The sequence below is a fragment of the Tinamus guttatus genome, unplaced genomic scaffold, assembly GCF_059628265.1.
Source record: "Tinamus guttatus ecotype Peru unplaced genomic scaffold, ASM5962826v1 Tinamus_guttatus_pri_ptg000048l, whole genome shotgun sequence".
Lineage (NCBI taxonomy): Eukaryota > Metazoa > Chordata > Aves > Tinamiformes > Tinamidae > Tinamus > Tinamus guttatus.
Window position 1 is genome coordinate 11,319,245 of NW_028288582.1, and position 144,179 is coordinate 11,463,423.

A 144,179-nucleotide genomic window follows, 5' to 3' on the forward strand; every position below is an offset into this window, starting at 1 on the left:
CTCACTCTAGAACTGACATCAGCCAGGGCAGATGTGCAGTTAGCACTGCTGGGAGTGCCCTGGAGACAGAAACACAGACATTCGGATGCCGAAACCTGCTGTGGGAGGGCTCTGGGCCTGCAGCTCCACGAGCAGTTCATGGGGTGAACGCTGTTCCTGGCTCACTTGAAGGAAGCGAGGGGCAACCTCCATTGCTTCCACAGCAGTGGGGCTTCTGGTGAAACGTTTAAAAACACTGTCACTGATTTATTGGGTCATGCTGTCTCTAAGTGCTAATTACAAAGCTGTCTGTGCTAATCTGAATAGAGTGGGTAAAATGAAGTATTTACAGCCTTCATTTCTATTTCTGTAAATCAGTTCAAATTTCTCTTCTTGTCTTGTCCAATTTGAGTATTATTCACAAAATAGACAAAAAAATCTTTTGAAATTAAATTTGTCCATAGTGGTAGTGTCCCAGTGGTTTTATCTGAATCTGTGTGACTCCTGTGAGACCTTTCAGCCTAGTTTTTAACATGCATGGACTTCAGCCAGACTACCTGTAGACTCATAGAATCCTAGAATCATAGAATCATAGAATCCTTAGGGTTGGAAGGGACCTCTAGAGATCATCTAGTCCAACCCTCCTGACTCCAGGCAAATTAAGGGCTTACTGGGCTCTGTTTTCTTTAATCTTTTTTTTTTCCTTTTTTGAGATAGATTGTAGTACAATATCAGATAGTTTCACTTTTCTCTATCCCTGGTAGGCAGCTTCATGCTGAAGAAGAGGTCTTCTGGGTAAGACTTGTTTGATATCAACTATTTTCATGCTCTTGTTTCTTGTCTGGTCCTGCACCAATATCATGGTCCCAGAATATAAGTTTTCTCTCTCAGAAATAAGGATATTAACATACCAGGGATGTTAAATGTAGAAATCTATTAATATTAGTATTTGTGAGGCTAATAATGAAATAAATGCCAAACAATGCCTGTTAACTAGCTTTAAACTAGTTTGGTAGACCCATGTCTGTCAGCATCAGAAGAAACAGAATGTGTTTTCAAATGAATTTGCCTCTTGTAGCTGGTTGATGCTTTCAGACTGGATTACACTAAAGCTGCAGCAGGTGGTTGTGAGATGAGAGAGGACTTTATGAATGCCCGGAAAAAGCTCAGTCAGAATTGCCCTTTATTAGGCAGAAGATATGTATCTCATCAGGGAAAAACAACTTGGATGATGAGTGGATTTTTGTGTCTAATAAATCACAAACTGTGATCTGAACTTCTCCTGCAATAAAATATTTAAAATGGCACTTTGCTGTGTGGATTCTCTGATGTCTTAAAGAGACAAGCTGATGACATATGATTTTCCTTTTCAGAGTGGTTAATTGTGTCTTTCTCCTCTACCTGACCTCTTGCATAACACAGGCATTATAGGAGCTTCATATCTTTGTGACCTCTGCTCCTCTGTCCAGTCTGGTTGGAATTGGTCCTTGAGTGCAAAAGGAGGAAGGGTAGATGGAGAGGCAAAATACAACCACAGAATGTGATTGCATAAGAGTTTTTATCCCAGCTAAATAAAAAATAAACTAAACTAAACAAACAAACAAACAAATAAAAACTTTAAAAGACCGTGTCTAGGCCTGAGATGGATTTTTTTCATCTTCAGTATTAGGCATCGGCATTTTGCTTTCTGCCATCAGAGTGCCTGTGGGGTGCCAGGTAACACACTGATGCCAGCAGTGATTACAGTGATGTGAACACCTGACTGTCAGAGTCTGGACTGACACCTCTGCCTCAACCATCATGCGCAGCACTCCTATGTGCTATGGGCAGGAAAAGCTTCTGGCTCGACCCTGCTTAGCTATGTTGCCAACTTTCCTCTTTTACATGTGCCTGTTCAGGGAACGAGTTTGCCACCATCCTCTGATTAATATATTCTGATATCATCTGAAGATGCTGATATCTGGATATAGGATTAACCCAAAACACAGATGGGAATTATGATTTGAAATATATTGGATCTGGATATTGAAATTCAGAACAAAATCCTCATGGCTGGGCCACAGAGGCACTGGAAATGTCTAGCATCACTGTCCTGCTGAAGTGCCTGCTAGGCTGCTCCACTCTTTCTCCGTAGGACAATAAATCCATCAGCCTGTAAGACAGTAAATTCATCCGTCTGTTCCTACACATACCCCCTGTAGAGCATGGCATAATCCAAACAAAAACCATCTGATCAGCCAACCCAAGAGAGGTTTTTCGCAAGTGTACTATCTGCTTTTCCTTGCCTACTCAAGATCTAGAATTTTTCAGTTTCACAGAGGATCCTGAACAGTTTCCATTCCACCTGCCACATGCCACAAAGTTTTAGTTGTATTACTGAGCAAAATGGAGATGACTGGAGAAAAGCACTTACCCTGCCCCAACAAAAGGCCCTGAACATGAGCAAAACATCAAAAAAGCCAGGAGATGTAACTCAGCCAATGCAAACATGTAAGAAACTGTGCAAGGGCTCAGAAGAGAAACCAGATTGCTGCTGAAATAGCTGGTTAACATTTTGTCTGGAAGCACAGCTTCAATAAAATAGGTAAGGAAACCAGCTAAGGACCCCCAATGGCAAACATATTTATTGAGAATCCAATAAAAGTCTCAGAACAAATAGCCTGAAGGACCTGTAGACACAGCCTCTGCTGTAATAAAAAAGGCAATACAAGGCATCAGGGAAATGGTAAGGGAAAAGGGCTGCTCCATGAGAAAACCAAACAAGAATCCCAGAGCATGAGGCCTGGAGACACAGGCTGCAATGTAATAAAGTAACTGCCATTAGGGAAAAAGAAAGAAAAACAAAACATCTAACAAAAGCACAAAGAAGCCCCAGATACCCCAGCTAGGCTAGAAACGCAGCGCAAGTTGCCATAAAAACACATGGGAAAATAGGAAAAGAATAATGGTTGCAAAGTGATCAACCCCTGCAGGTACCTAAAGGCGGCCTGTGGGCGAAAGTCCACAGGAAGCAATGTCAGCTGCAGTAAACTCTGAGGGTACCTAGGAGACAAATCTGTAAAAGGTGACAAAACAGGGGCCTCTGCGGGACTAAATATGTGCATTGGAGAGAGATTTGCATTAAATACAAACCCCGCATTGCACAGAGCTGTGAGTTTTGTTTTATTTGTCTTGGTCAGCAAAACTTTTTTAATAGGTACAAAAAGAGATTAGAGAATTTCTATTACAAATACAGAGGAAAAAAAGATTTCAGAGGCAGATTGTTGACTCAAAGGGTTGAATTCATACTTGCATACTGGGAGTTTTCATATGTTGTAAAAGCAGCCAGAAAAATGGGCAACTATTTATCTTCAAAGTTCTTGTCATGCTAAATACTGTTAATAAAAATGGCAAAAAAGGAGACGGAGGAATAAGTGAGATTTTTTGGTGTGTTACAAAGGAAAATGAGTAGGTTAAGGAAGAAGGTGATTTTCATTTCCTGGCTTCAGCCACACGCTCCAGGTCACGGCCATAAAAGAGCAGTTCCTGGCCACAAGGCAAAGATCAGCAATGTTTGGCTCCGCTGCTCCCTGAACCTCTGCCTTTGCTGGAAATCAGCTGCCAAAGCGGAGGCCGGGCAGGCCGAGTGTCCCTGGTGCCGGGCCTCGCTTCGGGCCGGCCGTGCTGCAGAGCAGCAGCAGAAAGCCCACGAGGACGGGACGAGCCCAGAGCGGCATTTCATCCACCCACCCGTCCTCCTGCCCCATCGCGGGCTGGAATGCAGGGAACTCCCTGCAAATAACAACAACACTAAAACTAGCTGCCAGGAGCTAATAGAAACAAATCATAAAATACACGAATAGGAGTGTGTCGGACAAAGGTCTCTTGGCATTGATCCCTGTGTGCTTCAAAACCACCTTCCTGACCACAAGTCCATTTTTTCTGCCTGATAAAGCCTTTCTTGTTGCAAAAATATATTTGCATATGCGGAGAGCTGCCATAGGCGTTTCCTTTGCTGCTCCTGATTTTATGGTCAGCGGTCAAGGGCAGCATATGCTAGTTCTGCCTGTGTTTGAGCGAGGATGCCCTCAAAAATGCAGCTGTCAGCTGATTTCCTCCAGAAAGGGTAAGGTGGAGGAGCTGGGACATGCGCTCCTGGTGTTGAAGCATATAGCGCTGGAGCTGGCAAGTTAATAAGCACTTTATCTTTGAGAGGGATCATTCTCTCCCGGCAGTAGGGTTTGCTGTTTAGTATTTGTGCCTTGGATGGGGTGAAAAATTGTGGGGAAGGGAAGGGGAAAGTATGATTTTAATTTTTTAGTGTTTGACCTTCTTTGATGAAGATGTATTATTGCACGAAAAATATTCCTGGAAACATACAGATTTTGAAAAAAAAAAAGTCTTTCAGTGTCTTCAGAAAATTATTTCTATTTATGTCCAGAGTTCTGCTCTTTTTTTTTTTCTGATTTAATTAGCTTAGAACTATGTTAGAGGTTGGCAGAATAAAAACACTTCTTTTGCTTACAAGCCTCTGAACTAAGAAACCTAACATTGACAGAGCAAAGTTAGATCACATGAATCCACTTGTCATTTTTTCCATTACACTACTGGCATATAAGGATGTGCTTGTGCAACAATTCTACTCACACCTGTTTGTTAGCTCTACTGCTTGTACCAATCCATCTAGACTACTAACATTCCTAAAATTTATCTCACTGAACTATGCCTGGACTGTAATAACCCAAGGATTTGCTTGGCACTTGGTAGAGCATGGTATTTTGAAGACAGCTGAATGACTCCTGCCTAGCAGGTAATAGGCTGTTCCTTATAGCCTAGACCTCTCCGACTGCCACCAACAGCTTGGGCGAGATTTTGCCCTTTTCGAGTTATTCACAATATCACTCACCACAAAAGAGACTACGAGTTGTAACTGTTTCTTCCCCTTCATAGACTGCCTAATGTGGATCTACCAGTTCCATCTGCTGTGACACCATACAGTGCTCAGAGGACACAGCGGTGTTTGCCGTTCACGGAGCTATAGGTACAGGGGGGCTCTCATCACATCCCGCCTGGAGGCAGGAAAACCTGCAAAGACCAGGTACAGTCTGTGGTCCAAAAGGGAGGAGAGCTGAGCTCATTCCAGCAAGCCTCTTGCTAATCTGGAGCTCTCATGGGTGTGAAATGTTATCAGCTGCTAGAGTTATTAACCAGTGTTAACCAGGTAGGACGTGCACTGAGCTGTGTTTAAGGTTAACTGTGCCATTAAGGGCTTACAAACTCAATTAAAGATTTTAGTGCTCAACAGTTAATGGTTAATTTCTGCAGATGTCCTGTTTCCAATTACTACTCATATATAATGGAAGCAGCATGGCATCACACTTCAGCTCAGACGGACTGATTTTTTAAAATCTATTTTATACCAGCAGAAGGTTTCACTTAATTATGTAATACCCAATGTTTAGTATTACTGGAGTGTCTTTGAAATCCCTCTTAAATCCCAAGTATTTTCACCTTTCTTCCTCTATTATTATCACCACTCCTTACTTTGGTTACAATTATCAAGCCCCCCGGTAGGACAGGGATGCGGTCCCAGCGCAGGGCTGAGACTGGCTGTTCGATGGGGAAGAACAGGCACTGACTAAAGACCTCTGTGCCCCTTGGCCCTGCAGTTACAGAGTACTTGAGGCTTTTCTTCCTTCTGTATCATTAGAAAAGTGACTTATGGATCTTGAGGTGTCTTAAGGTGTTAAAAAAAATAGATCTGAGAGGCTAAATTCAATGCCACTGAGTATGGAAAACTTCATGCACAATAACTCTTTTGTAAAACTGGCTCCGTTAAAAGAGAGTTCTACTAATTCTGCTGATGAATTTGACTGGGACATTCTGAATTTCAGATTTACACCCAAGTGAAAACCTGGTATTGTCAGTAAAGAAAAAAAAAGAATAAATCAGTTATTGACTAGTAAGACAAGTTCATAACTGGAGGATGCGTTTTTACAAATTCATCCATTAGGAAAAACTAGTTAATCCCTACATACATAATTCTGAGATTCTCAGTTCAACAAAGAACATGAACACGTACCTAACTGCATATGTAAGTAAAGCCATGTTTATTATTAAGCTTAAGAATATGATTAAACTGAAATTAAGTATCAATTATTTTTGTCATTACTTATGAATTACAAATTAAGTCATTTAAATACAATGTTGAACTGGAGGCTTTGGGAGAAGAGGAAGAAGGGAGATGCACATAGTGCTACGCTTGCACTAACTGAGATAGATAGACTCAAAATCAGTTTTAACCACAATCAGTTTTAACCCTTTGATGATCGAACTGTTAGTAAAGAAAATGCATCTCGTCTCTTGCCCCTGCCATGCTTTCCCATTTCAGCAATCTTGCGGATGTTTGACCAACTGAATCAGCAAACTCATCTGGCTAAAACACAATCCTACCACAAAAGCAATCCTTCTCAGATGGATGTGTTCTCTGACTCATCTAACTGCACAGCCACGCAACTGCTGCCGTGGCCCATTGGGATGGGTGAGGAGATGGGGTGACCCAGCCTCTGCTGGCAGTTGTACAGTCTTCAATCAGTCAAGCTGCTAATGAAATTTAATGTGCTCTGATAGCCTGTCTCAAGGCTGAGGTCATCTGGTTAGTCTTTTCCTGGCAATAGTAATTTCTGATGTGCTATATTTTATGTGAAATCAGTGGCTCTTTAAGTTGTTTTTTCAAAGAGGTCATCAACAAAAATAATGGTCTTTCTTTGAGCTTCACAGTGGTGCACCATGAACATCTCCCATGGCTGCACAGGTCACAGTCTCTGCAGAAAAGGTATGAGCCATGCAGTGGTAAAGAAATTCTAATATTTATCTGGGAGAAATTTCAATGGGAGTCATTAAGTCCAGTGGTAGGAATGCACTCAACTGTTGTTAACATGGAAAGATCAGAACTCTGGTTCTCTTCAGGAGCTGTGAGACCCAGAAATATGTAGGGCCTTTCCCAGTCTCAGTACTTCCTGCCCAAATGTAACAGATGCCTTTCATTTAGCCTCTTGTATCCCACAGAGAATCAAAGTACTGAGCATCTTTTAATGTGCCCCACCAAAGGGGAGATGGCAGCCCACACAAAACTGTCAACGGAACGTGGGTGAGAGGTGGAAAGTGCGTGACAGGTATTCCTCATGTCCTTTATGGCATCACCAGCTGAGGCTCACAAGAGCCATGAGACTATGGGCGGTACAGAACAGAGTACATTTAGGATTTAGCTTCTGAAGAAGAGGGTGCAGCTGACTTCTTACTCCATCCAAACCAGGAGAAAGGAACGAATAGACAGTCCAGTTCAAAAAGTTATTTCCCCTTAGCACTGAGCACCTCACTGAAGACATCCATTTTTATCAGGCATTTATTTTACAATAACTGTGAAACTTCTAACCAAAACCAGGCCACCAGAGTAAACCAGAGTAAATAATAACCCCACCTCTCTTCAAAGAGATGAAATCAACTGATGAGTTGAAAGAGGTTCTTGGATCTCATAGGAGTTTTCTTTGCCTTTTTTCTGTGTGGAAACTCAGAAAAGCACTCAAGTGGATGGCAAAGTGCCTCACAAAGACCTTGTATCATTTGGCAACCACCATGTTCCACACTTAATTTCATTATGGTATGCTGAATGCTTTTTATTTTTTTACAATAGTTTGCACCTTTAACAACATGTTGATTATTGTGTTTTAAAATAACTTGCTCACTTCTTTAGGAATCACTTCAGTGCAAATTTCATTTAGAATTGTAACACCTGGAGAAAATCAACATCATGTGACTTGTAGGCACTTCTAAACAGGAAATACTCCATTTATTTTTTTAGCTGTGTTTGTGTAATAAAGTCTAGCATCCAAGTGTGAGTAACACATTTTCTTGTTTTATTAAACAGCATGAAAGGATTTATTACTTCTCCACTGAATGCACTTCTGGCACCAAATGGAGCTGGATAATAATTGTCAGGCACTGAGTTTAACATTACGAGAAAACACCTTTAGTGGAGTTCAGAGTTTATTGTATAATGAAAAATACACCTAGATGGTGAGGCTTCCTTTGAGAATTTGCTTGGTGAGTGTAATCTCAGGTATTGCTGCTTAATAAATTGGATTCTTTGAAATAAAGCACTGAAATAATATCTAAGAAGGTTATTTTTCTTTTCATCCTCCAGCCCTGTGAAGTTCGTTGAGAAGGAAAATAAAAATACAGGGAACAGTGAACTTTTCTCTCACTGCTCAATAGGTTAGGGCTGTAAGATGCCCTCAAAGAGCCTTGTACCATGCTGGGAATTTCCTCCCACTCTCCTCTGATCTCTCTCAGCTGCACTCGCCGTTCCTGTTCGGTGATACCATCCTGCTCCTCCTGCTAGGCTTCAGCCAGGGCAGGGCTAAGGGACTTCCCTCTCTCTTCCTTTATTCCTTATATTGCAAGGGAAAGGGTGCCCATGGCATAGCAAGTGGCTTGAAGAAGGGCTTGGCTGAAGAGAGAAAGTTCCTTGATATTTTGCAGCTGTGACACCTTCTCCCATCCTCAGGAGCTCCTGGAAAACCATGAGAAGAGGGAGAGATGTGGTTAAAATCCGAGTCTTGCTCTTCATTGAGAGGGACAAAGGGAATCGATTTGCAGGGCTCTGCTCTCTAGTTCACTGCACCTCGTGCAGTCAAACATGCCAGCGCAACGAAGCTGTGAAACGCGAGCAGCAGAGCTTTGCCCTCCCGTGACACTGCACAAACGACTGCCCAAGGTACAACTAGGGGAGAGGCCCTGGGTATCCCCATGGTCCTGTGCCGACAAGTTCTCCCCAAAGCCTCAGTGGAGCGTTGCGGCTCTCAGAGTGTGATTAGCTTTCCACAGACGGGAGACGGGCAGTGCCTGTGCTGAAGGTTTCCAGTTAACTACCGGAAAGGGAAAAATGCTTTACACAGTCCTCAAATTAAGGGTTTCAACTAATGAAAAAGCTCTTCCATTAAACGTGTCCCTATGTGCCGGGCTGTGGGCTCTGGTCGCTGTGACATGTCCTCAGCCCTTCGGCGTGCGTCAGGGCTGGCAGGATGGGGAGCAGAGCAGGAGTGACCCTGGCTGCTTCCTGATGTAAGGAAACACAGGAAAAGCTTCCTTCTGAGAACTACCTTAGTCTTTCTGTTTTCACATCTAGCCTCCCTTTTAACCAGTGCACTTTTTCTTTTTTTTTTTTTCTGTTAAGTGCCTATCGTATCCCCGTGGTGCTGTTTTAACAATTAAAAGCAACAGTGCTATGTTTAAACGTTTGCAAAGCTCACCTGGAGCGCTTGGGTCAGAGCAGATATGCAGGAAGCAGCCAGGAGAGGGCAGTGGTGCCCAAAGCTCAGGCTGCTCGTGGTGGGGCCTGGCCCGGGCCTGGCCTGGGCGCCGGGACGGGCCCGCTGGGCAAGCTCGGCCTCTGGCTCGCGTGAAAGTAACACTGGCCTAAAAATATATAGAAACGATGCACGCACATGTACGTTAAGGATTTTTTTTTTTTTCCTGAATAAACCACAGTGACTACAAGTTTGCTTAATCAGCTTGTTGGCAGAGCATCCTTGTTTCCTTTGATGTTTAGATGATTCATAAATCACTGAGGAGGTAGAACACCATCTTGCCATCACCCTACCATACTACAGGTAATTTCTTAACAAGATGCAGATTTTAAGGCCAGAAAAGACCTTTATAATCCAGTCTCCTGTCTGAAATGGTTCTGCATCATGATCCCTGCCTGCTGGGCTGGACACAGCACAGAGGTTTTTCTGTAGACATTTCTTTGTATTTGTTATAGGGAACGGTGGAGGAAGGCGGATGTGTGGTGCGAAAGAGGGGGATCTCCTCGCTCCCACCCTCTCCTCCATTCCTCATCCGGCTGACAAGGGCTGCCCTGCTCTTCCACTGGATTGGCCTGGCCCTTCCTACCCTGGCCTAGCATGTGCACTCATAGAGTAAAGAAAGGAGCACCAGAGGAGAAGAAAAAGCGGCCTCCAACCAGCCTGACACTGCCTACACAGAGAAGATATGGAGATACCAGACTGAGAGCCAAAGGGATATGGGACACACATGACAAAACTTGACTGCTGTAGGAATACATCAGGAGCAATGCTCTTCCCTGGCTTGTAACCCAAGAAAAGGGGACCTTGACTGAAAGGTAAAGGTAGTGAGATCAACTCAAAGTCCCACAGATAGACTTAGCACAAAAGCTGCTCCTAGGATAAATTCAGAAGTTCCCCTTGACAAATTTGTTGTCAGATCTGTTATCAGATCTGTGCCCAGGTGGCAATAATATCCAGAGCTGCATTCATCAACACTGCCCAGAAAATCGGAAGCAGTTTTAAACATAATGTGCCAAGTTTTGTGCCAGTCTCTTTAAGGAAACAGCAGAGCTACCAATACACGGGACAGATTACTTCACCTCTGGAGGGCTATTGCCTCCTCTGACGCCCCTAGCATGGGTCACCTCACACTTCCAAGACAGAGTACTGACCCTGATGGCCCCCATGGCTCATCCAGGCTGTCAAACCCTGTACTCTGTTTTCCAGAGTGAGGAAGAGCTAGTCACGTATGTTTTCTTTCAGTAATGTTGCTTTTGGTTTGTTACTTTCAGTTGCTTCTTATGAGTTTGAAGGATCTTTTTTACTTGGATATACTGCAAAATTCCATTGGCAATACATGAGATACCCAAAGTGAAACAAACTGGAAATAAAAGAAGAGTTTGTCTAGTAGTCTGTGCTTTCTGTTCTCAATGAAGGAAATACACAAAAACAAAGCCAAAAAAGTATAAAGTAGGATAAATCTCTAAAGTTGTGGTTTTGCAGACTAATATCTTGAATCTGAAAATAGTTATGCCTGTAATTAATTTTACCACCATGAGAATCCCATCATGGCATATTTGCTGTAAGCATTGGCATTTTTATAGCACCAGAGGCTGTAGGATCATTCAGGTCTACCTCAGTTATGAAAATGCCAAGATAATTGCATCATTGTGAATATATGATCATAATTAATAGATATTATAAGATCAGAAGCCCATTACAAATAAAGAGGTAATTTCTAAAATAGGGATATTCTCCAACCAGTTTGTTTAGCAAAATTCAGGTTGGGAAACCTTAAACAACACTTGCAGTATATAACACAGAGTTTTAAATTCAGATGAGATGTTTTAAAAGTGATTTGATATGTATATAGTACAGCCTCAGGGATTCAGATTGCATCTATAGGACTCTGATTGGAGCATCCCCTGGTTTCGAGCAGCAGAACAAAGCCTGAGCCTGATGAAGGCAGTGGAGAAGGCTGCAGTCTGACCAGGCACCAGGGCAGCGTGATGGTGCTTGCAACACGGGTCACGGCAGAGCAGGGCATCGCAGCTGTGCAGACACTGCCCTGTGCTGCTTCCCATATTTGTGGGCTCCGTAATCATCACCCCACGTAGACCATAAACGTCTCTGTGGTATCAGACCCTGTTCCCTGTTCCAGGGCAGCAAGCTCTCGCTGCGCTAGGAATTGCCTCGCTTGGAGTATTGACATTACACACACACATACACACGCCAAGTGATTCCCTGATCCATTGGAAAAATGCAGCTGGGATTACAGTCATTGTTTATTTTTCTGCTTCGTCCACTTTTTCATAAGAGGTCTCTCCTGTGTGGTTCAGATGGTAACTCTAGTGACTAGACAGCTCAGCCTGGAGACTGCTGCCACAGACAGAAAAGCTTAGCTGGGTAACTCTTATTGGTGAAAACAGGGCTGGTAGGAGTAAAAATAATGCAAGTATTTTTTAAAAAAATGTCTCTACTCCCAAGTTGCAGCACAAATATCTCAAGTTGGCACTCTCAGCCCATTTTAACAGACTGGACATTATTCTTGTCTGATGATTCAGCATGACAGCCAAGCACATGTTTACATTTGAGTAAAGGCAGAGATGGCGGGAGGGAGCAATGATGGACAGAAGTAGTAGTAGTTCTTCTAAGGCAGGCCAGGACTTTGGAAGGGTTTGGGGATGAGCGGCAGGGGTGGTTACCCCAGGGTTTGCCTCACAAGATTATTCTCAGGAGGAGACATAATCAGCAAGGCCACGTGCCATTGAGAAAATGTGTGACAACGTCAAAGCAAGGCATGAAGAAATAGCCAGCCTCTACGCCAAGTCCTCTTGAGCATCACCCCAGGCAATACATGCATATTTCTGTAACACCATCACCCTTGTGGCTGGGATCTGTATGGGAAGAAGTTAATTTTATTTCATCTGCTATGGCATAAAATAAAAGCTCCTGTTATTTTTATTTATATATTTATTTACTATTAATTGTGTCAAGAAAGAGGCAGGCTTCAAATATTTGCGTAGGCTGCTTGGCAACAAATTGCATGTGGTCTTTATAAAAACAATGAGTTCTCATATAATTTACATTGCATTTGAACTGGCTACTAATGGCTCCTGACCAGTGCTCAATGGCTGTTTTGTGGGAAGAAAAACAGCGTGAGACATGTTATATTGTGCATTGTTAGCTGCTACCCCAGCTCTTTGAAGGGGACTGAAATGTCAGAGGTTGAGGATCCGGGCCTGGATAAGTTGGAGCTTTCACAGTGCCTAAAACACCCTATGCGACAGACTCGCCGCTGGCTGTGGCTACACGTGGAAGGTCACTGCACTGGTGGATAACCCTTGCACACAGTTTCACGCTCCCTGATGTAACTGCTGGCTGCAGGCCAGCCATGCCTTCTCTCAGGAATTTAGCTACCATCTACCCCACATATTTCCTTCAGAACTGACATCTGCTTGCCTGCAAAGTCACCATTAAACAGGACGTCATGTCTTTCCTCTCAGCTAAGGGCTGACTTCAGCTCAGCCATGCAAGAAAGGCAGAGCACTTGCCCCTGCTCAAAATCATTGAAATCAGCTCAGAAATGAGATTTCGATACAAACTGCCACCTTTGCTTTCTGGCCTTATCACCGTTAGGCTGAAGCATTTTTTCTTAGGTTTTCTCTACTACTGCTGAAGCCAAAAACCTACTTAAAACATCCATTGAGCATATTTGGAATTCCCTTCCCTTCAGAAACTGGACTTTTAAAGGAATATCATCTTCAACTACAGTGAGAAGAAAATACTGAGAATTTCTAACACTGGTTTTGCAACCCCCTTCAATAATCCAGAGAGTCTACAGGACCTTCCTGCATTGATGGTCCTTGTGAACGTTTCTAATGAGAGCAGAGGGGTTAAGCACATGCTGTACCAGCTGTGTTTCTTCAGAGAGCATATAAAAAAGAGCTGCACAAAGACATATCCGATACCCTTTTCTAAAAAGTGCATGAAAAATAACCTTGATCAATGTCTCCACTTTTACTAGTCGAAACACAGCCATTACTTTCTATTTATACAAGCAATGACAAAAACACATGGTGCTCTGAATATCCTCCATGTGAAGGCATGTGAGTCTGTCAGCTCACAAGAGCAGGACAGTGCAAACAGCATCCAGTCTCACAAATGAGAAAATCCAAGTTTAAAGAAGTGACTTGCATATGGCCATATATGCCTGAATACAGAGCTAAAGCTGAACTATTGTCCAGGTCTTCTGAATTCCATTGCTCTGAATAAATGACGACTTCCTATCAGTGCATAACTAATTGTATGGTTTTTTTTTTCCTCTCAGAATATACCTAAATGGAGGAAAGGAGCTTTCTAAAAGTGTCTCATAGCAGCGTGGCATGTGCTCACTTTCTGCACTGAGACTCTTTCTGTAAATGTTATGAATATTTGTGAAGCTGCTTGAGAGATGAGCGTGAGTCAGTGGCTCCTTGTGCACGAATACTCAGACCTGTAGAGGTGGCGCTGAACGAATGTGGACTTGTTCACGCACTTGCCCTCCTCAGGGAACGCGTCTGCCAGCGGCTTTGTAGCTTTGTGAATGAGTTAATTAGTTCCTAGCGGCTGGGCAATAACTGCAAACTGTGTGATCACGTAGCAATTGCTGTTACTACTTCTGCCTTTCGCAGTGACTCGATTTACCAAGGTAGAAATCTTGAGGGAACAAAACTAAAACTCTGACATTGTCTCAGTAGGAGCTAAAAAATGGAAAGAAAAACAGTATGTTTTAAGATCAGCCTCATAGAGCTAAAGGCAAAAGACCATTATGAAGACCCTGTGATCTGGCTTTTATATTACAGACCATTACACTTCCCACAATTAATCCACTTTTGAATAAGCTGTGCTGTGCCTGGCTATAGCCTGTCTTCTAGAAAGGCATGCTGTCTCTCTGAAGACTCTTAAGACTTGGCAAATCATCGCTTCTCTGGATGACTGCCTCATTATTAAACTCTAGTAATTTGGATTTGTCTGGCTTCAGCTTCTGGTCATTGTTTTTTGTCTTTCTATAAAAACTCTTTGATGCATCGTACTTTCATCTCAAAGGGAAAATGTACTGTAATCATGAGGAACCTGGACATTTTTGATTCTTTATTAAGTAGCTCAGTGGTATTTCAGCAACCATTACAAGTAAAATCTCCTGAACAGCTAAATATATTCGTAATCAACTGTGGAAAAAAAAAAAGGAACAGGATGCGTAAAAGCAGGTAGAAAGTACTGAAGACAAGAGGTGAAAGTCTCTGGTGTGTGGCACGTGGTCACGCTTTTACTTCATCCTGGAATCTTTACAAGCACCTGTAAAAAGTTTGTTTGAATTAAACATGGTAAGTGGCAGCCTTGTATGAACACATGAGGCATAATGAAGAAAATCTGTGAATCTTCAAGCTCTGGACAGTTGGGAAGCCCTCCAGATCTTATCGAATCTGGGAGTTTTTCTTGGCAGATTTTTACATTGACAATACTATAGTCCTGGAAAGAGTTATTTCCTAGAGAGTTATTTCCATTTCAATCCATCGTTACTGTGTTGGTTTTGGCAGCTACAAGTTTGCATGAAATACCTGTTTTTCTCACCAGTTCTTCCAAGGGGAAAGTTTTAGGATATCCTCCATCCCCCCATTCTCATTTACAGTGGTTGAATTTTGTGGCATGATATCATCTGTCGGTTTAAGTCAATGCAGTTATAACATAAATGGATTCATTCCTGAGCCTTTCTTGGGAGAAAAGCACCACTTCCATCTGAGGCAACTTAGGAACATTTGCCAAGTAGTAAAGCTGCATACCGTTATCTTCTTCTTTAATTGCTGTTCAGTTTTGTATTAAACCAGGAAAATCAATGCATAAGTGTGTAAACATCAACAAATTCCTCAGCCTCCTCAGCTCTCATCTCTGCAGTCCAGGCATAGGATGATAAACAGGAAGACTGGGAATGGGGAGAGAGAACTTTAATGAAATCTCCATGATGAAACACTGGCAACATAAAAACTTTCAAACAGAGCATGAACAGTTCTTTTTGGTGCCCAACAATTAAAAATAACACTGTTTGTCTTCTCTAACACCTTTTCTTATCTTCTCTTATCCTCCTTTACTGAATGGGCAGTGATACAAAGCAGGCAGAGACCTCTCATTAGAAGCACATCCCTCTGGCGATACCTCTGTCCAGCTCAAGAGCGAAGGTCCTCCTGACCTCAGCAGAGCAAGGGTGCCAAAATTAGCTCGAGCAGGTCTCAACTGTGTGTTCTCTAACATCATCTTAAAAGTGATTAGCTTTTAATGTAATATTGACTAGGGCTGGACAAACCCCGACAGACACTTCAAGTTAACTAGGATCAGGTGAAGTATCACCAGCCACAACTGCTACCTGCCACCTACAGTAACTGTAGGATATGCCTGATATTGTGCCAGTTGGTAACGCTCCTCAACGTCGTGCTTTGAAACATGATAAAGGAAAACATTTTAAATTATCAACCTCCTTCAGCTAAGGAATAACTACTGGATTTTAATTCTACCTATTTTCAGCAGCTGGCTTCTGGCAGAACTTTTACATTAAATATTCAGTGAAATACAAGTAGGGTTTGAAAATGCCTGCTCCTAAAGTGCTTGGAGCCATTAGTGCATCTAATTCACCAAATTCTCCGCCTGACAGGTTAGGTATTAGAGCCTCTCACCTCTTACCTCAAAAATATTTTTAGCACAAGTTGTCTAGTATATCAGGTTTAGGGACCACCCCTCAGTCCAAAGTATCTGCATTTTCCTGTTACTTGCAAAGCTAATGTTGTTTGGTAAGACCAGGGAAAGAATCGCTTCTCACCTCTCTTTCACAGACACGTTGACTTGACCTTGGATGTAAAATTGAAACCACTTATTCAAATAGATATAAACAAATAAATGAAAGGTTCAATTTCTTCTGCATCGGCAAGCAGTTTAGCTGAACGCTGCCTTTGGAAAATATTTGACATCTGCAGTGTTGTGAAAGAGGTCAGGTAGTTTAAAAGGAGTCTTCTTGTTTGCTTGCTTATGAGAAACTGCTTGATTTTGTTATTATGATGAATTACCCACAATAGGTTACACATAATTCAGTCCCCCACAAATATCTTACTGCAAAAATATGCAGGTTGTCTTCTATAATATAAAATATTGTTTCAGGGCTTGTAGATTTTGTTTCAGACTGATTAAATCAGGAAATTACACAAAACTGCAATATACAAAAGATTTGAGTTCTACAGATGGAAAACTCTATATAAAAGCCAGCAATATTACTATTTGTATAGCATCTGCAACTACAGTGCTTAAACATTGCTGCTCTGCTTCACATTCTAGTATTCATGAGGTAAAAAATAGACCATGCATTCTCCATTTTCAACTGGAAGCATTAACTTTTAATTAGTGTTGGAGACAGCTGATTTCTCTGAGCAGTGCCACTCGTCTGGTTTCATAATTGACAAGTGTTAAATATTTGCAGGTATGTCCAGAAACTGGTACTTGTCAGTGAAAGGTATTCCAGAGACCTTGACTTACAGTTATTGTGTATGCTGGGGAAACCCCCCAAATTGCTCCAACCAGGATATTTCAGGCAGAAGGCAAAATCCAGCCAGGGAGCTGGAACTGTGCAGCAGACGGAGTTAGTCCGTGTGGAGCTCCCCACTGCAGTGGTTGGATCTTCTCTTCCCACACCACGACACCAGCTTATGTATCCCTACAGGGTCTCACAGTCAGTAGTTACCGTCTACCACATCTACCAAACTATGTGCCCACCGATTCAAATGGGATGAATACCATGAAACTTATTTATGGGAGCAGGTTGTAGAAGAGTTGAAAACTCCTAGGAGATTCTCAGAACCTCTCAGGGTGAGAGCCTGACTTCACAGGCTTTCTTCTGGCTTTTAGGGATAATGTGCAACATATATATCTGCAAAAATGTTCCCCTTACTTCTAAGCAGAACAATTTTTGCTTAGCATCTGCTGGAGCAGCAAAGTTTGATAACATCCCTAACATGCAGAAATGTAGTTTGAGTGTCATGAAATCATTTGGTCACACACAACTGAGGGCAAGTCAGGCTGAAATAGAAAATATTACACAGTACTTCACAGTGAGGTGAAGTACTCTCATGGCATCCTTCATCCTTCAGTAACGGACACAGAAAAGGGAAAAACAATGAACAAATTCCCCCAAACTACAAGGAGTTTTTACTGTGTCGAGTCTTCTCTGAATCAGCAGAGGGTTTTTCCCTGCTAAATGGGGAGATTTCGAAAGAAAGGCCCATGGCAACAGTACTAAACCAGCTTCAAAAGTATGTAATATTCAAATGAGTTTTACATAACTCCTCTGCTTTCCTTCCAGCCTCCAGACTGCCTGAAAGAATGGCAAAACCCAAGCCGACTGTAAGAACACCAGCCTCTAGGCCAGGGAAGGACTTTTCCCATTGCCTCTACAAAATAAAGCACGATGTTCTCAAATAATCACACCTTAAAATAAACTGCGCTCACCAAAGCAAACACAGCAATGACAGCAGCAGAAGGATCACCACCACCACACTAAGTGTCTTCATGCAGAAGCACAGGGACTTCACGGATGCAGCTCCCTTGCATGGAAACTAGTCCCAAAATCACCTCAGCCAACTGGAAAATGCATTTTACAACTATATTGCTACAAAAAATTCTCCACCTTTGTAGCAAGCAAGTAAAGCTAATTCAGCTACACCTATCCCAGTTAGCAGTAACTCCTTGCACTTTTCTGAGACCTTCGGAAGAAACAGTTTTTACAGCATATAAAAACATTTCAGTGAACCCCACTAAGATTGCTTACTGCCATTAGATTGCTCTCTTTCATGGGGGAACTTGCTACGAACCAGTGTGGCTCATCAGCGCTGCCTGGATTTGGGATTTCTGGGAGTCAAGGAAGGAGGAGGCACAGCAGAGAAGAAGGGAGCCCTGTCAACATGTAGCTTTGGTACCTATTCCCAGCAGTACCTCCATGTGAGGCAGACAAACAGGCATCATACGTCATGCTCTGATAGCATCTAAAAGGTACACAGATTAGGACTGGTTTAATGAGTCCTCTTTGAAAGCTGGCATTCATTTTACTGATACCAATTTTATCAGTCAGTTCATTGCTTCTTACTGGGCTTTCACTGGAGAACTAAAGCATCCATTTCAATCACTCTGCCTCTAAAAAAAAGAGTCATAAGGCACCCATACTATATAGCTTGCTTATTTCTTTTGCATGACTATTTTCCTCCTGACACAAACTACTTTTCTTGAGTTTTACTTTGCAAGTCAATTTTCCATGGTGCACCTCCCATTCTTTACATGTGTGTGGGCAGAAGAGCCAGACTAAGGGGTGGTTGCTGTAGGACAGGGTAATAGAAACAAAATCTTCACTTACTTACACATCTGGCACAGCTAATGAGTCTTTTCTCATGGCTGGCACTCCTGGCTGGTTCAGATACGGGCTAAACAGGGAAAATGAGGTGCTGATGAGACCTACGGTGTCATACTTATTGCCTGGAAATGGAGTTATCACTCAGGTCGGGTTGCACTGTATCTGTGCAATATGAGTTAAATCATAATTTGAATTGCTTTCTCTGTGTATAGGCATCAGCTTTCCTCCTTTTTCCTCATTCAGCTAGAGGGTAAGAAATCCTCTGTTTCTCAGGCTTTACCCAAGAGGACTTCACCAAAACTAAACAAATACAAAAAACTGACTGAGATCCCTGTATTCACTATAGCCCCTGTAGCACCTGGGGTCAGGTGTGTTGGAGAGCGAGGAACCACACATCCTCCATCCCTCTTGGGATCACAGTTTTCCTCGGAAGAGGTGTCTGAGGAGCTCACCCAAGTGGTGCCACCATCTCAGGGACTTGGATGCACCCACGGGAAGGCCAGTCCTGAGCACTGTGGTAGGGAGTGAAAGCTCATGAAAGTGACAGGAAAAGTACAAGGGGCACACTAGGATGAGGCTGAGGATGTATTTCCTTCTCAGACTGAGAATTCAACTTTTAAACTCATTCATGGGCAAGATATATAAAGAAAACATATAAAGATGGTACACCAAAAGCTTTTAACCATCCTTATTATGCTTTACACTAAAAGAAGAAAAGGTAAAGGTGATACAGAGCAGTGGACAGGAACATCCTATTAGACTCCCTGCCTTCTCATATATGACCAAAATCTTTTTTTAATAAACCTGTTATTACAGTTCAGAGTCTTTGCCAAGTGTTTACAGTGTTGCCCTGAGTAACAAGTCTGAGCCAAGGGACTTAATTAAATGCAACCTGCTTTTTCAGTTATAGAATTGTCCTTAAACATCAAAAGGCAAGTGAACTTTAATAATAAAATCGTAAATCACTTTCTGTTTAAGAGAAGTTCTTTACTCCTCACTATATATAATCAGCTACTCCTTAGTAGGTATATAGTATTTTCACAGGCAATTTCCCACATGCATTTACAGATTTTATGACAAGTAACATAATGTTTGGAGTGCTGGCTTTATGTGAGGATCTCACTGTTCATACTTTCTTCTAGTGCTAATTCATAGACTACATATTTGCAGGGAAGGAAGCAGAAGCTTAAAGAAGAATGCTCATCAAGCCCCCCCCCTTTTTGTATCATTTTTTTTTAATATCCTCATAGAGTCCTAGCCCGTCAGTATGGAGCACTTGGTTCTGGATACAGTGATGTTTTCCCCCCTGCAGTGGAGGCTCAGTGCTGGGGAGGGCAGGCCGGGCTGCGGGACGCGGGAAGCGCGAGGAGCCCAGCGAGGGCTGCCTGCTCCGCACGGTGCCGCTCCGCCGGCCTGCCCTCCCGCGCTGCAGGACGATGCAGACAGCAGATGTTTTCCTACGTAGAATGGGTTAATCCCCTTTCTCCTCCTCCCAAATGGGAGTTTTAATACCCATGGGCTCAGACTGTTCATCATCCACAGTGCCTGAAACCTAGCCTGACCCTGAGACCGAATTCAGCTCCGAATACTTGGCCATCCTAGCAATGCTGGGGGCCCAGAGGCTACCCTGAGCCATCCAGACAGCGGAGCCGGGGATCTCTCACAGTGGGGCAGGGAGCAGGTCAAAGGCAGTAATATATTACATATATACAGCGCAGCCCCAGGGTGTATGTGTAGAGGGCAGTGAAGCAGAGCTGCAGTGTCCCATGCAGGGCTAGCGGCTGGTGGTCACTGTGTCACCACCTCCGACCTTCGCTCCCGCCGCTCCACCCCAGCGCACACCGTGCGCTGCAGAAGGTGGTGGGTTGTTCCCGATTTATGGAAAACTGTGCCTTATGTATTATATAAGCTGGTCCCTGTGAGACAACAGTGCAATGACTTGCTGATGTGAAGCCCTTCTCCCTCTTTTCCCACACCCCTCAGCTCAGTTCTCAGCTCCACCTCTGAACATGTCACTGATGCCTTCAGCCCCCTCCTCCTGGAAAAACAAAACAAAAAGCAAAACAAATAGGTCATCCTGGAGCCAAAGGAAGTCAGAGGAGCATTGTGATATGTGCAAACAGGACACGGTCTGATGCACTTTCCTTTTCACAGGACATTTCTTCTGTTCTTTGCGTTCATGCTCATAAACTTTTTGGCATGGCCTTTGTCTGTCTGCATCTGTGTAAACCTCTGAACCCTGATACATAAATAGTAATAAAGAGTAATAAAGCTGAAGAGAGACCCAGACTCTTGCAGAATGGACTGCAGGATCATCAAGTGGTACTTGTCATAGCAGTGACAAATAGTTCATCTAATAGATGCTTCCCAGCTGACTTGGACTTTTTACCATCTCCATCTGATTTTGACTTGTGATAGAAAAATCACCAACAAGCTGTGGGAAGGGTGCTGCATTCCAGGGCAGGGTGAAACAACCGGCTGTGAGGAAAAAGCGTGTGCTCGCGATCACATAAACACTTCCAGCTTGAAAGAGCCACAATCTCTAGATCCCAGTTTGTTTATATTTAACTTTGTAGATCTCAGCTTGTGTGTTTTGCTGGGCTCAGTCATGATACTACACTAGTCCGACTGGATTGTGTCAAAATTTCTGTTTACATTATATAAGCTTCGTGGCTTGAAAAGAAAACGGACACGAAAGCACAAACAGTGATACGCTGTAATGAAACGCCTTGCGCATGCAGGAAACGCTCCTGCTGTTCCACAAGTTTTCAGAGCACGGATCTTAGCAATGCTGAAGAGCATGGATAATCACTGTCCATGCTGATGAAAACACAGCATAAACGAAGACATTCAGCGCAAAAATGGGCCATGGGGGAAATCTGTGGGCTGAGCGGGCTGCTCTGGGTGTCCCTGTTGGAGCAGGCGGTTGGACTAGGTGGTCTCTAAAGGCCCTTTCCAACCTCAACCGCTCCGTGATTCTGCGAAGGGACACGAGGGCGAACTAAAGGCACGAGAGCGAACTAAAGGCACGTGTAAAGCGCACGTTAGCGCTTTTAACGCAGTCGGCGCGTGCTGGACCTCCACGAGGCGCATCCCGCCGCGCTTCACCCTCCCTCCTCCCGCTCCCGGGCCCGCGGCCTCCCGCGGCCTCCCGCGGCCCCCCGCGCCCGCTGCCCCGCGCGCACGGGCGGAGCGGGGCTCCCGCGGCGGGAGGCGGCAGCTCCGCGGCGCGGCCTGGCCCGGCCCCGGCGGCTCCGCCGGCCCCGCTCCGCCCCGGCGCGCGCGGGGGGGCCGGGGCGGGGCGCGCCACGCCGCGGAGAGGGGCCGCCCCCGGGCCGCGCGCCGCCGTCGGTGCCGGGGCTGGTGCCGGTGCCCGGTGCTGGTGCCGGTGCGGGCGGCTGCCCCGCTGCGCGCCGCCCCCGCGGCCCCATGGCCGGGCACGAGTGGGACTGGTTCCAGCGCGAGGAGCTCATCGGGCAGATCAGCGACATCCGCGTGCAGAACCTGCAGGGTAGGCAGCGCCCGAGCCCGCGACCCCCGGCGGGAGCGGGCGGCGCCGCCGGGGCCGGGGGTCGGGGCCGTGTTTGGCGCGGCGGGCGCGGGAGCCCCCGGCAGCGCGGGGAGGCTCCGCCGCCCCCCGGAGCCGCGGCCGGGACCGAGGGGTGCGTGTGCGTGTGTCCTGGCCCGGCGGCCACGTCCGGCGCGTTTGGGTCCCCGGTTGCGATGGGAAGGCGGTGCGAGGCCTCCCCGGACCGGCCGCGCTTGGGGCTGCAGACTCTTTTGGAGCCCAGTAAACTCTGTGCGCTCTGCCCCGTCACTCCCACGCAAAGGCGTGGAGACACCCTCAGAAGCCAGGACAGGGCTCTAGGTCCCCATCGGGGCAGTTGGAGAGGCAGCTGAGGGCGATCCCGGCACTTGATGTACGTCCTCGTACACTGCTGAGGCATAAACATGGGCAGAGCTTTCGGATAAATCCTCCACGAGGTACTTTCCTGCTCTGCCACAGGCTGTGTTGGCATGAAGGACGCAAATGTCCAGGTCTGAATGGGGCTCAGCATCAGTGCTATAGTTGCTCCAAAATTACGTTTACCCCCTGCAACTACCTGTGTGTGATTGGCGAGGGCAGCGAGAACTAATGGAAGAGGGAAAAGCAGCCTTGGTTCATAGGCATGGAAAAAACTATTTGTGTAATGTAGCATACCAATCTTCTTAATCAACAATTTGCATAATACTGCCATGTATCTCCACATCCATAAAAATAATAGTCTTGAATTACAGATCATCATCTCTTCCTGTTTATGCATAATGATATTAAAGCCCTGATTACTGGAAGAGACAGTGCAGTCGCTGGAAATTAGTTTTGGCTTGGTTTGTTTATAGAACATGTATAATTTATCTGAAAAGAGACCAAAATTAGCCATTCTTCTATCTCTGATGTCTTGATAATGCAGTTAATGCACATGGGCTCATTCCACAACATTTTGACCTGCATCTTCATAACTTCCAGAACTCAGAGTCTGATGGGAGTCAGGGCTGGTGAGTTTGGGCTGGACTCCCCTCTTGTTTTGTCAGTCCCTCACTACAGATAAGAATACATTTCTCTGGCTCCTGCCCCCATCTCTTTTGGTTCTGTGCGTTAGCATGGATGGCCCAATCTCCTGTTGCTCTGCATTGTACTGGTTAGAAAGGATTCATCTTAAATTCATGGGCATTTGTTTTGAGAAGGAAAAGATATGTATTCTTCCGAAGAATAATCTCTTTTTCACTTTCCCTTTCAATCATTTGTGTAAGAAGGAGTTAAACTCTTTTCCCTCTCTGCAACTTAAGATGCATTTATACAGATGTATGCAGCCTTGTCCAGAATTCCTATAGCCCTGAAGGAGAATGTCATCCTACGGGGCAAATTCCTCCAAATAATATTATGCTCAGGAGGAACCTTCCTCTGCCTTCTTAAAATGCAAGAGGAATTTTTTAAGAGGTTTGTTAGTTGTCCCCTTGTTTGTGCTACTAAGAAGTTTTAAGAAGTTGTATGCCTTGTGTGGGCTATTTTGGGGGGAAAAGGCATTTGTTTTAAGGTGGTGCTCCAAAGTAAGTGATAATAGCTATTGCTTACAGCATATATGATTTTTAACACATAGATCTCACATTATCTTCTAGAAGTGAAAAACGTTTTGCAGATGGTGAGTCTGATATTCAGGCGAGTGTGATTTTGTGCTGCGAGGGCTCAGTGGCGAAGCGTGGTGCTTCTCTTCAGTATGGATGCTTATAAAATGCCAGCATATGCTTTTATGTGCATATGTGGCAAAGAAATGAAAGTTACTTCTGTTTCATAATTCAAAATTAATTTTCTCCGAACAATGTGGTCTGAGTCACCTCTCGTATCGTTGTGTATCAGCGGCAGCTGCGATGTGCTGGAAAGCCATGATGCCAAGATGAAAAAATAGCCGAGGATGAGGCCGGGTTTCCAGCAGCCCGAGTGCTGCTCCGGCAGGACCCGGCTCGGCTGGGCCCTGCGGAGGACCCCGTGGTGGGGACGGCTGCGGCTCTGCTGCTGCGGCTCCTGCGCACGCTTGCGATACCCCGTGGGTAGGGGGATGCTGTGAGCTTCATGTTTTGTCTTATTCCAGAATGCTTCCTTGCAAGGGAAGATTTTGCATCTGAGAAGATGCAGGCTTGAATTACCAGTCCGGGTCACTGGGATTCCTTGTGTGAGCAGGACACACAGCCGAGAGGTGTCTCAGATGCACAGGAGTGTGTTCTCAGGAGAGGTGGTAGGCAGCACAGATGTGGGCAGCACATGAAAACACAGGCACGTCTGCTTGTAGGGATGGAGAGGGCCCGTCTCGCCCTGCCGGCGCTCTGAGCTGCCCAAACACGAGCTACTGCTGGCCTGGAAGCCAGAGCAGTCAGGCCGTGTCCAGGCCATCCTGCCTGGGAGCTGAGGGAGGAGTGTGAGGTCAATAAGCCCCACGGGACGCTGGTGATGCCCGTGAGAAACAGCACCACCAGAGTCCCAGCAGGCTACCTACTATGAAGGGTTCTGCCAGCATCATATAGCCACCTGCTGGAGTAGTTTTCCATACTCTCCTTGCCTTTTTTTTTTAAAGCCAAAAGTGTTCATTTACCATGGTAAGTTCCTCATCATGTCCTAACTCAGCTATGGAGTACTGATCACCTAAAACACTATCTCCATTTGGCATCTGTGGTCTCAGTCTGTTACATGTTCCTTCTCTAGTTCAGTAGTTTGAAAAAGCACCACTTGAGGATCCAGGATGCCACTTACTGGAAAGCATCTGCTTTCATGTGCTTTTGGCAGCGGTATCACCCCACTGAATTGAGTATTTTTCTAGATGCATATTCAGAGTGCAGATATGGGTTAGTAACCATATATTCTATTATAGAACTGATTGCTGAAGTTATGGCATGCACATTTTTTTCCCCAGCTTTTTCACAGGAAACTGAGAGCTATTTGCTAAACTGTATGGACATAAGGGAAGAAATAAAGGTGGTTTGAAAAACTGAGCTGTGGCTGGGTGTTTAGACACAGGCACGTGATGATTCGCTTTTATTCACCTTTTCATTAAGAGCCAAGATTTTCCATTTTATTTTTCCAGTGAAGGAAGTGGTAGTTCAAAGCAGGTAAGTGATGCTAAAAGCCATAAGAACTGCTTTCTTCTTAGACAGAAGTAATTTCAGGGCAGAAGAAGAAAAAGCGGCAACATGATGGAGAAGAGGAGAGGGAGATGCCAAGAGGGAATAGGCAGCAGGTGTGTTGACACACAAACTCACGGTGGTTCTGTTTGCTTTCTAAATGCATTTGATAAGCTGGTTTTCTGGTGCACTTTGTTGTTTTCCCATAGTCTCCATAATGAATTTCGCTACACTTTTAGAAAGAAAAATGGAAAGACTGCACAGAATGTAGGAGTGCATCATCAAGCACTGGAATGCTCAATAATTAATTTCCTGCCAGCAGGGTTTTTTTTTTTCTCTCTCTTTTTTCTCTTTCATTATAACACCAGCAGGAACATTTTGTTACAACAGAAGAATATTTTAAAATCTTTCCTACTGGAAGCTTGATTTAGGATCATCAAAAATATACTCTCTGGTGTGGTGAATTTCACTCACTGGAAAGAGGCAACATCCCCAACAGGAATTACTTTTTTTTAGATGATATTTTTGTCCCGAATTCAGTACTTTGCAGTAGTCTGAATGTATATTTAGTAGCTTATCTTTCCTTCCATTTCCTGGAATGAAGTATGCGGAGAGGAATACTTCTATAGTCTGAAGTTTTGTTCATCTCTGGAAAATTAGTGCAATCACTGCCATTTAAAAGTAGTTCTGGTTTTAATTTTCATTTCTTATAAGAATATGGACTGGGATGGTAAGTGTAATTTGTTGATCGGAAGGCTAGAAGAGGAGTCAGAAGTCCTATATTCTTTATCTCATTTTTCTATGCTTTTATCCCAAATTCCATAGGCAGATTTTCAGGGATTTCAGTAGATTTAAATAGTTTCCTGAGATGCAGGCTTTTTTGCAGACATTTGCATGGCCTGCAAACATATTTGGAGTGCTACACATGCACATAATGTAGTGGTGTCAGAAATAATGAAAGAAAAAGTGATCACAAGCTGAAAGAAGCTGGTCAGTTCCAGCCCTGTTGGCTCCCCATCGGTACCATAATGTGTCACTTGGGATGAATCAGTCATAAACACTCAGTGCCCTTTCGTTTGATTACCTTCCCATTCGGATTCTTAAGATCAGGACTTTTATAAACTCTGGACACTAACAACTGTAATAACTATTTCAACCTCAACTTCTTAGGACTTTGAAATTGCCAGTCTCAAAGCCTGTATTTTAAGAGATAATATAGGTGCTTAATTTCTAATAGATTCGGTGGAAGTTAAGTATCTAAATATCTTACTTTTAGGGACTTATGCTTCTCTGACTGGACATCTACAGGCAGATGTTCACAGTCAGCAGTTCTTGAAAACATTTTCCTCTCTTTATATTTGCTTGTCTGTTTATGTACGAAGCATAATACTGATGACTTGCACTTAAGTGTAGAGTTATCTTTTTAATTACAAGATGCAGCAGTGTTCAGCATTTTTTGGTATACTTTGACATGCCTGTCAAACACATGGAAATTTTATAAATGGCAGGAAACTCATTATGCATCCATTCATTCTGACAAAAGTAAGTGCTATACCTGTTCATTATTTTAACTCTTCTGTAGCTTGTTCCTGTATTTATTCTGCCCATAGACATGTTAATTTCAGTGGAGCTCCTTGTAGATTAAGATGACATTTGGAAAGATTAAATTGCCTGGAGAACCCTGGATGAAGTTCTGCAGAACCACAAAGCAATATTATTCCATATAAAAATAAAGTTAAATAGGCTTAGGAGTTATAAGTGTGAAACCCCAAAATAAAGATTCAGATCCAGGGATAAGAAACCAGCAAATATAATGCTGGAAATGTAATTCTTCTGGTGCGGCTGGTCTCTGTAATGGCAATTTTATGACTTAGGGAATTTGTCAGCAATGACAACACGGAAGCTTTACCTGTCCAAAATGTAGGAAACGCTGGCAGTGAAATAAAGAAGCAGTGGGAGGCAAGAGAAAGTACTGATTGCGTGTTGCAGCATGTAATTTTAGCAAGGTCAGTGCCTAATTTCTCTAACAAATTAGAAGTCTGGACTCTCTGTGCCACTGTATGAATGAAATTACACCAAATTCAAATCATGCCCAATAGCTCCATAGTCAAATGAACTCTAACACGGGTTACCATTGCAGTTCTTCATAGGAGAGGCTGTTCTGGTTCAGCCTGTGATTCTCCAAGCAGGGAGCGAACTCGAGGCATGGCATTAATCTGCTGCCATCACTCACCAAGGTCCCATTTTGTTTCTTTTCCTGGCGAGATGCCGTTAGCGCTGAGCAGCCTTGGCCTAACTCATGAGAGCTGGTGAGGTCTCAGGCTTTATCACTTGCCAGACATTAAATGCACAGCATTATTTAAAAAATGACAGTCTTTAAAATGCGGTATTAGAACTATTACCAATTCAAAAGTATAATGTACTGCTAATAGTTTTAACTGTTTATTTATTATATTTTCACTCAGCTTGGACAGAAATACAATCCATTTGTTTTCTCTGAAAAATGAAGGTTATTTCACTTACATCCTTAATATTTGTAGAGTTTAGTTTGAAAATAGTACAAAGGAATGACTTTGCTCCTGTCTTTATTTGCTTCCTGTTGGGATAGAAGAAGCCACCTTGGGTCTTCTGCCTTGTCAGGGTCCATGTAGACACTGATTTGGTTGTGTCCTGTGCTGTTTTGCTCTTGCGGGATAATTATTAAGGAGAGATGTCTAAAGGGGAAAGAGGCAAATACTATCTGTCATGTAGACGTCAAAAAGAATCTCAAAAATTATGTATTCAGGAGAAATTACCAGATAATTAGTTGCATCTGTCATTGCTCAGGTGGTAAATGGCATCACAGAACATTCTGAGAAATAAGTCTTTTTCTACATTTCTCTGTACCTGCTATTCTATTTTTATTTCTCCCCACTTAAGCACAGGGGTGGTGGATTACTGTAATGATCACTGGAATTGCAGGATAGATTTTCCTTCACTGTAATGGGTGACTATTTCCATGCAAACAGATGAGCTACATTTTAGCTGTACTTTGAGGTTCTCTAGCCAGAATCACAACTTTAAATCCGCTTTTTCCAAGGAGACTCATAGCAACGGCCTGATGCCAATGCCTGGGGACATGCAACCTGCGGGCAGAGAGGATTTCTGGTTCTACCACCAGAAAACCCTCTGAATCCGAAAAGATGTTATCCGTAACACTTGAAAGATAAGTGTGATCTCTGTACCTACTACCTAATTTGATGGCATGATTAATGTAGTGCATAGAGGAATGCTGTTAATTATTTTTGACTAATGCTGGCATATGTAAAAAACATATTTTATACTGCAGTGACTTGAAAATTACTCTTGATATCTATCAATATAGTTCAGATGCAGAGAATCTATGAACGAGTTACGTTGTTTTTATATGTCTTTCCTTAGCATCTTTTACGGTCTGTAGTCAGAAATAAGATCCTTCTAGATGAATATCTCTGATTTGCTTCATTATGGCAATTTTTGTGTTTTTTGATTTTAGTAGTATAATTCTAGTTGTTTATAAAAAAAAATCACAAAATATGTGCCACAAGATTAATTTCAAGTAGAAATATTTATGTTCCAGTCCTTGTATCTTTAAAGGATGGATCCCTTTGGATCTTAATCCTTTCTAATTAACATGGGGAAGGAGAGCATTTTGTGTAGCGAGCTGGGGATGTGAGTCTCCTGTACTGCTCAGTGTCCACTAAAGGAAGCAGTTGGTTGGATTTACGTGTGATCCAGAGCCTGCTGCTGCAGTACAAATCCTCACTCACCCCAGTACTGCTTGGGGCAGGCAAGTCCACCCGGAGGCCTCCTGAAATCTGTCTGTGATGCTCTGCCTGTCCCCAGCAGCTTGCCCAGCTAGATCCAGTTGCAACATCACAGGCTTAAAATACACATCACAGCGTTGAAATGCACAGAGATTTTAAATACAGGACTTTGTCTGTACTTAGGACCAGACTTTGGCTGGTGGTGGTAAATCGGATGCCGCCAGAGTGGGGGCTCCTGTTTCAGCTGTGCTCACGTGGAGCTGGGATTTGGGCCTGGCACCTTGGATCCTGCCTTGGAAGCACGGGTTCATTCCTAAGGGGCTGATGTTTACTGTGGAGCAGCTGCTGCAGTCTCTGGTTAACAAGCAGCCCTTAAAAGAAGGTATTTTGTACATTGCACCCACGAGAACGTATTTACAAGGGAGACTGAGCATCAAATGAACAGCCTCCATGCATTTATTTCTTCCCCACCCAGCTTTACCATTGCTGTTAATGGTCACATGGCAGGTTACCCATCTCGTAACTCTCAAGTGTTTATGTTGAGCCACATTTTTATTCTTCCAGCCTATTTTTCCATCCTTGTCTTCAAAAAGCCAAATAACACTATATCTTGATGAGCAGACACCTGTATTACTCCTACTCACGAGAGCCTTTATCGCAGCCTCAACTTCTATCCCTTTCAAGAGACTTAAGCTGCAGCTTTGGGTTGTGCTGCAACTATGAGTTACGTGGACCGCCAGCCTTGTTGTTGCACACTGCTGGTTAGATGCAAGTACATTGCTCTTTCATTTTAGTCTTTGCAAATAAACCCCTAATGCATATCAGTTTTTTTTTTGGTTTAGGATATATATCCAGAATAATATTTATTTTCCTAAAATATAGCATTATCTTTTGACTTATCATAAGACAAGAAATGAGGAAACTTGACTGATTCTTTCCCATGCTCTAGTTTTATTTGTTGTGGTGCTTTGGTCATTGAAAGTATCATATGAAAGTAATGATGCTTTCACACTCATAGAGGGCCTGTACAGATTATGTAAAACATTTTTATAATGATCTGGAGATTGAAGCAGAGCTCTTAGGTGCCCTTGCTTGAGTGTTCAGGGAGTAAGCATTGTGGAATATAGCCTTTATTTAGCAGAATATCCTCTGTTAACTGGGCATAGCTTTTGGAAAGCATGTGGTAAGATGGATTTCGCCTCATCGATTCTACCTTCTCAACAAAGTACTTAGTAGACCTAATTCTGTCACAAATCCTGTGCAATTTCAGCAGGTATTTTTCAGTGTAGTTGGCAAAGCTTTTCGTCCCTGTCCTTGTTCTTAAAATCCCACAGCTGGGCAGGGGCCTTCCTGTCCTTGGCAATTAATGCCATTGAGCTACGTTTAGTTCCTGTTGCTCTCTGATTATTTTTTTTTCTTTAAAGATCTCTATGGAGTCAGGACAAGAGTGATTTAAAGTCACAGGGACCCTTACGCATGTTCTTCCGTTTCTCCCTGTTTATAAAGAGAAAGTTTTAAAAAGATTTCATGTTAGTTAAAAGGAACTTCTCAGCCTTCTTAGGGAAGTTAACACAATTATTGACCTTGGCTGAAAGAAGACTGCGTGTGATTTTTTGCTGGTTAAGCTACATTTCTTCTTTTGAAGGTAGACGATCTCTTTGATGTATTTACTGTTGAGCTTTCACAACTTTAAAACATAGTATGTTTATCAGAAGGATCAAAAAGCATAAGAGACCTAATTGTCTTCAAAAACTGTGCATATCAAAAGGAAGCACTATGTTTTGGGTGCCAATACAACTAAACAACACAATAAAATCCTTCATCGATAGTGCTGCAATTGACAGTATCACTCATCATGAGTTTGTTTTAATTTAAGAGCCTTGAGGTTGCACCAGTTCGACTACACTTAACCCAGGAAGGAACTGTGGAGACGGTAGCCTGTGTCTGCAGAGACAGCACATGCGTCCTGCCTCATCCCGGTGAGAACCAGCAACTCAGGTGCTGGGAGATACAACCTTGAGGTTGGGAAGCCGATATCTGTGTTCCTCTCAAGACTCTTTTGAAACCAGTGAACACAGCCAGTTATATTTAGGTTTTGCTTTAGCTTATCAGATCTCTGAAGCCCTTGACTCTCGCATTTATTTAATTAATTAATTTACTTGTTTGTTTTATTGGCGGTGTGTGTCTTTGGCTCTGTTTCTGTCTCCCACAGCTGGCTCCAAAGCATTTTTTTCAGGCATACTCAGTCCTTCACTTCCATGCCAATACTGAGGATGGAAGTCAGTGGCAGAGGTGGTCTGGACAACTACAGCAAGCCCGGATAAGATCACTACTTCGTGTTACTCAAGCCAGTAGATGGCTTTGACCTTCAGGCCCGTAATTGTAAGCCCAGTGTTCGCTTGACCTCCCATATTCTCATCTCTAATGAACCAAAACTTGGAGCAGTGTATGACTGCAGAGCCATTGCAGTTTGGACTTTACAAGCCAGAGCTTTCGCTCCTTTCGTTTATCACACTAATGATCAGATTTGGAGCCTAAATCCAGGCCTCCTCTCAGGAACCATGTGGAAAACACAGCACAATGTGCTAACCTGGTTTCCACGTGACAGAAGGTTTCATGTGGGCTGCCTCCTTCATTTTGGCTTGAGATGCTTCTCCATGTGTGTGTTCTTGCACATGTTGCATTCCTTCAGAGTTAACAGGACGACTAGTGAGGTGGAAGGAGCATTTAGTAATTGTGGTTTTTGCAGAGAGGGTCCACGCTTGTGTTCTGGTACTGAGACAGTAATATCGCTACCTTCAGGCCTATTTTCCCACTGCTTTGAGTTTCTCTTGACTAAAATTCAAATGTATTCTTAATGCATTCTAACAGAGAATAATTTCTATTTCTGTAGTGGTTGAATGTCTCTGGGTTTCAATGTGTTTATCTAGAGGACATTCCTGCTTTTGAATTGGGTAACAAAAGCACATGAAAGTCAGAGGAGACATTTTGAAGTTATTTGGATAGCCTAATGACATAGTTTTTGTGGAAGAAAATGGAACATGGAAAGTTTTGGTGGAGCAGAATCTTGATCTTCTCATTCCAAAGTGACCATTCTAACTACTTGACCTATTTCTTCTCTTCATATCTTCTATTTCTCCCTTTAACTATCTAACAGTGATATCTATCTAACAATTTACATGAATTGTAAGCTGTCTGGTCTGTCTTAAACTTTTAGATCTTCGTAATTCCTATCAAGTTCCCAACCTGCCTTTCAATCCAGCCTGTGGAGTTCCCTTGTTTGAAGTTTTTCCCTTGTTTGAAGAAGTGAGAAGTTTTTGTCTCAATTTGTTCATGCTTAGTGGTGTTCACCCTAGTGTACCCCAGGTGGTGGGTCAAGGCTAACTGGCAGCAAACAGCTTTTGTTTAGGCTTTTTTTAAAAAATTATTTTGTCTGTGTGCGTGTGAGTGAAAGAAGACCAAGCAGTTTTGTTTCCTTGAGTTTATTCCAGGAGTTCAGTTTGCTTTGGTTTGAGTACATATTGCTGGAAGGGGGTAGTATACAGCCAGAGAGGAAGGAAACTTGCTACTAGAAGCCAGATAATTATACTTCATGGTGAACATCTCCAGGAACTGTAGCCTCTTACATAATAAAACCTTTCCATTTGCATGCATGAATGAATTGGATGAAATTTTATCCCAGGCTGAACTTGCTGTCAAATCATACTCTTAAGTTCAGTTCTCAGAATAATCCAAGTGCTATTTTAACAGAGTGATACTGTATATAACTGGCGCAAAACATCTGTCTGAAAACCTCTGAAAGAGCTCGGGGAGGTAGGGAGGAAAATCAAGGGAGAGCTTACTTAGGGCATGGATGAGACATAGTAATCCTGCCCAGGTGCTGAGAGATCATCGAAAGACGTCTGTCTGCCCTGGGTGACTATACCGATATGAGGTGATGTAAAGTGAGAGAAGGAAGTCCAGGAGTTAACAAAAACAAAATTATTAGAAATAGGACAGTACTCAGATTCTTAAGCCATAGAGAATTGAGGCAAATTAATTAATTGCCTCACCTTGAAAGGTGGTTTGTAGCAGAACCCTTGCAATACTCGAGACTGTAAGTTGCCTTCACTGTTGAAGCTGGAGTCTTGAGGAACCACAGCTTGATAAATATATGATTCTGACCTGCTTCTGGAAGACTTATATTTCACTTATTTTTCTTTTCTTAGTTTCTCAAGCTCTTTGGTATCAGTCTATGGATCCCTACCTAAGCTTGCTTTCAAGGCATGAGTAGAGGAAAGCACAGCCATTTAGCCTCTTGTTTCTTCCGAGCTGAATTATTGATAGGAAAGCGAATAAATGGCAGGTGGTTTGCCAAGCCCTTTCCACCCACTTTTTTAATCTTTCATGCCACTGAAGCACCAGAAGTGCTCAGACCTGCCCTTGGGTCCTTCATGGGCAGAGCTGGTCCTGTGCTGCCTCCCCACTGCAGAGTGACTCGGGCCCTGCATGTGCGTAGGAGCTGATCCGTCGCTTAAGTCTTCTTTGGGAACCCCAAAGAACAATAATATCCTGTTGACTGGGATTTTACTATTTATATCCATCAGCTGAGCAGCCGCCTCTGCCAGCTCACCAGTGTGTGAATCTCTCTTTGGACCACGTAGGCTGTAGCATGGTTGATGATATTATTATTATTTTTTTTAATTTCAAGGGGAATTTGTTTGGGGGACTTAGAAAGGCAAAAGCATTGATGAAAAAAGGCTTAAGCTTTTCTTGAGTTATAACTGTTAGCTTTTTAGATGTCATGAAGAGACTAGCAGGAAGCTAACCCCAAAATAAGGGGAATAAATACGAAGCGATATAAACCTGCAGCAGTGAAAGGAAGAAAACAACTAGATCCTTACAGGTATGTGTGTGGAGAAGTGCTGACATATACCTGTCAGATTAAATTCAGAATCCCACCACCCACACACTTCCACAGCTGTTTATTCCTTTTTTTTTCTTATTTTTTTCTTATTTTTTTCTTATTTTTTTCTTTTTTTCTGCAGCAGATTTTCAATCTACTTGAGCAGAAAATGTGTTATCTTCTTCTAGAAAAGCCCTTTCCTGGCTTTGAAATGTGGGGGATATTATGTCAAATTTAGACAGGCATTTTCTAAGCTGCTTTTTTAAAACTGAGCCTTCTAAGAGAACCTGTACAATTCACTTAAAAGAGATAAAATACAGTAAAATCTGTGGGAGTCTGCTGGGTTGAAGTGAAAAGAAAGCAATTATTTCCCTGGGAGCTTTTTATGAGGATTTTCAGGTTCCCTTCAAAAGCAAAAGTGTTTGTAAAATGAGGGTTGGTTAACTGGCATAAAGTCCTGTTGCTCTGGCTCCCTATGGGTAGCCCTGCTCAGGGTTAGACCCGATCTGGAGCAGACGCAGCCACCGCTCCCGGGAGGCACCTGAGCTGCTTCTAACCGTGTGGACGTGGTTCACGTGGTCTCGCCCCGCTTCTGTCTCAGTGCCATCCTGCATGTACATCCACGGACATGCCTTCCAGAGACCTTTTATTTTTCTGAAGGCCTTTCTTGTATATCAGCCAGAGGAATGTAATGTAGCTCTTTTATTTTTTTTCCCCCCAGTTCCTTCTTTTCTGCACTTTAACATATGACCATTTGGTAGAGCTACCCTTCCTCTGCTGTTGCACTGGAGAACTGGGTGTTCTTGGAGAAACCCATATGTTTTCTGAAGAATTAAACCTTTCTTTCTTTTTTTTTTTTTAATTAATTCAAACAATACCTTTGTGAACATAGGAAGTTTGGAGCACTTTTGGTACCACCTGGACGTCAAAGCTGGCTCATCTCTCTTGGTTCCTTCTACTTTTTCATATTACTGACCCCGAGAGTAGATGGAACACCTTTAAGAAAATGCACGTGTAAATTTGCAGTAAAAATGTAACCATTCTAATCATCTTTCCTCTCTTACCAGCTTCTTCAGTGTAATAAGATTTAGGATGGTACAATTAAGGGCCGATTCTGGTTTCTTATGCTTCCAATAGTTCTACCTCTGTAACCCCCCTAAGACAAGCTCCTTTATGAAAGATCATGGTCTTCATTTTGTTAATAAGTTTTTAAGTTAACTTTGACAAACATTAAATATTACAATAGGGAGAAGAAAAAAGGTTAAATAGAGATTCTGAAGCAGAGTATCAGTGCAGGGACTGGGCTTTTCCGAGGAGGGAAGGTGGCAGCAAGGAGAGGGCTGCGTCAGTGGTGCGGGAAAGAGGAGCAGGAAGATGGCAAATCCTTCTGCTTTAAACACGTGTCCAGTTAAGACACTGGGAACTACTCTAAGTGGATTCTGTAACAAACTGAAAACAGGAATAGAAAAAGCACTTGAAGATCCTTGAGTGCAGAAGATCCCCCCTTCTGGGGGCTCTAACAAAGCAGAAGCAGCTAGCGGCACTCGGGAGGCATTACTGGAAAATTGCCTGGAATAGTGTATTCTGAAACTAGAGAATCGGGATGGGAGAGGCGTGAAGAAGGAGGTAGATGAAAGCCTATGCTTTTGCCTGCTGAGATGAGAAAATCCAAGGGCGTTAGCTGGGGACTGGGAAAAGGAGGTGGTTATGGCATAGGTAACTAAAAAAGAGTTTGATGCTTTGTTCATGACTTATATCCTCTAAATTATGCAGATGAGCAAACTTCAGTAACTGTGTAAGTTGTTAGCTTGCCTTCATCCTCCCTCTTGTCGTATTAATATCCTTGCCTTCAGCTGGGATCTGTTCTTGCACCCACTGAATGTCTTGCCGTTGAGCTCCGTGGTGCTGCGTGAGGCTGCAGCGGTTGCGGAGCCGCTCGGCTGTGGCGGTGTCGCCGGTGCAGAGCGCGTGCTGCAGCACCCGCCGCACCGTGATGGTCCTCAGAGGGCCGTAACAGGACTGCACTCCGTTTATACAAATCCTTCTGGCTGCAGCCCCAGGACCTCAATATTCAGAGGCGTATACCAGAACCGCTTCTGGTGGTAAACAAACAGTTGCCATGTTTTGCATTCGTGGTGCTTGTGTTACAGATGCTGTGACCAGGCCAGTCCCATGCACGTGTGCGTGACTGGCTCACGGTCAGGAATGCCAGCAGCACCTCTATGCAGCAGTGGTGATGTGGAAGCCCCTAGGTTGATACTAATACTTCTTTATGCGTGTATTTGCCTACGTGTAGGAGGCATTATTACAGCTTCTGGCCTATTTCTCAGAAAAACAATTAGCAAGTCCGAAAGGTCTTGCTAATCTCACAAGCCATGAATTAAACATTTAATTCTGTATCCTGCATTCCATTTCTCTTGCACACTCTTTCTGAAGATCTTTTAATGTCTTTTTTGTTTTTTCCCTTCACTGAGAAACTTGACAGCCCAGCGCCCAGAGCAGGAGAATAGGAATGCTTTATCATCATCTCTTCACAACATAAAATTTCCCATTTTGAATTCATGTTGGAAAAAGTTTGCCACCTAACAATAACATCTTAAGGCTGTTCAGTACCTCCCCTGATGAGGGTCCTGAGGGCCAGCCTGAATCTTCTGGGCCTTCAGCAACAACAGCTGCTGCCTGCCCAGTGCTATTAAAACACAGACTGAGTGTTGGTTTTCTGTACCATGGAGCAACAAGCTTGGCCAAAATTACCATCACCGCCACTTTGATATCGTGCGGCTAAGGAATATATTAGAATGCATCTACATGACTACCCTCCAAACTTGATCCAAATTAACTTTCTTGAAAGCAAACGCCTCTGGATGTTGGTGACACTAATCCTGCACCAGCCAGAGAGGCTGGATGATGGGGTGAGGGGCACAGAGGCGCAACTGCAAGGGGCTGCCTGTGGACTGATGCACCAAGCATGTGTTTTATGCCAGGATTAATGTATTTGAAGCTGGGCTCAGTCACAGACACAGCAGCTGGAAGCTGTGCCAGGAGATGCCGGCAGAGAAGCGGTTTAGCTGGAAAAGCTGAACACAGAGCCCTGTCTTGCTGGAAGTGAGGCTAATTTGTGTGTAATTCTTGGTTCTGCTTTTGTCGTTGCCTTGAGGCAGTGAGGAGGAGTTAGGTGGTTGCCCTAAACAGAAATAGGCTAGGAAAGAAATGCATGAGTACTTCCTTGCACTTCTGTCTCAGCAAGAAACTAGCTGTGGATGCCTGAGTCCTTCTTAATAACAAGGATGCTTAAAAAGGGCCACATCTCTGTGTGCGATGGGTATGTTTACTGTGCAGCTGACAAGGCAGAGTCGTGTATCTTAATGTGCTTGTTTCCTGGTAGCAATTTATTAGTCCTCTCTGGGTGATCCAGGGAGCCTTCTGCTTCCCTAGACTCTTCGGGGTATCTCTACCCAGCCTTATAGCCACACTTTACCTGTTTGGTAACAGTAATTCCTCCAACCTCTCGGAAAATGCTTTCTAATTTAATGCCGTGACAGTGAATGTGGAATGAAAAATGTCTTTCAGCGCTTTGCAGAATTGTTGCTGCAGCCTCCTAGGGGTCCCAGAGGACTCCTGTGAGGGAGCCTGCTTGTCCCTCAGCCTGGTTTTCTGCAACACAGACCCACCTACACGAAAGATGTTAATTGTGAGCAGTGTCAGCTGGGAGGTAATTTGGTCCCAAGGGCCATCATTTTGCTGCTAGGGATTCTCCACGGATGCCAGGTTTGAAGCGTGTGGGGGTGGAGGAGCTTGCAGAACCAATGCCCACGAGGGCCAAATTGTACAAGCTTTATCTTCGGTGCTGAAGTTGCTGTGCTTTTTTGTGCTGAAAATCTTGTTTTGTTGCAAACATCAGTTACACTCTGAGGCTGCTGTATGGCTTCCAGTAAATGCAAAACTTAAATGGTAGATGATAAATATTTGAGCCGTGAAGTTGTTGCCATGATATTAGCAAGGCAAGATTTGTAGGGAGGGGTAATGTCTTTTATTAGACTGATTGATAAGTGGCTTTGTTGTTTTTCCAACTACTGTTTGCTGGCATAATAAAAGCTATTACCTCACCTCTGACTTTTGTTTGTGGCATGCTTATTTAAATAACAGAAATCAATGAAGCCAGCTCAGTGCAAGTGATCACGTTTCCAGAGACTTTAAACTATGAAACAAACAAATTCAAGGTTAATTTGTATAAATCCAGATTACTGGCCTTGTATGTGCTGATTTTGTTCTTTAATTTGCGGACATTTACTATAAAAATTATCTATGTTCTTTCATTCATACATGGCAATCTCTTGAAAATACATCATTGTTCCAACAGCATGACTTCACATAAATAAGGTTATGGCAGTGGCTGACTGGGAATGACCCATAAGCAAAAAGCACAGATAGGGTTAAGCCTGACTAATAAAACCAATGCAGTTTCAAACTGTCAAATTTTGTCCTTGCGAGGTAGCAAAGGGATGGATTAAATTAAAATTGTAGGCAGGAGAACACTGAGTGCTACCATAAACAGGGTTTTCTGGGGTGTGATCGTCCCTGAACAAAGTTACACAGCAGTGGTTTATGATACAACAGCAACATATAAAATGTGACTGTACATTTTGCAGTCTTGTTGGTTATTCGAGCATGTATAATATATTGAAACAGAAATTTCATTGCTCAAGATGTAAATAATATAAATCATACAAACATTTTCCGTAGCTCATTTGACTGCATAGGGTGAGGCCTATTTGAAGTTCTTCCTACCTTAGCTTATTTATGCATGGAAACTGCTTGAGCTGTATTCCGAGGAAGTGGGACGAGTGAACGCTGAGACGTGCTTCCCTGAAGTGAAGGTTTCACAAGCCCTGGCCAGGCTGTTGACTCTGTTGTAGTATCTATTGCATGTTCCCAGGAGCGACTGCAGCAGTGAACTCATCTTTTCTGCTCTTGTGAGCTCTGGTAGAGCAGTAGAAGTGGAAATATGCTTTCGTATTATAAAGCACAATTCCACTTACTAAGGAAATACCCATACTTGGGAGAACTTCAGTGTAAACGTGAGGAAGGTAGCTTGGACTGCTAGCTGGGAAAGTATTTCTGCAAATATTTCTTGAAGACGGTATAGACTACTTTGCAGTCACAGTAACTGCTTGCAGTACGCGCTGTAAGATCTCTTATGTTGATGCAGTACTCATTAAAGCAGTTTGTTTCCCACAGCTACAACTTTTAATGACAAAGATCTCAAGTGGTGGCACTTTTCAGTGACCTGAGGCTCTCTTTACCATTTTGGCTTAATGGGTGGCATTTATCCTAATCTGTGTCTGCGGATTGTGTGTCTTTGGCTAATCATACCTTGGTGATTTTTCAGTATCTTCAGTTACTGAACTGTTTATATATATGTATATATATGTATATGTAGGTACTGTTGGTAATCTGTCCGTATTATTGGTCACAAGTCCTTCAGAAATTGGTCAGTGTGGCCCATGAGTTGAAAATTACTGTTTTCAGTGAAGAACAGAGTGGCTGCCCTCGCGAGGTTGCTGTTGCTCTTTGGTTGACAGCCGAGTTGCACTGGATGCTTGATCTGCTAGCGCGAGGTCACCTGGATCCTGTCCCATGTGTACTGAAGTCTGGCTTTAAAATAGTGCCCTCCATTTTTTGTTGTTAAGTTATCTTTCTCACTGAGAGATGTGATTTTCCCCATTCCCAGTGTTATTCCCTAAATATGCTCTTCTGTTTTGGTAAGCAGGAATGTGAAATACTAATATTTCAGGCTGTGAAGACCAGGGGACCATCATTTGCTGCGGGAGAATTCGGCTCAGTTTCTGACTCCCCCGTGACTCCCCAGACACAGGGAATTTGGGGGCAGTCACATTAACACTGAGAACGACAGTGTAAGCCCCGCTGCTGCTGGGACGGACGCAGTGGCGGGGGGAGGCAGAGGCCATCGCGATTTCCTTGTCACAGAGTCAGCAAACACTAATCCCTTTCTGTCAAAGGCGAGTTCCTCGCCGTGCAGGAGCACTTGGTCATGTCAGCGTGTGTTTATGGACCGCGCACGTCGGGAAAGCGAATCAAATGGAGCACAATGTGCTCAGCTGAGCCCTCCTTGCCGTATATCAATGCAGCCTTATTTAGGCAGCTCGGCTGTTTGTTTTTGTTTCATTCTGCTTGCATAAACGCCTTCCCTTTTGCTCCCGTGGTGTTTATAGGGGATGGTGGCCCTTCTATTAATCACAGGAGGCTCTTGCTCACCCCATCTGCCCCAGGAGCTGCCCAGCTCAGTCTCGGGTGAAGTTTGTAACCCCTACCAGGTGACCAAACAAGGGCCCCTTCTTTTCAGCCGCTGTGATTTCTGAGTTCAGCGGTTTCTGCTTACCCATATTTGAGTTGCTTGTTTTCTTTCCTCGGGCAGATTCATCACCAAGTGCCTGTCAGCCTGAAACCTGTACTTATTCAGCCAGGTTAAAGTTGAATTCCTCTCTTTAGGAAACAGGACAAGTGAGTGAATGAATTCATGGATATTGTAAGGTTGTTCATCCCTGAAATGTCATATGAATGCGTTGGCAAAGTGCTCTAATTTATTTAGCAAAAAGATCCATTTACGTTTCCTGTGAGACAAGCAGGATTTTGGTGTGGAGAACAAGGAACAATTCCACTAAATCTGAGTTTCCTTCAATTTATAAAAAGGTAACAGTTACTTTGCTCCCTTGTCTCCCTCTTATCCATCCCACCAGTGTGAAGTCATAGATTTTCATTAAATAACTTCTAGAATGACAGAGGTCTGATGTTTTCCGCTTGTCCTTGTAGAAACTCACTGCTTTTCATAGCAAAGCACACAGGTGTGGAGCAGAGGACAACTTCAGTCCTTCCTCTTGGGATCTGAAAAACATCTCCTTCTTACATTTCAGAGCTAGATTTTCTTAAAATGTGACTTTGTTCTAAACAACCACTGAAGTGGTATTGCCAAAAAACATCCATGATGGTGAAAAGCCCACACAACACCTGTTCACTTAAATTCTACTCTTTTCAAGAGCAGCTTCTTGAAAAGAGGTCTCTGTATAGGTTTTACACAATGTGCTACATAATACTTATGTAAAGTGTGTTGAATGTCTCTGGAGATAGACTGCTTCAGGGTAGTAGCTACATACCTGAGTACGTGTGTGTGTGTGCGCCCGGATACGTAGTCTGGATCAAACTCTTTTTGAAAGCTCTGCTAATAATTAACCCTCAGCTTGTAGTAATTATGCAGCATAATGATAACTATATCGTTGGCTCCTAACCAGCTGTCCTCAAGGATGTTAGGAGTATACTATACGCAGTGGCTGTGTACCGGTGTCTATTAATGTGAACAGATGTTCAGTCCTCTAAATTAGGGACAATTTCCAGTATCTTTCTTCTTAATTCTGTTATTTTGTAGACAGATCTTAATTCATCTCTATTTTCATCTGTTATGTCAGTTTGAGAGAGATTTCTTCTTACACAGACTCCATTACAGCTCTTCCACACACTTGTGTCCTAATGCAAGTAGTGGTGCTTTTTCATGTTAAACTGCATGAGAGAAAGTCCAGATCTGTCTGACCTAGATCACTGGCTTCTCCTTCCAGGTACGTGAAGCAAGGGTAAGCAAAGCAGTAGTTGGATTTCAGTATTTATCTCCGGTTCCTTTAGGTCCGTAATGCGCAAACGGGCAGTGTGCATGTTCCTTGCTGCTGCTCGTGGATGCTTTGGCAGCTTGCATAGGCAACATTACCGACAGGCACAGGAATTAATGCAATTTTGCTTTAAATATCATCTGCTTTAAATATCAGTGGCTCATTTGTGTTGAATGTTTATTTCCTGTACCCTAACTGCATTCGCACAACTGACTGCCATTGGAACCGAAATTCTGGCACACACAGATTGGGCTGCGGGGCTGTGTAATTGAGCTGCCCGATTAGTGTCTAGCTCTGGCGGCTAAAACTCAGCTAGGAGAAACTTTTTTTGTAAACCAAGGGAAGAAACTAAGGCAAATTGGTAAAGGGGGAAGGGAGGGCAGAAAAGTCTCCTTGCTCCCTGCCTGCAGTTTGACCCAGCGCGGTGACCCAGGGTCTCGCTCTGCAGATGGTCTGTCCTGCGGCCCCCAAGCTGCTAATTTACAGCCTGTCCTTAAGTGCATGTGTGGAGGAAGAGGAAAACTGAGCTGAGTTAATCTCAAGTTTCTAGGCAACCAGGTAATTCTCTGCAGCCGATCCCTACAGGGAAATTCCTCTTCTCCTGCACCTCTGCTTGCTTGCTGCTTAGGACACCTTCCTGGCTGCTTTCTCCTAAGCTGGTGCAGGGAATTGGGTGCACTGAAGTCAGAGGACAGTTATTGCTGCAAATGTCACAGGGGAGGTTGAGGAACCACAGAAAGGACCTCTGTTAATGGTTGCTACACATTGCACGTGACAGGTAAGAAGATGCTTGCTGTTAAATCAGTAGAATAGGGGGAATGTGAAAAGCTTAAATGTTTTACCCAGGACCAAAGTGAAAATCACTGTCACAAGCAGGGTAAGTGCTGCGGGCTCCTTCTGCTCCAAAAAGCATCCACATTTGTGAATGGTTTATTGCAAATCCTGCTTACAGTGAAACCACTATTTACTATGAACTTCTGCTGGTGCTGAAAATGTCCTAACTGTATTTTCAATCTGTTTGAGCTTGTCAGAGTGACTGTAAGGGACTAGCCTTTTATTAATAAATTACTTCTGAACCTGATGCCATAGAAATAAGGATCAGAGAAGCAGAGATTCAAATGAAATCTCAGAGCAGTCTGAAGAATCTGGATGCTGATCAGGGCTCCAGAATAACAATTATTAGACTTATAAAGACCTCTTTCTAAGGAAGCCCCCATGACCCATACCCAAGCAATTACACTGCTGGGGCCTAAGACTGCTCAGCTGAGCTAATGAAGGTCAGGTGTGGTGAACCCGTAGGTGTGCTGGAGTGGCTTCAGGAAACTGGGCTGTTAACCAGACTCACCACTTAACTCCCAGTTGGGAACCGCAGTGAATGCTCTTGGGAAACATTTTTCATTCATTTCTGGGTGTGAAAACTGCCCTTTTAATATAAATACTGATTAGTTTGGACTCCTTCCCTCCTCCCTCTCCCTCCAAAACACCAAATTAGCCAACAGGAGGGAATACAGTTAACAGAAATGGGCACGCCTTAGCCATGCAGGACAGAGACATCACCTGTGTGTGGTTTGGACCTTTGGACTTGCCTGATGTTCAACAATCTGCAACTCAGTCAAGAACTGGTCCCTGTTGTCCCTATTGACAAATATGTGCAGTTGGCCACTACTGTAGATGAGATTCTGGCTCACTTGGGCCTGATCCACTACGATCCAAGACTGATCGCTCTGCTGAGCAACGCCTAATAAACCACACTGCATGGGGCTCTCACAGCTTGCTTAACCAAGCGCTGGGAGCAAATTTCTTCAGAATCAGTCTACAGAGCCAGGAAATGATTCATGCGAGTCTGTAACAGGCATGTGTTTTTACAGGAAGAATTGTTAGAATAGATAGACTTTTGATGCTAACATTTCAGTGTTCTGTGTTGTATTGGTGGGAAGTGTACTTATGAGATGGACTTATCTTTGGCTAAAGTGCTGTCCTGACCATGCATGAGGCCTCATACTGTGTACCTCTTCGCTGAGCTGCAGGAAAGCCACAGAATCACACTCCTGTAAAGAGCAAATAGCCTTTCTTCCCCCATCAACTCATAGAAAGCTTAAGCACGCATTGTGCTTAAGCTTCCATGGGACAAAAATGTGTATTCTTACATCTGATTGGGCCTACTTTTACAGAGTAGGAGATCATCTAGACATGACTGACTATATGGCTATCCTGTATGTCAGTGTGTTGTGTTGGTGGGGGCACTTTGTGTGCTGTGGCTTCCCATGGATTTTTTGGGGATGGAAGAAGAACAGACCCCAGGACTGCACTGGACTGCACAATTCTTATTCCAAGACAGGAAGCGTTGTCAGGGTAGATTATTCGAAATTGCCAGGAAATCTTCCAGTCAACTCATTTTAATCTGGAGTCTGGATATGTTTATCTGCTTTCAAATAGCTGTACAAGTGCATGCATTTCAGGGTACTGTTTCACAGGCTTCCGCTGTAAGCTTGGCTGTGTAATTAATATCTGTGCAACAGATCCTGTGCCATTACATGAGCCCATATGTAGATAACAAGGAGTAGAGTCTGCCTGATTTCGGGCAGTGCACTCACAGCAGTAGCAAGCCCAGTGGATTTCTTCCTCTCCTGCACCTTTGTTGAGGATCTGAGTACAGAGTGAGATTAATTGTCAGGAAGTGCCTGAGAAGACAAGGAGGAGATTAAAGCTGTTGTAAGTTTGGTTTGAGAACGCAGTAGACTGACACCACCAGAGCTTTATTTAGGGTAGCTGTCTTGTCAGCTATGTTTACTCCCAGCACCAATATGGGCTTTCATCTGTCCTTAAATTAGTGTTAATTACACATCATTAATTTTTTCAAACAGCAAAATGCATCTGATGGCAATTATCCCTAATTGCTGATTTGTGTACTTACACCTGAAGTGGTATACTCTTCATCTGAATGCCCTGTCCTCAGTGAAATCAGTCAGTATGTTTATACTATGATTTGTGACTTCAGCTTTTGGTCACATGCTAATAATTCTGTTAGTGTGTTCTGGGAAAGCTACAAAACCTCTTGGTACAAGTGCCGTGATCTTTTTTGAAACTGTGATCTTATTAACTGCTAACTAGGCCACATGTTGAATAGAAGATGTTCTTTCGTTCTTCAAGTAAAAGCTGGAGAGGCTGTGGTTGTTACGGAAGTACCCAATTAATTCTTGGAGGATGTGCCTCAATATGCACCTGAAGTTCTTTTGGTCCTCCTGTCTATTTCCAGCAGTCTCTATTTCTACTGTAAAACACTATTGTCCTTTTTCAGTAAGGTAAAAATCATCTTTTTTCAGTAAGCTTAAAATCATCCTTTTTTAGTAAGCTAAAGGCCATATAGACTGCTGCTCTTAAACTGACACATTTATGGTGCTGTTCAATGCTGACCTCTGCAGTCCCAAGTCTCTGAACTTTCTGGGCTGTGAAAATTTCATTCTGACGTATCATGGCTTCTCTTCCCCCTTTCTGTGTGTTTTCATTTCTGACAGCATAGGAAAGATTCAAAGCTGCCAGATTCTTCCGGTGATAATGGCCCTTCTGATATGCAGACACAATCTGGATGAACAGATTGTTAGGTGGGTTCAAAACTGACCTGACCATCTTTGGCTGGATTGGAGAGATCAGTGGTTGGTGTCCAGCTGGCCGCCCGTAGTGAGCAGAGCTCTCAGGGCTCAATGGCCATTCTGTTAACATTTCTATCAGAAGCTGATGAAGGCCGGGAGTGCCCCCTCAGCCACTTTGTCTGTGACACCGAGTTAGGGGGAGCAGCTGGCATGGCAGTGTGGCGAACGGCAGGGCCTCTGCTCCTACAGGGGGTGTACGAGAGGACTGCAAAGACAGCAAGGCACTTGGAGTGTACATCCTGTGAAAAAATGTTGTGTAGATGGTTTGTGTAGTCTGGAGCAGTGAAGGCCAAGGGGGAATCTAGTAACAGCCTACAGCTATTTGAAGGGTGGTTAAAAAGAGCCTTGCGTAGAGCAAGGGGCAGTAGCAATGAATTTGCTGTGTGGTTGGACGCTAGAAAGAGCTTCCTGGCTGGGAGTGGACAGCAGTGCCCTTGGGAACAGCTGGTTGAGAGGTCACAGGGTCTCTCCCTGGGCGTTTTTAAGGTTTGGTTAACAGTCCCACTTGGAGCAGCAGGTTGTACCAAAGCATTTTCTGAGGTCCCTTCTGTCCCCATGAGCGCCAGGGACAACTTCCATGTGTGTGTGTCCATGGAGGTGAGGATGCTGTTGCCCTCCCCTGCAGCAGGGTCATAGAGTTTTCTCACTGCTCTGCTTAAGCTTTGCCTGTTTACAGCTCCTATGAACTAATTATGAAATAATATGCTAAAACAGGAAAAATGTTAATAGGTAATTACCAATCGTTAAAACAATGGCTTTTCTTTGGCCAAAATAGCCCCGTTTTCCAAAAGAGCTGAAGGAGGAAATGCAAGTGATTTTATGCCACCAAATCTTACAGATGTTACAGTAGTACCAACCCTGTTCGGAAGAAATAAGCTGCTGTGGGTGCTCAGGGTTTTCTTTCTAGAGGTGAAGACCTGCACACGGTGTGGGTGCTACACACTGACCTCCAAACTGGCCTTCCTGTGCCCTGCAAGCACCGTCTGCAACCCGCTCATGCCTCTGGGAATACAGGCTGTGCTCGGCATGGAAGCAGCCCACCATACCGAGGCCTCGGGTGTAGGCAGAGGCAGACATAGGATTCTTTCACGAGCTTTCATCAAATGCTTTAGTTGAGTTTAGTAACTTAAATATTTGTAAGAGCGTTTGTCTTCTAATGCTTTACCCTGTTCTGCCTCATTTCCATGTCCTTGCCTCAAGCCATAGTTCCTCCTCTGAGTCCGATGTGTATTTGTAATCCTTTTCCTCCCCCTAATAATGGGATAAAAGCACTTCTGGCTGTGCTACAGGCACTATAAAGCTGTCAGGCATTGGGGAGGAAGGTGCCAGCTGCCAGCTCTACAACTGACTTGGCACATGTTTGTGGGCAGTCTTCACACCAGCTGTAAAGCAAGGCCATGTGGAGCAGAGAAAGTGTTTTTTTCATCCCCACCTCCGGCTCTTTGGTGAGGCCTTGTGTGTGCCCAGCTGGCCCAAATGGACTCTGATGGCTCTGGCCACAGGTGGTCGGGGCTCAGAGCGTGTAGCAGTGTGTCTAGGGCTGTGAGGAGCGCAGTGAAGACCACGCTTCACGACCCAACTCTGTTGTGAGCTGTGTTCCAGGCAGCCTTCACCCATGGAAAGCAATTTTGCAGGCATGTTCTATATTTATCCTGCCTGTGTTTGTGGAGCATTGAGTCACTGGAACAAGGTAAGTTTATTGTTTGGTTTCCACTGGTGTGGCATCTTACACCGAATGAAGGTCGAATCGCACGGCTTGTGCAGGGCTCTCATTTAACTGTGTGGCGCAGTTCATCCAGCAACAACGGAGATAACACGGATCTCTGTCTGTGATTTGCTACCAGCGTGGGGAAGGAGGAGGACCGGGGTCTGGGGGCCGTGTGCGAGGCGAGGACGTGCTCGCGTAGACGTGCTGCCGTGCCCAGCTCGGGGCAGGAGCTGCTCGGGACCCTGCCCGTGCGTCCTGTCCGTGAGGGCCCATTGCAGCCTGCTCGAAATCAGGCTGAGGGGTTGGTCTTCTAAGCTGTTTCACATATGTGAAAATCCTGATCTTTTAGATATTATTTTCTCCTAACTAAAGGTTTATTTCTTGTACAGTGTGCTTAGTGTAATCTTAACTATCCATTTCTTCAGATTTGAAATTATCAAAGTAGAGAGGGTCCTTTTATGGCTAAGCTGGATTTAAAAGGTACCAGCCATTTGCGATTTTAATATTTAATGCATGAGCAAGGACTAAATCCTTCTATCAGGCCTCTAAAGATAGCGCATCAGCTGCTTTTGGGCAGCGTAAAGTATTAATGCTGGAGGGGCATTTTGCTCATTTTTGTCCTAACTTGAAATGCTACAGCTGTAGTGATCTGAACCACTGCTATTCTGGAGCAGCATCCGAAGTGGCTTATGCAGTTCTGGATTTTTAACTAGTTGTCTGTTAAGAGAACTACTACTGCAGCCTGGTGCCACATTATCTTCTGCGAGAGGGAAAGAACAGAGAAAGGAAGAGGTGCAGATAAAACTGTGTCGAGATTACAGAGATCAAATGGGGCAATGAACACTAGGAAAATGGGAGGGGAGAAAATGTAAATGCAGGGAAGGCAAGGAGGAAGGTAGCTCTTGGTCTGTCTTCAGCCACTCTGGGAAAAACACCCCCAGTTTCAGTCAAATCATTGGGAGTGGGATTGAGATGAGCAGCTAACAAAACAGGTGATTTAACTGTTCTAAATAAGCAGTTTGTATAATTCATTCTGTGGCTTATCTTATGTGAAGAAGAGGTAGAAGATGAAGGAGAGAATGAAGAGATAAAATGAATAAATCCTCAGGATATGGGTTTCTCATAGGCAAGCCTGGTATCACTTAGCTTTGTGAATACTCAGCAGAGAATGGACAGTCAGACTATTAACAGTCATTAAACTTGTTCTGTATACATCACGGCTGTATGTCACATTCTGTATCTGCTTTTAAGATTTGCCATTTTCATCAGTTGTTTTTCATAGACGTGCGATCAGAAGGTCAGCTGTCATCCCAAGGCCTTAAGAAGTGCTTATGAAAGGCAGCAGCAGTGGGGCACAGAGACAAATTAATTGGTCTGCTTCTGTCATGTTGGTGGCATGTATCTTGGCAGTCCTCTTCTAAAACTACCAGACTACAGATATTTCTAAAAATACACCCATTAGATACACCCATTGGATCACTGAATGCTTAATTAAACATATCATAATTTTTCAGTCCTGTTTGAGGACTCATGTTTTGCTTATGAAGTGTCTCCAGGCTGGACAGTAGCAAAAATCTTTGTGATGTGTGTGTGACTCAGGAGACTAAATAAAATGGCTCAAGGACTATTAAGACATAGTTTTACATAAAGTTTAAATAGAAATATGCCAGTGCTGCTGCCAAGAGAGGGAGAGCTATAACACACCCTTTCCCTCCTTGGGTTGTACAAGCACAAGTGTTTGTGTGACTGTGCAGTGAATTGGGTTGAGGGACTGAGTTAAAATAAGTTCTTTTATCCAGCAGGTTAATTTTAGCAGCGATCAAATCCTTCATCTGGTTTCCCATGGGATGCCAGAAATATTGAGATGACTGTGTCTTACCTCCTACTTTACTTGGGCCATTTGAGTTTAGTTTCTGTAGATCATCAAATCTTCACACAAAAGACTGTGTGTGTGTGCTGTCCTGGGGCATGAAAACGGTGAATCCTTAACAGAGGTAGAAAAGAACAGATGTGGTACTGCATGTCTGATTTTGTAAGGCAGCTCTGAAGGAATAAATACAAACCCGGCTGCCGTTCTGTTAGCCCTTATTTCTTCATGAGATACCTGGTTGCTATTGCAGACTTGCAGTTGTGAAATGACACACGTATTACACAGGGGTGAAGCCTGCTAGAGGCAGTTACTGTTCTCTGTATACGTGTGTCTGCTTTTGATTTCTTCACAGAATAAAGGCTTTAGTCCATCTACATTCTCACCCCTAAGTTACTCTCGTGCTACCTTTCTTGAGAACATTCCTGCAGAATAAGCTTGGATCCAGGCTCTCCCCACACAGTGCAGGTCAGTGCATGGGGGATTTATTTTCCTTCCACAGCCCCTTTGGCAAGGGCAAAGCGGGATGGCCAGGTCTGCAGTCCTGGCTCTGTTCTGCAATGCCTGCAGTGGCAGAGAAAGGCTGCCCTGGGCATTAGACAGCACCTTGCTGTGCTAACATCAAGATAAACCTCACTCAATGGATGCTCCGGATTTATCCTTCCTCCTGGTCCTGTGCTTGACACCAGGATGTGGCAGTCAGGCTCCTCGCAAAGGAAGCCTTTCAGATTGCCCCAGGCTGTTAAAACACAGAGGATTCTAAAACTACGTAGGCCCTAGTTGTTAATGTTAAATATACATTATTACTGCATGACCCTGCAGCACAGACGTGATCCAGGTCACATGTGGGCCCTTAATTAGGGCTCTGCTGAATTCACCAGCGCGTGCAATAGTTGGCAGATTTACGCTTCTGTGCTGGCTGCTGGAGAACAGATAATACCTGATGTGCTCTACATCTCGGTGGCACAAAGGCAACAAAGAAATAAAGTTATCTTTGTTTGACACTGAAAGAATGAGTTTATAATAGCTCAGTGTTTTGCATGATGCATCTTCTTTTTTAATCTGTTTCTACAAGCTCTAGGATGGATTTATTGTACTCTTCAACTACCACATTCTTCTTTGCTGATTATGCTATTAAGTTACGCTTTGTATCTATGAAGATAATGAAAATGAACTCAAAATCAGCTGCTTTGCAAAACTTTCAGGAGGCAGATTCTTTTCTAGGAAAACCAGCCTCTGCTTAAGGGTTAAGATCATTAGCAATATCATATTGAATGATTTTATGGGGGAAAAACACATATAAACTCTGTATTTTTGATCCAAATGACTGTGGAAAATACAGAAATATAACTAATCAGGGGAAAATTTACACTAATGTTTTTTCTTGTCTTGTGTTTTGGAAAGATCAATAAATATGATATGATTTGGTTAAGAGAAGGAGTATGTTGTTATGAAGGCATTAAGCTAATACTTAAGCTATTTCTGAATCCAGCATAAAAATTAAGTTTGCAAAGGAATAAGAGATGATGAAAATAATCACATAAAAAACATGTCCGGCAAAACACTGGCAAATTACTAAAGAAGTAGCCAGTGAATCATATCAGCAGTTTGTTAAGCAACAGGCAAACCCGTCTGGGGGACCTGAAATCTCCAAATAAATCTTTTGGATAATGAGAAAGGAGGCCAGGGTCTCTGTGCTATTCCATGTTTCCCTGTGGCCACGTTCTGCTCTCCGTGTTCCTCCTCCAGCGCCAGCAGAGGAACTGAAGGTCCTTGTCTGCAAACACATCTGCAAGGTGCTCATCCTGTTCAAAATTACAGGTACTTTGCAACTAGTGAGATTTATTTTTTATTTTTAAAAATACATAAAAATTCTGCTCTGTCATGAGAATAATATATGAAAAATCTCAACAAGCCATTCCTTCTAAATCAATAAAACCCTGTATACTTCCCATCTTGGAGAAAAAATCTGAAATGTAATATACCTTTCACCAAAACTTACAGAAACTTACTGTTTCAGTAAATGTTAGCAGTATTGGATGTTCCTTCTTTGGAACTATAAGACATCTGATGTGTTGATATGGACACAGATTTGTTTATTTAACAATATGTAAAAACCCCTCCACCTTTCCCTTCTTTCCATCCACAATCTTCCTGGCATATTAAATGCTTTCTTTTTTTCTTGCCCCTTTGCAATTGCACTGTCTGTTTTGGTGCATTACTCTTCAATACTTCCCTCATTTGAGGGCAGAAGCTCTGAGCTGCTGATTTATCTTATTAACGTGTCATGCCCGAATTACAAAAAGCAGGAATCAGTGGCCCTTCTGGAGGACCTAATAAAAAACATTTACTCAGCTGAGCAATAATGAGAGTAACTGATGAGAGTACTGATGAGAGTAACACTTTTTAAAGGAAGTGGCAGACATAGCTATTTCCAAATTGCTGAGGTAGTTTAAAACAGAATGCTTATGTACAGGAGCCTCTCATGGTGCTATATTATTTACAGTGTTGGTCTGCTGTGCTTGCATTTCTACCTGCTTTTTACTTTTGTGCAGAAAAAGTGACATATAAAACGCTTGTGATTTGCATCTCCATTGTTTTTAGGAGGAGATGACTTTTGTCACAATGGTGTAGAGACATTCTAACAGGAGGTCAATAGCAAAGTACAAAAAAGAGTCGAAGAAATATCATGTCCATGAACCACCACAAGAACTGCTGAAAATCGAGGTGGAGCAATTTCCATGCAACCTACGGGAAGGAGCTAAGGATGCAGAAAGAAGGAATTTTGAAGAACACCAGTCAGTCAATGCATGTGCATCTAGTGAGGTGCAAGTTATCCTTGCAGTGCTGTCTGAAAGTGGTCTTAGAATTAGACGGGCTTCTTCTGAAGCTAGCTCGTCTGGATATTCTCTGGGACTCCCCAAGTACAACAGGATTGACGTGGTCAATGTAGCAAACAAAGACTAGAAAGGGAAAGCAGCAGTTTAATGCCTACAAACAGTGTATCTCCAGCATAAGTTACCCAGAAGAACTGATTTCTTAGGAAAAAAATCCTTGTGTGCAGGTGGAAGCAAGAACTGAGCTTGAGTGAAAAGAGGGCTTTAGGAGAAATAATAATAATAATTTTAGAGAAGCGTATTTTAATTTTTCAGTCTTCTAGTAGAATGTCAGAGGAGATTACAAATTGGTGAATCTCAAGTATTTCTTTCTGCTAATTAGGGTATTTGAACCAATTTTTCATAGCCTGAAATGTCATTTTTGGGGGGACAGAGATATGCACTTCTTTTTCTTATTTGATTCAAGAAGCAGAAGAAGGATGGATGATAGGATAATCTTTGACTTTATATCCCAGGAAAAATGCTAGGAACAGATTCAACCCTGGAGAAATACCTATAAATAGCAAAGGCAGCTGAACTCCGCAAGGAGAGGATAAAATAATAAGTCACTAGTGTGGAAAAAACATCCAGACTGCAATTAAAGGCGCTCAAAGAGATTAAAAAGGACAGAAGAGCTAGCCTCTTATCCCCTTTGCGTGTTGTAGACAGTGATGCACAAAGCATAAGGTTAAAATGCCCCAGTGCAAGTTGGGGTGAGGGAGGAGGAGAGCGCGGCCGCCCGTCGCAGGCCTGCAGAGACCCCAGGCAGGGCAGGGTCCCGCTCGGCCCTGGGCTGCAGCCCGGCCTGCCCGCAGCGCCGCTGCTCCGCGCAGCCCCTGCCGCCTCCCGTCCTGGGCCTCGGGGCACTCACAGCTCTGCCGTGTACTTGTGCAGGTGCTTAGAACTGGGTTAGGAGTTAGCTTGCCTGCTCTTCTGAGGTGAATTGGCAAGAGGGTACAAATCTGGGACACTGATCTGGGACGGTGGTGGCACTGAAACACAAGGTTCTGCTTCTAGAGATGGGCACCTAGAGGACATAGAGGGCATGTTCCAGCTAGGCCTCGTTGCGTCTTTAGCTTCATAGTGAGGAAGAAACTTTTTGCATCTATCTAAAAATACGGAGTACAGAAATTATCCCTTTCCAAGAATAGAGATCATATTGCCAGCTTTACTGAAGCCAGAGGGTTCTGCTGTATTAAACCAGGCATGACTGCTGGTTTGCAGAGCTAGATGAACGATATGATATCATTAGGCAACTTACTGAGTATAAACAACTGTAGGTGTTACTTGGTTTCATGGATGTTTTGGTCTACTTTGAATCAAACGCTAGAAGAATATCTAAGTAAAAAGAGTAAAGTTGGTGCCTGTCTCAGTCGAGGAGAAGGCAGCCTGTGACCTCATTGAACATATGTCTAGAGCTGTCCCGAAGGGTGCCAAATTAAAGGTAATAATTCAAGTGTGCCTTACTGGCCATTGACTTGGAGGGATCCTCATCACAGTCTGAAAAACTGTAAGTTATCAAAGAAATGCGTACTCCAAAATACATGGGTTGTTGTTTGTGTTCTCCAGTGTGGAACAATTCCACCTGAGGTCTCCAAGGGAGAAGAAGCTGATGAACATGCCCAGACAACTGCAAATTATTTGATGTTTAAGGACTGCAGTGCAGAAGTTCCTGCCCAGAAACTGCGAGTGGTGGCAGATATACTGAAGGGAACATATTCTCAGGAGGGCAACAGAGGTGGTTATGTGGGAAAAAAAATACTTGGAAGAGCACCCAGGGTGTGTGTCATGAGAATACACCAGTTGCAGCACTTGAGGATCAAATTGTTCCCTTAGTAAAAGCCAGATTGTTTTTTGGTATCTGTAGCATTCTTCTCTATTGTTCCATGTACAATTCCTGAGAAAATATCAATTAAGAAATACTCTTTTTATTTTTCAGATGAGAACTTAGTCAAAAATGCCTTGAACCAAGAGCGTTCTCCTTGTACGTCACCAAGCAGATGGAATTTATCAGAGTCAAAATCCAGCTCAGCATTTGGCTAGTATTTTCTCTGATCAGACTTTATTCCAAAGTGCATCACTTTTCTGACTTTCTGGCTCTTACCTTCCCATGGAGATTAGGAGCCTGATGGATTAGACTTGTTTCTGGGAGTAATCATGGCAGTCCTTTTTGGATACGGAAAGGTCCTTGCATGTGGAATGTGCTTTTCTTGGCAAGTGCTGGGTCGTAGCAGCCTTCAGGGTGTGACAGAAGACCTATTTATTTGCTTTCGTTCTCATGCTTACTGTAGGGGTTTTTCCACTGTGTGCCCAACTTTGGAGGCCAGCACTTCTTCCCCACCCATGGACTCAATGATAGCTACGCCCTGCAAGATATACATTGCAGACATTTTTCACAACTGTTTTATTAACTTCCAGTTTGGTTTAACAAAGCCACTTGTTTTAGAAGTAGGGTAATATCTTCTAAATTAATAAAGTCATTTGTAACTGGGGGTGTTACTTTTTACCACTGAAAGCAAGTGAAAAGCTCTTGGAAAGGATAACCAAGATAACCAGGCTTGTCTTATCCAGGTCCTTTCTCTCTTTCTCCCTTGTTTTGTTTCTTTCTCCCTCTCTCTCTCTCTCTTTTTCTCTTTTTTTACTGTCTCTGCTCCTCTAAAGGTGAGATCATCCAACATAGTGCAAATAGGAGTTGATGTAAGTCGGTGTAATGTCTGCATCATCTTAACCGTCACCTGCTTATACGTAGTGCTGGAAGCTCTACTGTAGACTAGACAGAGTGGGCAATAGTGAAAAAACAAAAACAAGCCCAAACCTCTTGTCTTCCCATGAATACACAGAATCATAGAATCGCTATGGTTGGAAAAGAGCTTTGAGATCATTGAGTCCAAAGATTGCTATGCAAACACATGAACTGGTCTCCTCAGAAACCCTCACTAAACATTTTGCTCCCACAGCATCTATTTTTGAGCAGTTCCACAACATGACTACACTATCTATGAAGAGTCACCTACCAACCTTTATTTTGTTTTTAAGCCTGTCTCTTGATGTTTTCATTCCATGCTCCCTAGTTCCTCTGCTAGGAGAGACAATTCCCAGTTAGTTTCCCTCAGATCCACTTAAAATATTACAGACTTCACTCAAAAAGAAAAAAATATTCTGTCAGATCTTATGCTTCCTTTCTTGAGATCCAGTGTCCTTTCTCTGGCCATCTTTCTTGCATCTAATGACAAAAGAAGATTTTTTTTGCCACTAGAAGTCCATCTGCCTGATTGATAGCCAAGAGATGAGCACAATGTCTTTCAGCACCTTCATTTCTGGCGAATCATGGAGAAGGCAGGTCAAAAGCTGGTAGCATCCACCCACTTTTTATCAGAGCCAGCACTTCCTAGGCAGAGACACACAACAGCAAACACTCTGCCAAACCCACTGCAGCTTTGAGATCATGTTAGGAAACGTGCCAGGACCAGGACGTGCCTGAGAGTCGTAGGTGGATATTGGCAAGAAGTTCAGTGCAAGGTACCCAGAAGGGCTGCTGGTAACAGGCGGTTGCTTATTCTCCCCTTGCTCTCATGGTGAAGCATTCACCAAGCAGTGTGGGCTTCATGCTTGGAGATGCAAACTAATGATTAACATCAGTACACGAACAAGGAGAGAATCCTTTTCTGTATCCAAGTGCTGTGGTGACTACAAAAAATTTGCTCCATTGGTTTCCCAAGGCTCTTCAGGATGTCTACATATTTCACACCTGAGACCTCTGGGTCTTTGATAGGTGACTGGTGGGGGCTCCAGTGTCCCAGTACAAAATTGGGATACAGCCCCTTTCATGAAGTGCCAGCCGTGACTGCTCAGGCGTCAGGCGTCTCAGATTTGAACAGTGTTCAGCGGTAGTCATCTCTATTTCTATGCTATGGAGGATAAAAATGCTTTAGAGCTCCTTCTAATGCATTAGGACTTTTATTACTTGACTTTCGAAGTAACCCGGATCGCAACTTGTTGCAATCTGAGTTACTAAAATAGACAGGTCCAGAGAAAGTAGGAGATTTCACCAGAGCAGGCAAGTTTCAGGGGTACAAACTCAGCACTGAATAGTCTGTCTCTGTACATGGAGAGCAAACTGTTAGTACAAGATATGAGCAGAGCAACTGTATTTAGAAACATGTTTCCAAGGAAACATTAGTTTCTTTGGAAGACAACCCTGAGACATGAAATTTTGTGTGACTCTTGGGACAAATGTAAGTTTAAAGACTTTTTTTTTCATACTTTTTATAGCAAGTACATTCTGCTCCAGATTTATCTGTTTCAGACCTTTATGGTGAAGCCTATTTTAATTGTGCAGTCCAGTATTTTGGTGGATTTCATTAAGAAAAGGGCCTGTACTAGTTAGTAGTGAAGTATGTGCCCACTACATAAAACTGGATCCAGCGATTCTTACATGGAGATTCTTACAAAGCATGACTTTAAGAACAGGGCCAAAGATGTAATTTACCCTGTGGTACAACTTTAGACAAGTCCGTTAACAGTAATTTGTTTGTAAAGTCAGTACAGTGGTAATTTTCATTTAAACCTTCAGTGAAACATTCATCACTAAAACTGTGAGAATTCCTTTATTAACCTTCTAAAAATCTAGAGAAAAAAAGGGACCAGTGAAATCAGACAAAGTTTCAATTCTTAATCAGTTGATAACTGCCTTACAGAACAAATTCTCTAGAAGACTGTTTGCTCTAATTTAATGGGGTAAATCTGTGTTCCTTATCAAGCAAGTTTCTGTTAAAATTACAAATACGTTGAACTTGTGTTTCTTGTCATTTTTAAAATTAATGATTTCCTGATTCATAAACTCTTTTTTTTTCTTATCTGTACATATCAGAGACAAAATTATGTCACTTGCCCTGTGATTGTTCTTCTAAGCTAGATTGTATCACTTTTTAATCTTTCATAGAAATTAGTGGTCTGAAAAAAATGTGAGGAATTAATAATTAAGCTTTAAAATCCTCTGTTCTATAAACAGTGGACACAGAAGTGAAGAAAGTTGTTATTTTTTCAAAGTATGAGCCAAGAATGGCGTTTTTAAAGAGTCAACATTTATCTCCATTTTCTGTTTTATAGCTCGGGTTGGAAAGGGCAGATGGAGTTTGTCTCTTGTGAGTTTGAGTGGCCCATGTTGTTTGCTTCTCCCCCTGTTAATATCAAAGGGTATTTGTTTGCTTACACAGGTAAGGTTAATGTGCATGACCATAAAAGAGCTTTAAAATTACACCTTTTCAGACTGTTCTGTGTTGATAGAACAGAGTACTAACTATTATTTATGTTAAGGCAAAACTGGCTGTGGATGTGATATGCTTGTTTTATCAGACAAATGAAAGCTAAATCCCGATGCCGGTCTGCAGTTGCGGAGTCTCCCTGGGACACCGCGGTGCCCTGAGTGCTGCGGGATGCGAGACAGTGGGAGACGAAGGCCCTCAGCCCTTAGGAGAGCTGTGCTGCACGCTGAGGGGCCATAGCATCGCCTTAAATTAGGCTCCTTGCGTTTTTCTGGCAAGCTTTCCCCACTTCATTTCCACCCATGCTTCTCATCTGGCGTAACTCTTCGTAAACAGTTGCGTTACTGCCCTTGGTCCATATTGGCCTTTGCTTTTCCTTTATCACCTGTGCTCTGCCCTGATCTCCAGCCAGCAGGAAGGGGCCTTTCCAGAGGACCTGTGCCCCAATCCCACGTTTCCTACTTACCCTGAGCAACCCCAGAACATGAAAATGAAGTGCACATAGTATTGGTACTGCTACTCCTGGCCATTTAAAAACAAGGAAGATGTGAAACAACTGGCCTGCTGGCCAGACACAGCTGCAGCCAATAGTGTGACCTGAGTGGCAGAAAAGCAGCATGAAGCGAAGCTATTTTTCAATCAAGTTAGGCTTTGCTGTACTAATCCACTGAAATGGTAAAGGCTGTTTTCAGTAAACTTGTCACTTTATTAAATGGGAGTCAAAGCCAAAGGAAATCCACTTAAGAAAAAAGAGTTAAATAATATAAATCTGCAGCTGTGGAAATAAATTGAAACAGAGAAGCAATGTTTTCAAAGCCATTCTTGCAGCTAAATTGCAATCGTTATTAGTTGCGAAAATAAACAAATAGAGTCCATGAAGTCATGAAACATTTTACTTTCTTCTCTCTAATGAAGTTACATGAAACAAAACTCCCACCCCAACTTTTCTGGAGACTTGCTTTTAATTACAATGTTTGTGAGCAAGGAAAAAACGATCTGTTGATGAATTTCAGTTGTAATTTTTTACTCCCTTTTTCCAAATATTTTGGGAGTTAGTGGGTGAGAGGTGCTGCAGTTTTTATAATTTTCTGCACGGGGATCTAATTTTATATAATTGCAACAGAGACTTTTAGAAGATTGGGGTATTGTTGTGTCAAGTGCTGTTAACAGGCCTTTCCTGCCTGGGTAAAGATAGGAGCTTATGGAGCAGCAATCATGATCCCTGTAAGCAATATAGGTGCATCACAGCAGTCTTCCTATGAATTGTTTACTGCATGTCCATCAGGGTCTGACTCTGTGGTTGTCACTGAAGTATCTTTGAAATATTTCTGGATTTAATTTCAGGATGCTTTTGAAGCATGAATGATTTCCCTGTTAAAGATGAGGAGCAGAGAAATCATGGAAATTTGCCATAAATAGATGAAGGAAATCTATTCAAACCTATATTTGAGCTTTTTTTTACTCCATGTTCTACATACACATGTATATATATATTCTTTAATAGACTTCTTAACTCTAGTATCCGTGATTTTCCTAGCAACGTGCAGTAGTAGACAGTAGTGCTGTTTGTCATTGAGAGTCCTTTTATTTATTTTTAATGATGCCTCAATTTCAAGGTAGCATTATGTCCTTAACCACTATTTCCCTGTTGCTGTGCAAGAGGCTGCAATCAGGCGGTTGTGTTCCTGCTTTTTTTTCTTTATTATAAAGATTTTATTATGTTTCTCCTCCGGAGGGGAATTGACAGTATGGCCATGTTTTAGTTATGATTACACCATCCCTTTGTCTGACGGGGCTGTAACCCCATGTGAATGCCTTGATGCAGCTCATTGCCATGCGCACTGGAGGCCTGTGGAGTCCTCGGCGTGCTTAATAATATCTCTCCCTGACCCCCAAATGACCGACACATGGGGTCTACAGACTCAGGCTTTCAAAACCCGTGAGTCAGGCCTGAGATTGCTGAAGTGTTTGGTTTGCCTTAGGTCATTTTGTACAGCTGTGAAGAGTAGAAACGGTTCCTGAGAGTTAAGCTTCTCACCTTAAAACCTGCCCGTGAAAAACGAGCCATTGATGAATCCTGTGAGCAAGGCAAGGCACCAACTGATACGTGGGATCCTTTGCCATCTGCAAAAACTTTTCAACTTAAAGCAGCATGTGAAGACGTAATGGCTCAAATATAGTCCTAATATGGCTCTTTGAGATTCAGAAATACATTTTTATATATATTTTTCTGAATAAGAATCGGAAATCATCTGTGCATAAACAACTGTCATAGTACTTTTAAGCCTTAGGATGATTACCAGTCTGGACATAGGCATGGCCTTAGTGAAGAAGATGTCTTGTGCTGCTCTGTCTCCCTAAATTGACTAGCCGTGCTTGCATTAGCTTACCTGATCCCAGTGCTGTTGATGAGACAGTATTGCTGATTTGCCCGCTGCTGCCAGAGGCTGCACACAGGGCATCTTTCACAGTGTTTTTCTTTTTTTGGTATTTTACTGGACTGTCCACCAAAGTTGCTTGTTCTTTAATAACTCACACGCTTGGTCCTGTTAGCAGCGGCGCCCCAGCGTCCCCTTCCATCGCTGCTCCCTCCATCGCGCATCCCCCACAAGGAGAACCGTGAAGGCAGAATAGCGATTTTTGTCGCTCTGCTAAAATCTGCAAGCCTAAAGAAGGCAGATGTGTTATACGTTGCATACATAGAGCACATGCCAGCAGTCTTGTGTGCTGAAAGTGGCAGGTGTGCTTGCTACAGTGAAAAAAAGGCAGAACAGGAGCTGACTGATTAAAGCTTTTTGACTCCTACGGAAGTAGGAATGTTGTCAGTCTTCATGCTCTGCATTACTCCCATTGCACAACACCCATGGCTTGATGTGGCAAAGGGATTAAAACTGTGAGGAACTCGCAGTAGTCAGATCCTGTCCTTGTGGCTCGAGGTGAGAGATGCCAGGCAGTGCAGAAGCAGCCCTGGGGGAGAGAGGCTGAGCTGGTGTGGTAGTTCAGGCACACAATCACTCTTACACCGAGGGTTCGTGCACACCGTAGGCCAGCCCTGCTGCCACAAGGCTGTTTGATGCCTTCTGGGTGCTGGCCGAGCTGTTTGCGAAGCCTCTCACTGGCAGAGCTGCTCCATGCTGGTTGAAGAACACGTGAAGCCGCCCTTGGGTACGATGCAGCTCCAGCTGAAGTTCCTGCCAGCACAGGCTGCTGTGACTGGGTGGTTCTTTCCCTTGATCTCTATAAAAGTCTTGGGAAGTGTTTGAGAGCAACCTGAAGCGGAAAAAAAAATCACTTAATCATTTGTCATTAAAAAAAAAGAGAGAACTCATTCAACGCCGCAGAAAACAGATCTTGCAACAGAAGCTCTCCCCCTTTTTTAATGTGTTTATTCCCCTTGTGCAACAGCATGTGACGTATATTTGAAGGTGCACCTTTCTCTGGATGTCTTGTTAGCACTGCGAATACAGCAAATAAAATGGCATACTTTCCATTTTGAAGTCTATCTCTTTAATCCATCTCATCAGGAGGGAACGTTATGCATGTTGAGCACAGCTCAAAGCAATGGAATACATGTTATTTCCATAAACTACTTTTCTTTTTTCTTCTTTCTTTTTTGTTTTTTCTTTTTCATTTTTTTTTTAAAGCTTGCCTCCTGGAAAAAATGGCCTTGGGAATGCACTATGTGTATTAAAGGGAGGGCTTGTCATATGATGAGTAGCTGGCCCTCTTCTGGTGAGGCCCTTCTGGTTCCCTCCTCTTATTCCTTCCCAATCATCCATGAGTCCCTGCATTTCACATTCATCACTGTGAAATCAAATCAGACCTGCTTTCAGGGCTGGCCATTCTGGGGTTGCCAGAATTTTTTCTTAATTAGAGAGAAAATGCTTGTCCCTGAAGTTGTCAGTGCTCCCATATTCCTGTTTGTAATGAGAGGGAAGGCTGTGCCATGTGCCTGAGAAGGAGAAAGCCTCGTAAGGACGTTGGCAGAAGCTTGCTGGGTGGAAGATACTGTGCAAAAGCAGAGTGTAGTTATGTAGTGACAGGTTTTTGTTTGAAAGAAGCTTGTCTTGTTATGAGCAACACTGTATGTCAGAAATATCTGTCTCTAAATCCTAAACTAAAAATGCCCATAATTAATAGAAACACTTGCCTAGAACTTAATCCTGAATTATTTGTATGTTTAGTTTTCCTCCTCAGAGGACATGCCTTGTGGGACCTGAAGGAGAAAGTCAGTTTTAAGGTTCCTGCCTCATTCCCATTTGAATTTTGGAAAAAGTTCCAATAAAACAAAAAGTTGTACAGAAATTACAACTAAACTATTTAATGAAAGAATCATAGGTATTACAGTGTTAGTACTGGAGATGCAAGCAGTGTCTACATTTCATGGTGTTGTGGCCTTTTGATGTCTTGTTTTATCACCAGGAATGGTACTGTTTTAGTTTGGGTTTCTTAAAGTGCAGAACCACTCTACAAACTTCTTGTGCTCTTGTGTTTTCAGTCTGACAGCTTTGCTGAAACCGGGCTTCAGGTGTAGGGCTGAAAATCAGGAGTTCCGCCTAGAGCTTCAGGCACTTGAGGGCTGCACTGACACATTTTGGAAAACTGCTAAAAAGAACTGGGCTCCCAAGCAGTACCGCAGGCCTCCATCCAAGCTCAGTCCACGGCGGTATAGCTTTGTCTGGCACCTGCTTAAACTCTGCCAGTGCTATTTGTGAGTGATCTTCACACGTTGTAGCCTGGTTTCAAAGCCTGCTGAAAGAAAGGAAAGGCTGCTACTGCCTCGAGTTTAAACACTGCTTCACATAATCTCTCCCAGGCTTCATCTTATTTTCTTTATGGGGAAACTGGATGGCACTATCTATAGCAGTAGGTAGGATCCCCAGCTCCAAGCGCTTCATCTTATTTTCTTTATGGGGAAACTGGATGGCACTATCTATAGCAGTAGGTAGGATCCCCAGCTCCAAGCGCCCTACGCTGTCCAAAGCCATGCTCACGAGCGTACACAGGAGCCCAGGCTTTCTGTTGCTGTGGTCCATGTCGCCCAGGTTATGGTCAGAGAGGAGCCTGTAGTTCCGAGGCTTCTGGAGGCAAGGTACAAGTTACTCAGCTGAGTGATCCCTGCTGGATCCTCAGTCTGCCGCTGCTGCTTCAGTGCGAGCCATCCTTTTCGCAGGGAAGGTGCAGTTCTCTAGCAGCATGCTTCCTAAAAAGACTTTTAAGACAACTGGCATTTCTTCTGGAGTGGCCACTGGTCCCTTGTAGTTTCTTGCCTTCTGTGATGCACCTGAAAATTGATCTGTTCTGTAGTTCAGCTTTTCAGCCCTTTTATTCTAAATCTGGCAGGTTGCTCTCTGACTTCATCCATTGCAAGTTGCTGAGTGGTGGCTGTTGTGCTCTGAGATGCAGCATATTACACTGCAGCTCCAGTCTCTTACTGTGAGTTTTCTTTTTCCTTCCCCTCTCCATTTCTCCAAGAATGGTCTCCTACATTTTACTTCAGATCATGTCTGGCCTGCCATAGAGAAAGCACATCCTTATTTCTCCAAAGCCACAGGATTTTGTTCTAGCTCATATCACTCTCCATCGATCTCTTCAACCTTTGCTCTTAGAGCTGCTTGTACTTCGGCATGTTTCTAATGCTCAGTTGACCACTGTGCTCCTCACTCTGCTTCTGCTGCGCTGCTTAGTGGCTTTGATAAGATGTTAAAGGGAGGAAGAAGTGGAGGAAATGCTGTAATTACAGTTCTTTCACTGGGGAGATCAGTTTGGGCTGCCAGGCCACTGCCTTTCCAGAGTATATCAGCAGGTTTTTGGTGTTCTAGGCAGTGGGTTAATCTTTTGAGGGTTTCAATATTGTTTTGCACTACTCCACATCTATGATTGAGTTTTGCTTCTTCTTTTTTACTTCTCATCCTCTTCTGTGATGAGAAAGTGTGGCACTGTGGAGTCCTGTTCAGAAAGCTACAATAAGCATTTTTTTTTGGTCTGAATCATAAACCCTGATGTGTCCCTAGATTGTTTGGGGAAAAGGGGAAAAGCAGAAAAGAGAAATACAGAGGTCACTGAAGCAGTTCTGTGTCACACCATGTCTGCAGTTGCCTTTCCCTACCTGGTTTTAGAAAATGAAACTCCTGTCTTCTAAGTACAGGTTTCCTACAGTTAAAGGCAAATGCCAAGCAAGATTATATGTCTCTGGCAATTGTCTCACAAGCCCTTCCGTTCCATCTTGCAGGACTTTGAAGGTACTGGTTGTTAATTGCAAGAATTCAAATTTTGCTTTCCAGACCAGTTACTGTACTGCACTTCATGAAGCTGCCGTGGAGTTCTGTTTGAATTTGGCTGCATTGCCAGCCTCCTGTGACTGCCTTCTCTTCCTTCTACTCACAAATTCAGTTACAGGATTTTTAAATGCATAAAAGTGCAACTAATCACCAGCCTGTTAGCATTAACAGACAAATATAGGAAGGAGTGGGAATCTGGGCACACATAGGCTCTCCTCTGTCTCTGAATATCAAGAAATATCCCTGACACACAGTGTGGATTTTTTTTCGCAAATTATTCAGGCTTTAGCACTGCTGTCAGAATTGATGTAAAGCAGACTATCTTGTTGCATTTCAGCTTGATGTCTCAATGAAACAATTCAGCCAGAAGATTTTTTTCTTCTCTGGAAAGAAAAAAGAAAACAAAACACCATAAACAATAAGGAATATTTCATAGTCTAGATACTCTAGTTTTGTCACAACAAGTAAGTAATTTGTGGCTCTGTCAGTCTATTTGGTAAAAAGGAGATGGAGCCAGACAGGACTTTGGTTGTGACTTAGTGCCTTTATGTGGTCGAGGGAAGATGGCTTCTGGAAGCTGTTCTTCTTCGCTCCTTGTCTTAGATGCTACAAGATGAGCACAGAGATCTTAGTTAGGAATAGTATATTCATATGAATAAAATTGATACAGATACTGGTATAAGTACTGATATTTCTCATGTTAGTGACAGGGAAACAGCTGTTGTAGTGTTGGTAAAATGATGTTTGTGTGAAGCTGGTGCAAGAGTCCTCCTTCTAAATAGCAACAAGTCAGGACTAACTTGTTTTTGGCTGAATGCAGTGACTATGACACAAATGCTCCTGATTTCTCTTTGAGCAAGTGAAGAGAATCAAACCTGATATACTCAGTTAGGTAAGAAAGTTTCAAAAAGCAGCTGAAGTTCAGCAGTTACCTCTGAAGCAGAGTTTAGCACTTGACCAATGGCTGAGCTCTAACCTGAGTGTTGGACATTCAGTCCGCCACACGTCTTGGGACCTAAATACCCCAAAGAAACATCAGGAATCCCAGGATGAACCATTTGTAAAAAACAATACTCATACAGCAGAAAATACTAGAGCACAGTGAACCCTAGGCCAGAAGAAACTCTTGAATCAAATCTTTCTAAATGTGCAATGTTCCCATATGGCCATTGCCAGTAAGAGCAAATCTCATCTGTCTTCATGCACAAAAGGAGCTCCTCGTGCAGCATGTAACGTGCCACAACAAAAGGTGGTGGCACAACCAGGAAAGTCCTGTGCAGGATCAACACTTAAATCACTTGTTAGATTAACATTTCGAAAGCCATTGAGTTTAATCTAATTACTGCCCTGCTGGGTCCAGTCACATTCCCAGGATATGTTGCTGTCTGTTTAATTCAAAGTGTTTAGAACAGAATTGCATCTCTTTTTTGGCAAATGTCAAGTTCTGTTTAATGAGAACATTTCCTGTTATGTAAATGAGAAGATTTTTTAATCCGTTCAATAATGCTTTCCATGCTTATAAAAAGTCATCAGAACAGAGATGTTTACATTGTGGTTGAAGGGTATGAGGAGGGGAATCTTTACCATCTGCCACTACCAAATTACTTTTCATGGGAGAAAATAAATCCCTCTCTCTGGAAGCTATTTTGGTCATCACTAATTGTCATATTTTATATGGGATTTTTCTTCCAGAGCATAGTAGAATTTACAAGTAAATTCATCCATGCAACACTGTGGTAAGAAGAACATCTGTCTCCGACATTGTGAGGATTGAAGTACTAAGAGTTTTTTAAAACTCTTATTCAACATCCAGTATCTGGTCACTGTGTGTAATCCTACCACATGAGATATACCAATTACAGCAGTAAATATTTTGCTGTAACCAGAAATTGAACTCTAAAAGAAGCCCGTTTAACTGCAGCTAATGAAAATCTAATGGCAGAGATTCGGTCATGTTTGTATTGTGCGGTGCCAACCTGAGTTTCAAAGAATGTTGAACGACTACAACTCTGACTCTGCAACTCTGATGGAACAAAAAGGCCTCAGGCTTTCAACACCTGCCATAGAAATTTAATAAGGATCCTAATAAATGAGTCAGTTTCAACAAACAATTAACTTAACAACTTCATCTGGAAGGCTTAGAGGCCCTATTTCATAGGAGGTAACTTGAGAGCAGTCTCTATGTTATATAGTGTAGTTAATGTTTCCTTTAGAAAAACAGAGTTTATAAGATTTAATATTTCATGTGCTCCAAATTACATCAAATTGGCATATGGTGCACAACAAAGTCTCTAACCCCTATATAGATCAGAAAGAAAATTTATATTAATCCTTTAGGCCGTTTGGGGGTTTCTTAAGCACAAGGAAAATACACAATTCCCAGGAATTCAGGAGCTTATAAAATGACTTTTGTGGGCTATTTGGATGAAATTATTCTTTATGCTTTGATTATGCCATTAAAATTCACACTCCTACAAATATGAAGCCTTTCTCGTTAAATCCTGAGTGCTTACCAAGTAGTATAGTTTCTACCATATAGGAGTGAGGTATATGATTTCCCACACTTTGTTGTCTTATGTCATACAATGAGCTATTTTTTCAGCAATTTACAAAAATATATGTTAGAAATGAATTCCCTGAGTGTGCATAGGTCACTATGTGTTTGATGCAATTCTGCGTTCAAGCGAACCTCTTATAAATAGAAAGTTAATTGAGCTTCTGTGTGTCCTACTTCACACATTTCTTCTTAAACTTTCCATTTTGCCATGAGTTGCTTTCTCCTTCTCCAACCTTCGTTTCTCTGTTGTGTTTTCTCACCTTTTATTACTCTCCCTGTGTAGAATTTTTTATTTCTTGCAGGTCACCTGTGTTCTGTCTGACCTCGTCCTTCTGCCTTTTGCGTGGGACCTTTGTCCGCATGCATTAAATTTGAACACTAAATGCTCTCCTGTCTAAAGAAGACAAGGGTCTGTGCTTCTTTTTATATCCGATGATTTGCTGTTATCTAGCATCATCATCCAATATCTAATGTAAATAGAGTCTTGGTCCTTATTTGTCCAGATGACATATGCAATTACTTGCCTCTACATAGACAAAAATGGGAGAATAACTTACTAGGGTTCATGTATATCAGCTGCTCTGTATATAGAAGCTTATTAGGTGCAGAACTGAATCAGAAATCACCTTTTTAGGTGGTTTGACAGTAATTCAACTTGACTATTCAGTGCCATCAGTCCGTGCCTTTGTATGTACCTAATTAAAACAAAAACTATGGCAATTTGCAGCTAACAATATTGCTGATAGCCTCATTATTATGCTTATAGAAGAAAAAAAGGAGCTTTCATATCTGGAAACACTCTCTGCAGTGTTTGAGACATTGTAGGACAAGGAGGTTTGGAACATTGTGGGCAGCATAAATGCAATTTTAGATAAAATTGATTTTAGAAGATGTCAGTCTGACTTCCTTCATGAATTTACAGAGAAAATAATTTTCAAAGTTGATACAGTGATGAACTAGTAATCATAAATACCTAGGCTGAGTCACAGGCTAGGTACCCCATAAAGCCCCATTTAAAATCTAGTTCTCATTTTGTTAGTGACCTTGAGTTTGGGTGGTTCAAAATGAGCCTGCTGTTCATTAGAGACTGGCTGATGGCTTGGCTGTGTGAGTCGAGTTTTTGGGGTGAGGAAGGAGGAAGCAGGGGAATTCGCATTTGGGTGTCTGAGCCATGCCTTCCATTTTGGAGTAGTGCTAGCCAATGATCTATTTGCCCTTATTTTTGTTGCTGTGGTTTAATGAGAAGTGCTGATTTCTGCTGATCTAAGGCCTTGACAGATACCTGGATTCTTGACCTCCAGAGCCATGAAGGATATGAGCTGGTTCTGTGGTGGCCAGCGGTTACTGGTGCAGTGGATGTAACACGATTCTCCTGGCACGTAATTGCTTCTGAAGTCAAGGGCAGGCAAAGCACCCCCTTTCACAGTTAGGTGGCCAACACCACCATTTCCCTCTTGAAAACTTGCCTAATGTTAATACCATAAATGTCTTATATAGGGGCTGTAATGTAGAAACTAGAAATTGACTCTTGTTCATGCTATAAAACTAATAGTTAAGGAAATGTCTTGAAGCGATGTTGTAAGTTAATCTTAGAGCTAGCTTATTTATCCTGGTATGAAGGTTTTAGCTTCATCTGCTAATGATATCGTGGCTGAAATGCTAATAGCTGTGGAGGCAAATTTACGTGACCTTTTCCTTTGCTTTGGGAGTGATCTCTGTGCATGCAAATGAAGCACTTTTCTGAAGCTATGTAATTACATGCAGACAACTGCTCCACTCATCACTTTCCACTTTTCATAGTCCCTCAATATGCCCAGCCCTGTGGTGATGTGTCTCACAGGATTATTCATGTTCTACCATAGAAGAATAAACACAATTTTAAAGCAAATCAATATTTGCTATCCTCACTTTGTTGTTGAATATAGAGGCTGTGGCTTCTTGTGGTATTGCAACAAAAATGGCCTTTGAGGAGAAATGTGAAAGGGGAAGAAGTGGCATAGAAGTGAAGGCCTGAGCAATTTCCAGGCTGGTAGGGAAGGAAAGAGTGCCATGAAGGGAATGAGCTGAACTTACTTTTACTGTTTCACATTAGCTTAGCCTTGAATTTGTTTAAGTGGTCTTTGAACTAGCTTGGTTTTATTCTGTGACAGATCAGTGTCCACTGCTAGACGGTTTGACTCCTTCTTCATGACTCCTTATTTGCAAGCTGGCTTGGGTGCACGTGTTGTTCCTGAACCCAGTTCTGCTTTCCTCCAGGATACAGCACTAGGGCAAAGATGTGCACAGGCTGCAGGAAGGCTCCTCAGCCTCCCAGAACACCCTTTTCCCCTGGTCTTACTCCCTAAATTACAGCATCCAATAGCTGTGCTGTACCCATACACTTTGATATAGGTACCAGGGCCTTGCAGCACCAGAGACCATGTTGTATTTGAGATCATTGGGACAGCAGGCACGGCTGCTGTGCGGTGGTCAAAATTTCTCTTTGTGTTTTTAATTGTCTCTTATGTCAAGGGCTGAGCTGAGCTTAACCAAAATGGCAATTTCTAACTTTTACTACCTTCTTGCATTACATCTTTGAATTCAAGCCTCACAGCAGGCAGCCTCTTTTCCAGCATAATGCACTGGATTTGTCTGCAGGCCTGCCATATGGTGTGTGTAATTATTATTTTATAATGGTGTTATTGCTCTCTAGCTGCCCAGTAAACCCAGTGCAGTTTCAGTCAGCTATACACAACAGGGTAGGAACTTTGGACTTGAATGATTTTCTGCACTTTTACACAATAGAGGTGCAAAAGAGAAAAAAAGATTCCATTTAATTTATAGAAACTGTATAAAGTTTATAGAGTCCCTACAATCCCCACAAATGAAAAGGTTGTGGAGAAGAGAGGCTGTACCAAAACTGGGAGGTCCACAAAGCTAGCGAAGAATAACAGTTAAAGGTACACATCCATAAATACCTGTGCTGCACTTTTCCCATTAACTCCAGTCAAGCATATGGACTGCATTAGGGGTTTGTCCGCCTAAGGGATTTTTATAAACACATTTCCTCCCCCTTTCTCCTCCCCATCCAGTTACTCTTGCTTTAGTCTATTACAGAATCACATGGTGTCTCCTCTAGGTCGTTGTTCTTACACGCAAGAGTTTGTTTGCTGTAGAAATATTTACTAAATGGTGTCCAGAAGTTGTGTGCATATGCATGGGCTTTCCTGAACGTTCCTGGGTTTTTTTTGGTGCACAAACAGTAACACCAGCCTGGCTTGCCCACCCTTTCAGGCATATGTGCCCGGAACTCTAATTCACACTGATGGCAGAATTTCTGCAGCAGAATTAAAAGCCAGGATGTGCTCTGGTTTGTGGGTAATCTGTTAATAAACACAGTTCTCTCTTGCATCCTTATTCACCCTGAAATTTGAGATTGCCAAGGGGACTGGTGAAAAATAGACCCTCACTGAATCCAATCCGCTGTTGAAATTAGAAAATATTTTTCCTCACTTCCTTGTACGCCTCTGTGTTTTCCCTCTAGTTTTGGTCAATATTGAAAATTTGTATAGCCAGCCCATTTTCCAAGATCTCTTGTTTTCCCTGCAACCCCGCAGCGCCCATCCAAGCAGGCCTGAACGACTCAGACCACCGTGAGAAAGAGGTAGCGTGAGAAAGAGGTGGCCCCTTGTTCCTCTGATAGCTCTTGCTTCTGCTGGGCCTTCTCCTTTGCGCGTATGTTTGAACAGAAAGAAGTGTATCTGGGAGTAGATGATTAACTTCCGCCTCCCTTCAAGGTTCATGTTGAAGGGCTCGGTTGCTGCAGTTACGCCCTTGGCGGCGCGCGGCCTGTGTGCCGTGCGATGGGGAGCGCGCAAAGCCGGGGCAGGGCCGCCCTCGAGAGACGCGACACGGCCCTTAGCTTATTGTATTTTGAGATTTGTAGGCAGTAAATGCCGCGGTGATTTTACTGATGTTCTGGAGCCCTCATGTAATTTACAGTTTCATTTGTGGAGAGCTGTTTCAAATCTGTGCACATTCTTCTAAAATATTTTAAAAGAAAAGCCAACAGCAATAATTAGTTTGGCGTTGTCTGTGTTTTCTAAAGCACTTAAAGGTTAATGACTTTTTTTTTATTCAATCTTACATAAAATTGGGTTTTACAGGAATAAGGGGGCTTAAAAGGCCTGAATGGCTGTCAATGACGGATGTAATTCATGCTGAAAGCTCTATTCCAATACATCAAAATAAGGAAAACAATTATATATATGATTAGAGGCTGCTGACTCTTGAGTTAAAATGATCAAAAAGGACAGTATTAAAATTTGATTTACGGAAGCTACTACTTAGCCTATAATTTGCCTGACCAATAAAAACAAGTCAGACTTTTATAGAATGTCATTTCCCAGTAGATAGGTTAGCTATTTTCTCATGACTGAAGAAACACAAAATGGGTTTAAAATATATTTGATATGTTCTTCGAGTAAATTGAAATGCAGCATATAACTACTTTTAATGTTCTTTGTTCATAAATTGCCAGATTTCCTTAATTCAAGTGAAACTTGAGAACCACTTGAGAATAATTGTCTCTAAAATGAAATATTACTTCTTCAGTCTGCTTCATTTATATTAAATGTATGTGTTACTCTTTTATATTAGAAAATAAATGAAAGTTGGTCAGAAATATGATTCCTCTTGCACTTTTGCTCTAGTTCACTATGGAAATGGATTCAGGAAATGGCACATGTGATTAAAAACTCTTCAACTGGCACACGAGTTATTTGTCCAGCACCTAGCATACAGCACTTCTGGCAAGGAACAAGCGCTCCTTGTCTAGTTGCAATATAAATAAAATGATTCTTTGATGTAGAGACTGGAATTTTGATTTAAAATGACTAGGTAGAAGATGGAGAAGGTTTGAGGAAGCTTTTCCATTCAGAGGCAAGAAGACAAGATTGGCATGTTCTCTAATGTGCTCTTGTTTCACAGTGTGTGCGAGTAAGTACGTTGGAATCCACATGAACCCAATTTCCAGGAGGGTGGCAGGGCAGTAGTCCTATAAATGGACATACCCTGGTCAAGCTGCTTGCTCAGAGTCTAACAGCACTGCAGAGCTGCGCACACATGAACGTTCACCTTTAACTCCTACACTGACTGCAAACCTAAGAGATTTTTTTCAACTTACTTTAAAATGTAGCTGCAACTGGATAGATTGCGTCTGGGCAATGAATCAGAACAAAAGACCATGGCTCAACCTTATGTCTCCTTATCTAGGTGGACTACATTTGCTTTATTCACAGGGCTCTGATGAATCCTGTTTTTTGTGCATGAATTTTTGAGTTTTTTCTGTAAGTTTCATCTCTCCTGGAAACTTAAGTGCAGTGTTTTTGTCTCTTATTTCTAGTGGAACGGGAAAATGTACAGAAGAGGACCTTTACCAGATGGATAAACTTGCATTTGGGGAAGGTAAGATTGACAAATGGTCAATTGATAATCAGGTACGAGGACACAAGAGACAGACTACGGTTAACTCCTTTAAAAATGAATGTAGTTGAAATTTGGAATCAAAGTTGATGAGTGTGCATATGTGGAGGTTTGGAGGGGAAGAAGGGGAAGCTGAAAGCAGGTTTCTGGGTAATGAAAATTGGTTTTAAGGTGCAATGAATGTGTGGCTGGTTTTAGTTCATCTCAGATACACGTACGTACGTAATGCTATTGGGTGTTAACATGAGGCTGTAGAATATACTCACAAAAGTTCAGGTTGTTCTGAATTGATGATAATTATGTTATTTGCTGGAAGTTCCAGTGTTCAAACCATCACAGCCAAAGATGTATAGTTCTTCAGACTGTGGCTCAGTCCCAGATCTTCAGATGGGCAAAAATAATTGTCATTAATCTTATATATCATGGATCTTAACATATCCAACTGTGTTAGAGAACTAATTTTTATACTTCCCATCATACTTTTAAGACTATTTTTTTGTTAATCTCTTTTGTATTATACTATCATATGACTACTGAACCTAATTTACAATTCCTATTGGCAGTAGGTAAATACTAACACATGCAAATAGTTGGCCATCTAGAGAGGGCCTGTCCTGATGATGAGAATGAGAGGACTGCAGAAAAAAATCCTTAGTATTGCTGACGTGGTAGCATGGTTTATGCAGGCTCAAGGCATGAGTCCAACATACAGAACTTGGACTATAGTTTGGGCTTCCCAATGCCTTTAATATTTGTGGCTAAATTTCATGAAGTCCAAATCAGGACTAAGTTTGGACTACAAGTTGACTCTCAGTCTAGCTCCTGTACTTCTTAAGCAGTGATTGCATATCAGACATAGTAAATCAGAGGACTTCTAGAAGAAAGGCATCACATATGCATCTGTTTCAGTCCGCTATTCGGCAGTGTCTATTGCTGAAGGAATGAAAGGATCCTCTTAAGTCTCATTGGAAAATGAGAATAAGGCTACTTGGTAATGTTTTGACTAGCAATCGCTCCCAAAGGTCTTTAAGAATTAAGAAAGTGTTATGTGATTCCTTCATGAATCAGGCTCTAGAGCTTTAAGCTAACTGCAGTTTTGAAAGCTGTCGAAAAGGGTTGTCAAATGTATGGCTGTGAAAAAGGCCTTTAATTTACAAAAGGAATTAGATCATGAAAAAGGCCATAGAATGCTGCCAATTCCGCCAGGGCAGGTAGGTGAAGTCCTGGAGACTTTATGGGCATGTGAACTGTTTTCTCTGGGGTGCATATATATATCATATATCTGATGCAACACAGAAAAATGCTTTCTTGAAGAAAGGGTAAAAATCTGCTGATAATATTACTGTTTTTCTGGAATTCTTAGAGTAAATGCATCCAAGTAAATGATGAGAACATTGCTAAAGCTCTTTCTAATCACAGAAGATTTCTTACACCCACTGGGGAAATTGGCTTCTGTGTTTTTCCTTAAAGTTACGCTTCTTGTACAGTTGCTTCTTTCTTGTAAAGGCAGAAGTGAAGTCTTCTTCTTGTACTTCTTCAAGAACGTTTTGTGGTGCGGTCCACTCCATGTGGACCTTCTTTGGAGAGGAGCTGGCTCTGCTGGTTGTGCCAGAAGTTGTGCTTAGTCAAACAGTGGTCCATTGCCCAACTATAGATAAAAGGTCCTTGCTCTTTAGAGAGACATGAGTAAGTGACACCTGAACTGAACGTGGTTCCTTACATGTGAGACTAACTTGGCTGTGCATCTTGCAGTGTGCACATCAATTCCATCTGTGAAGCAAGGAGATGGTTTCATTTGGAGGAGTTTGCTGAGAAGAAACAGCAAAAATGTCAGAAGTTGCCACTTAAAGTACTTTTAAAATAACTGGAAACAGAGTGGAACCGCCATAAACTTTACAGAGGAAACAGAATATTATGGGCAGCTTGATTTGAGTCTTGTTTCTTTCCACATAAAGTAGGATTCATGTCTGCTAGAGCTGTCTTAGTCTGAGGGATCAGTATCCAACCCTTGGGTGCTCAGTTCTTAGGCAGAGTCCTTTGGATGAGATTCTGTAAGGTGAAGTCCGGAATAGCTCCCTCTCTGATCTCCATTATGTGAGTACTCATGGCTCAGTCAGTCATCCCTATGACAGAATTGCTACTGGTGTGAAGAAAAGTGGACCCTTTCTTCCTGCAGCTTAACATTCAGGTATCTGACTTGTACAATTCTCCTCCTTACCCCCTGAAACAATGGTGGCTTACTATTTTAACAGCTATGCGATTTCTTTTCTTCACAGTGCACACCTCCTCTGAAAGTCAGAGATTTATTTATTGATATACAAGATGGCAAAATCTTGATGGCTTTGCTGGAAGTCCTGTCAGGACAAAAGCTGGTACGTATACAAGGGGAAACATGCCTCAGTATGGAGCTCTGTGGCTTACAAGTAACAACATCTGGGCATTCAAGGAATAAAGGAGAAATGGGTCCAGCATTTTGGGGATAATAAGAAACATTTCAGCAATTCCACTGTTATTTCCTTATGCTGTAGTTTCATGTCCTGAGCTGCAACTTAGATCTCCAAGGAAATACATAGCAAGGAGGTGAAAACAGTGTGTAATCTTTATAAATGTTTCTTCCCCTTCTATTTTTTTTTAAGCTTAGCTTGTTAATTTTCATATACTTCACAGGCAGATCACGCAAGTCACTTAACCAAAGAAGAATAAATTTGCTGGGCTTATTTGTATTATCTTTTCAATCCATAAATTGTATGTCTGGGATAATTACAACACGTAATAGATGCTTGGTGATTTCGTTTTGTGCAGTTGTTAGTTTAGTTCTGGTATATTGGCTCATATTTCTCTCATCTAAATGATCTAAATTCAAGAGCACAGTTGTACATATCAGAATCTTTTTCTCCGTCTTTCCCTATAAGAGATGTATAAAATTCCACAGGCCAGAAATTGAAACATTTGGTCCAAGTATAAGCAATCGTTTACCGTTGACTTAAATGTTTTCTTTCTGCTTTATCTTTGTTGGCCAATACTCTCTTCTGTGTGGATATCACACTTCTTTTTGGGTAAGAGGAGAGACTTGCTCTGCAGTCCTCACCACTGCAGATACACTTGTAAATAACTGGTGATGCTCCACCCATGGGTATGCAGTACCCATCTGCGCACTGCAACTTGAATACCCACTGAATGTGCTCATGCATTCAGATCCACACTTTTCTTTGATATTAATGTCGTGTGGGGAAGCTGAGGCAGAAGCGATATCTCCATGTCCATTCACACAGACTGGCATTGGGAGCCAGGCTGGAGGGGAACTAGAAGGGGAGACATATCATGGAAACTCCACTTGGTGAACCGGACAGTCAAGGAGGGCAAGGAAGGAGGGAAGGTCAGCTGGCTAAACTTGTTTCTTCAGGTGTTTCTACACAGCTAGGAAAAAAACAGTGTGCCAAAGTGGAATCGCAGGGAGACAGGCATGCAACAATTCTGTCACCTCTGCCAAAGCAAAATTTTCTGCCTCCCACTTTCCTGTATCTGCAAAACTGCTCGTGCTTCCTCATTAGGATCATTTCATTTAATTGAAGACAAAAAGAAATCTATTTTTATAAATTTTCCACTAATTCTGTGACTGAGCGTGGCTGGGGGGGTAATTACATGATTAATCAAGCTGGCAGATCCAAGAGAGTGATAGCGTCTGGAGAGCCGGGAAACTGGTTGCTAACCCTGTTCTGCTGCAGCCAGGGCAGGTCATGTAGTTGTGCTTTTATATAGACAGATTTCCTCAGTTTTTCTTTTGGCTCTGTGTTTGTAGTTTTTTTAAGCTTTATATGATGTAGTGAATAATTCTATTGTTTTTAAAAATAGTATGTCTCTTATTTTTTATAGATGCATGAATACAAATCTTCAACCCATCGCATTTTTCGTTTAAACAATATAGCCAAAGCACTTAAGTTTTTGGAGGACAGTAACGTGAGTATTTCCAAAGCCTTGTCTTATTTTTTTCTCTCAATATATTCTGCAAATATGATTAACTAGCCTAATGCACAGCATGTTCATAAGAGTACACGTACATAGTACATACTCTCTGAAGAAGCTGTGACCTTAAGTTGTTGTCTTAACAGCAAGCAAAGCCACATAAAATGCACAAAGAGAATACCTACAGAGTAGGAAAACCAAGGATTTTATGTTCAATTTATAATGCAAAAGTTCAGTAGGTTTAAAGGATCAGGAACCCAATATTAAAAGAAAATAAAAGAAATGCAAGTAATCTTTATTGAATTGAATCTCAGTATCATGACTTCAGTTACTTCAAAGGTAGATGACTTTCCTTCCTTTCATTAGAGATATTTTCAGTATTACAGATCACGGGTATATCTGGCAAACTGCTGCAGCAGCTGAGCATGAGTCAAAGGCAAGAGAAAATTAAATCTCAGAAAATGACATAAATGCATAGTTTCTGGAATCAAAACCCTATAAGGATATAATTTTCTTGCTAGTCAGTACTGCAACATCACTGACTGAGGAACCCTTCCTAAAAAACTGACACAATTGTCAGTGACAAAGCAAGATCACAGCCCATAGCTTGAAATGATTCAATTCTTATTGATTTCTTCTGCTGGAGCTTCCTTCTGAAGCAGTAAGGATGTGTCCTGTGTCTTGAAGGGTCCCTGCTTTTAAAGAAAGATGAAAAGTAATGGTGTCAAGATAAATCCCAGCTATGTGACCCAACTCCCTTACATGGTATACCCAGATCCTTCAGAATGAGAAAACTAATACTGGACTACACCTATGAAGGACTGCATATTCTTGCTATATACACTTAAACGTCTCTTTTTATGTAGAATCTGAAATACAGTCTTGCTTCTCCTCTTTTTTCACTGGGAAGTGACAGCATCTAATCATGGCTTTGCCAGCTGCTACTGAAATACACTCTTTAGTTCCCCTGGCTGGTTTCTCAGCCCTTTCCGTTACTGCTGATTTCTTGCTTGGGAATCCTCTCTTCAAGGTTGATTTCTGACTATTTATTCTGCTGCCATATGAATTTTAGAGATTACCTTAAGTTATAAGAAGGAATATTCTTCTAAATATGGAGTGGTTGGACAGAGACTTGGCTAAAGCTCTGTAGATTTAAAAATAAATGCATGAGTTTCATGCATACTAAGTTTCAGCTCAGGAAATATGGACATCAGGAAATGTCTTGTCATTCAATCAACATTGCCGCCAATATCTTCCAGGGACCCAGAAGCCATAGGCCTGGGACAGACCAAATTAATATGAAGTTAGGGCATTTCTTTTTAAATGATACCACTCTGTTATGTTTACTTGTAAAAGAATCATCCCATGACCTCTGCTCTAGACAGGAGTAAATAATATCAGATAGATAACAAAAAACAGCAGAAACTTTTGTTAGGTATGTGTGTCATACATAAAAAGAAAATTACAGCTTTTAAAACAAATAGTGTTTTAAAGTTGCCTTTTGGAAAACCTACATGTAGGGACTGATCTGTCCGTGAAAGCATAGTTCTGCATATCCAGCTAGAGTTCTTGAGAAATGATTTATAAACTCTCAAATTTCTTAGCAGCTTCCCAGTTGATGCTTCCCACCTAAATCCAATTAAGGCACATTGGCAAATGAGTTTTTATCCTCTCTGTTGATCAATACACACAGCGCGTTCTTGGGTGTTAGGAACCTGTGCAGTTGCCAGGACCTTGTCAGGTCACAATCTGGAACCTCTTCACACATGGGCCAGGCAAGAGGAGCTCTCCCTGGACCCAACAACTACTTTGTAATAAGTGTTTTGGTTTCTAAAGACTAAGCAGCCTGTGAGGTACTGGCTATCTCTACTGGGATGTACTGGCAAATTTAAGCAGCATTGAGAGAACAGAGTTGACACTGAGAACAACCTAATGTTAAATGTCATTTGCTCCCCACCTTAGACAAACTGCTATTAAAAAGCAGTCTGAAATAAAAGTTTCCTCTTTCAAATATTTTGGAACCTGGAAGAAATACAACAACTAGAGGTTTCTTCTTGATAAGATTGAATATTGTTCTGCAAACCATTACATATTGTTTTGCTCTTTTTTTACTTTTTTTTTTCCCTCCTCCTTTTTTCTGTTTGACCAAACCAGTGAGTGAAGGGTGGCAATGAAGTCAGTGCAGTGTTGGCAACACGCCTCAGCTGCCAAGAGCTTCAGAGTTAGATATTAAACCACAGTGGGTGGAACCTGGCAATATGCACCTGTGTGGAATTGGGGCAGCAGGGCGAAGCCTGCCCCGGCTGCTAAGTGACTCAGCATATACAGAATTTCTAAGTAATAGATAAGGGCTGTATACTAGGCTTTAACTCAGACCTGGTGTTATTTGTAGTATTGACAACTTCCTTACTTCCTCCACTGTGACCTTCACTAAAAACAAGTCTGTGTGTCTAAGTGAGTAACACTCTGGTGTGATCATGGGTAATGTGAGAAACTCTAGAAACTGCTTGGATTAGGCAAATCTATCCATTGCTAACTGATCTCCTGCGAGCTCGGTGACAAGCTCTGTAAAGTGAGATAAGCAAGGAGAAAGGAGATGCGTAACAAAACAGACCCAGGCAGATCTTATTAGGATTTTAATTTTTTTAAGAAGTGACTTGAAGTCTTGTCCTCTTCCTCCGAGTTTATCTGTATTCTGTCCAACCAGGCCAAATTTTGAAGTCTTCCTATACCTTAGGCTAAATGTAAACAGGAGGCATATCTCTGCCCTCTGTATTTTAAGAGTTTTAAGAACAGGATTCACTAGAGGAGAAGCCATCTCCATGTTTGGAGAAAATGCATTTCTGCTCTAGAGGATGCAGAACATGGGTCACTCCTGTTCCTCAGGTCATGTTAGAGACTTAAGATTAGGGTGATCAGTGAGCAGAGTGGGCTGTGACCAGGCAAATTACCATTACCACGAGCTGGTCTATGGCAGAGGTATTCTGGAAGCATCCTGTAATCTCAGTACAGGCCAGTATTTTTTTTGTGTTTCTGCTGTTTCTTTGAACTAATCTATGATCTCTTCTACAGGTAAAACTTGTTAGCATCGATGCAGCAGAAATAGCAGATGGAAATTCCTCTCTGGTACTTGGACTAATATGGAATATAATCTTGTTTTTTCAGGTAATTAAACTTGAATACTTTAATCTTAAGTGATCTATCTTCATAGATATCTATCTTCACAGATCTAGTTAAATACTTTTAAAAGTTGTTTAAAGTTCATTTTGCATCCTAAAGAACACCTTTAAGCTTGCTAAACCTGAGTATTTCCTCCTAATTTACACTACTTTTATACCTGTGGCTATTTTCATTTTACTTCATTGGAATTATTTTGATGTAAATTGGAGGCAACTTAGGCCCTAGTTGTTTGACTAGAATTAGAGATTCAAACTCCTCGTTTTCCCTTTTTCCTGTGACTTCTCTGCATTCCACCTGAGATTCCCTGGATCAGAGAATCAAATTCTTGCATTTGGTTCCAGGTCACAGTTTGTTTTCAATAACCTTTCCTGTATTTGGTCCGATATAGTGGACAATTTCATTGAGCATCACTGATCTCTTGAGACTTACCCAATGTGTCAGAAATTCACCACTAAGGTAGAGGGACAAATAAAAGATCTTAAAGGGCCTGAAGCTTGGGGACTGATAAAACAGAGTTAAATATGAAATCTTATTTAGCCCCAGGCTTAGACTAAAACTGCTCCCAAATTTACCTGTATTCAGCAAAGACTCAAATTCCTATCAACTGGGAGAGATAAAGGAAGGCGTTCAGCAGCTCTTACAAAAGAGCGTGAGGTTCTCATGCTCTTTTGTTCTCTTGGACTTATTTTGCCAGTTTAGACTGGCATTAGGCTTAAAAACCAATCTCTGTCTGCAGGCTGAGCATTGCAAATCACACAGTGCTGCACAGCACCCATTTGTCCAGGACTCACCAGGAGAGATGGTCGAACTAAAATCGATCCTCTGGCAGTAAGGGACACGGAGGACCTAAAAGCAGCATAGTCAGTAAGTTAGATCAAATCTCAGTGCTGACCAAGGATAGGAGTGCTGTTGCAGGTCGTGGTTTCTTGACTAAAAATGTTTTGCTCAATGAGTTTTTTGAAGAGAAGGAGTGATTTCAGTTAAATTCACTTTCAGGAATGTGATTGTTTGTTTGTTTGTTTGATATGAATTTGTTCATTTCAGTCTTATCTTATAATTTTGCCCATTTATGGCTCCTGGAGCTACCAGCTGGGCTGCAGCTGCTCCTGGCTCTTAGGTCTGTGCAGTATAAGTTGAAAGTTAGAGTGGACAGACCTGTAATTACCTCTTAAAATTCATTTATGGCCCTGTTATCTTAAAAGGATGCAAAGTTGCCTGAGCAAACATTCAGTTCTCCATTCGCCCTGAGTTTGGTTGGCGTGCTGCATGTTTCATCTTTTATTGCAGATTAAAGAACTCACGGGCAACCTCAACAGGAACTCATCCTCTTCCAGCCTGTCGTCTGGGCCCAGTGGGCCAGAGTCAGACACGTCTCAGACAAGCACTCCAAATGTAGAGAGAAGCATGTCTGTTACTGTGAAAGACCAGCGGAAAGCCATCAGAGCCCTTCTAACCTGGGTTCAGAGGAAAACCAGAAAGTAAGCTAGTGAATTGGCATAGAAAGTGGTATTTTACTAGCAGACCGTTAAAGCTGAAAGACCTTTCTTTGTCCTGGATAATGTATATTTTGCCATGAACTGGTTTTTTTTTATTTTGTTTTTAATCATTTGAAGTTTGCAGGCACAAGGTATTGCACATTGACTATGCACGTGCATCTAAAGAGACTGTCTGATGTTCAAGCTGTGTATGTTGCTGGCTTCATGATTTGAGTGTTAAGTGTTAAATTGAACTAATCTGCTTGGCACTCCCTAAAACAAGATCGCTCTTACCTCTACCGATGACTTTTCTGCAATCTATTAGGTATTCTGTGTTAGTAAGAGGGTAGGTGTAGGTGAAGCTTGAACTGAAAACAAACAAAAATGGAAGACTTTAAAAACTACCTTCTACTTTCAGCAGCCGAGCTAAGAGAGCTGCTCTATCTGCTCTAAAGTGCTTTGAAGAGCAAGGTTCGTGTTTCAATCCCTGATTCTTCAAAATTTAAGAAGGGAAGGGATTGAATCTTTGCTCCTATTCTGAGAGCAAAGTATTTCATTCAGGGAACATTTCTTTGCTGAACTCATCCATCTCTTCTCTAATAAGGAACACAGTCCTTCAGCCAAAGCATTTTGTGTCAGTGAAATGCATAGTTATTTTCAGGTTCAAAAACTTCAGCATAAGATGTCCTTTAGTGGAAGAAGGGCATGAGTAAATACTCTGCATGTATGTTACCTCTTACATGAAAGAACATTTTTACCTGTTAAGCTAGAGGTTTTTAAAGACCGTGGGCCAAATTTACACAAGTGGGTTATCTAGATATGTGGCGTTTTGTCTCTTGGTACATGTTCAAATTTGCTTACAAACACAAATGCTCTGTGTATAGCATCAAGGATGCAAAGTTACATCTCAAATATTAGTCCTGTGGGCACATCATTCTTGCGTTACCTCTGGTGAAGCTGTGGAGCTCATTATGCAGTAAATTTGTCCCACTGAGATCTACAGTTAATTGCTGCCAACGCAGACTGTAGAAGAACCACAATCTCATTCCCAAAATAAAGCTGATGATATCATTAATGGGGAGGTGGCACGAGGAAAGTGCCAGAGAAGCAAAGGCCATAGACTTTTTTTCAATCTAGTCTAATGGTACAAATGGAAAATAAGTAATAGGAGAAACATTGATTTTGCAGCAGATGTACTGTAAACATAGTAACTTGATCATAATCCTTTTTATCCAATGACCTATATGGAATTTTCTCTTCTGGGGCTATTCTGAGGCCGTATTTCATTGCAAGTGTGGTAGTCTTTTTTTCTTCCAAAACTCTGGGCACTTAACACATTTGTGGTTTATACATATACTGGTGCCATTTGCATTTATATTTGCATAGCACCTTTTCCACTGTAGAAGGCCAAGTGCTCAAAAATGTGAATCATTTATGCTAATGTTTTTAAATACTTAAGCGTTGGCAGTTTTCCCTTGAAAATGCTCCCCCAGAATCAGGAATCATACCAACATTTGGTTAAAGGTGGTTGCTGAGTACTGGAGGGCTTTGTTTTTACTGACCATTTCCTACAAGAAGCTTCATGTCAAGTTGTGAATCCTTATGTTTTATGAAAGTGATTTTTGCTTTTCAAATGGAACGTGAACTGGTGCAACCCAGCAACATTACCTGTAACTTTCAGGAGTCATTGAAGATGATGAGTGCTTATACTTTGCATTTTATAACAAAACGCTCATGTAAACCATATGTACTTGCATTTAGATACGGTGTTGCAGTTCAGGACTTTGCCAGCAGCTGGAGGAGCGGCCTCGCTTTCTTAGCTGTCATAAAAGCCATAGACTCTACTTTGGTAGACATGAAGCAAGCCCTGGAGAAGACCGCTCGGGAAAACCTGGAGGATGCTTTCAGCATAGCGCAAAATAAGCTCGGTGTCCCTAGGCTACTGGAGCCAGAAGGTAAAGGGCTTCATCAGCTGTGTTGGGTAGCGTTCAGATTATAATCAACCCAAGAGCACTGCGTTGTCATAACTATCAAAAACCTTCCAATGATTAGGTTGCTGATGTGGGAAGGAAAGTAATGTGAGACGGGGAGGACTCTTCAGGGTGCCATCAGTGGTGAAAAGGATTCCATCTTTCTGGCCCTGTCAGAGAAAGATGTGTGTCCGTAGCTGTTAATTCTCTAATCGTGAAGGCAGGATAAATGTCTGAAGGTCTGTCCCTCTGGAAGCCTGTTGTAGAGCACTGCGGACTAAGGACCTCGTGTCTGTTTCCATAGATATAATGGTGGAATCACCCGATGAACAATCAATTGTGACGTACGTGGCGCAATTTCTGGAACACTTCCCCGAGCTGGAAGGGGTACGTGCTTACTCTGAGCTCATGTCATGGTTTTTCATTGGCTTGGATGTACTTAGGAAAGTTAGATATTGTTGTATTCATCTTCTAGGTTTTCTTTCTAAGCTGTTTAAAATAAACTACCTATTCTGCTTTAATTTTTCAGATTTTTGTCAGATCAAGTCAAACAGGCGTTTACTGGGGATTTCTAAACTGCTTTAGGGAGCGCTATGCATTTAAAGATTTATATGCAGTCGTAACTTTAAGGGGTTAAGACTCTACTACTTTTCAGAGGTTAAGAAAGACATTATTACTTTGGCATATTAGCTTCAGACTGAAGTTTATCCCTTCATCTTCATTTCTTATCCCTTCATCACCCTTCATGGTGATTTGTTGGGCTATCTTCCCAAGTTTGAGGGCCAAAATAAATCCGAATTTAGTCAGGCACAACATACCAGACGTTGAATTTTGTCTGTACAGCAATCAAATATACTCATTGCAAGAAGTAAATTGCATCTTAAAAGGTGATAACTTTAATGCAGACTTTATCTGCATTAAGGAGTCCTTTTTGGGGAGTAGGCCACAACAGGGACTGGTAAAAGCCCTCTGGAGAAGATACACTTACTGAGGAATTAAAGGATAGGAGATAGAAAACTGGAGGAAAAATGTAAAGTGTGTAAAGTATAAGGATTGGGGAAGAGATCTATGTAAAGAGATCCATGAAAAAAAATAGCTGCTGATTATACCTATAAACTTAGTTCAAAACAATATCTTTTGGTTTCGATGGGTTATCCATTCAGTAGCTGGGTAATCCTTTGTGCTTGAATACATGCGTATACCTTACGGTTTATACATTAAAATTATGTCATCTCATTTGTTGACTGAAGGTTCCAGTTGGTGTAAGCTTTCTAGCAGATAGAATTGGTGGTTGTTGTTAGAGTCATGGGATTTAAAATTGTTCTAATAATTATTTAAGATTATTTTTGGAGAGCATTAAGATTTGTTTGTCTTAAGACTTCTGGGCATTTTGCTGGACGAAGAAAAAGCCTAACTCTCTATGTGTGTGTGTGTGTATAATCATTTGAACTGAATAAGCAAACTAGTACATTAGTATGTTTCATATGTTTCATATATGTTGGGCTTGTTAGATTTATCTTACTCCCAGGGGTTGTGTCAAAAAACCAAGTCAGTTGTGAAGCATTCACAGGTGAAGCAGGGAGAGATGAATATATCACCTGCTGAAGAGTAGGCTTGTCTGCATTCTAATCAAGTTGCCCAAGTGTCTTCCTGATGTTGAGCTTTGTTCAACTCACTTGACTTGCCAAATTGTTTTCCCTACTTTCAAAATAAGTGAGTCATTAATTGGTTATTCTCAAGGTAATGGCATGATGGGCCAGTTTTATGCTTTCTGTAACATTTAAGAAGCATAAAATGTATGCAAAAGGTAATAAGTATGATATGTCTTTTAATGATGTATCATTGCTTGTAGGAAGACTTTACAGATCCTGACAAGGAGTTTCCAATTGAGTCTACCTATGTCCACATTAAAGATACACCTTCAGAACAAGAAGGCAAAATCTTGATTTTAAGTGAAAGAGAAGACAGTATGTTTACTGTTAACCATGAAAGGAGTCATCCTGCTCCTCCAAAGGTTCATATTCATGACACCTCAGAGAGAATCCAGTCAGAAACTGTTCCTGAGAAATGTAATGGAAAAGCATTAGGTGATTCACCGGAAGCCTTTGAAGAGGAGCCTAAGAGGCCTACCTCGCTGAAAATTACAGGATCTGTCAGTTTTGAATCCAACTCCTCCTGGGAAGTTCTTAGTGATAAATTGATCCCAGGTGAAGGAGGCATGTATGATAATCCACTGAAACAGAATAATGACCTTTCTCCAGCTGCTCTGACAGATCAGAAAAATTCTGTAGACTCTTTTGAAGACTACTCTGAAGAACTAACTAGAGAGACCTCTACTGAATATGATAATGAAACTAAAAGCCTATCAGCCAATACTTCTTCTTTGAGTCCATCATCTTGGACTTCAGGTATACTTACAGATGAATCCATAAATAAAGTAGAAGAGAACAAACCCCAAACTTCAGATCTTTTACCAGAAGATACCTCAGAACAAGAAGACACACATACATATGTTCTTCATCTTCTAAATCAGGAAAATTTGAAACCTCAAGAAAATGAGTGTACAAATCAATCACCTGTATTTGAGACAACAGAAACTAACCATTGTTTGTTGAATAACTCTAATCTCGAAAGCCAAGATCTGTCTACACAGCATGAAACAGCTGATGACTCTCCCTCAGATGTACCTGGAAGTCCAGAAGACCTGGATAGCTGTGATGAAGCTGAGTCTTCAGCTGAAGTGTTGCCCAGTTCTTCAAAAGTATCTGTAATACCCCATGATCTCTTTTACTATCCACATTATAATGTTCCCATATCAGCAGTTTTGGATGCTTACGTTGAGCCTCGTCTTGGAGATTTCGATATTGGAAATGACAAATCTTATTCTGACTCAATAACAGATATTTTACATGAGAAGGGGATCCCAGCACAGAACTACAAGGAAGATGCTCCAGAGGAAGGATTAGGGAATAAGCTAGGTGACTCTGCATCAGAAATGAGTACTGAGAATGCAGAGGAGGCAAAAATGGATGCTAGCAGTGACATGAATTATTCCTGTGAAAAAGAAGAGGCTTTACTAACAGGAAAAGAGAAAGAAATTGAAAAAGATGGCCAAAACGCCACCACCCCTCAAGATTCTACTATTTCCCAACGTCCTGAGGTACTGTGTTTTCTTGATGGTAACATTTCTTCCATATATTTGGGCAATTAGCACCTGAACTCTTTGCTTTTCCTTTGCTATATAGGCTCATTAGAGAAATTACATAAAATACATTTGGTTTCTTGTTCCACAACACTGTTTGCCACAGCCCTCTACTGGAAGGAATGGGATTGCAGATACCTGATGAGACATTATTCAAAGATTCAATTTACAGAGAATAAGCCCGAATAATACTGCAGAAATGTGATTTTTTTTCTGACGCTTTAAAAACAGTTTCAAGCTTATGCATAATCCATAAGTCTAAAAGATTATTACAGGGGGCTGTTTTTAATAATGCTCTGTAATGAGATGAACAGCAAGTAATACTGTTGATATAGAAAGGATATAGATACAGATGCAGATAAAGACAATGAATCTGAATCAGTAAATTTGCCTACAGAAATTTTAAACCAATCTGAGCAGGAAAGTTAGGGGGGTAAAGCTAAGGTTTGTCTAAGCTGAGGAGGAGGAGGAGAAAAGGAGAATTTTGATAACTTTTCTGTGTATTGAATTTAGGCAGTGTGCTATTGCAGCTCTTCCTGCAGATACATCATTTTGCATTTTGTCTTAGATGCCTTGCAGCTTAATAACTTTAGATAGAATTTTTCAGGAACGAGTGCCCCTGTGAGAATTTGGATGTTACTCCACATGCTGTTTGGACATTTGATCTTAATGCTTGCTGAAATAACCAAGTCAAATTCCAAGAAACACATCGTTCACAACTTCTTATTTAAAAAGAATTGATGGTACATTATAGCTCAGTGTTATCCAAAATAATTTTCAAAAAATGATTTTTTTTCTGAAAGCATTGTTTGTCTTTTCATTTGCTTTCTTATCCTGCTTAATGAGGCCTTCAGTCTTATACTCTATGCATTTTACCAGCTGAATAGACCAACACCTCTAAGTTACCAGGAGTGCTGGGGAATAAGTTTTGTTGTTGTCTAATGAAAAATGTTTCTTAACTTAAACCGAAGGCTGAAGAAGATCATCAAGATGATTTGTCAGAAGCTGTGAAGACACCAGAAAAAAGTAGTAAAAGGAAGGAAAAAAGAAAAAATGTGATCAAAGACACACAGATTTCAAAAGTTGGAACTACTACTCTATCACTAGATAAACTGGAAGAAATTGCTGATTGTCAGGAATTTACCAGGTATGACACATGAGCATACTCTTAAATACACCTAACTTTGAAGGAGAGTCTAGTCTTAAAAAGTGTGCCCTAACCTTTGGATATTTTTGTTGCTTTCTTTTCGGAGCAGTCTGCTTGAACTCATGGCTTCTACCTATGCTGCTCTCAAGCATGTCGAGCAGTTCAGTGCCAGTGGACTTGATATGACCTCAGTTTTTTGGTTTGTCAAAGCACCCAAAATCAACTGGAATCCCAGAGCATTTAGAACACAGCTGTATGCTAACTGTTTTTCCAAGAAACAGTGTTTTTATGATGTAGATGAAATAATTAGCTAAGAAATCCATGGATTATGAGTCCAATGAGCTAGTTTGTTTAATGATATTTCTTGGCCTTTTTTCTGTCTGTGAAAAAGTAAATGAAACACTCAGCTCATTCGACTCTATTCCTTGTTATCTTTTAATTTGATCTTTAGGCAGTGTGTTTGAGTGGACATGAACTATAATCTGTCAGTGCTTGTTTATGAACCACTCTAATGGATTTGAAAGAATCTGCTTACAAAAACTTGCAATCTCCTTCCTCAAACTTTCTTTGCCCTGGAATGCCTTTCAATATTTTTTAATTGGTAAGTTGGGATATAGTCTTAGTTAAGTGAGTGAGAAGTAAATGATACAACAGCTGCAAAAACCCTATTGAATACTGCTTTTCAGAAAAGATTCAAATTTGGGTGCTTGGATTTTTATGTTATGGGTGAGATATTTTGAACTACTGTTCATAGTGTTGATTAGTTCAAATCCATATTCAAATGCATGCAAGAATGCATATTTGTGGTTTTTCATAACCTAAAAGTAAAATATACGATTGCAGTGGCTCCTTTTGAAGTTAAAGCAAAACTTGGATTTACTAAGTTACAAACTTTGCTTTTACATGCATTTCAGAACTAGTTACAGTGATTCCAACATTTATCTCCGAAAAAGGTTTTCTAACACTTCTGAGAAGGTAAGAATATGGAAATTTATCTTATTCTTAGTATTTCATCACCCTTCTTTAACTCCAAAAACTCAGATACTGTGTATATATATAAGCTCTCTATATAGTCTTTATAAGCTTTGTCATAATCCAGTAGTTCTACAAGATTGAATAATTTTAGTGCCAAAACCAGGATTAGTTTAAAAGTTGTATTGAATTACCTCAAATATACGTAACCATCCCAAATATACAGTATAATTAAATATATTTATGTAAGAACTTTATTGAACCTTGAACAAAGCTACAGAGGAGTAACTAATGTTACGATTCAATCTACTCTGCAAGAACAGCTAAACACTAAAGTAGTTGGGTTGTAAAGTGAAACCTCATGCTTAATAGCAGATGTATTTATTTCATACTGGTTTCTTGAGCATGTGCTATACAACTGACGTTTGGCTGCATTTTTTTTTTTAATTTGAGGGAAGAGACAGCACCAACAGTCAGGTCACACTGAACAAGGATAAGAGTATGTCTTTTACCTGGACAAAACAAAATCTAAATCTTAGAGTTTTAAGAAATATTGCCACTGACGTTTAATGAAATTCAGATTTCACATAGGTGCTTTAGTCCTGCAATGCTTTCAGTGCTACTAGAAATATATATGAACAAAGTAAATAAATAAAATAAATAAAAGTAAATAAAAGCAGTTAAAAGCAACAAATTCCTGGGTTTTTTTACAACACTTTTTTGTGTGTGTGTGTATATCAGACAGACATGGTAAATGTGAGGGTGGAAAATAGAAACACTGTTTTCATTTCGTTTGAGCAGACTTTAAACATACACTGCATAGAATGCATGCACATCATGTCTTTGAAAGACACTGAATTTTATCTTTTTCTAAAATACATTCCAGTGTGTTCTCATGTATTTGCATGTTTGTTTGTTTAAGGAAACCTCTGGCGAAAGTGAGCAGGAGATGACAGATGTGGATGAAAAGCTCACAATCATCAGGTGAGCGATTTTTATGCAAACAATTGCATAGAATTGTAGAGAAATCTGTAACTTTTAGCTATTTCTAACAGTGCTACAAAGGGAAGTGAAAATTAAGTATAATGGTGGAGACTGGAATGGAAATCTTGTGTACTAGCATGAGGTCTTTATTTCTTATAGGCATGAGATGTGAAACTTGTTTTTGATAGATCTCCCCTTGACTAAACAGACATTGTTTTTAGGCTTGGGCTGCCTAAGATTTTGGGAAATGTGGTGAACATTTCAGACCAAGAAAGGAGTAGGATGAGTTGAAATACGAGGCCCTTTGCCAGAGCTGGCCAAGACTGTTTCCAGGTTTGCAATACTGTTGAGATGATGTGTGGCATGGTCAGTGCTAGGAGTAGATGATACGTCAGCATAGTTATGTTAGAGCACCCATGATTTTCTGTATTTTCTATATGTGATCAACTTGGACTTAGGGTACCTCCAGCTCAGATAAAGCACATTTGCATTTTACTAAACCTTGTGCTGTGATGGTGCTGAACCCAAAGCGTGTATCCCTTCTGAAGCAAGTCTAATATTTATATGTAAAGAAATGGCATAACTTTACTTTTTTGCTCTCAGTTGATGCCAAGTAGCTTCCTAGAACTTTTTATTGAAATAGTGGTTGCAGCTACTTGCAGAAAACGCACAAAATATTTTCAGGGCTGAGTGTCCTAGTCGTCTCAACTAGTCCTAGTTTAAAAAATATATATGAATATCTGTCATAGTTAGGTCTGTTTGCAGACTGCTGATATTGAACAAGTTTTTTCTAATGCTCAGTAATTTAATCAGTATAAGATTTGAGTGAGCAGGATGTCCTAAGACAGAAAAAGAACTAGCTAAAACATGACAATTTTCTCCAAAGGTAAATAAATAAATAAATAGAGTAAAATCCCAGAAGATGGTGCATATGGCATTGTAAAATGAGTGAAATGAGTGTACCATCTTGCACCATTTAAAGTAAGACCTCTCCTTAACTTTGTGAGTGCTCGGTAGGTAGAATCTAGACAGTAGATAGAGTCTAGCCTGATAGAGACTGGGAAGAGTGTACAGGCCTTTGCCTTTATGGACTTCAGTTGGAATTTTGGCCCTGTCCTCCAAACCCAACTGCTAGCTTGTTTCTGGAAGCCCGGAGCTTTTTCTGTTTAACATTTTAGGTGTCTGACATGAGAAGCTATAAAAGTAGCTGATTTGGGGAAAGTAAGAGAATGTCTTCCCTCTGCAAGTCTAATCTCTCTCTACTGTCAAGTCAAATACTCAGGGTAGAAGAAAAATTGTGAAAGTGTAATGTAAGTGTTGCCTGAAGCTATGTTTATAGTTCTGAAAATAAAATGGTATCTTCCTGATTGATGGGAATTGGCTTATATCAAAAGAATTTACTATAATGTCGTATAATTAAATACCTGAGTATTTGTCCAGCATTTCCAAGAGGAGTAACAGCTGTGTCTGCTGGCTCATGAAGAGACACACTGCAAAAGCCGGTGTGCACTTCATCGTCTTGCTTGGCGTCCAACTGACTGGGTTGAAACAGTTCATTAACTTGTTGTCTTTTAGTTGGCCTTCTGCTCTTTACAGCGCAGGTTGACAGTGGTTCTCTCCTGTCTTGTTTTCAGGAAGAAAAAGGATTTGGAAGCAAGTGACACTCCAGCAGCGGCTGCGCAGACCCTGAGTGCTGAACAACGAGAGCTCTTCTACTTCATTGTTTTCCTCTGGGCGCTGGTCTACTGCCTTTTACTTTTCCCACAGCTTGTTGGCAACAAACCTTGATCTCTGTGAGGTGTGTGGAAAATAAAAGACGGTGGTCTGATTGTTTTGTGTATCTGCATATGAATATGTTCCTTCAGGTGAAGCACAGCTATAAATGTAGGACCTGGTATTTGTGGTTATTATCAGGCTCTCCTCCTTTCCTCTACTGCTGTGCTATGACTGTGTCTAAGCACATTTTATATAATGACAACTTTGTAAATATATATAAAGAAAACTGATTTCGTAGATGCAATTTTGTACATTTGTGCCTTGCTTTATAATATGTTAAATAAAAATGGATAATTATCAGTAGAAATATGAACAGTTCAGAGCTCCAGTCTTCAAAAATGATTCTTTTGGCTTCATTTACTGATGCAGAGCCCTGCAGCTGTGGAGATGGCTGCTTTATTTGACTTGCCTATGAATTTGGCCCACCAGAAAGGGCAGGTCTTGAAATGCTCTTTCACCATTTTCATAGATATTTTTAATAGAGATGGAGTTACAGAATTAACTTAACCAAAAGTACTGAATATATTTCAATCCAGTGGAGTAACAAAATCAGGTGGGTTTTATTTAGGGAGAAGAGTCTGTCTTTTAAGGACTCAAATTCATTGTTGTCATGCAGTAACAAATTGGTGTAGAAAAGTGTGAAAAACTGACATTCTGGCTGCTGCTTAGAAGATCACAAGGGAATTCTTAACCCAGACTCTTCTGTAGAAAATACCCAAACAAATACCTTTTGTGTATGTCCTGAGGGTGGCCATCTTTGAAAAGGTACAAAAAGCTTAATAATTTTACCAGGAACAGATGTTGTTTTGTTGTTTTTTTTTTTTTTTTTTTTTACAAAGGTACCTTCCCACTTCTGAGGCTGCATCTGCTTCCTTTTCCTTTTGTGTTTTTCCCATATCAGATCATACGAAGATTTCTGTCTTTTGAAGACATGAAAAGTAACAGACAACCTAATTTACTGAGGCAATGCTGAAGCACAAGTCCATGAACAGATGTAAAACTCAATACAGAGATATGCTGACAGTCTGTATTTGCTCTGATACAACTGAAGAGACTTCTGTGACTTTTCTATAGACTCAGTTGTGTCACTTAGGCATCTTTTAATTTTTATTCAGCTCAATGACCATTTAAGAATATTATATTTGGAGTTTGGGGCAGAGTAGGAGGGGATATCTTCAATTTCAATTTGATAGCAATAACTTTTGCCCCTGCAACTTTTAGTGAAGTCACTATTGTCATCAGCACATTTTTAGGTTCATAGTATGCTTTATGAAACTATGTCAGGTTGCTGGTTCCACTTGAAAGTTTAGAAGTTTAAAATCAATTCCTTTGTAAAAGAAATGCTTTGACTAAAATATATCAGGGAAGCATTAAGGCCGGAGCCTTTTCTCACAGTGAATAGATCTTAATAGAGAATGCTTAGAGCTTCCTCCTGAAATCCAGTGACTACTATGCTGAAGCATGGCAGCTCTTTAGTGGCAGCAAGTAGTTTGAGGCAGAGTTCATTCCATTTTTCATAGGCTCCCTTGGTCATGACAACTTCTTTTCTGAGTCTTTGAGTTCTTGCAAGTCTCTCAGGCTTTAAGAGAAATTATCTGGAGCTACATTCAGTCTCTTCACAGAACATGAAAGTTATCAAAGTTAAATCCAGTAAAAGAATCTCTCTCCCGTTTTCTTTCCTTTCTCCTGAGAGTATTAATCGTAATGGTCTTTGGGTGTCTCATCTAAACGAACAACTAATGACCACATGGAGTAGAAAAGTGAGAGGAAATGATGGATGCTGGTAGTTTCATTACACAATATTTTCTTCCAGCAAAGAGGAAGCCCAGGCTTTTCTTTCTGCCTTCCCATTGATGAACAGTGACTGAAGCAGTGAAACGAGCAGTTTAAATGTCAAGCAGCCTGCAGCAATTGCCTTGATCAGCTCTCCCAATGTGTAAACTGAATTGTGCTTTCAGGTTTATCCCATGAAGAGATGGAGATTGTTTCCTCTGTGCAAAATAGATGAAAGTATTTCTCAATAAGGCCATTATACTTGCGTTTGGCTGCTTTTTTTTCTTTTTTTTGGCTATAATCGGTGTACCTTGCTCAGCTATGCCATAGGTAAGAGTGTCTGGAGTAAAGCAGTAAGAGTCTTTATCCCCGTATAGTCAGCTGTGGATGAAAAGATACTGTGCTCCGTAGGAGTTAGGGCATTACGTGGAACTGCACACGACACATGCATAAGTGTCAGCTGCCCCTTTTGACAATATGTGCACTTTGAGTTGTAAGGCTGCATCTATTCAAATGAGTCCTTCTTCCACAGTGCCAAGTCCCGGCCCCTCATTCCAAGTGCCCAATTCTGAGAGCATTGCTTGTTACTGGAATTTGGTGTGCTTGGGATTTAAAACACAGATTGTGAAATGTTCACTCTGGCAAAACCTCCAGATTTTAACTTGCTTGATAAAAGGACTGTCTTCAAGTATCTGAGTTTTTAAAGGCTGGTGGGCAGTTTGATTCATGTCTCCATCTTCCAGAAGGTCTATGTCTTCTCTGAATAAGACAGGTTTTTCTGAATAAATACGTGTTTTCTGAAAAGTGCTAAGCTGGAATGCACCTCATTTGATATTCTGAGTTAGAAGTAGAATTCACATATGTGAGGGTACTCATCTGTAAGGTCCTTTTCCAAAACCAGTTCTTCTTAAGCAAACTTAAGGTTAGAAGTGCACTGTGAAGTGCAAGTGTTGGGAAGTGCTTGAGGATCACAAGATAGAAGGTGTTGTATTCACAGAAGCCCTATTAAAGACTCTGAGACAACCACAACACTATGATTCAATGTTATTCTAGTACTGTAACTTAACTGCGAAGTATTTTGTTGTGATTTTATAGAAAGTATAAGAAAAGTACTATTAAAGACAGAAAACTGCTCAAGATTTATGGGGCAGATGCTGGAGAGTTAAAGAACTGAGTTAAACTGTCACATAAAGTACAACGTGAAATGAATGTAGCCCTTGCCAAATTGAAGGAAATGATCAATATGAGGACATGGCAAGTACAAATTACAGTAAAAAATGACAATCAATTTTCAATGCCGTGAATATTTTTGACGAATTGAGCTCTAAAATGTATTTTTATTGAGTTTATAGATTGTAATGAATGTGTCTAAGGAATTTTATGCAAAGCTTCAGAGTTCAGCTGTTTTAAAGAGATTTTTTTATATAGCAGTGATTATTTTATCTATATATTTAACAGAACTGTAAAACCACTTTAAAAGTACCTGTAAAATTCTATGTTTGTGATATGCTTATTTATTAATTATGAATAATGAGTATAAATATTAAGCTATGCATCAGTTGTATCATCCATTTGGAAACTGGACATAGGAGAAGATGTCTTCATGGACAGTAGAGTAGAAAAATACGTGAATGATCCAGTTAAGTTGTTTGATTCTTAATGCTGCATAGCAATTTATCATTTTGTGATGTTACCTTTCAGAAGTTGCAAAATATGCTGAGTGATTAGGCTACTTTTTTCCCCTTAAGTTCACTTTCACAGGCTGAAACTTCTACATGTATATTTTTGGTATCTAACACACTTAAATCTTCTATATCTTCTCATGATTCTCTATTTATTCTAGCTCAATGTGACTGTGACTTCTTTATCCAAGTAGTGTCCCATTCAGCCTACTGGGGTGCTGTGAAGATCTTAGCGTTTTCTGCACTGATCCCCACAGGATCAGAACTGTAGGATATGGACTGAACCAGTGTAGATGCTCTCATACTCAGCCATCTAGTGAGGTAAAAGTTATAACGATAATAGTGCATGATGATTTATGCTCAATTAGGTACTTGGAGTGAGTCCCTTCTTGTAAGCTCAGACATGAATGTATCCAGTGATGTGTTCAGTTCCTTGACTTCTGTGGAAGTCAGTGCGACCCATCTGTGTGCTAAGCACGCACGGCAGGATCGGGCCCAGAAGTGATTTAAATCAGCTTTAAACAGCGCAGGCCAAGAAGTAGCTGAAGCCAACATATTGCCATAGAGCTGGATTCCAGCAATTACAAGCAGTGCCACTGACTTTAGTTAATCCATTTCCACGGGTAGGATTTGCTTACATAAATTCTGTAGGATCAAGCCCTTGTTCTTTCTAGCAAGTTAATACATGCTTCCATTTTTTATAAAGACAGCGACAGAGAGAGGAATGAATGCTTGGAGTCTAAGGGTAAGATTACTGGTTGGAGTATGACTGTGAAAGTTGCCAAATCTTTATAGTTGAAAGCTCCTACCCTCACAGCAAGTTGCCTGCTTTATTTTGACTAATGAGCAGTGAAGATGGATGGAGGACCCCCCTCCAAGTTTTTGTGTTCCATGTTGTGCAGTTATTGTGAAGTAAATAACATCAATTCTTCACCTCTGCTTACCACTCATAATGCCCATTTAAAGCTGCTCAGCTTATGCTTTTTCATGTTCTACTTTTGCATAGAAAAAGGAATTGCACTAGGGCTTTCCTTTCCTTTTCTTTTTCTTTTTTTTTTTTTCCAAAAACGCAAAATTGTTGAAACTATTTAGGCAATCAGATGCGATTTATATACACATTCAAACAATATGGCACAGGCATATTCTGAAGAGGACAGCTTCCTTCCTCTGTCCATCTCTTGATAAACTCGTTTAATTGAAAGAGATAGAACTGTCATTTAACACTTATATTCTCAAGTGGCATGTCAGTTTGGGGATTATAACTGAAATTGTCAAACATCCAAGTATTTCCTTCTTCCTCTGAAACTTCCTTCCACCTCAGTGGCATTTTTGATGACTCCTTTCCAGGCAGCTGCTACTGCTAATAATGGAAAATGAGAACTGTGTCACTTTCTCACCAGGAGGGGACCGTGTAAGGTTGTGTGTCTGCAACAGAAAATTGGCCCCTGGGTGATTAATGCACTTCTTTCTTCATGACATGGCTAGAAGGGGCAATAAAAATAATTAGCCTTACGTCTAGGAGAAATACTAAAACAGAGCACTCCAGGAGAGATCCGGTTGTGGCCATCACTGGCCACTGGGCACGTTGAGGCCCCGCAGTACTTCACTCGCCGAGGAGCTGCGTTACGTTCACGGGGCGCTCCTGAAAGCCCCTGCTTCATGGAATACGCTTGCTGTGTGCCCAAACCCTCGTTCTTACAGCAGGGGCCTGATCCGTGGCTATTGCTAGACTATAACAAATAATCACTAGTATTTCGTTAAAAATGACTTGATTGATCTTAGTAAAGTAGCTTTTAAATTATGTGCTGCTGATTTTTTGAGAAGAATAATGAAGTCCTTATTTTTAATACTGAATAACTTATACAAGTTAAATAATTCTATATTTGCTGTAATCAGATAAATTCAACTACTGCTTTTTTCTTAACAAAGCTTATTTTAATTGCCAGAGCACTTCACGTATCGTATTTTTCTGTGTAAATGCCGAAGAAACTGTTTCATCCCTCTTGTTAATGTTCTCCAGTTGAAATTTAACTTTTAAAGTGCTTGTTTGCTAAAGAGTTAAAGAGGGACTGTTACAGTGAAGAAATCACTTGTAAGTAGGGAATGTACTATTTAAAATACATGCATCTCTTTGGCAAGTGGTCAGGAATGGTGGCTAGTGCTGGGAGGATTTGAGTGGTATCAGAAAACTGAATATTCAGAATACTGAAGAAGGCCTATTTTTGAGTATTTTCAAATATGTTTCTTCTGAATGCTCTCAATCAGTGGTATATACGGAATGTTTGCACTTGTTGCTCAGAGCTATTTTTTGTGAGAAAGAAATGTATACTTGTGTATAGTTACTATAATAGAAAAGAAATTGTTTTTAGAAATTGTTACTCTGTAATACAAATAGTATCTACTAGTGAATAGTTCCACTTTATTTTATAAAATCTCCAGTTTTGAAATAAATGGACAGGCTTCCTTTATATAATCTGTTATTTGTGGGTTTGTCCTTTTTCCCTTCCAAAAAATCTCCAAATATATGATTTCAGGGAAGATTACCATTTTGTTCTTATTATGCATTTTTATGCCCAGAAGATCTCAGCAAACAGAATGAATTAATAAAGATTTTTTTTTTTTTTACACATTGATCCAAAAAGTTACTTGTAACGTTATAGGAAGAATCTAAACTTTTTTTTTTCTAATCAAGAAACAGAATGAATTTCAATTGTTTTATGGAGGTAAAGATTTCTTGATTTATTAGTGCATAGAAATAGGCGAGCCATGGAAAGAATTAGAAAAAGAAAACAATTCTGTTAAATTATTTACTGTTCTCACATTCATTTTTTCTCACCTGTTTCTATGAAAGTGTCTAAAGGTACAGACTAGTAGTGAGTAATTTTTGAAAGCTGAAGCGGACTGTAATTAGGGGTTTGCAAGTGAGTTACAGAGGTTGAGGTTCAAATAGTCAAGGCAGATTACCTCAGCGTTTGGGAGCAGAATAAATCTTTGCAGGGGTATGGGGTCCCAACTTTACTTTGAATTCAAGCACAGAAGAGGAACTGTTGGAGTTAGTTAATTTTCTCTAATGAGGGATAAGTCATCTGCTAGCCACTGCAAACCAAGCCTTTTCCTTGCTGTGTAAACACACTTTTTGAAACTGAAAGAAGATGCAAGTGCAACACAGACAATATACCCACATGGATATAAGGTAATAATCTTCTCGAATTGCTCAATTGTGTATTGATGTTCCCAAGATTATGTCCAGGAGAACTCACTGCAGTAGTTAATGAAACGCCTTGCAGTGCCTGATTTCACTCCTTGGTTAGATGGTACTACTGGCAGTTCTCTACCCCGGACAAATGTATACATTACCTTGGAATATAATGTGACATATGATCAAAGCAAAATATATAGCTCCATCTGCTGTAAATACTTTGAAATGATTATTTTTGCATTATTTTTATGACTGATCTGTGCCCTGGAGAACTGATTTATCACTTTGCTAATACACGTTATCTGCTTGTTCGAAGGAATCAGCTTAAATGTAGCAGCTAAGTACATCTATAGTTTGCAAAATAGTATTTTTATTGATTCTTGGGAAGAAAAAAAGGGGGAGCACAAGCATTTCACAAGGGTATTAGGGACCTTTGTTAATTAGGGCGTGGTAGATCTTTTGTTCTGTGCCAAACCGCCTCTTTTCTGCAGGAGGTGACACCACGAACTGCAGCCTGGCGAGGGGCTGGTTGAGAGGAAAGTCTTTGGCTACATTTTCTGAAGCCGGGTGCAGGAAAGTTGCCTTACCAAAAACTTGCTTAAGACACCCCAGCCTGCAGTAGCTTGTGGATAACCCTCAGTTTGTCATTGAAGTGGTGTGGGATGCAGTGACAACACAGGGGCACGCAGGCAGCAGCAGAGGACAACAGAGGTCACCATTGACTTGCAGGAGGGAGGATCTTCACGATCCATTTTAAACCTTGAGGTGATGATCAAAGCAAAAAGCAAAAATTTTGCTGGCATAATTTCAAAATCCTATAGCAAGGCCTGTAAAGCAAGACTGTAAAACAGCGAGATCTGAAGAAATTGCATTTTTGTTATTTTATAACCCAAACACATTTTTTTTTCTTGTCCCACATGGGAAAAAAAATAGTAGAAACAAAACCTACCATCCCTTAGTGATTTGATTGTTGGAAAGAGAAGGGAGAAAAGATCTCTGTTTTCTTGATGTCTTGTAGCTGCTATCCCATTATCATTATTTACAGTTCTTAAGAGATTGAGAAAACTAAAATTTGATGCATGATTATTCTATTCGAGATTTTAATGAGTCGAGCTATTCTAATCCTTTCACCCAATATCCTGTATGTTTTTTAATCAAACGTTGAGTGCCAAGTAGTTTGTAACATGTGGGGTTTTTTTAGAATTTTGTATTACACTGATGAGTTCACCTGAACTTTCTTTACAAATCTTTCACAGAGATTCATGAAATCAGCATCAAAATCAATTTTTGATTGGGGTTAAACTCTGACAGTTACGTGTCATAAGACAAGCATATGACATAAAATACCCATCCATTACACAGGAGAGAAGGTAGTGGTGGCAGAACAACAAAGTACAGTACAGGATGGATCCTGATTGTCCTGGTAAATCACAAACTCCTGTCAGCAGGCTTAAGGAGAAAGTAGCTGTGCACAAACACACCCTTTTCTTTATAAGAAAATAACTTCCAGAATTTCTTTTTGGCATTTATGTGTATTGCTTTCTGTGTTTAAAGTACTCTGCTTGTCTTCTCTTTGAACCTACTTGAATTGGAAAAAAATAATTACTTAATCATGGCCTCCAAAGGACTAGGGAGGGTTTCCTTCTGCTCTAATTTACATTAGAAATAATAGAGAATGCCAATTTCCTTCAGTACTTCAGCTAAAATTGGAAAAACAGACACATGTGTTCTGACAGCTCCCACTGGATAAGACTGGACAGCTGCTCTTCTTCCTAAGGTTTTGTTATGGGATAGAATTACTCTTTCATCCATAAAAACAGAAGGATGCCCCTTGCATGCTATAAAAATACTTAATACTTTAATATTTAGTAACATGAGCATTACAAAAGAAGATTTCTAAATGGCAACAGAGGTTTGAGCCAAGCAAAAAAAAACACTTAACTTGATAATATTTTAGGCATCTATTTCACTTTTCTCCTGAAATCATTTTGCTAAGGTTTAAACCTTACAGTACTCCAGTCAACTCTACCTCCTCATGCTGTTTTTGTAAGCACTGCCAGCTGCGCTGCGGAAGGCAGCAGATCCCGGCTTGAGTGGGGATGGAATAAAAAAGGCTGTGTCTCCAGTGCCACATGTCCCATTGCACATGCACAGTGCTGAGCACAACTTAAAAGAAGAGCTGTTGGGCAGAGGCAGCTTTTTATTAGATTTATGTCCTTATTATTGTCTCTTTATTAGGGAACAAGGAGGACTTCCAATCTCTGTGTAAGTAAATGTTATCTTAGGACAGTCCCAACTTGCCCACTTGGACAACTACAGATGTAACTTGTGCTATACCTGAACACCTGAAACCTTGCAGTGTTTTGCAGAGCCAAAAGCGTCAGCAAAATGCAGTATACAACCAAGTTTATCCGCTGCGGAAGGGAGGTACCAGGAGCAGGCCAGACATGGCTAGGTGTGTAAATTTACATTATTTAAAGATTTCCCTACACAAGAATGACCGCACTGCTCACATGTCTTGGTGGGATGATGTATGAGTAGTCCCCAGACCTGGTTGTTCACTAGTGCTATAGGTTTGTGTCTGTTCTTCTGAGCTTCAAGTGTGTTTATTGCCCCATCACTGAAAAGGATGTTAAAAAAAAAAAAAAAAAAAAAAAACAAATAGTGTTTTTCCTGCACAGACAGTAGGAAAGCTACTTGAAAATAACGGTGCTTTTAGATATGTGTGTGAATGAAGGACACGGAGAAAAATGTAATCGGGAAAACTGAATTGTGCACCTAGGAGTTAAAATGAGACCATAGCAAATGGTGGTCCCTAACCATACAGATGTGCACTGCTTAAATACATCTTGTGGGCACAATTCTCCACAACTTTTGTAATTGATGACTGAGAAATCAGCAGGACAATTCCTCTCTGGCTCCATAAAAGCACCATCGACGCAGGGAGGTGGCCAGACAGTAACAGCATGTGATTGCTTCATATCCATTCTCTAATGTTTCAGCAGGATTCACATGATGCTTAAAGACTTTCAGACTCTAGATTTGAATTTAAGAATTATCTTTATTTCCCCTAAAACTTGGCTTTCCATGAATACATTATTTCCCCCAATAAACATCTGATCAAGGCTGTAGTATGCTGCGTGTAGTAAGTCACGCAGTAATCCAGCCTGGAGGTCTGATTGAACCTGCATCCACCCTGTTAGGTGGATTCAGTCTTCTTTGGATTTGGAACTGGAATAAACTGTAAGGAAACTGCAGATGTGTTAGCCCTTATGAACTGACTGATTCAACTGCAATGTTCTGCTTGAATGACCAAATCTTCAGGGTTATTGCTGAGTCTTCTGTTTAAACCAAGAGATGGCAATTTTTAGTACAGCTGTAGTTAGTAATGCCACTTAAGCAAGTGAAAGTGGACAAGAAACAGTGAGAGCAGTGCTCCAGCTGGCTGATACTGTCTTTTAAGCAATGGCAAAAGGATCACAAGAACCTGACCACCTCCTGAGGTCCCTTCTTCCACTGTCACTGACTCAAGCATGTTACGCAGTATCTCCCTACTTTTTTCTCCCTTTGATACCTGTTTAGGGTCAGAGCAATTTTTTTTTTTTTTTTTAACTTCTGTGACTCTTTGCCCTCTGGTGACAAGGGTTTCCAAGACCTTTCACTTTTACTGCTGTGAAACATTCACTTTTGACACTGTGATGAAAGAGGCCAGGCTGACCCCTTGCATGGACGTAGATCTCCTTGCAATCACCAACACAGCTCACCAGCTGGATGGGATTTTAGAGCAGCAGCACTTCACCAGCCCCAGCAGGAAGCAGCGAGCAGAGGTGTCTGCTAACCAGCAGCTGCCAGACCCACATCCACCCTGTCTGGGGTGGTGCCAGCAGAGGGTGAGGCACCAGCTCCTGCCACGGCAGAGAAACGTTTCCCTTCAGCAAAGAGGGATCTTCTCATGGAAATGCCCGTGTACAAGGAGAAGAGGGAAACAGGAACAGTGCAGTGAGGGAGCTGCGCTCTTCCTGACCAGCCCTGCCGCACAGACGAGGCGGGCGCTAGCGGCGCCATCGCCAGGGCCCGGCCGCGCCACCCTCCTCCCAACATGGCGGGCGCGGCCTCGCCTCAGCGGAGCCGCCCGCCGCCCCCCGCGCCCTCCGTGCGCATGCGCGGTGGGGGGGGATGAGCACCTCGCGCTGCTCCGGTGGGGGAGGGGATCGTGCACACACGTGAGCCTGTGCACCACCCCGCGCCTCCGCCGCCGTGTCCCGCCGCGGCATTGGCTGCGCTGTGAACATTTCACCTTTTACCCGTTCCTCTCAGCCAATCCCATGGCTCCTACCATGCTGCGGCGCCGCGGAGCGTGCAGGCTGCGCAGGGGCCATTCTCGGAGCGAGCTTGCGCCGCGGGCGCGGGGCGGCCCCTGTGGGTACGGGTGGGAGGGGAGGGGGAGGTGCTCCGTTTGCGTAGCGCCCGCCGCGCAGGGGCAGGGAGGGAGGGGCAGGAGGCTGCGCCGGGCCCAGGTGAATGGAGCGGCCTGACAGTTGGGGGGAGTGAGGCGGCGGCGGCGGCGAAATGGCGGCGGCGGCGGCACAATGAGGCGCGGCCTGTAGCGTGGGGGAGCGCAGCGCCGCGCCGGGGCCCGTCCGAGCAGGTAGGAGATGGCGGCCCTGGAGTGGGGGCCGGAATGGCGGCGGCGCCTCCCGGGCGCTCCTACCCCGTCTCCGCCCCCTTCCCCCGGGCACGGCCTGCGGCTCCGGCCCGGTGGCTTTTCCCTCCCCGCGCGGGGAGGCGGCAGCGGCGCCGCGCTCCGGCCCCTCGCGCTTTGTGTCCCGCGGGGGCGGCCGCGGGGCAGCGCGAAGCCGCGGGGTGGGGTGGGGGGGCACGAAATGCGGGGAGGGGGGCAAAGAGGTTCCCCTACTCGGTGTTATGGTTAAGGGGGGTAAAAACGGCCAGTTCCTCGCTCTTCTCCGATTCCACCTTCTTCCCGTTTAAGAGAGGCCTGTGTGGAACCACGGTGGCAGCGTGCTAAGGGCTACCTTGTGATCTGAGGCTGAGGAGACAAAAGGTTAAAAAGACAAGTATGTTTTGTGGTAGGATTTAATGCAATTTAAGTGCTAGGTAATACATAAAATCCTCAGTAGATGCAAACGAATTGTTGTATTGACACTTTTTTTAAAAAAATGAATATTTTGTATGTTACTATTTAGCAGAAATCGTTGTTTCCAAAACATAGGTCTCGTATGGTCCAGCTGACTTAACAGCTCAAATTCTGGAGGCTGCTTGGCACCTCAGATGATAGAGCTGTGAGAATTTTTGATGTTAGGATACTGAACTTCAAGATATACAGAGCCTCAGCTGATGAAAACTGGTGTGTTGGAGAGGGATTACCATCCTCAAAGAAACAAGACAAAATGTTAACTCTAGCTTGGCACAAACTTGGCTTATGCTGTGTTGTACTGCGTCTTCAGAGGCCTCTGATTCATAAGCCATTTCAGGTCACCAGCTGAAATGCAAACAGCAGACATGGCTTTTAGGCAAGACATGGGTTTGAGGGTCTTTTGTCTGTCTTTTTTTTTCATGTCAGTTGATACAGACACAAATTGGAATTGATCTTTATTATGCTATAATTATTCCTCTAAGTCAGCAAGAGGGGCTTTTCTGTTGTCCTTCTTTACAAGATAGGTTGTATTCTGCATACTTCCTAAAAGGCTTGAAAATGCTATTAGAAGTTTTCATAGATACACGTGCAGCTTCAAACTGATCTCCCTGTTGCATTGTTTTTCCCTAATCTATAGGACTTAAAAGTGTTTATGTATTTGTTCAGACTCTAAATTAGCTACTCCTATTTATGAAAGTATCTTGGTGTGATACAGTTCTAAGAAAATCGCAGCTCAATACCCAGCCTTAAAAAGAAAATAATGTTAGAATTGACAATTAATTGAGAATAAAAGGACATCAATATACTACTGCGTAAGTCCATGCCAGATTTATTACAACATGCACTTTGGGTGTTTTACCTGTGTCTTCCACATGCAAAAGATCATATTATACTAAGGAAAGGAAGAATGTTGACTAGCATGGTTAAAGGACTAGAACTTTTCCCTCAGGAAAGACTTGACGGAAGAGAGAGGTGTCTATGAAGTATACTTATGAAAAAAAGCAGGTTAGGGGCAGTTGTTAGGGTTTCTCTCCACTCTATTGAGGTTTCTGTAGTTGACAATTTTAGATGAAACAAAAGGGGATAACTTATCACATTTTGTGTAGCTAAAATATGTGTTGTAACAGCATAATGACAATGCCAAGAGTATGCACCAAGGTCAAAATGACACGGTTATAGACAAAATTCACCAGAGATATTCATCTTTTGGCAAAGTAAATATCAAGGTAACTGCTCAGCAGGAAGTTGTACTTACACAACTATTGTTTTCCTTTCTACGTGTCCCCCATTGGTCACCAGTAGAGGGAAACCAACAAGCTGAAGATTGTTCTTGTTCTAATATTTTTATATAAATTACACTAAGGAACATCTTATTGTGCTGTAGCTTAAAGATTAACAACAACAACAACAAGAATTTGTAAAACTACGTGTGTTTGTGTGTGTGCACCCTCTTTAGAGCCTTTTCATTTCTCATTTCAAAAATTTCTAAGGGCTCTTTGCCGTTTTACAGAAAAGGTCACGTGTCACAAAGTTGCTTTTGTATCTGTGATCGTAAACTCCAGGTATCACTGCTTTACCCATGTTGCCTTTAACTGTCTAAACTTGTATTGCTCTGTAGCCAAATGCCAAATTACTGGCAAAGACAAGTATTAGAAGGTCTTCATTCTCCTTAAGAGTCAGTGACTTACTGCTTGAGGGTTGGCATTTGATTTATTTTCTAGATAAACTGTAAAATAGAATTGATAGCAAGAGTTCAATTTTGAAATGGATTGTTCATTTACAGATCATGAACATTAAATAGTATGTACTGAGAACACAGACAAGAACATCAAAGGTTTTTTGAGATGGGTGATTTTATAATTCTCTATGAGGATATAAAGGGTTTGGGGTATTTGGGGCTTTGTTTGTTTTCTGTTATGTAGTTGCTACAAACTGGATAGTATAGTGAGCATGAGATGTAATTGGTGGGGCAATGAGATTGTTCCCATACTCAACTATTTTGTTGTATGCCTAGTGAGTATCTGTGCAGCTACTGACGGTCTCTATCCCATCTCTGTCATATGCTCAACAGTAGATTCTTCAGGCTGATAGTCACTTCCTGGAAGAAAAAATCTTGTGCTGTTTTTAAAGAGAGTAAAGGTATAATTATAGTCTTGTACAGAGAAGTAACCACTACATGTGATAGGATATTAGGACGTTCTGCCCTGAAGGCTAACAATAATCACTGGAGCAGAGGCAAAAGTGAGATTTCCTTATGCCCTCCAGACTTCTCCCTTTATCCTTTTGCCTTTCATAATGTACATATGAAATGTGATGAATCAATTGAGGAAAAAATAGATACATAATAAAAACAATGCTTTTTAGCTGAAGCTACTGCAGTCTTGGGTTGGGATTTCAAGTCCTGGTGTTCAGACTGTGCTACTTGTTTGATGGGATGGACAGGTATAGGAAAGTAAAATAACTGTTCTAAAAGGTTTAATCCATAGGATAAAGCAGTGCACCTTATGATGTGATAATCTATTAGTGATAATCATCTATTAACTGAGTGCTTACCATTTTGGTAGCTCTTGCATGCTTTATCTGCTCAGTCATAAATTTTTGAGTTTGGAAATGATATCTAAAATTCCCTTATTTCTACACTTTATTGTGGGCCGTATTAGCTAAGTAAGAATTTTGTGTCACTTGTCACTGTTATACTGCTGCTATTTTCAGAGTAGCAAAGTGGAAACCTGAAGCTTTTATCAAGGAATTTATTTGTGTTGCTGTGCTTCTTTTTGTGGAGAAATTTGGAAGATTATGACATTTCTTTCTCTTGTAGAAATGGAAGAAGATAATGTTGTTAAACTTTTTGCATGAATACTACTGAAACCGAGACTCTTATACCTCCTGTTATGACTTTTACTTTAGGGGATTCACACTGGTGAATCTGCTATTCTTGTTCTGCTTGGTATAGGTGTTATTTTTGGGTCTCTTCTTACCAAGACAATGGAACCAGAAGTGTTATCTCTTGATTCTTGCCAGCGTGTAGTAGTAATGTAGGAAAAAAAATGGGTTGCTTCCATGTAATTTTTCTTCTTCAAGGTAATGGCTCACCACTTGTAACATTTCCATGAACCCCGGTTTAATCGGTTTCTGCCCAGGTGCTGCATATTCAGTTGCCATCAGAAAGGCTCAGTTTCTCGATTGAGCTCCCCAAATGAGTGCAGATGTGAACACATCTGGAATGCAGCAGAGGGGCTTCTGGCTGCAGGGATTGTTTGCTGGAGGCAGAGGTGGGCAGGTGAGGGCTATTTAGCTGGTGGTATTATTGAAAAATCGTTCATCACGCTAAGCCTTCGCCACTTTTCATTTGTGTGTGCACGCATACACACTCCCTTAGTGTGGGTTATTAAAACCTGGTTTCCAATGCCCACTCCTCTTCTGGAATCTCTGATTCCTGATAAAAGATCAACTGTGTACCAGCCTTTCTCTCAGTAGCGATGTGAATTAGGAGCTAGATAGGGGAAAAAATGTTCATTTTTCTCAAAAGCTTACAGGAAAATATTCTTTCCTTATTGTTTTTTTTAATGAAAACTTAGATATACCCACTTACTGATAGCATACATTTCCTTTCCTTAGGAAGTGAGGCAAATAGAGCTTACTTTCAAAAGCTAATTTCTTTCACTCCGTGGAGGTGATTGGGATATGCAGATAATGAGCTATTACCACATGTCTGGGCCAGTTAGCTTTGCAATTCATGTTTCTCCTTTGTTTACTGCAGTCTGCTTTGGTAGCTGTGAGCCAGATCAAGTGTCTTACTGCTTTCATGCAACTTTTACTGGCTGTGTGTAGTGACTTTGACCATTTTTTTCTTTTCTTGTCCAGTAATTATAGAAGCATATAGGTACCATTAGGAACTTCTGAATCTTTCAAAAATATAGTACTTAGACTGTATGTTTTCTTATTCAAGAGCAAAAGAAGAAAGCTTACTTAAAGTAATCGGTAGCTTAGTAATTGATAGTTACTTAAAACTTGAGAGACGATCTATTGGTTATGCATGGTTTAGGATTCAGGAGACCTAAACATGGCTGTGAGAGTTTTGGCAAATTAATTCAGGTATCTTTTTGCATGCTGTGTTTGTGCCTTAAGATACTTGCATGTATTCAGGCAGGCAGACTTACTAACTGTGCCTTTATGAAATGCTCATTAATTTTGTATTTGATCATTCTTAAGAATATTAGTTCTAGTTCCAGAGTTTTTAGTTCTGAACAAGGCAGAGAGATTTGCCTGTTAATTTTGTTGTATGACTAAGTTTGCTTTTGAGGGATGACGCTGAAGTAAAATAGTGTTTGCATTATAATTAAAAGCTTTGGCCTTTTTTATGTAACCTTTTTCCATCTTTCTACTGAAGTGAAATGCCTGTATTATAAATGGCTACATAAAGTTATTAATCAAGAAGTGATAGGACCTGTGTGAGAGATCTCGAAAGAAAGATTTATTCTTGTTGCTGATTATCATCTTTAGTTACTATATTAACACAGTGCTGTCTCAGTGTTCTTCAAGATTTTAGCAACTGCATGACTGCTAAAGTGCATGAAAAAGCACGCTTCGTTTTGAAATCTCTTTTACTGCTTTGAGTTCTATGAATTCCCGGGACGGGGGTGAGGGGTAGAGGTGTCTTGTTAAAGTTTGTTTTCACAAAAATGCTTTCCTGTTTACATGAGACTAAGTGAGAAAATTGACCTCAGGAGATAAATAATTTCTTCCAGTTTAGTGATCTGCATCAGCCAGTCATCAATGGCAGAGGCAGTGTAAGGAAAATGGTAATAGCATTGCTAAGAGCATGGGCTTTATTCTTTACCTCTTCTACTTTTCTCAGTTATTTCAACAGTTATTCTAAGCAATATCTACATATTCTGTTAGCCAATGAAAACTAAATAGTCTTTTCAACTTCTTTGTATTGTAAAGATCATAAAGATTTTCTTTTCTTTCCTCATTTTCTTCCAAGAATCTTGAACTTACCAACATCAGCCTCCTGACTTTGCTTATTTGGGGAATAAATGATTGTGGCCAACAAGTTGACAGAGTTTTCTTGCAGCATATTTTCAAAGATTGTAAGTATAGTAATTCAGACATACTTTCAAGTATTCAAGTCCATGAGTTGTGTGCTGAATAGATCAGTTGATTTGTTTTCTGTATAATCAGAAAGACCTCAGTTTAGTGAAAACTTCCTCTGGAGAAGTGTGACTAGAGAGTATTTACTTCAGAGTTTCTGTTGTGGGATTTGAAAGGAACAAGCTTGAGTTCTGACAGGGACAAAACTCTGGAGGTGTAGCCTTTAGGGAGGAAATGGGCACCATAGGGTCTGCATTTTTATGATGAGTTCAATGCAGAGGACTCATGATGAACTCCCAAGTGATGAGTAACTTTCTCTATGGTTTTCTTTGCATAACTAATACTTTGTTATCTAGAAGTGGAGATGTGAAACCTGTTTTGATTAATACTGAATTTTCTGGAAATGTTCTCTAAACCGCATCTTACCTAAATCAGAAAGGTGAGTTTTCAGCAACAGAATTCATGATTTGGCAAAACTGCTTACTGGCTCTTATTTTTTTGTTTTTGTATCTTTATCTCTGTGGATAAGGGTCTACAAACAATTGTTGAATGGTTTAAGGACATGCAGTGATTGGCATAACGATGAAGCAGGTGCTAATTTCTGCCAAGTACTTTAGGTTGCATGGCAATAATGCTACTAATGTATACTTTGCCACCTATTGTTAAAAGCTTCTGTCAGTTTGTCTTGTTAGTGCTGTCTGCTGCCAGTAGACCTTTCCTTTTGTTGCATTCAGTTAGTTAGTCTTGAAGTAGACAACAAGAAGTCATGCCCTGGACTTCTTGAATAAACCTTCAGGTTTATTGCCCTGTGTATTGTAATGCAGTTTAGCAACAATTGTCAGTAGAGTCTGATCTTGAGTGACCATCAAAACCCTTTTGAATCCAGTTTGCTTATTATCTGTGGTGTAGGTAATACGATGGCTTGTTGCTCTCAAAATGGATAACAGTTTTTATTACTATCCTCATGCCAGCTCAGTATTCATGTGAGCCCCTCGGCTAGCTAAATCAGCTCACTGAACCAGCAGAAAACTTTGCTAGTCGAAAATAATTTAAAGAAAAAATGCTGCTTTAATCGCTAAACTTATTTTTCTTCCCTTCCCCCCGCCTCTTCTCCCCCCGCACCCCCTCCCAAAAAAAAAAAAAAAAAAAAAAAACCCAGACTATCAGAGAAATGTAAAAGCTGTTAAGAGAAGGGAAGGAGTGGCAAGGGCTCTTTCATCTAGCACTAGGTTTCTAAGGGTTTCTAAGATCGGCACTCTCTTGAAATCTAATCCTCAAATGCTTCCCCCCAGCTGGTTCTCTTGCTTGCTATATGAATATTGATTTCTCTTCTCTGTCACTTAAAATATTTTTTTAAATTATTTTTCTCTTAACTTTGCACTTTCTCACTTATTGTTAGGCTTTTGTTATGTACAGGCTTAATAAGCTTTGGTGTTCTGGGGTGTGAGAATCTGAGGGGCATTATGCATATAGATCAAAATAAGAGAACTTGTAGCCTGTTATAAAAATGGAATGAAATACCTCATTAGACTTCACCACCAACCTTTCAATAGGTTTTAAACAAAATTAATAACTGTAGAAAGTGTAATAATCAGGATGGAAAATATATGCTCTTACCACATTTTACTATTTTGGGAGATATGTATCCAAAGTTATGGTCAGTGTAAAACCTCCAATTTCCATCTAGTAGTAATTTATAGTTACGACGCTATAATTAAGGAGCTGTGCAAGTATGTTTCAAAATCATTGAAACTTTAAAGCATAACTTCATATTTTCCTGAAATCTAACAATTATATATTCATTCATTGTATAAACAAATACAAATCAAAGTCTAATAGCCTAATTCTTGAATGTTTTCCTTTATCTACTTCTGCATTCTTTAGAAACTGTTCTATATTTAGTATTCTGTGTGTATTTCTGTTTTTAGACACAATATGGTTAGCCTGGAGTGTGGCGGTTAGGCTTCAGGCAGGGGAGGGCAAAGCATTGTCCTGAATTAAGGAGACTAGGATTATTGTATTTGTTTTTTTTATTGCCAACGTGATGTAGAGACTTATAATTCTTAATTGGAAATCAAAGCTGTAGGATTCCAGACTGAAGACTTTAAATAATTGTAGGAAATTTTCAAGCAACAAGTCGAACTAGCTGGGGACAGACAAGTCACCTTTGTAAATCAGAAATATTTCCTGGTTTCCCCTTCCCCCTTGCCAACTTCAGTAGAGTTCTGTTGCCCTCACTCACTCATTAACTTGCCTTCAGAGTAAAAGTGGGGGCAAAACTGGGTTATGCAAATTTTCAAGACCTTAGTTTTTCTGTTGGGCCTAGGATGAAATTTTACTGCAGTTGCTTTTTTTTAAAAAAAAGAATATAGACAGTGCTATTAAACTACGTTAAAACTCTGAGCAAGAATATCCAAAAAATATAAACTGTGATTTTCAGTGATAGAAGTTTAGCACTTAAATCTAGGCTGAAATTTTGTATGCCATTTTATTTACCTTAATCAGTTTGAATTTACATGCATTTCTGCTTAGAATATCACTTGACTGTGTGTATTTAACAGTTTCATACTAAATTTGTGGCCAGTGCTTAATGTAGGAGTATTCAGGAGTTTGTGATGGCACTGTTTATAGGACATTAATAAGACAAAAGCAGAAAGAATATATATATATATTCCAGTTCTTTAAAACTTTGCATTCTAACTAGGGAGATAAGATGATGGAGACTATTTAAAATGATAAATCCTTTTTCCTCTTAGGCATCTGAAGCACATAAGCTGTGTCTCAGGCTGTAATTTGCCTGACCTTTCTCTTGAGAAGGGTCATCCCTGTGTGTACCCTGGCTAATAGCATTTGCTCTCGAGCATTGTCAGTGCAGGCATTTCTGAGATTGTATACTAAAAGTTTAGAGAAGCTCATTGGTAAGCAATAGTAAGATTTGACTTTGTGTATTTTTTTTTAATTACTATTTTTCTTACTATTATGATTGCTCTCCAAGTCTGGAAATACTGGTGCCAGCATGTGACAGGGCAAGTAGCAGTGTACAGGATGCACAGTGAGCAAAAGCACTGCTCTTGTGTATGGCAGCTTAAATACATATTAAGCCATGATCTGAGAGACTATTGCAGCGGAGGAATAATATTTTTTTTTCTTACTACTGTGTGAAAAAGGAAGAAAAGTGATGAAATACAAAGCAGCTTTCTCGTATTTTGTCTGTATTGTGGCGTACCCTGCTTCCTCTGTGAATATTTTAGAAAAGTTTATGCAATGAGAAGCATTTTTTGAGAGCTAAGGTGAACTACCACCATTGAAACTAAGAGGGGGTAAACATCTGCATATGCTCTGTGCCTAATACGACTTTAAAAAAGGCCACCCTTCTGAGTGACCGCTTGCATATAGGTCTCTTTTAATGAATTCCATTCTTTGATTGATTAGTCTGTTTGTCTAAGCTCTGATCTACACAGCAAAGTCATTTTTTTTTCAAAATTATATACTGTTAAAGTTTCCTTATAAACTATCTTTGTATTGGAAGGTGCTAGAAGTTTAGAATTGGGTTTTGTTCAGTTTTAGGATAGGTATGGAGATGTTACAGTAACCTTTGTAAATTATGAAAATGTCTATCTTTTGTATAAATTATTACTTACGAGAAGATGCTTCTATGTATTGAAACATTATGGAGTTTTGACGTGTCAGCATTATATCTTGTATTCAGTAAGTATCTTTAAAATCGGGGAAGCCAGAGTTTGCTGCCTTTTTTTTCTCCCCCCCCCCCCACCCCCCCCAAAGATAGTACATTCATTTCTGTCATGAGAAAAGGTGTCGTAACTTATCTGCTAACTATAGAGAAGCTGAAATTTTCCCACAGCTGGTCTGTCTGTTCAAGGCTGGGAAGGCAGTTGTGAGGAAAAGTGGGAAGTCTTTCTAATCTCCACTGAAAGTTAAGCAAGTTAAGTTAATCTGTTTAAATCATTCTGAAAGCCGTACCATCCTGTAGTCTATATCTTAAGACATCTCTGTGCTTCTTTGTATGCACAGTCAACTAAGTCATGTAATTAATTATAGCTGATCAAATCAAATGATTCCTTAATGATACTGAAAGCCAATTGTATTTAAATATTTATTCAGCATAATGTTAAGTTCTGTGTAATAATACAGCTTACAAATATATATTTATATATATATACACATATATATATGCAGTGGAGTTCTAAATTCTTCCTAATGCACCTTAATATGCCCAATGAGCAGGAAAAAAAATCTTTTCTATATAGCTGGATATACCAATTAATAGCCTAGACTGTAATTGTGTGAGTATCTATAATACCTACAACAGTACCATCCTGACTTATCAGAGGCCAATGTTGAATACAAAGCTATATTTAATTACAAATTGACTATCAAATCAACATAATTAGTGTCAATAAAGAGTTTTTTCTAAAGAAAACTTCAAAACCTTTATACATTTATAACTTGTAAGATTTCTTCATACAAATAATGATTCAGGGATGTTAACGCCTTTGCTCTACTCAGGCTTCCTGTATTGGGGTAGTAGGGTTGAGTAATTTAATATTCTCTACAATGCTGTTCCCCTTCTTTTTAATCTAAAATCTTTGGAATCTTATTTTTTTCTTAATGCCAGCATATCTCTACTTTTCCCAGATTTTGTTTAGAATTATGTTACTGTTTTGAGCTTTCATTGTTCTTTGTCATTTAAATACTGGCAGTTTTTTTTTTTTCTGATACTGCTTAAAAGTTTATGTATTCATTATAGCTGCTCTGTCCTACATTCTCTTTTGTACTGCTTCATGGATCTTTTCAGAGTCCGGATTGGATTGTCCTCAGAGATAAATATTCAATCAGTCTGACCTACTGGAATTGGTCAGGAGCAGGGCATCCTTAGGATAAAGGAAAGCATGGAAGTGCTCCTAATACAGGCTTGCTACTAAGTGAGAACAATGTAGTGTTTGCAGTGCTGCCCAAGGGTCAGATAACAAGCTGTCGAGGATGTTTCCCCAGTCTCAGAGCCCTAGAATGTGTCATACAATGTATAACACAATTTGCCACAAATCTGAAGAAAGATTTGGTAACTTTCTGCAAAAGATCTGTCAATCTGTATTTTCCTTTCCCAGTTTGAAATTGGTGGAGCTGCATTCTCCTGCTTATCTGACTCCTGCTCTTTTTCCTCTTGTCTTCATTTTCGTCACCAGAACGTCTGCAGTGAAAGCAACTGCCAACCTGTCACTGCTTTTTGCAAGCCCTGATACATCACGAATAGACTAGGGCAATAGTAGAAAGGGAAGGTAATCTAGACATTGCTGATGCATCTCTCGGACCTCCCGAAGTCTTTTCTTCTCCAAAAGTCCAGAATGGGAGAAAGCACTAAAACTTTTCAAGATATTTTGCTATCAGGTAGCCAGCAGCTGGCAGCCAGCATTACTGGCATCAAGCAACCCAAGCAACCTGTAAAGCTTCTGCAGTTAAGCCTCTATAGGTTTATTTAGCCTATAATTTAGGCTATATAATTTAGATGATATTAGACAGAATGACAGGAGGGTTGACAGCTTTCAGGCAAGTTAAAACTCTATATGGTAAGAGCAGGACAGAGTTATTTCCTGCTCTCTTGATCGATCTCTCCCCCCCCTGCCCCCCCCCCCCCCCCCAATTACCATTATTTGGTAACCAGTGCTATGAAGCATGTAATTCCAGGTAATATGAAACCTAGAGTAGTACAGTTAGAAAAGAAGCTCTGCTGAAACTAGCCAAAAATGCTTACCTGTATATACTCTTGCAGAGAGAGATCCCAAGGACACCTGTTTTTATCTAAAATAAACACACATACACACACACGCACACATATATGTTCACATGTTCACTTTGCATTAATTCAGCTACTGTGGAAAATTGTTAGTGCTTTTTATTTATTTATTTTTCTTCTCCCCTCTACTGCAGGGTTGTTGCTGAAAGTGCTATTCATAGAATCATAGAATGCTTGAGGTTGGAGGGGACCTCTAGAGGGCATCTAGTCCAACCCCCCTGCACACACAGGGTCACCTAGAGCACATCCAAGCGAGTTTTGAAGATCTCCAGAGAAGGAGACTCCACAACCTTTCTGGGCAGCCTGTTCCAGTGCTCTGTCACCCTCACTGTTAAGAATTTTTTCCTTAAGTTCCTGTGGAACTTTTGGTGCTTCAGTTTGTGGCCATTTCCTCTAGTCCTATCAGTGGCCACCACTGAAAAGAGGCCAGCACCATCCTCCTCATCCTATTGCTGCTTAGTTGCAAAGTTTTAGGAGTTTGGCGCTCAAATCGTTCCTGGAGTTTGAGGATCCTTATTAATGGGACATTCTATAGTTCTTCTAAAATGGTGTTTCTGTTTGGCTTTTTGTTGTCTTTCATAATTGATCAGAATGTGAAAAGAGTTTAAAGCAGAGGGGGGCAGGGGGGAAAAGCTTAAATGGGGGAATGTCATTCCAGCTGTGTCTTGTTAGTCAGTCATTGATGTAGGAATATAAATATGTATTTGAGGCATTTGTTAAAAACATTTTTCCTGTTTTTACTTCAATAAAACTGAGTTTGTGCAAGTATGAGATGTTTGTACTTTGCTAAGTTCTGCTAAACCTGCTGAATTAGTTGATTTTTTGTTTTGTTGCCTTTCTCATTTTCATTGGGATCCTCTTACAGTGACTGATCAGTGTAAATTACTCATCAGATTGGAAAAAAAAATCATATGAGGACTTCACATTTTCTTCTCACCAGCTGTTCCCCAAATAAATTCTTTAAAAATTAAAATTTAGTTACAGGATCAAGTAAATTATCTTATGAGGTTAACAGTAGCTACAGATAATCTGTAATATGAAATATTACAGAAAACTTACAGCGTTTATAGTGTTGAAATGTAATGTTAAAGGCTTCTGACTGGCTTTGAACTTTTTTAATGTACAACTACACTCAATTTATTGGACAGTATTGAAATGTGAATATTGATGCATTAAAATAGCCAAAAATAACTTGTTGAAAATGGTTGAGAGAATGTAAGTGGAAGACTTTCAAAAAGCAGTGTGGCTAATTAAGATGCGGAAAGAAGTATTTGTTGGACTTTCTTGTGATTGCTTTGTATAGCTTTTTCCTAATGATTTATGACCATATCTATCTCTTTCCTTTTTGATATTTGCAGAAGAGTAGGAAATAAATATCAAACTTACTAGGTTGTCATCTTACACAAGTTTAACTTCTAGTTTATGCTTAATTGTAAAGAATGTAATGAAGTGCTCAAGTTTTACTCCAAATGTGTTCCCCTATATAAGGGAGGGAAATAACCATCTTGAAAACTAACTTTTTCTTTGGTGTTCATTTTATTGTACCGATTTATAAACTACAGTGCTCAGTTTGTAATTCAAGTAATTATGAGCTCATTGGTACATAATGGTGCCCTATTTTCTGTTGCATTTTCACGAGCTGCAGTTGGACACAGTGTGAGTGCATCAGCCATTTGTACGGTGTTTTTAGCTGATGAGTATATTTATGCCAACTATAGGAGGGTTGAGTTCTTGCAATAAAAATTCCAGATTGACTTAAAATGCAGATATTTGTAGTTCTTGCCTTGTAAAATTATTGTCTTCAAAGCAGACCTTCATATGTTGTAGAACACTGGTAGTAACTTTGAATATTCTAGCAGAGACAACAAAATTATCAAACAGCCATGTTTTGGGGAGTTTAGCTTTTTGCTGTGTGAAAGAACTAACAAGGAGAAGCAATTGGGTTTATATCTATGTAAATAAAGGGCTTGAATTCCCCACATGGGGATATTTTGAGAGGGCAGCTGCTGCAGTTACAAGAATAGTCAGTGCTTTGGAAGTGGCCTTGCCAAACATCTTGCCCTGGGATTGAAGAAAAGAGAGAAATCCCTCCCCTAATGTCTGCCTAATGGCCTTTATGTCTAAAGACATAGGGGCCTGAAAGGCTTGATCGGAACCTTTAAACTAAATTGTTACAAAAGACTTTTTACTTCCAAATTAAGGAACAAATGATAACAGAATACACTACCTATGAATATCCATCACTTTTTGTGATACTGATATAATAAATTTATTAGAATATGTACAAAATATGATTGTGCTCTTATTAAGCAGCAATGTGACAGAAGTGAACCAAGTGTTGCATGGAATGCAAATATGGTTACTAAATCTATTAGAATGTGTTTTAGAGTGCTCTTATAGTTTGGACTCTTTCTATATTAAGAGCTGAGTATGTGGATTTTTTTAATTTATTTGCTTGTTTATTTTGCTGATTTTTATTGGAGAAAGCTTAATTTCTAGGATGTTAAGTTTTTGTTTTGGAATTAACCTGAGGCAATAAGGAGTATGTAATATGGTTTCTGTTAAGCTTTACTGCCTATATCATTAAAAAAGAAATCATCAAAATTTAAGACAGCTGACATAATATATTAAAGAGAAGAGGTGGTTCCTATTTTATAATACATCTTTTTCCCTCCTCCCTTCTTAACATCAGTTACTAGCTGTTATTAGTGATGGAATGCTAGCCAATTTTCTCCAAAAGATAATGGTAGTTTTTACCTTGCATCTTCTGGTCATAGAGGACTTTGAATTGTTCTTTCATGTTTTCATGAAGATAAGTATCATAGTGCTGTTTTGAGCATAAGAGACCAATTGCATACACACCTTTGAAAAAATAAGAACTTCATTTTGCAAGTTGTTAAGAATTTATGAATAATGGTTTAATTAAATATACACAAGGCTATTGGGATGGAATAATTGTTTAACTTGAAGCTGTAGAGGATGTTGGTTATGGCATTTCAGAAAATCTCTCTTTCTAAAATTTCAGTTATCCTTTCTCCTGACACTCTTTAGTTAATCATGACAGATATCGTATAAATATGTTCATATTTAAACACTGCCTTAAACTACACTAAGAAAATAAAAATCAAAATTATTTTTCTAGCTGGCTTGATATAGTTAGCTGCTTAGATTTTTTTTGTATGAGTAAATTTGTAAATTTCAAATAACCAAGATACTTGAAGATTTTGGCTGAAACTTGCAGAAATAACTAGTGGTTCTTGAATGTGTTAGTTTTTGGATGCTTCTTTTGACGTCTGTGTAGGTTTTTTTTTTTTTTTTTGTGTGTATGTGACGTATTTGCAGCCATTAGACACAGACCACAAAGTTATTTTCAAATCTTATATTCTCTCTTTAGATAGTGTCTGATATTATATTGAGCTCTTAATTAAAACCTAAAAAAATACTTCATATTGTTAATTTAGGCTAATATCTTTTATTGTTAGAAATTTAAGTGTTATGGGGGAGAGTGAGGAGCTTGTTTCCCTTCTCCCTATTTGCTTCCTTTAACAATTCCTCAATCACAGTACAGAAAACTTTGGTAGTGCGGTTAAAAACCTTCTTACATCCCACTGCAATTTCAAAGCTGTTAGGTGCTGGAGAAGTCAGTTATGTTGCTTGCAGGGCAAGCCTTAACTGTTTGGCCAGGATCATTGGCAAAAACTGCACATGCCTGAGGCCAGCAGGCAGCCAGGGTCGCAGTCTGCTGCAACGGGCTTTTGTGTGCGTCACAGCACCCTAAAGCCAGCGCCTTTTAGATGCTAATGTGATATAAGCCCCCTGTTTTGTACGAGAACTTGACTGCATCTCTGGAATGTGGCCTGTCTGGTTATACATTGGCTTCGCATTAGAAGGGCCTACTGTAATTCATGCCTGCCAGTCAATTAAAGCCAAAGCCGCGGAGACTTTTCTATTTTACAGCTTTGACTTGCCAAAGCAAATTGCTGGGGTTAGTGGTGAATTACGTACTGTTTTGGTTCTCCTAAGTCTTACCTACAAATTTGGTTGCTTTTTGTTTGCCATCTGTGATTATGGAATAAAGTAAATTTGAGATATTAAGTGATATGTGTCCTTTACGGAAAAAGAATTGAGCTCTTTTTTTATTTTTTCTTGTCCATGTTTGTTATGTGGTACAGTAGCTAAGTGTTCTATTTAGATGGTCCATTTTATGCCTTTCTTGTAAGGTGGGGTATATTTTTACAGCAGATAATGACCATTTGCTGCTGTTGGGCTGTATTCTGGTTCTAAAGAGTATTCTTTTCTGGTTCCTATATTAGAGATAGGGAATAAACGAATAACCAAGACATAACAGGAATGTGCTATATAAAATTTAGATGCTACTCCTTATACATAACTAGTGATTTGCTGAACACTGTGCAGAAAAGGTATTCTGAATAAAAGGATGTGTATATGATGCAAAAATGGATTTAAAAAATAGTCCTGATGACAAAATTTGTATAGTTCAGTTTGATTCTTGAACACATCACTGATTGGATTTGTGTATATTGCACTCCTTACATTTTCTCGGAAAATGAAACAATTTGCCATGTCAAAATATGTCCTTTAAGCTTATTCAAATGTGTTGAATCTGAAGTTGCATCTTAAGTTTCTTTAAGATTTCATTGCTGAGTTAAGTGAAATGTGCTTGGAGGGAGCACAGGAGAAGAAAGAGGTAAAGCTAACAGGATTCAGTTAGAAATTATTTTTACAGATAAAATGGAAGATATGCAAATAACTTATAAGCACTTAAGATCTTCTTTCTTTCACATCTTTCAGATGTTCACTGTCTGAAAAGAAGCCAAAAAAGGACATATGATGATTAGATTTGAAGGACCATGTGTTGTTGCTATAGAGCTAAATATTAAAATACAAGAAAGCAGACTTCCACATGGCACAATTGTTTTTTATGGCCGTTCATGTTACAATGCCTTTTTTTTTTTTTTTTCTGTATTGCCTTTTAGGTTACCTAGGGTGAAACAAAATTACAGGATTGGAAACTCTGGAAAAGCTCAGCATCAGGATTTGAGGTAAAAATGAACATACTGAAGTAATCTTGGGAGTGTCCTTGTTAACTGTATGGAGCTGATTGGAGTAGAAATCTTCATCAAGATTCATTTTGCATTTAACTTTTCAGTTAAAAAAAAAGACTTCGGAATCTTTTTAGGTCTGGAAAAACTCATACTGGGGTGAATATATTGTATAAATTTTGTTTCATGGGCTTTTGAGAAGATGTCTGTAATTTTGTTTCAAGATTTGTAGAGTTGCTGTTATGTTTTTATGAAATCCTGTGGCTGTAGTGAATGATGCTTTCCTAATTTGTCTAGTGTAGCTAAACGTGCAGTTAAGATGGCAATCTGTGTAAACATATAATATTTTTTATATTTGTAATATTTATGCATTAATGAACTTAATGTGTTTTTTATGAGATGACTCTAAAATATTTTAAATTTGAAGCCATGATAGATTCAACTTCTTTAAAATTTTGTTTAAATCTTAAGTGAAATGAAAATACTTGTGAGTTTTGAAAACCATTACCATTGTACAGAACATAGTAAATCTATATAGATGATAGAATTATTGTTCGGATTTTGGGGAAGTATCTTTTCTATCAAATGTCAGTTTTTAAATTATTCTTTAAATTTTTATTTTACTACTGAACTAAAATAATTTCCATTCAAGATAGCCCTGAAAACCTCACTTTCCAAAGATGCACTTTGAGACAGCTAAAATGTTTAAGAGCAGTTGAATTTCCACAAATAACCTGATACTGTAGTTTTTAACAGTTCATTTTTAGTGTTCATATTGGTGATGTTGACTTGTGTTTTTCTTGTTTGTTTGCTTGTTTTTATCTTCTTTAAGAGCTGAAGCTTGCAAATTATGTGATTAGTCTACAAGCTGATATCATGATGTCAAAATGCAGTTCGGGAAATATAAACACAGAAGTTGCAGAAATTAAAACGGTAAGTCCATGCTTCAGAGCATGGCAGACTTTTTTTTTTTTTTTTTTTAATTGCTTTACTGTAGTCTCCTATTTTATAGTTAAAGCATCTCTAGGTCTACATTTGGGAACCTAAGGTAAAATAACTTGTCTGTGAGGTTTGATCTACCTCAATTTGTTCGGGAGGAATAATGAAAATAGCTGTTTTACTGTTAAATAAATAGATAATAAGGGAATTGCAGAAATGGTAAATGTAATAAAGGGTATTAGTTGTGAAACGCATTTCCTTTGTATTTATTAGGAAACTGTATGTGATCAGAAATGCATTTTTTAATTTAAATGTTGTTTTGTTTTTAAGTAGTTCTTACATTTTTGATTCAAAGGTGCTTGTGTTGGTTAAATTGTATCAGAAATTTGTTTTAAGAAGGAAAAATAAGGAAAGAGAGGAGATGTGAAGGAGTGGAATTAGGATTTAACTCATGTCCCAGATAAAGGGAGGTACATAAAAGTAAATTACCCAAATGGGGAGAATATATGATTGTAACCAAGAGATCGCGGGGAGGAGGCTTGTTAGTTAAGGTGTTACTTTTAATAGTGCCGTTCAGTTTGAATTCTGCATCAAAAAAAAAAGCAGAAGAGTACATCCTATTGAAGCAGTGCAGAATAAATAACTGTGTATTTAGATGGTGTAATGAAGCATGTATCTAATTTCATTGCACCTCAAGTGACTGTCGTGTTTCATCTTTGATTCCATGCACGTCAGCTTTTATCTTGCCCTCCTTGGTAATAGCGGGGATAATAGAGGACGAATCCTCATAGCAGCAATGCTGCACCCCTGTTTAATCAAGTACATAGTTAGACTTGTTGTAAAGATGCGTATTATGCACAAGCTTTTTTTTTTTTTTTTTTTTTTTTTTTTTTTTAAAAAAAAAAAAAGAAAAAGAAAGAAAAAGAAAAAGAGAAATGCAGTTTATTCCAGAATCTAGCTATGCGTTCCTGCCTGCTAAAGACGAAACATTCCCTTTTTGAGATTACTTTGCATTAAGTATTGCGACCAATATACAGGCGTGTTAAGACTAAAACATTTGTTACAGTATTTCTGTAGTGATAAATGCATGCTATTTTATGTATGCTAATGTATAGTGTTAATAGCTCATTTGCTTTAGGGAGTGGTGAAATGTTAGCAGCATAATTTTTTTGGTGTATGCTGTGTCTCACCGGTTCTGTCTGATGAAACTAAATTAGCTACACTAGGACTTCTTAAAATAAAGAGTACATAGAACCTCAATGTAGTTTTTATTTTAATAAGTCCTTTAATAAAACTTAAAAAATGTAATTTTTGACTCCTTTGGTGTGCTGCTAGAGACCTGTGTGCTAATTGTGCTTTTGGACTGTTTCTGTAAAATAAGCTTGCAGCGAATAGAATTCTTGTAGCTCAAGATGAGCATTCGCAATGGAGATAGATAATTGCACGATATTGTTAGCGAAGGGTGCCCCGCAGACACAGGTTCTTAAAGGAGGTCTTATATGTGAGCAGCGTTAAGTGCTTGTGCTCTGTTTGCACTTCTTGAAAGGAAACAGATCTGAGTCTTTGAATTTCATTTATTTAATATTGCAAGACCAAATATTAAAGTTCTGGTAGGTAATACATTTGGTAAATGGCTTTAAAGGATAAGGGTAAAAAGTGTTTCATGTAGCCATGTTGTAAAAGATTTCTGATCAATCCTCTTTAGGTACAATTCTCTGACTGGATTTCCATACTCTTGACCTTCTGGTTAAAAAGGATATCTGTTACAACCCGTGAATTTTGATTCGGGAGCAAAAACGTCAACACTTAATTTTCAAAGTATGCTAGATATTGCCTACTAAAGGAATGGGGAAAAATAATTTTATTTCTGTAAAAATGAATGTTTTACTTGTTTCTGAGCCTTTTTTTAACAAAAATGTTTTTCTTCTGTTTCTTCTGGTTTGTTCTTTGCCAGGACAACTAAAGATATAAAGGTTTACAAAATATTTTTTCTCTTCCCCACATCTGAAATTCACTTCTCTTTCTGATGCTGAAGTTGTTTATAGAGCATAAACTAAAAATTCCCAGACAAAGATAAACCTGCAGCATCAGGAATAATTTTTTTTTAGATCAGCGTTAGCAGCTTTATAGGTATTCGACAAATATAAATTAGTGTTGTTAATTGGAGGTAGTTACAGTTTTGATTACCATGAAATGATTATAATGCATCCTGCACATGGAAACTGTGCTTAAAAATTTGGTGTTTCTTTTCGTCTCTAATTCCTTCTCCATTTACTTTAGAGCATCATTTTCCAAGGGTTTTTAAGTCCTTGAAGGAGGACTAGATCCAGATATTCCTTTCTGTGCAAGTGCCCTGCTTGTTTTGGCTTGTGTTCCTTAATGCATTCCTTAACGTAGTCTTTATCTTACGCAGTGAGGGACACGTTCTACTTTGGTATCATTATGTGATGGAAAGATCTACAAGAGTTTCAGATTTACTGTAAGCTGGAAGAAGCTGCTATCACATGCTGTTTATTTGCACCCTTGTGCCCTTCTGAAATATTTCTTTAAATGGTAAAACAAGAGTTAGTTTCAGACTAAGCTTGCAGCTCTCCGTCCACCTAGGCATGTTAGAGTAACAACATCAGATTATGTCCTTTGCTCTTAAATTCATGGTTTTTGAGCATAAAATTAAACAGTATTTTAGTAGGATGTGGTTGAGCACTGTTCTGTTTTCTCTAATAGTTATATAAGAATTGTTTCTTTGATTTAAAAAAAAAGAAAAAAACCCTTAGCAGTTCTTCTATCAGTTTCCAAAATCATTCAGCAGATAATGAAACTCTTCAGCAGATATTTGTTCCTCACTGACTTAGCAAGGCCTTTTTCTGCTTCCCTTTTAACTAGTTTCATAGTTCAGTTGATTTCATAGAAATTGAACACAAGTATTTATATCTCAAATGTTTGCAATTTAAAACCTGTTTTTAAAGTGGATTTTCTTTTTATTTCTAGATTGTCCTGTACTGTTTTCCTTTTACTGAAAAAACTTGATATTTTTCCATGCTATTGAAATAGAGACTTGAAATGAAGCAATTACTTCATTATTGTGGCTTACTTCTGTAATAATAACGTTGACATTGGTCATGTCAGGTCTTATATGTATCTCCAATACAAACAAAGGCCAGGGCTAGGAAACTTCAGCACAGCAGAAGGCAGCACTAAGCATTTAGGGAGGTGTATTTTTGACCTGAGGCACCATACAGTGATGATACCCATGCTCTTTTGCAACTGTAACTACGTAATGCAGTGTCATATTGATTCATTTTGTGTATTTAGATTCTCTAAAAGACGTAAGTTCGAACAGTGGTTCAGTTTCCGAGCTAAAAAAGTGAATGAGAAGCACTTGTAAGATTTGGAGGAGTTTGGAGATTCATTCAAAAGCAACGGAAAAATATTAGATGGTGAGGGGGAGGGCATCAAGTAGGGGGACAAACAAGGAAAATCAGGGAAACGCAATTCGGAACATTCCTCAGTATCTCTGTGAAAACTCTCTGTGTCTGTCTTCAAAATAGAAATAATTATTTATAATGAGATGAAACATGGGTCCGTAACTGCACGGTCCATTGGGATTCCTCCATCCTTTAAAAAGCAAACAAACAAACAAGGTGAAATTTTATATCTCGTTACTTTCTGTAAAGTGATTCTGTATAAGCATTCTGTATAAAGCATTGCTTTCTGTAAAGTGACTCTGAATAAAAAGGAGGGATCAGGTAATTCCTTGTGTTGCATTCTGTATCTTTTACATTATGGACTTGAAGTGGAAAGCCAGTGAGAATTGACAGCTTTTGTCAAAGTTTCCCATAATGGTTTAATATTAAATCAGTGTTCAGTCTTGGCCCAGTTACAGCATTTTAAAATAATATTTGTTTTTAATTGGGACTGATTTATTTGTAATCTCTTGCAACAGGTATTTCTTGTAGCCTTCAGTGTGTTTTCCACTAGATATTATATTGTGTTTGCCTCAATTTCAGTTTTTCTTTCCTGGTACACCATTGTAAAACCAATTACTTTCCTGAATAACATAATAGAATATACAGAATACTATTTAGCTTTCCTTATGTATTCTTTATGAATATTTAACTTTGAAATCATGGCAAGTTAATGCATTTCTTCTTCTGAGATTGATGTTAAAATGAATATAGAGCACATTTGAGAATTTTGAGGAAACTTAGCTAATAGAAATGTTAATTTGGCTAACTGTTGTCTGATTTGAAAAGAAGAAAAAGTAGTATTAGAAAGAATTCTCCGAGTTTGATGTATTGTATGTATATTTGATTTACTCCCATTTGTTTTATATGAGAGTGCTTGCGAGGTTAAAATTAAAAACTGCATATTAAGACAAGATTTAGCACTTGCAGGAAACAAAAATCAAGTAAAGTTCACTTATACATTAAGAAGAAAGCTTATTATATGATACTTTTATTTAATACTGTTTCTTTTCCTTCTCCTAGTAAGCTGTGCTGGAACAAAAATGCAATGAAAGAAACACTGGATGAATGAATGAAGAGCCCTGCTTTGCAATCCCTCAGCATGGCAGGACTGCAGCTCATGACCCCTGCTTCTTCCCCAATGGGTCCGTTTTTTGGACTGCCATGGCAACAAGAAGCAATTCATGATAACATTTACACGCCAAGAAAATATCAGGTACCAATGATGATACTGGTAATGCTTCAAAAACACAAATGGAAATTTGTCTTCAGAAGAAAGTTTTTCATGCTCAGGTGTAATTTTTATTAAGTACTTTCCAGTGTAGCGTTCCTACTTCAGTTATTAGATGTGTAGCAGTGCTGACCAACAGGGATCACAGCATGCTTCAAAACAGATTGTTTCTTCTCAAACAAATAAATCATCTATGAGGGAGAGCCTAGGGAGCAATGATTTGTATTAATTTCTGTGAATACATGCCTTCAAGCAGGTTCTCTATATTTGAAACATATTTATTTTCAAATGCATCCTATCCAGTTATCCAGACTAACTATTGCTTTAAACTGTTTTAAGTTTTTCACCACCCTTTCATTAGTGCGAATCACAAAGATACCCAGTTTGAAGTAAATTTAAATTCTTCCCATTTTCTAGTGCATGCAGAGCATTAGAGTACTGTGAATAAATTTAGACGCCAGAAGACTCAGTTAACTTCTGGACTTAGAAGCAGGAAGCAGGATGGCTACTCCTGGCTCCCATGACTGCTATCTGATAGCTGCTACCAAGAGCAATGTTGGCCACGGAGTTCCTGTCACGGTTGTGTCCCCTTACGAGTGAGCACAGCATGGTGGGGCCAGGTCCTGCACAATTTTGTAGCAACAGCAGGCTGCTTCATGTAGGGAGGGGGAAGAACCTGGACAGCCAGAGAAGTGCAGATTGTGCACAGTATATACAAATCACTCTCACAGCTCCACCTGTTGGGTGATAGTTTTGTCTCTTCTTCCCCTTGCTTGGTTGCATTAAACTTTATTATTATCCACCATTCTTTTTTCACAGTCTGCTTTATGGAACTGAACAGAGTTTAGGTTACTGCTCTCTGCAAAAAGTTCTTGAGGACATATTTAGTAAACACTACTCTCTGTTCGTAGATTGTATTACATACAATCATGATATATCCTTCTCTGTCTGACCTTGTTGTGTACAGACTTTGTCTGTCTTTTAGTACATGTGTCGGTCAAAGCAGGTTAGTAATGTCAAACCCTGGCAGGCCTATTTGATTTTTTTTGTTAAGGAAGATTTTTTTCTAAATTCTAGAATTTCACTTCTCTATCTCCCATAAAGGTGCCTGAAAGCTAGCAATGGGTGAGTCCCACCAGAAACATTAGACCACCTTGAGCTAATACATTATTTCTGCAAAATAAATAAGTAGTTCTTTGGATAATTTATATAGCTACATTAGTGTTAGAAAGATATAGTTAGAAAGTTATTTAAAATAGCAGCAAATTTAAATACCAGGGGAATTTAGCATTAAAACCAGACTACATATAATGTATTAATATTTTTAAATGACTGTGATAATACAGTGTTCATTCTACATGACTGGAAAGATCTCTGCAGATACTACTGAGTTGTCTAGAGCTGATGTAGCATTTCTGTGGTGTCTTTCTTTGGTGAGCTATTTTTACTCTACTGCTGCAAGTAATGAGATTGTTATTCTTAAACCTAGGTTGAACTGCTTGAAGCAGCTTTGGATCATAATACAATAGTCTGTTTAAACACTGGCTCAGGGAAGACTTTTATTGCAGTACTACTCACTAAAGAGCTGTCCTATCAGATCAGGGGAGATTTCAACAAAAATGGAAAGAGAACCGTGTTCTTGGTCAACTCAGGTAAGAGCAGAAAATGTACCAAGTTCCCAAACATATTAACACATCTTAATAGAATGCTCCTTAATACATGCTGTGTAAAAGTAATGTTAAGTGAAAATTCTGGATACGCTACAAAAATGACAAGGACGATAAGCTGAATATAGAAAGCGATAAGTTTCTTTGCTTGCCTATAACCCATTTAATTAACTTGTTTTAAATTAAGTCATTAAATGAGGTGCCTTTTAGTCATAAATCTGTTTTCTTACTGTAGCTATACAAATATGCTTTATATCCCTCATTTAATACTATCATAGCCTAAAGGTCATATTGCAAAACACTATATTATGACATATATCTTAAATTAATATTGAAGAGCTTTTGCCAGTTTTGTGATCAAAGGCATGCTTTTTCTTATTTTCTTCTTTTTTCTTTTTCTTAAACTTTAATTTAGCAAATCAAGTTGCTCAGCAAGTGTCAGCTGTCAGGACACATTCAGATCTTAAAGTGGGAGAGTATTCAAGTTTAGAGATAACTGAATCATGGACGAAAGAGAAATGGAGTCAGGAATTCTCTAAACATCAGGTACTATTCTAAGTATAAATCATGAATATAAACTAAGGCTTGATCAGAAATGATAATTCTTTACAATTTTAGCTAAACATTTCTCTTAACAGAATTTCAGTATAAACATGTTTTGCCTCAAAAATTCATATGCAAATACTTAAGGGGAATACACAGGTCATGCTTAAAAAGCTGCCTTTAATGCTGTTCGCCATCTCCCTGCCTTGTGGTTCCTGATGATTGCAGAAGGAATTTTCAGTGTGCATAGTGTATTTTAAAACCCATTATGTGATGTTTAATATTGGGTAATAAATAGCATATTGAATACTCAATAAAAGACTATGAAGTTGAATGCTGTCTGGGGAAGCAGTGTATTATCTCTTTGACATTCCTTTTATTTCTGCCTTTTTGGAAAAGCTATTTCTGTATAGTTCTCTTAATATGAAAAGTTATTTATTTTGAGAACAAGTTTTTCCTAAGTGATGTTTGTCCCTTTCTGTTGCAATCTTTTTCCAACATCTGCATAAGTATCTTGCACTAATATAGGTGTAGACTCTTAGTTCTTGGAAATTTGTAGGGTTTGCAGTGTTTTCCAGAAGCCCATAAATAAATCTCTGAACAATTCCATCAAGTGAAAAGGCTGTTATAATTATTGGAGTACAGTGCTTGCATAAAATAGTGGATAATCTTATCAGGAAACTCAACTTCATGTGCTAGAATCACATGCTGATCTTTTCATCTTTTAAATCATTAAGCTAAGGTATTAATAACGTAATTAATTCTGAAAAGAATTTTAGAAAGCCTGAACTGAGTGCTCTGAGATACCTGACAATAGCATGAAGATACACCAGCACTGAATTATCCAGTAGTTTTTTCTAGGACTAGGGCAGAATATTTATTCTCTAAATAAATCTTTTTGTTTTTCTAATCTTTTAAATTATTAAATCTTTTAAATTATTCTCTAAATAAATATTCTGCTTTTCCAAATGCTTTAGTTGAAGATGCTTCCACCAAAGCAAACTTTTTAAAAAGTTTATTTTAGATGAGACTTTATCATTATATCATTCATTTAGTCATTTTTCTTATCACTTCATCTTTAGATGTTAATTCAAAATTAGGGCCTGTTTGTCATGTTTGTATTTGCAGAGGACATCCCAGACGATGGATTGCGAAGTGAAAAGCCTGAGAAACAGGATGAGCTAGACTAATTTATGTGTAACTGCATTGAATAATATACCTTTCTGACTTACCTACCCAAAGCATTTCTGAAAAGATTAGCTGCGAAGTTGAAATGATGCTGTCTTTAAATAGTAGCCATTCTAACTTTCCACAAAAAGCTTTGCAGTCTTCTTAGAAGGTTGGATGCAGTTTTAAAAATGTGTAGGTTGTGTTCAATAATTTTGCATTAAAGGATGTGCTTTCTAAAATTTTTGTTGTCGTTAATCTCTGTTGTCTCTACCGCTTTTGCGTTTCACTTTTTTAACCAAATTTTAGAGTTACTTAGAGTTATATAACTGAATTTTAGAATTTTAGGTGGGGAAGACACTTAAACATAGGGCATATTTGTGATAATCACTAAGAAATGGACTCAAGAAGTGGCAGTCTTTTCCTGAATACTTTTTTTTGTGGTAACACACTGCTTTTCTGCTGCAGCTGCAGAGGGTTTATGAGTTTATGAAGAATTTTCTTGCCAGAGACACAATAATGAAATTGTTGAGAGGGACGTTAACTGGTTTTGCATTCTATAAAATCTGTTCTGTGTAGTTTGGCTGGAGTCCAATATCATCTGTTTGTATTCATTTTTTTCTAAGCATATGACTGGAGGCAAGGTTTACTTTTGTTGTTCTTACCTTCAGCCAGATTACTTACTGAAGTGTGTGTAACCTTCAAGTACCAAATACGTTTTTCTCTTTCATTCAAAGGAGGCTGATGAATAGGAGGAATTGGTATCTGCTAGTGCTATTTAGGAAGACTTGCAGAAGAGCTTCCCTTCTTCGCTTAGTCACCAAAGATGGCTCATGCGCATTATATATTGACTTTTCCTTTCATTTTTTATAGGTTCTAGTTATGACATGTCACGTTGCCCTGACTATTTTGAAAAATGAATATTTATCCCTGTCAAACATTAATCTTTTGGTGTTTGATGAGTGCCATCTTGCAATCCAGGACCACCCGTATCGTGAAATTATGAAGGTAGGTTTCCCCCGTGGGACTGCTGCAGCAACTGATTAAGGAGCATGACTGAGAAGAAAGGGGTGAATGAGTGAGCAATGAGGGGTGAAAGAATGAGGAGTGAATGAGTGAGCAGTGATTTAGCCAGCTCTGCTACTGAGAACAATGTACATGGAACTATATTTTAGCATGTTCTGATATTGAGAATTTACTGTAATTAATTCACATTTCAGACACATTGTGAGATAGGAAAACAGGGTTATTATTAGATATTTACAGTGGTAATTTATAGAAAAAAACTGATATAAACAGAAAAGAGAAGTCAAATTTAAGGACTTCGGGAGTTTTCAAAGTTCGTTGGTAAAAATATTTGAGAGACGGGTGGCGTTTGGGAATGGAATGTACTTTTTTTTTTTTTTTTTTTTCAACTCTGTTTTCTAGATATGTTCGTGACATTGAAAGAAAGACCCAAGTTTGCTTCCTTGTCTAGAACCTGCTATTGAAGTAATAGTTTTCAACTCTAAGTGTCTAGGTTTGCTGGCTGGATGGTTACTATACTTTTAACTCTGTTGGCTACACAGATCTGTGAGGATTGTCCGTCATGTCCTCGAATCCTGGGGTTAACAGCTTCCATTTTAAATGGGAAATGTGATCCTGCTGAATTGGAGGAGAAGATCCAGAAACTGGAGAAAATCTTGAAGAGCAATGCTGAAACTGCAACTGATTTGGTGGTCTTGGACAGGTGTGTTTTAGTATAATTTTGGTGATTAAATTGATACCTGTCTTTCATTATGGATAGATTAGAGAAAGAAATCACTAGAAATATTCCCTCTCCATTCTTACAAAAGTTCACATGTATGTGATGCTATCACCTCTACTGGCGGTGGAGAAGGAAGGCAAACTGTTGAAGTACTTTCTGAGTAACCAGTATTGAAGTTTAGCTTTCCATAAGGTTGTCAACATGAAGGCCACCTGGCACTGAAATCTTCAGAACTTTTACATAGTCTTAGCGGGGAGAGGTAGAGAGGGGAAAAAATTGGAAACTTGATATTCCACATCAGATTTTTGATCTTCTTGTAAGATTGACTGTCTTTATGTTTGAAGAGCAAACAGTACATTTCCAGTATATGCCATAATCTTACTGTCTAATTTAGAAAAATCTTATAGGACATACAGCAAAAGATACTCATAATACCCTAAATCTTCTTTCTTTAATGAGTAGCCTGTGGTTTAGAAGCTAATGAAAAACATTGGAGAATGAGAGGAAGCAGCAAAAACAATGCCGAAATACCACAGCAAGCGGGCTTTTTTCCCTCCTATGTTATTACAGAATGTAGAATGCTGTGGATATTGTTAAAATTAGTACAAGCTGTGGTAATTGTGACGGTTTGCTATAGAGAAAAAATTAACATTGAGTGCTTAATGTTGCATGTTTTCTCACTCCAGCTAGATTGCCTGACACAATGATGCAAAGACGATTATTCTTGTTCTAGAGCAATTTTTTAATTGTTTTTTTTCTGAATGTGTGGAAAACATTTTAAGAATTTCTCTTTTATAGCTCTGTCATTTAAGGAGAATCACTTGTGTATATGAAGGTGTTTATGTGTTTGCTATCTGCATTACATATACTTGGCATCTCAAGAGACCACATTTTGGAGAGCCATTTATTCACTTAGGAGGGGAAATGTACTTGAGTCTGCTTCTTATTGTCCTTACTATTTGCTGTAAAATAACAAGCCAAAAATAACTGGCTTTCAAAAGCTGTGTTTGACTTGATCTTTGCCCTCAATTAAGATATACTTCTCAGCCATGTGAGATTGTTGTAGACTGTGGACCATATACTGACAAAAGTGGGCTGTATGGAGGACTGTTAAAAGAATTGGATGAAGCACTTACTTTTCTGAATGACTGCAACATATCTGTAAATTCAAAAGAGAGAGATTCTACATTAATTTCTAAGCAGGTAAGCATTCAGCTGTATGTAAAACCTGGGGAATTGAAATCTTTGCCGTTGTTTTTCTCTGTGGTCTATGTTACGCTACTGAAACACTTTTTAAGCCAGCCAACCTGGAGAATGTGGGAGGAGAGAGCTTTAAAGTCGCTTTTGTTAACAGCACAGGAGTGTATAAAGTTCTAAGTTGTAATGGTATAGCAAAAAGCTCATCATCTTGCTTCATCAGCAACAAGTTCCCCAAGTCTACTGAATGACAAAAGCTGACTTCTAAAGGTTTTTATGATAAATCAATCATGATGTTTGTGAAGATTGTGCTACGCAAAAAATAAAGTCTCAGTCTAAAACGGGTAGTTGAATACACTCTTTGAACTGATATTTGAAATCTTTTGTTGTAGATATTGTCAGACTGTCGAGCTGTATTGGTTGTTCTGGGACCCTGGTGTGCAGATAAGGTAGCTGGGATGATGGTGAGAGAGCTACAGAAGTATATCAAACACGAACAAGAGGAGCTGCACAGGAAATTTTTATTGTTTACAGACACTTTCCTAAGGAAAATACATGCACTCTGTGAAGAGCACTTCTCACCTGCCTCACTTGACCTGAAATTTGTAACCCCAAAAGTAATAAAGCTGCTTGAAATCTTGCGCAAATATAAACCGTATGAACGGCAGCAGTTTGAAAGTGTGGAATGGTATAACAATAGGAATCAGGATAATTATGTGTCTTGGAGTGATTCTGAAGATGATGATGAGGATGAAGAAATTGAGGAGAAAGAGAAGCCGGAGACTAATTTCCCATCTCCTTTTACTAATATTTTATGTGGAATTATTTTTGTGGAAAGACGATACACAGCAGTTGTCCTAAATAGGTAAATCTTCTTTGTTTAAACATTTCTTTTTTAAACACAGAGTCACAACGTGCATGTTCATGTGCAGGCTGCTGGCTACGGCTTTGTAGAGGATTGAGTTGTATATTTTAGAACTCTGTTTAAAAGTTAGTTTAGGAGGTCACAGTGCATCTGCATAAAGGAAGAATAATAAAAAGTGAAACATTGACTATGTGAAGGGGTGCTTAGGTATTTTTAAAACTGTACTCAGTAGCTGGCTTTTGGACCTTGTGTTGTAATTTGATTTCTGTTCAAGGCAATATACAAAATGTACTTGAACTGTAGAGTGAACATATATTGATTTGTCGTATTCACCCTTTAAATTCATAGTTATTATGAATACTGGATTTTTTTAAGCTACTGAGTGCAATATTTTTGAATTTTTTATCCTTACCTTGCTAAATAAAATCATTTGACAATCAAAGTTTAAAGAAAGGCAAATTTATGTTGCACAAATACCTCCTTTTAAGATTTACTAGTCCTTTTTTAACAGGGGATATTTATGAAACACCTATTCAGTAAAACTTTGAGTAAAACATTAAGCACTTAGTCTCCACCAAGAAAAATACTATCCAAGGAATATATCCAAGATACACTTTGCAATACTTGCTTCCTTATTGAATTTTTCAATTTTTTTTCTACATTATGATTTGTGCTAGCTATATATACACACACACACCTTTTTTTAATTGTTAAATGCTATTTACCACAAACAAAAACATTTTTGATTTATTTACATATCTTTTCTTGGCTGGATACTGTCCTAAATCATGTCCTGTGTGATTTGTTTACTGCACTCCAGGTAGTTCCTGCCCTCAGAGAGCCCTGAATCTGACCATTCTGTTGTTAGCTTTTGCCTGAAGAGCTCCTTTGAGTCCATGCCATATTCTTTGGTCTTCAGAATTGACTTTTTTTTTATGAATTTCATTTTTCTTTGTTTTATTTGCACTCTTGTAGTATATTTTTGTAAACATACTTTTATGGTGCAAATTAAACCTTTCAATGAAATGAACCTGTGATGATAACTTCCAAGAAATAATATTAATGAATTCTGATAAATTTTAACTGAGCAGAAATGAGTCTTTTGCCACCCTAGAGATCAAACAGAAATGTAAAGTTAAATTTTTTTTTGCTTGTTAGTCATTTTTTTTCTTTTTATTCTAACCCTTTTTTTTCTATTTATGTGCTTGAAAATTATGATTTATACCCAATGTTAATCATAACTGCGGTTGAACTTGACAGGGAATATTGTTTCTAACTAGAATAGATAACCAGTTGGTGCCATCCTTAAGTTCTAGGCACTGTGAAACAAGTTGCAGGCAGCAAAAAAATGAAACATTTTACCCTCTTCCAAAAGTTAGCTCTCCAGCAAATATGCAAAATACTGCTTTGCTTTAAGCAAACTTGGTGTCATGATACTCGGATGACCATCAGACTGGTGCTGTTGGACACGGCTGAGACCTTCACTGCAGACCCTCCCTGTAGACTCATTTAAACTGAGGGATTTTAATTCTTGCCTGCAGCTATAGATGCTGAACCAGTGGAAAGGCTTCCCAAATAGGGAAGGCACAAGATGGGATGGAAAGAATACGTGAAAACTACTCAAGTTTTCATGTATAGCACAATCCAGCATGTGTCGAACTAAGTTAAAGCAGAGGTATCATGAGCCTCTTCATTATCTTTCTACTAATGATTAGATATCCTGCTTCATGAAGTCTGTAGTTTATGGTAGCTTAAAAGGGCAACATTTGTGTATGTTGGGCTATGTGGGAAAAATGGGTAGGAATTTCTTCTGAAGTAATTGGAGCCCCTGCATATGCAGTAGATGCTACAGATTAGCTGCTTAAAACTTCATCAAGTACCCAAATTGGAGTTGTGCGACTTGCCATGTGGAACAAGAATATAAAAACTTAGGAATTTTGTTCAGTTGCAACCCATGCTTACTTAGTATGTGTTTCTAAATGCCTGGACTGCACAGAGAAATGTGAATCTGTTAAGCCTTTGAACTAAGAAATGTCATTTATTTTAATACAAGAGGATCCTTTCAGTCTGTTTTCCTAAAGCAGTATCTGCTACTACTTCCTCTTGCTGGTTCCCTGTGCCATTCCAGTTTCAACAGACTTCAAATGAAAGGATAGAAGTTTTAGGTGAATGTCCTTAAAATCAGTTGCCCAAGTGAAAAAGAGACTTCAGCAGTGTTCCCGCAGAGGAAGGGGAGAACTTGGCACTTGGCAGCAGCTCCCGTAGTGTTGTTGTCCTCTGCGCGGCCCAGCCTGGGGGCTGTCAGGGACAGGAGTCTGAGTTGCTGTTAGAGGTGTCTGGCGGCAGGTTGTCCCGGGGGTGTGAGGAGGACCTGGTGATAACGAGGTGACTGTGCCAAGGGCAAGCGGAAAAATGCTTTTGGGGTGACTGTGGGGATATGTGTAGGGGATGCAGGGTTTTGTGTGTTTTAATTTGGTCCTTCCCCCCCCCCTCCTTCTTTCTTACTGGCTCTACTGCTCTCATAAACTGTTATGGTTGAGAGATCCCAGATTCTGTCTATGCTGGAAACTGATCAGCTAAGGATGCTACAACACAAACAATTCGGTTGCGTGAGGTAATCAGGCATTTATGGGTTTTAAAGCGTAATTCTAGGTTCAGGGCTCTGATTATACAAGCAATCTTCTGGTTAGTCTGTGAATTCAAAGCATTGCGGGACCATTTTCTGCTCCTACCACCTAAAGAAAAATGCAAGGGGATAGAGTTGAGAGCATGAATGATCCTAACCTCTGTTCACTGTTCCTTGATAAAAGACTTGGATTAAATCCACATGTTGTAGATATGTTTAGGTTAATTAAAAACATATCTTAAGTGGGCTGAGATCAGTTTTTAGAAAGAGATCAACAATGTTTGTCATTAACATACCTGAACAGAACGTGCATTTTAAGCTATTATTCTTAACCTAAAAATTTGAACACTTTATTTAACCCAACTTAATGCTTCGTACTGGAGAAGCACATATTTTGAGGACCCGATTAAAAGATCTTCCTACTAAAGTAGCTCAGATGACACCTACTGAAAATGATGTTAACTTACGTATGTCTTGAATAGGGTGTTGAGTAGCTGGAAACCTCAAAGTAATGTCTTGGTTTAAAAATGTTTTTGCTTTTAACAATATCTTTTTCCATGCTAAGTCTAAAGTGTTTGTGATGCCTGCACACATATCACATACAAATGCATTCTATTTTTTATTATTTTACCCATGTTTTCACTAGAAAGTAGTGTTTTTAGCAAGCACAAAAAAGTTTATTTATACTTACTATTTATTGACAAAATATTTAATTGCTATGCTTCCTTTTTTGTTATTTTTTTTTTACTTTATGTCTTAGAAGGAAAAGAATATTTTTCATTTTCTGTGTTGTGTGACTTATAAAATACTTTTAGGTTGATAAAAGAAGCTGGCAAACAAGATCCAGAACTGGCTTATATCAGCAGCAATTTTATAACTGGACATGGCATTGGCAAGAATCAGCCTCGTAACAAGCAGATGGAAGTAGAATTCAGAAAACAGGAAGAGGTAACTTCAGTAAAAAATAATTGAAGTTGGCATTACCTGCAAAACATTGCTCTACCAGCAAATTCTGGCACAGTCATTGGAAGCTCGGGGAGTACCCTTGGTGTAACAAACGTGCATACTTAAGATACAGATGTCTTGGATAAAATAACAGATGGTTAGAGAAGCTACTGTCACATTGCACTAATAGATAGAAATGAAACTGCTTGTGAAATAGTGCTTGTCTTGTCAGATCATCAACTGTGTAATTTTTTTTTCTGCATTGGATTAACAGTGATACAGTAATACTGTATGGAAAATCATATGCTTCTATAAGAGCATATTTAGGCAAGTTTATAGAATGTCTGAACAGTTTCTCTGTCTTACTAGCTGTTAATCAACTGCATGATGCAAAGAGGTGCCAGATTCATCTCTCAATTACTTTTGCAGATCAATCTCTCAATTACTTTTGCAGGTTCTTAGAAAATTTCGAGCACATGAGACCAACTTACTTATTGCTACTAGCATTGTAGAAGAGGGTGTTGACATACCAAAATGCAACTTGGTGGTGCGTTTTGATTTGCCCACAGAATACCGTTCCTATGTGCAGTCAAAAGGAAGAGCTAGAGCACCAATTTCCAATTATATCATGTTAGCAGACACTGACAAAATCAAAAGCTTTGAGGAAGATCTCAAGACATACAAAGCAATCGAGAAGGTATGAAGCTCAAGTAATGTGCCTGTTTATATCTTATAGTAGTTTTTTTGTTTTATAAGAAGAAAAAAAACCCTTTCATGTTCTTTTCTTAAAATGTTAAGATCCTGAGAAACAAATGCTCGAAATCTGTTGATACCAGCGAAACTGAAACCGAACCCATCATTGATGATGATGATGTATTTCCACCCTATGTTTTGAGGCCAGATGAAAACAGTCCAAGAGTTACAATTAACACTGCTATTGGACACATAAATAGGTAGGAGACATGTTCACATTTTCCTTCTACTTCTTGCTTTTGAATAAAAAGTTTCTCAGTCTGTCATGACATGCTAGCCGTAGATTGGGTACTTTATATATTTCCCCTTTTAAGTCTTGGCAGAATTTTCTGTCCCCAAGAGAACTGTCACAAGGATTTGAAAAGAATAGTTTGTATTGCGTGGCTTTATTCTTCAAAGGTTCTAGTTCTCATGATAAACTTAGTGGTGCGGATACCTGTTTAATAGAAAACTGTCCTGAAAACATTTAACTTCAAAACAAGTAGCAAGATTGTTGCTCTTGCCAACTTAATTTAAAAACAAAAAGTTACACAAAATGAAGGTCTCCAGTTCCAATATTCACATTTGTAATAGCAACTTGTTGTTTTGTTTAAAAACAAAACAAAAATACAAATAAACTGAACATATTCAAGTTCATGAGACTGGATGGGATGCTTCTGAGCAGACTGACCGATGTCATCTTTGCAACGTCATGGCATTTGGAGGTCCTGAGTGATAAGAGAAGGTAAATGCCTTCAAAAAAAGAAAAGGAAAAGGATCCAAGGAGCTACAAAGCAGTCAACTTTATCTCGTTCCCTCGGAGTGTTATGGACCAAGGCTCATGGAAACTATTTCCAGGCACATAAAGGGCAAGAAGGTGTTTGCAAGCAACCAGCCCTTTTATTATAGGCAATTTTTGCCAGACCAACCCAATTGCTTCCTGCGGTGAAGTGCTTCATTCTGTGAACAGGGGAAAAGCAATGAATATCCTTTACTTGACTTTACGGGTTTTGATGACATCTCCTGTAACACCTTCATAGCCAAGCTGGATGAACTACATGGTAAATAAAACCTGGCAGTCTGTTGGACTTAAAAGGTGTAATGATAAACTACGGAAAGTCTAGCTGGCAGCTGGATATGAGCAGCATTCCTTGCAGGCCAGTAGAATTTAACTTTATCATCAGTGATCTGCATAGTAGCAGAGAACATATCCTCAGCAAATTTGGCTCTGACACAAACTTAACTGGGGGAGCAGTTGCTACGATGGAGGGCCAGACCGCCCCTGAGAGGGGAGCCATGTCAAACTGAAGAAATGGGTCAGCAGTAGGGTCTGTCGCTTCAGTGGAATAGTCCTGTGCATCACTACAGGCTTGGAAGCAGAGACTGCTAGAGACTGACTTTGTAGGAAAAGACTTGGAGGCCTCCTCACTGAAGACGAGTCAGCAGCGTAGTCAGGCACTAAGGAAGAAAATGTCTGTACTCTTGATAATTTAGGATAGGCACATGTTGAAAATTATTCTTCACTCAGGACTCATAATGCTGCATCTGGCTCATACAAGTTTAGGGCTCTGTCAGGACAAAAGGAGTACTGAGAAACTGGAAGTAGTCCAGCTGAGGGTCACAAAAAGGGCTAGAAGGCTAGAGCACATGATGTATGAAGAGTACCAAGGGACCTGGTTTGTTCAGTGTGGAGAAGAGATAGCTAAGGGTGCTATAATTGCTGCCTTAAGCTACAGAGAACAAAGTCAGAAGCTTTGCACAGTGAAAAGGACAGGAGACAACAGATGCAAGTTGCAGCTAGGGCCATTCCAGTCAGTACATGTTACTCATAATTAATGAGTAGTTGCACCCTGAAACAGGTTCCCTGGAACCTCTATCCTCAACAATATGTAGAACTTGATTGGGCAGAGCCTTGAGCAGCCTTGTTTGAAGTTAGCCCTGCTTTGAGTAGCAGATTGGACTCCCAGAGTCCATTCCAATTAAATTATTCCATGATTGTAATTATTCTGCTTTATTAAATAGTAATTTTTGGAAACTGAAGCCCAAAGTAGCCTGTAGTTTCACAACAGTAAGACAAAATTCTCCGTATAATATCTTCAGGTTTCAACATGAAAGTATTGATTTGAAAATTCTTTTGTTGATTTAGGTACTGCGCTAGATTACCAAGCGATCCATTTACTCACCTAGCTCCCAAGTGCAAAACACGAGAACTACCTGATCATACCTTCTACTCTACTCTCTACCTGCCGATCAACTCACCTCTTCGAGCCTCAATTGTTGTAGGTATTTGGAGAAGGAAAAGCATGGAAATAAGTGAATATATTTGTACAGATGCACACTCTTTTTTTTTTTTTTTTTTTAAGAACTACTTTTTCTTCTGTGCTGCTAATGAAAATTAATTTCTGTTTTCCTGCATTGATCTCTGTAACTGTTTTCAGATTATTGTTTCTCTATTGTAATCTGCTTTCCAACAGTTACTGTTTATTCTGAAAGCATAAATAGTTAGATTTCTTGCCCAGTTATGAGCTGTAAGAATGTGCTTTATTGTTCCGTGGTCAATATTATGCTGAGTTCAAAAACTTGTAGTTGCAGTTTCCACAGAAAAATGTTAGAGTATCTTTGTAAAACGTTATATGGACAGTTTTGTTTATATAATATGTATGTTGAACTATTTGTGTAGTGTATAGTAACTAATATACTCTTCAACCAAAACTTTAAACCATGTTTAAATGTTTATAGGGTCCTCCAATGAGTTGTGCAAGACTGGCTGAGAGAGTTGTGGCTCTTATTTGCTGTGAAAAACTGCACAAAATTGGTAAGAATTTGAAGAGCAAGATTTCTTTGGTCAAGAACTGTTTGTAATTGAGAAACTGAATACTGTATGGAAGCTAGCGATATATTTCTATTTTAGCTATTATAAATTCCTAGTATCCTTTTCTTTTTCACCGCGTTTTGTTATGTGATCGTGTAATAAATTTAACTAGCTTGCTGGTGAAATATTTTTATTGAATGTACTTTGCCTTAAACAGAGAATGGAGCTGCATTTGAAAACAAATTTTGATGTTGAACATACATAGTATAAAGAAGAAAAAGATATTTTTCACCGGAGGGTCATGGCTTTAGATTAGGAAATACATATTGCAGCTAGAAAAAAAAAGTTTGAAGTGACTTGTGCCAAACAAACTCTGTAATACAGAGCCCAAAGTTTAGTATGTTCTCTATATAATCATTAGTTGTGGTATAGAAATTGAACACTTCAGAATTATTTCAGCTGTCTTGTCTCTAATAAAAATACTAGAGGTAATTTCAGCTCCGGAAGTGTGGGATAGATGAGTGCACAGTGAGGTGGATTAGGAACTGGCTGGATGGCAGGGCCCAGAGAGTGGTGATCAGCAGTGCAGAGTCTAGTTGGAGGCCTGTAGCTAGCGGGGTCCCCCAGGGGTCAGTCCTTGGTCCAGTCCTGTTCAATTTATTCATCAATGACCTGGATGAAGGCACAGAGTGCTCCCTCAGCAAGTTTGCTGATGACACGAAACTGGGAGGAGTAGCCGATACCCCAGAGGGCTGCGCTGCCATCCAGAGGGACCTGGACAGACTGGACAACTGGGCGGTGAAAAACCTCATGCAATTCAACAAGGCCAAGTGCAAAGTCCTGCACCTGGGGAGGAATAACCCCAGACACCAGTACAGGCTGGGGACTGACCTTGTGGAGAGCAGCTCTGCAGAGAGGGACCTGGGTGTCTTGGTGGACGAGAAGTTGACCATGAGGCAGCAGTGTGCCCTCGTGGCCAAGAAGGCCAATGGGATCCTGGGGTGCATTAAGAAGAGCATCTCCAGCAGGTCGAGGGAGGTGATCCTGCCCCTCTACTCAGCCCTGGTGAGGCCACATCTGGAGTGTTGTGTCCAGTTCTGGGCTCCACAGTTACAAGAGGGATGTGGAGCTGCTGGAGAGAGTCCAGCGCAGGGCTACAAGGGTGATCAGGGGCCTGGAACATCTGCCCTACGAGGAGAGGCTGAGGGAGCTGGGCCTGTTCAGCCTGGAGAAGAGAAGGCTGAGAGGGGATCTGATCAGTGTCTAGAAGTACCTCAAGGGAGGGAGTGCAGAGGATGGTGCTGGCCTCTTTTCAGTGGTGGCCACTGACAGAACTAGAGGAAACGGCCACAAACTGAAGCACCAAAAGTTCCACAGGAACTTAAGGAAAAATTTCTTAACAGTGAGGGTGACAGCGCACTGGAGCAGGCTGCCCAGAGAGATTGTGGAGTCTCCTTCTCTGGAGGTCTTCAAAACCCGCTTGGACACAGTCCTGTGCCACGTGCTCTAGGTGACCCTGCGTGTGCAGGGGGGTTGGACTAGATGATCTCTAGAGGTCCCTTCCAACCCTAAGCATTCTATGATTCTAATCTTTACTGTAGATTATTTTTAAGAATATCCCATATTATTATGGATTCTTTGAAGCAATACAAAAACATTTATATTTCTTTAAACAACAACAGAGACTTGCTGATGAGTTAAGCCTTTGGATCATTGGATTCATACCAAAATAGGAATATCTGAGAATAATCCTGTAATGTCTTAACTCAGGGTTCAGAGTGCACATTCAGCAATAGCATTGCCTTTTCTAGAATAATACCCCCAAAAAAAAAAGTTTTCCTTTTATTGCAGTAACTGTGCGAGTATTTTGGTTGTTGGTTAGTTTTTCTTGGTTGATTTTTCTTTGATATTTTCATTGTATAGTTCAAATTTTAATTGAAACTTATAAGAGAATTCTTCTATAAAAATGATTTTACTGAACATAAATTCAGAATTTAGAAGAAGAAGAATAAAAAAGGCTAAAGCAATCTATTGCAACTCTTATTTACAAAACCTCGCTACTGTTAGCATATTTAAAAAAATAGTTGTTTTCCTGAACATATTTGCTGTGTAGTCTTTGAAGGGACCAGGATTTCATTGTTCATTATGTTATTTCTGTTTACTCTTACTCAGGTGAACTGGATGATCATTTGATGCCAGTTGGGAAAGAAACGGTTAAGTATGAGGAAGAGCTTGATTTACATGATGAAGAGGAAACCAGTGTTCCAGGAAGGCCAGGCTCTACAAAACGAAGACAGTGCTATCCTAAAGCTGTTAGTATCACTTAGTGTTCTCCACCTCTCCAGTCTAATACTTTATGTAATAACAAGACCACAAAATTGCCAACTCTGTCTTATGTGATGTGTAATCCTTAAGATGAATTTTGCATTTATAGTGAAATATTTGTATTGTTAGCTATATGGACGCTTGCACTGTTTTCCTGAATGGGTTTATGAGAGCATGTTTTCCTAAGACCCGTAGTTCAAAGAAATGGTTGGCTCTTTTTAAGAGCATGAGCAAGTGTCAGAGTGAGAAGTTGTGTAGACCTGCAAGGTGAAACTAACTTTGAAATAAAAAAAAAGGATGCTTTTGGGAAAGCTCGTTGACTCTATTTTCCTAGTTTTCCTTCTCCCAGCTGTACCAGCAAAAATAAGGTCTTGCATTAATAATCTATTAAGAATTTCACCTGTCTGGTGTGTATATATATACTAGGATAAAGAAAAAATAGCCTTCTAGAGAAAGAAGTTATAAGTTTGGTGGACAAGTTTCAAGTTATTTGTCATAGTGTCAGTGCAGAATTTGCCCTCATTTTTTGTTTTAGATAGTTTGTTTAGTTTGATCACTGTAGTGATCAAATTAGTTTTTGACCTTTCTTGGTGCTTCTGTCAGCAGCTGGAGATTTTTGGAATGGGGTCCTCTCACAATGTTGCAGTATTTGTGCTTCAGAGGAGTAGATTTGTCAAGTGATGATACGTCATTCTCTTTCAGTTTATTTTTCCACAGGAACCAAGAATTATTTGTGCTTGTTTTTTGTCCCAGCTTCTTGCCTCTGAAAAAGGCAAAAGGCAATTGGCAAATGTTTAGCATCTACAGGATCTTCTTGAGCTTAATATAGTTATTAAACTAAGGGTATTTTTCCATTAAGCCAGGGCCACACTTTTGCTACAGTATAACTCTGAAATCCAGGGCCGTATGTACTTCAGGTTATTTTCAGATCAACAGAAGAATCATTTTCAAGACCTAATGAACTTCTTACCCAAAAGAAAATGCAGTTTCATAAGAACTGTGTGTTTTAGGGAGGGATTGGGGGAGGGGAGCTATTTTTTCCTCTTTGTGTTATTATTTATTTGTTTATGATGAATGATTTCATCCACCCTTTTCACTGAGGTTTAAAGAGCTTGAAAGGAATGATTCAGAGTTACTGGCATACTCACAAAATGTGAAAATGAAAAGCATCAAAATTTGAGCTTTATTGATGGCGAGGTTACGTATGTTCTGCTGTTAGACTTGAATTTTTAACACCGCATGGATGACGTGGTGAAAGTTGGCTCTGCAGACAGCAAGTTCAGGAAGCACCGTGTTCCCTTTAATGCTAGTGTTCAGTGAGATCTCACTGTGCCCAAGCCAGTGGGACTGACCAAATATTTTTACTGAATTCTCTATTAACTTTCCTATTGCTCTTCCTTCCCCTCTCCCCCAGTAACATCTTTTCTTTAAGAAGGCTTGTTCAATAGTATTTAGGTAAACTTTGCTGATAAAAATGTGTGTGTTTTTTTTGTTTGCTTGTTTGTTTTTTGTTTTTTTTCTTCAATTCTAGATTCCAGAATGTTTGAGGGATAGTTATCCCAAACCTGATCAACCTTGTTACCTGTATGTAATAGGAATGGTGTTAACTACTCCTTTACCTGATGAGCTCAACTTCAGGAGGCGAAAGCTGTACCCTCCAGAAGATACAACAAGATGTTTTGGAATACTGACAGCCAAACCTATACCTCAGGTGATGAGTCTAGCTCCTTCCCTTATTCCACATGCCTTGCAACCTGTAATTCTTTCTGCTCCCTCTCCCATTACTCTGCTACCCCAGACTGAAGGGTTATAATGACTACATTAGAATATTAAGTACCCTCCATAAAATGGGTAAAAGTATCAAATATGATCACAATTTTATGTCTTTAGTGATAGAACAAGCTATTCTGTTTCTACAGAGCTCTTTTTAATTTTATTTTATACAGTGACAAATTCAAAATTCCTTTTTTGTGAAAGGTATAATAGGAGTGGGGTTTCAACTGCAAAGCCTGCCTACAGTGATAAGTTCTTTCAGCACTCCTGCAGAAGCAAGCAAAGTAGGCCATTTTAGTGAAAACTGACACAAAACCTAAAAGGAAGTCACCTCTGAGAGGGGCTCAATGTGATCAAAGTGTAAATGAAATATTTTTTTTAATGTGCTCTTATTTGAAGTGATTTGATCTTGATTTTTAAATCATTTGTGCCGAGGGTAATGAATTCCTAATTGATTCATTACAAGGAAGCTATGCTGTGGACCTGTCCACAGCACTGAATTCCAAGCACGTGGTTGATGTGGCAGTTCTTATCTTAAAGATAAGAAGCTTTTAGAGGAAGCTTGAGAGAAATGAGTACCAAAAACGATCTCAGCTGCCAAAACCAGCACACTCCCATTAGCTCTTCCTAGCATCAGAAGTCTCTGGGAAACTTTAATAGGCTGGTACATGGGAAAATTTGCGAGTTCCATTTTGAAAGAGGTCTTAAGAATGTTTGTTTTTTAAGGTCATGCCTTAGCCAAAGGGGAAGAACCACCAGACTTCAGAACTGTCACAGAGAAGAAGTGGGAATTCTATACCTGCCCTTAGATATTTTGGAAAGTTTTTTTCTTTTTTTTCTTTTTTTTTTTTCCCTGTAGGTGAGGCTCAGCTAAGAAGGACAATATTTCAAAGTAAATTTTCTATTGTCTGCGAAAGAAAATGCTTCAAGAATATTGTTCCTCAGGACCATTTGGATAGCAGAATGACAGTATTGGTCTTTGCATGCTTAGTTTTTCATTTACAGTATCTGAACTAAACACTTGGGAAAGTAGAACTAAACACTAGCCTAAGCTTGGGAATCCAATTCCTAAGTTTTCTCTCATGATTTTTGTGTGTGTGGTTGTGTGTTTTTTCCTCTTTAGATTCCTCACTTTCCTGTGTATACTCGCTCTGGAGAGGTTACAATATCTATTGAGCTAAAGAAATCTGGTTTTACTTTGTCTCTGCAAATGCTTGAGTTGATAACACGGCTCCACCAGTACATTTTTTCACATATTCTTCGTCTTGAGAAACCTGCACTAGAGTTTAAACCCACAGAAGCTGATTCAGCCTATTGTGTTCTACCTCTTAATGTTGGTAAGAACAGTTTTTCTTATTTACTCTGAGTTCCCTTAGCTTAACATGCTTATGTTAGATTTCAGATACTAGCTGTAAAGATGATACTGCGTGTGGCAGGATTCACTAGCCATAATTTATATTTTCGTATTTCAAATTAGTTTTAATTACTGTTACAAGCTGGTTTGTAGTAGTTTTCGCTGACTAAACAAGAATCCAAAATCATAAATATGTGGGCAAAATTTCTTCTGACGCTTTTGAGGGATGGATGAAACAAGTGAAATGAAAGCAATCGAATATGCATACAGAATAAGAAAAAAAAAATAATTCACAAATTTCCAGAAAACTTCTTCCTAGAAAACACTTTCCTGACTAACCAAATTATGCACTTCCTTTTTAAGTTGATGACTCCAGCACTTTGGACATTGACTTTAAGTTTATGGAAGACATTGAAAAATCCGAAGCGCGTACAGGCATTCCCAGCACACAGTATACAAAAGAAATGCCTTTTATTTTCAAATTAGAAGATTACCAGGATGCAGTTATCATTCCAAGGTGAGTACTGCATATAGTGTGACCTTAAGTATGTACAAGTTATATTTATATAAGTGCTCTCATAATGGGATGTCAGTGTTCACAACAAGATTTGCTTGAAAGAAGATTCTTAAATTAGATAGGGCACCAATGAATATTAGATATTATATTAGATAAGGCACCAATATTTCTTCATATTGGTAGCGGGTTTTGTTTTGTTTTTGCTTTTTTGTTCTTAACAGTAGATGTATTTTCATACAGTGGGTCTTAGCCAAACTCTGTACGCCTCACAAGACTCCTTGCCTTTCCTCTTTTAGGAGCGGGGTACACATTTAGAGTACACATACTTGCACAGAGTACACAGTATTCTGATTAAAAAGTTGTGTGACTTCATCACTACCAACTGGCTTGCTGAAACTAATTTTAACTTGAGAGGTTGAGTAGATGTCCTGTTCTCTGG

At 40.3% G+C, this 144,179-nt stretch overlaps 2 protein-coding genes across 2 annotated transcripts in view; both read left to right on the forward strand.

Moving 5' to 3' along the window:
- The first annotated feature begins 22,140 nt into the window (after window positions 1-22,140).
- On the forward strand, window positions 22,141-90,365 carry CLMN (calmin). The gene is made up of 13 exons (XM_088539702.1): window positions 22,141-22,237; window positions 71,310-71,371; window positions 73,666-73,761; window positions 75,263-75,346; window positions 78,425-78,517; window positions 79,820-80,010; window positions 81,769-81,962; window positions 82,282-82,364; window positions 83,830-85,137; window positions 86,151-86,326; window positions 87,241-87,301; window positions 88,221-88,282; window positions 89,917-90,365. Exons 1-13 carry the CDS (start codon window positions 22,156-22,158, stop codon window positions 90,068-90,070), a joined length of 2,646 nt encoding a protein of 881 aa, XP_088395828.1. The 5' UTR covers window positions 22,141-22,155; the 3' UTR covers window positions 90,071-90,365.
- A 28,303-nt stretch (window positions 90,366-118,668) lies between these two features.
- The window catches only part of DICER1 (dicer 1, ribonuclease III), a 42,093-nt gene continuing 16,582 nt past the window's right edge, over window positions 118,669-144,179 (forward strand). Inside the window, exons 1-17 of the mRNA XM_010219618.2 lie at window positions 118,669-118,769; window positions 123,263-123,455; window positions 124,960-125,122; window positions 125,553-125,683; window positions 127,721-127,855; window positions 128,416-128,576; window positions 129,629-129,797; window positions 130,184-130,656; window positions 134,098-134,230; window positions 134,682-134,924; window positions 135,026-135,180; window positions 137,106-137,238; window positions 137,699-137,774; window positions 139,944-140,083; window positions 141,628-141,807; window positions 142,993-143,206; window positions 143,587-143,740. Coding sequence (XP_010217920.2) covers window positions 123,312-123,455; window positions 124,960-125,122; window positions 125,553-125,683; window positions 127,721-127,855; window positions 128,416-128,576; window positions 129,629-129,797; window positions 130,184-130,656; window positions 134,098-134,230; window positions 134,682-134,924; window positions 135,026-135,180; window positions 137,106-137,238; window positions 137,699-137,774; window positions 139,944-140,083; window positions 141,628-141,807; window positions 142,993-143,206; window positions 143,587-143,740 — 2,804 coding nt within the window. The 5' untranslated portion in view covers window positions 118,669-118,769; window positions 123,263-123,311. The remainder of the gene's footprint in view (window positions 118,770-123,262; window positions 123,456-124,959; window positions 125,123-125,552; window positions 125,684-127,720; window positions 127,856-128,415; window positions 128,577-129,628; window positions 129,798-130,183; window positions 130,657-134,097; window positions 134,231-134,681; window positions 134,925-135,025; window positions 135,181-137,105; window positions 137,239-137,698; window positions 137,775-139,943; window positions 140,084-141,627; window positions 141,808-142,992; window positions 143,207-143,586; window positions 143,741-144,179) is intronic.

What these genes read in the sequence shown, in the direction of transcription:
- CLMN (XM_088539702.1), top strand. Translation starts at nt 22,156, where the DNA reads ATGGCCGGGCACGAGTGGGACTGGTTCCAGCGCGAGGAGCTCATCGGG. An exon ending in TAAACTTGCATTTGGGGAAG is followed by an intron (nt 71,372 to 73,665) that starts GTAAGATTGACA and finishes TTTTCTTCACAG; the next exon opens with TGCACACCTCCTCTGAAAGT. An exon ending in TTTCTAACACTTCTGAGAAG is followed by an intron (nt 87,302 to 88,220) that starts GTAAGAATATGG and finishes TGTTTGTTTAAG; the next exon opens with GAAACCTCTGGCGAAAGTGA.